Raw genomic sequence first — 142,978 nt, 5'->3', positions numbered from 1 at the left:
CGGTAAGTTGACCAAATGTCCGCTAACACTTGACGCGGCATGGCTTAACGCTAGCCAGCTAATGTGGCTAAGTAAGATGGGTTACAGGCCCCACATCGAGTCTTGACACGAAATGGAGACGGTCCAGCTTACTTTAGTTAGCGAAAGAATGTTAGTTTTTAAATAACGCTAAAGTGAGCTCACACAGGTTTGCACATGCCTGCGTAAAAAAAAAACGTTTTACTCCTTCACAGTTAGAATTTGCATATATACGTAACAACTAATTGAACGTTAATGTTAAACGCCTGGGTAACGTTAATGTAACAAAATATGTGCAACGGTAACGTAGACATAAGTCAGTGCAACTTTAACTTGATACACGGTGTTTGGTTATGTTATTGACAGGCTACATGCCAAACTTTTATGGGTTAAACTGACTACGTTGGCTACATGGGCACAGTTGACTTTTCTGAATTTTGGGAAGTCTTCATGGGCACAGTTTCAGTCACTAGTCATTTGAATTGTATTTATTTTTTCTTCGATCTTTGTTTTCATGACCAAACAAACTGATCTTAAAGGTAGACACAATTTCATACTGATTTACTTTGCTGTAAAAGTGTAACTTATTTTGACCATATTCCTTATTTTGACCTATCCAGTTTTTTTTTTAACCATTTTTAACATTTATTTTTTCCCCCTTAAAATTCAGAGTTTGTATTAGCCTACTACCCTATACATATTGTAAATACTGAAATTATAAATTAGAATGTATTCTCAAACTATGTAGTGCCTGTTTAATCCTTGCAAATATTAGATTAGTTAATTCAGAGGTGGGTTGAGTCCAGTGGCGGTTCTAGACCAGTTTTAATAGGGGGGCCAGGTTGGGGCCGGCTTTTTTGTTAGGGGGCACATACAACCCGGAAAAAAAGATAAATCCCTCATTCAGACTAAACAGTTTTTACAATTTCAGCAATTTTGATTGGGTAGAAAACTGCTGAGACACTTTATTTCTGCCTTTCCCTTCAAAACAAAATCATTGCAAGAAATCTGTCATTGTATTATTGATGCAGACTCGGAGTTACGGGGGCAATGGCCCCTGTTGGCCCCCCCCCCCCCCCCCCTAGAACCGCCCCTGGTTGAGTCAATAGATTCCCTTTAAATAAATTTGTCCACAAGGTCCCATGGTGTCAGGACTAGTATGCCAAGTTTAAAGGTTCCTATATTTGATCTAGCCTCTCAAGGCTGCCCATCAGAGGTGAACTCTTCTCAGTTGCTACTATCTCTACTGACAAGCAATGTTGCCTTCAGTGACAACATTGCTTGTCAGTAGAGATGGTAGCAATTGAGAAGCAATGTTGTCTTCAGTGACACTATAATTAACCCAACAAAACAGCTAACACGGCTAATATCACTGGTGTTTCTCTGCAGATTTCAATCAGAAAAAACAAAGGAAGAAGAGTCGTTGGAGCAGTGAGACGCCTGATCAGAAGACCGTAATACCGGGTATGCCTACTGTCATTCCCCCTGGACTGACCCGGGATCAAGAGAGAGCCTATATAGGTAAATATAAGTATCTCTTGTTAAGGTTGCTATGCAAATTGTAGTTTGATAATGTCTCCTCAGTTGCATTTGTTTGAGGTTCTAGTTTCCTTACATGGTGCGTACCAGTATTAATGTTAATTTTGTGTTCTGTTTGCTTAAGTCCCAACAGTTAGAATTCTCTAAAGAACCCACATGTATTACTGACTAAGATATTTAAATCAGATTCTCTAACCATTTTAAAACTAATGTTTAGGTGTTTCACAAAGAGGGAAATGTCTAGGTTTTGCTCCAACTGTTGAGAGAAAGCAATAATATCTGACGAGCTATGATTATAACGTGATGGTGTAAAGTGTTGAGGTTATTTCTTTTTAGTGGAAGTATAGTGGTTCTGCTGTGGCAAGTGTTTCTGTGCCCTTATGGTTTGCATACCACTGGGCAGCCATTAGCAAGAGAAGTTTGAGCTAGATTAATAATCACCACTGCTTGCTGCTATCTGTCCTGAGCTGCAGGTCACTGCTCACTGTCTTGCTTGATCCCCAACACATCATCGGTATTGTTCCTGTGCATGGAGGCGTTCCTCATAATGTCCTAATATGCTAAAATGTTCTTCTGTTTATATTAAGTGTGAGTAATGCTGCTTCAATGGCAAGTCAATTCACCATATTTAAATTACTCAAATCACTAATACAGTGGGCATTTCAAATTTGGGAAACACTTGTTATTTTGCTGAGTTTGGCCTGTTTAGAAAAAAAAAGAGAATGATCATATTAAGCAAATCATTTATAACCACAGATGCCTTCCAGCAGCAGTGCAGCACCAACATACTGCCTTCACAGGCCCTCAGCAGGGTATTTTGAAGCAGATCCGTCCTTTTTGTCAATAACTGACATCGTTATTGATGTTGTTCACTCATTGGTAATGGTTGTTGTTCTTTGGTATGTAAACATTCATTTGTGCCCACCCTCCGTTGTCACACTTATCGTTTCCTCTGCTCATTTAGTAGCTCCCCCTAAAACAATCCAAGGGAAGCGTTTTAAGATGAAATTGCTGTGAACCACAATTCACAGGGCCTGTATTCATCTCTATAATCCAGAATAATTGTTTCAGTGAAAAGTGAATCTCTCTTTTTTGGAGGGTATTTCATTACAACTCTCATAATGTGCATGGGTTGACTGATTTCTTTTTTCATTCCCTTCTGAATGTAATAATTGTCTATGTCACTGCAGCCCCTCAGTGTTAGATCTGTGGAGTGCAAAGAGTGACTGTGATTACATTTTTTTTTTAATTGAAACTTGCAAAACAAATAGACCAATCAGTGATCTTTAGACCTGACGTGTCCTTAAAATGCCAAAGCAGTTAAACACAAAATGCTGCATTATGGGAAGCCTTGTTTTCATGGATAAAACCAATGACTGTTTTGAAATATTAATGGTTTGGCTGGCATTTTTAGGAATCATGGTCTAGACATTTACTGATGTATTGCCATGTTTAATCATTGTCTGAGAAAAGGCTAGTCCTGTTTATGCTAATGTTAATGAGCCACAGAACATTTTCATTTTAGGTAATGTGTTTCTCTGATCTCCTCAGATATGATTAAGTGGTTTCATGCTTAAGAGTTTTACCAGATGTTGATTTGATCTCCCTTTATTTTTTTATTTAACAGACTCACCATTTGTCTTTACCTCAGTAATGTTTGAGACAGTGCTCTAATGTACAGAGCGTTGTCTCTCTGATGTTGTTGTGGTAACCACATTTCTCTCCATCCTTGTTTTTCTTTCCTAACCTGAATTCTTCCAGTCCAACTGCAGATTGAAGACCTGACTCGTAAACTGCGTACAGGAGACCTGGGAATCCCTGTTAACCCTGAGGACAGGTCGGAAAAAGATTAAACCCATGAACAGTAACATTTTCTCTACCTTCTTGACTTTATGGAAGACAAATGTTGATTTTCAGTATATGTGTGGTTGTTAGCAAAAAACTCAGATTGTATAGTAGTATTAGCTGGCAGATGTAGCATTTAGCTAGTTATCTCCTAAGTGAAGCACAGTGTTGTTTTCAGAATGTTGGAGTTTTTAAATGTTGTCTAAACCTTGTCTCAGAGGAGACCTAACATTTAGAAAGCTCTCATACTGCTCATCACCAGTAAGCATAAATGAATGTGCATTTGCTGCTATAGTTAGCTTACAATTTATTTTTTTATTGTAATTTTAGAATAGGTTTGTGTAAAAAGTTTTTACGTAGGTCTTTAAGTTTTTAAGTTAGGTGTGGTTACCTCTATGGTTAACACATTTAAAATTTTGACATAATCACACAATCCATCTAAAGTAATACAGCTTGTAGAGAAAAAAAGGTATGTGCATACATTTTTACCCAAGACAAGGAAGTGCCTGCAATTACATCAACAATTAAACAAAACCTGCTACATTTTTCCCCCTCTTCTAATTTTTGAACCAATAGTTGGCATTGCATAAAAAGAATTTGCAATTAAAACGTGGACATAGTAGCTTGGTTCAAAACCAGATTTAAGGTCAATTTTCTTTTTTCCCTCCCTATTTTGTTAAAAATATTTTTCTTTTTTCTCCATGAAATTCATTGGCCAAAGTGCAAAGTTGTATAACTGAAATTGTATGAATTGACAGTGCCGATTTTGCAATACATTCATACAATTAATTGTGGCCACAGCAGTTTCTTTTTATATAAGTCGAACAATAGATACATGTCTATAGGATCTCTGTCTTATTATGGTGTAATCAGTGTTTCAGTCTTGGGTAAAATAACAAAATAATAGTGTCCAAGGTGGAAGGGTGTGGTGGTATGTATATGTGGGCCACCCATTGTATATAGGTCAGTGTAAGTTTAGTTTAGATGTTTTCGAGCCGAGATACTTTACCATGTGACTGGCAGAACAAGGATAAGTGTCTTTTTAATATGTGCACCTTTTTTATTGAATTACTTCTCCTTTGACTCAACAGTTAAGTGGAGTCGTTGCTTCAGATTTAGCCTATTATTTATGCATCATGGTTTCACCCACTGATTGTTTTGTGTGTCTGATGTAGAGTGTTGTGTGAATTCGTGAATACACATGATACATAATGTATACAGATCTTTCTCTGAAACAGGTTTGGGTCAATACGCCTTACTCTATGTAAAGATTTTTTTTTCGCTTGGTTGATATATAGTAAATGCTAAAGCTTTAACAGCTTTATATTTCACATTTTCAGAAATAGTTCAGATGATTTGGCTCTTTTTGGGAAAGTTTATTGTTGACCAAAGATTCACACATGTCCCATCAATTGATATTGCCATGCCTGACATTTTTTAAACTAGATATTGGATTACGTTTTTGCCAGCGATGACTACGCTTATGGCATGTTTAGCCTACATGATGACACATCAGTAATTAATAGGATTTGTCTACGACTTAACAAATTATTTGTCATCTCTGGTTTTCCCGTGATGTGGCTTTAAACATTTCCACCCAGGGGGCAGGGGGCGTGTTCCAGTTTTCCCTCTGGACTCTTGAGGTCTGGAAGAAAACGTCCAGAATTGTATTTGTTCTGGAAAAGCAGTGGCCAGCTTATAACATAGTTTTCATAGGGATCTGTTCCTGCAGGAAGTGGCTTGCTCTCAAGAGTGTGTGAAGTTGACCTTTACTAGCTAGAGGCCCTGTCATCTGTACACTGTATAGAGTTTCTCTTCATAATCAGACACTTCCACAGCAACTAAAATATTGATTGCAGAGCTGCAGCACTTAAAAATCACTCCCCAATCTAATGTGACAGAACCAACTGGGGGTGTTTCAGGTTGTCACCGTTGGAAGATTGAAGCATAAAAGGAAAAACCTATTTTTTTTTTTCACTCTTCACATCACATGGACACAAATGTGGCTCTCTGATGGGAGAGCATAGGAAAAGGTGGATATCTAATCTTAATTCCTTTTCTCTAACCCAAATTACCCCACATCAACCTAACCCTTTTTCAAGCACAGAGCCTCCTTAACGCAGCAACACAGGTTTTCAGCATCCAAGGGGAGGTACGGACCTCTTCCGCCACGTCAACACCAAGCAACTCTCAAAGCCAGCGTTTCTGCTTAGGATTGCAAATTTTGCTTTGGTTTCTTTTTCTTACCTCCAACTTTCCTTTCTTGTAGGCCAACAATCCTGTATGCAGGTTTAGTTATGGCCATGTATTTGTTTTGGGGTCTTTTTTTTTTTTTTTACTTGTGGTTAATGCCCCTCCAGTGCATTGGGTTAATTACCACTTTATACCTTTTGGTTGCCCCCTTTTCCCCCTGAATTGTATAAAAGAATGGACTCCAGCCTTGGAAATGTCAGTGCAGAGTTGCAACACAAATTTGTCTTCTTCTTTTAGTTTGGTCTTGCACTGGCCATGAGTAACATAGTCTGAGAATACTCTCAGTAGATCCAAATTTCCCAAACCATTTTTTAAAGTTATCATTGTGTCTATAAGACATGTCAGTGCCCATACCTATTTATTTAAAATTCCTTCTGAGGATTTGACATTGTAAATTATCAGTTAGCTGCAGGGAGCCTGTGTGATTGTTAATAGCAGATCTCCACTTCTAGAAAGGTATTGATGATGTCTTTCTTGTCTTTTGTCTGCCGTTTCCAGGTCTCCCTCTCCGGAGCCCATCTACAACAGCGAGGGCAAGAGGTTAAACACCCGTGAATATCGCACACGCAAGAAGATTGAGGAAGAGCGTCATTCCCTCATCACTGAGATGGTTGGACTTAACCCAGACTTCAAGCCTCCTGCAGACTATAAGTATGATTTATTAATTTGTTTTCTATTTGCCATTGTCTGTCCAAGAAGTGTTGGGTTTGTATTGCAATAAAATTCATGCATGTGTCCTCCTTTATAAGGATAGGGCTGATATGTTGATGTATGTAAAGTCTATAGTTATTTTAACCGGCAATTATGTAACAATACATCTCAGATAATGCTGCGGATCAGTGAAGAAGTAAGGTAACAAGTATTGTAACAAATTACTTAAGTAAATAACTTTCTTTTTTTCTTTTTTTTTTAAGTGAGTCGTGTAATACATACTACATAACTTATTTTGAGCGACCCCAACATTGCTTACTGACAAAACTGATTACCTACCCAACTCTACATTTTACTACTTATTTTACCAGCTTGCGGGGAAAGTCTAACTGGATGTTGGAAAAAAGCTCTATATGATACAATAAAGTAATACACTATAGCAGTTTTTTGAAGAATTAGAAAACTGTTGATTGCTCCTAGTAAATAATGATCTTGTATTGTTCTTTCTTGTAGGCCTCCAGCTACCAGAGTCAACGACAAAGTAATGATCCCCCAAGATGAATACCCTGAAATCAACTTTGTTGGACTGCTAATTGGGCCACGGTAAACTTTCTGTCTCTTTCTGAGATGTTGTTACTTTTTATAACAGCAAGAACAGGTTAAAAGTAATTTGGGGTTCTAATTTTTTTCCTCTTTGGTTTTTACCAGTGGTAATACACTGAAGAACATTGAAAAGGAGTGTTGCGCAAAGATCATGATCCGCGGAAAAGGTTCTGTGAAGGAGGGGAAGGTAGGCCGAAAGGATGGCCAGATGCTGCCAGGAGAGGATGAGCCTCTGCATGCCCTAGTCACTGCCAACACCATGGAGAATGTCAAGAAAGCTGTGGAGCAGGTTAGATCACATTTATTGTTCTGATCCATCACCCTCCTGTTAGATGTTCCAGCTTTGCTCAGCCCTTTACACTTGAATGACCTGATTTATTGTTATACTTAATCCATATCCTGTCAGGGCTATACATTGTACAGTATAATAGGTGAGGAGATTTGTGTCCACAGATCCGGAACATTCTGAAGCAAGGCATTGAGACACCTGAGGATCAGAATGACCTACGAAAGATGCAGCTGAGGGAGCTGGCCAGACTCAACGGCACACTGAGGGAAGATGACAACAGGTTAGTGTGACAATGGTGGAGCTCTATGAACAGTTCAATAGTGGGGAAATCACTAGTGATGACTACAAAATATCTCATGTTCCATGCTCATACAAAGTCAATTTAAGCTGAATAGGAGCACTGAAGAGGGAATGTGCTTGTTTGTCTCTGTAGGATCCTTCGTCCTTGGCAGAATGCTGAACCACGCAGCATCACCAATACCACCCTCTGTACCAAGTGTGGTGGAGCAGGCCACATCTCCTCTGACTGCAAGTACACCAGGTGATGATCAGTTGATTTGTTCACAAAAGTCTTAATTTTGAAGGTGTCCTAAATCTTTCAGTAACACTGTTAGTTGTTTTGCTTGGTGTAGCTCCTTTGCTGCCCATAGAGCAACAGGTGGTGAGCCTCCTCAGTCAGCCCAGGACAAGGCGCGAATGGACAAGGAGTATCTGTCTCTCATGGCTGAGCTGGGGGAGGCTCCAGTCCCTACCTCTGGTGGAGGACACTCCAGCAACCAGGGAGGAGGACCTCGGGCCTCAGGACCCAACAATAACCAGCCACCACCAGTAAGTTTGTAACACTCATGAATCAAACGGTTTTTGGTGTAGAGAACTCTATTAAACTACTATTTCCGTGCAGCAGAACCGGCCTCCTTGGATGAGCTCCGGTCCCACTGAGAACAGGAACTTCCATGGCATGCATGGTGGACCTGGTGGCCATGGAGGACCCCACAACTTCCCTCCCCCCATGCCTAACATGGGGGGCCCACCTATGCCCCCCAACCCCAATGGCCTGCCTCCCCCCTGGATGCAACCCCCTCCTCCACCCATGGGCCAGGGTCCAGGACCTCATGGACACCCTATGGGTAAGAGATGGCATTAATTGTTTTCAGGAGCTTCTACTGGTCTAAATCCCTGATCTGATGGGATTAACGTCACATCAATCAGTGTATTTATCACTAATTTGTATATTTGTTTCAGAAAGAAGCGAGCGTTGAGGGAATATTTGAGACAAAGATACTACTGTATTGTCAAAAATGGTTATCCTTCTCTCTGATCTGAAAAGGCAGATATGAAACTAGGGCTGGGTGATAAAACAACGATATCCATCGCTATAGACAATTGATCAATATCAATAGAAAATCAGTCGATAGAATGTTTGATAATTTCATTGAACTCCGTTAGAAATCTGCGAGCGGCAAAATATAGTGCAAGGCCCAGTTGCTGGACGAGAGGTTTATGCATCAAAACGAAACTTAACAATTTCAGACACAGACTGTAGAACCTCCACATCCCTACGCATTAGTGCAATGGCCCAGTTGCACTAATGCGTAGGGATACGGAGGTTCTATGGTTGAGAAAATGTAGTGCCAAAAGAAAGGGCGGTCTGACAGTGATGTAAAGCGGTGTAAAATCTCTCTATACAACGTACACTTGTAATAATATAGATTTTTTTTAAGGTGGGCCTCGTTTTAGGTGGTTAAAATTTGCTTTACATCTGGACTCCGTTCACTGCAGTACAAAGCTAAATGTCTGGGCTGGAGCGGCTCTCTGCTTCTCCAAACTGAGGCTGCGCTGATCAGCAATTACGGTAGGGAACAGACCGACTATAGCTATGTACTTTAATTGACCCCACTTCAAAAAACCCGAACTATCCCATTAATATATTCTCAAGCAGCAGTGTCAGCTCTTACACCATTTTGTCTCATTTATTAGATTCTGATTCTGAAATCTTGAAAAAAAAAAAATACCTGTGACTACACCTGTAGTCACCATTTAAAGGGTTATTTTTCAAAATGTTCTTATTTGAAATGGGGAAAAAGAATTAAAAATCGATATCAACTGATATGAAACACTCATATCGTGATACATTTTTCAGCCATATCGCCCAGCCCTACATGAAACACACAGACCAATAAAGATGGCTCAGTAGAGAATTCTGCCATCATATTGATTTCTAAACAGACCTACATGTTGGTATTGGCATGTTTAAGTCCTTCCGGCAAAAGCATTTGACTTCCTCCATTTTCACCACAAAGTCTAACTGAAAGAACCAAACAAAGAAAAGAAAGTAGGACATGTGGCCATTCACACAGAAGCTCCGCTTTGAAAAACATGGCTGGCGCTCCAGACCAGATTTTAAGTGACAGTGGGTAATTGCCCCTTTATCAATATGATGGGGATGAAAAAAACACCTAAATACTTGGTGTGTATGGGATTAAAATCATTGACTAGTGTAGGTGATGTTAATCAAAATCACCTAACCTCCCCTTAAGAATTAAATGCAACGTTACAGACACATTATCTCTCAAGTCCTGGAAAACTCCTGAAATTCTAAAGAGGAGCAACCCTGTCCACTGTACCCTTACTTGCAATCTTGTCAGTTTTGTTTTATAAATGATAACCAAATTTAGATCTGCAGTGAGACAAACATGTCCCTGTGTCAAGGACCAAGGACAATAAACTAAACTCAGCTGTAGAAGAAAATGCATGATTCTTGGTTTCCTTGTAGGTCTGCTGCCACCTCCAATGGGCATGATGCCGCCTCCACCTCCTCCCCCCAGCAACCAGCCACCTCCTCCCCCTTCTGGACCTCTGCCACCATGGCAACAGCAAGCTCCACCTCCCCCTCCAACCAGCAGTATGGCTACCAGTACACCACTGCCATGGCAACAGAGTAAGACCACACAAAAACTGTATATACGAAACTATTCCTTCATTAGCTGTTTCAGAAAATAAAGACCAGTTCGGAATGGCCGAAAGAGCTAACTTGTCAATATGTAGTTTAGACATGTTCTGAATGAGGTGTTTCCCACACTGAGGCACTGACAATATGATTGGGATTTGATTTTGACTGTGATCCAAATACATACTACTTTGTTATGACAGTGCACCGTGAACTTTGACCCTCTGTCTCTTATATCTGTTGAAGCTGTAGCACAGAATTTTGGAGTACAAAGAACGTAGTACTAGCTGTTGAATATTTATTTGTGCTCTGTTTAGTTTATATTCACGCAACATACCATGACACATTTTCCACTGCGCAGAGGATTGTGCATCAGAATAGCCACAAAAGCATGCTTTCTTGCATACTGCAAAATGCAACTGGATGTAGTAGAACATCCTGCTATTTTTTTGCATACTGCATTTCACCTACTTCGTATTGGGACACACCAAATCCTTTTCTGGCATATTTGATAGCATAGTATGGTTAATGTAAAGCAGGGATGGTTTGTTAACATAACTTGTCATTGTGTCAGCTAATTGATGTGCATTTCACACTTAAAATCTGATTTACCTACAATGTAATCAGTGTTTTTGTAGAGGCATTAATGTGCCCTGTCGGTTGACATAACTATCTGGTAGCTGATAACCCATAGGGCCACATATCACATCAGTACTATATGAGTGGAGTGATAATTGGGTGTGTATGCTGTAGTTGTGGGGATGGTGTGAATGTTTAGATAACAGTTAAGAATTAATCTTCAGTTCCTCCTACTCCTCCCTTGCAGATACCACCACCACGTCCAGCCCTGGCACCGGCACCCTTCCCCCATGGCAGCAGCCCCAGCAGCCTGCAGCCTCCGGAGCTCAGCCCCCCCCACCCATGGGCACCCCGTCCATGGTGCCGCCTCCTCCTGGCGTCCAGCCCCCGTTGCCCCCAGGCGCCCCTCCTCCTCCTCCCCCACCACCTCCAGGCTCAACCGGCATGATGTATGCCCCACCGCCACCCCCACCACCCATGGACCCTTCCAACTTTGTCACCATGATGGGGATGGGCGTACCGGGCATGCCCCCCTTCGGCATGCCTCCTGCCCCTCCACCTCCTCCACCTCAGAATTAACCCTGTTGTAGGAGAATTGTCCTCCCACAAAAGTCACCACCCTGCAGCACATTGTGGATGTGTGCTCACAGAAAAAATATAACCAGTGCTTTATTTTTTATTGATCCTTTATATTGTGAAGACATCTCTGGAATGATGAAAGGCTGTCAGTTCGATTTGTAAAGTTGCGTAACTTAATGAGTTATTTTTCGTGTTTTTAAAGTTTGTGTTAACACAGAGCTCCTTGTGTGCATACAATGCTGTTGCTCTCGGGCCAATGTTCTGTATTGCAACATAGTTTGCCACTAGTTTGTCACTTCTTGTATACCAAATAAAGAGCTCAAATAGCCGCCAGACGTTTAATTTCTGCTCAACAGTCTCATTGCTTCAAGTGTTCAATTCAAACCTAAACACTTAACTATTATTGGATTTAAGATATTGAAGTTTAACTTGCATGACCCATTGTAACAACTCACTCACAAACTGATACTACTGTCATGTTCCTGATGTTGGCTTAGAGTTGAATAAGATTAATATTTTTGTAATGATGACGTGAAGTGTTTCTTAGTTCTGTCCGCAACCTTTTTGTAGTACTGTCTCATTGTTTTCCAGAAATTCCCAGGGTTTTAATTGTTTTTCTTTTGTTACTTGCCTGCATCTCAGTTGTGACATTAAGCTTGAAAAGGGGGATTTGATGCTACGACCTGCTAGCTTCTGAGGCCATGCACTACTCGAATGCTGAGAATCTGATGTATCCTTGTTTCGCTGCATTTCTCTGCTCTGACGTTGTGTGCAGTGTTTGTGTTGCTTTTGCAAGATCAAAAGTATCAGTTTGTCCCTCAAGTTATTAGAGAAGACAAGTGTTAATTTTACTGTTTCTGGAATCAGTCTGTTGTGTTATGGCGCTAGTCTGAATGAAAAGCTGTTGAAATCTTGCTTGGTTTAGCATTAAACAGATCAATTTCACCTTTTTGCTCTTGAGTACAGACTGCATTCTCCTTTCATGGATGTGAGCCTCTTTGTGTCAGAATGCTTTTTTTTTCTTTCCAGGCAAGGCTATGTTGGCTGCCTCATTCACATGTTACATAACCTAGTTTTGTCCTGGATGTCCGCCACCTCTCAAGAAGCCTGCATTATAGAGACACATTGTTTTATATAAATACGATTTATAAAAGTGTTATTTTTGGGTTTCTGTCCCCTGCTGATGTAAATGGCACAAAAAAAGTCATTCTTGAAGTGCATAACATTTAACCCTCAGTTCTGTGTTCGTTTCCACCTGTGCAGTCTTAAATTTTAAAAACTTCAACAAGCGAGGCCACTGGAAATTGAATGTTTTGTTTCTTTAAAACAAAATGTCCTTTCTTCCAGCAGCCTGAAGAGATGTTGTGGGGAAAAGAAGAAATGCAAGTCAAGGTACACTCACTATCTTTGTTCTTTTTGGAGCTTTCCAATGCATGTTGTGGTCTTCAGTGATAAGGAGTTGCTGGCTGATGCCAGTTGTCACGACATGATCTAATATGGAAGTTATATTTCTATTAAAAGGGCAAAACCTAATGTGCATTTCCTGTAACAAACCAGACAAACCAATGCGATGTGGTTGAAATTCCCAGGGAAGGTTACGAACTGGATCACGAGTTTTGACATTTGTGAGAGGCGTTTGGTTTCATACTCATTTGATGGCAACTAAGCGAACTCCATTTGCTTTAAGAGTTAGAGGTGTGCTTGAAAGCTATGCAAAATGATATTAAATTGATGTGGATACAGGCGTAAGCTACTGTTTGTCACACTGCCTGTCACCGGAAGTACCAAAATAAAAGCTCATTGACGCGAACGAGTGCTGTCCACGGTCTTCTTTGGGTAGTCAGACGGTAGTCAGTTTAGATTTAGATTTAACATTTAGATTAGATTTTTTGGTTCAGATTAAACATTTAAATTATATTTTTACAAGAGAAGTACATATCATAAATTTCACAAATAATGCTGTAAATCTGGTCAAAAGTAACATTAAAACATCACGTGTTTTTTATACATGTTTTTTTTTTGCTAAATGTGGCTAAAAGCTGCTGTTTATTTTAGCGTGCGCAACTTCACAATCGGCGCCCCATATTAAGGCGTTTAACACCAATTTGTTTATTTCGATGGAGAGCGACACCAAGTTAGCCCGGTTTAAACCGGAAAGAAGGCATTTTGAAAGGCTAGAAAATCAACGTTTGAGCTGCTGCGCGCACATTATTTAAAGAAGAATAGTAGTTGTTAGCCTAAAATTATACAGATTTGATCAAATATACATTGAACTTATCTGGTTAATGTCCAGTACTGAAACATCGTCACAGATAGGCGTGTGACGCACTTTCAATTAATGGGGCTCATTAGTTGAACAAATGTGAGATTTACTTTGAAAATGTAGACCGGAAAGGCTTGTTTTGGTAGGTCTGTCTTGACAAGTGAGTACGTGACACATAAAGCAGGCTGGACCGTCGCATCTCACCGGCTGTCTGCACTCAGAGGAGAGTGTGAAGAGGGGCGGACCGGCTGCTGGCTGAAATTGAACTTAACGTTCAGTAAAAAAGTTATCAGACGCAGTCAGTTACCATGGCCAAGCCTCTTACAGACCAGGACAAGAGGAAGCAGATCTCCGTCCGTGGGCTGGCAGGGGTGGAAAACGTTTCGGACCTGAAAACTAATTTCAACCGGCACCTCCACTTCACCCTGGTGAAGGACCGAAATGTGGCCACAAAACGGGACTACTACTTTGCCCTGGCCAACACGGTCCGGGACCACCTAGTGGGCCGCTGGATCCGGACGCAGCAGCATTACTATGAGAAAGACCCCAAAGTAAGCAGCGGGCTGATGCCGCAGTCCTGCACGTACACACAGCTGAAAGGGGGGCGGTGGGAGGGGACGCGCTGTTCTCTGCTGCGGTACCACTGATGTCCCCGTGTGCGTGTGTTCGTGTGTGTGTGTGTGTGTGTGCGTGTGTGCCTATTTCCTTCTCATTTCCTTTTATAGACATGTTTTTCTGTTGATGCAAGTGAAGCATTGAAGCAGAGTTTGAGTGTGTGCGCAGTGTGGAGTCGTATCCAGACTGAAATGTCTTCTCTGTGAAATTACTCTGTTACATAATGTGTGCTCGTGCATCTGCATCTGCCTCACTAACCTTGATCTGACGTGCGGTGCGCCACTGAGGACGATGCTCGGCCTTGGTTCTACAGATATGTTCAACCTGCTGCCTCCATCCTGCACTGTTAGGAATTAACACACTCAACTGGTTTTTGAAATGTGTATTACGTAACGCCCTCCGTCCATCCCATCACCACACAGTGCGCATCACAAAATGGCACCACTCTGTTAAAAGGGCAGATGAAGCTACATCACATACTTTTTTTCCCACGAATTAAACTACAAAGCGGCCAGCACTCAGCATCTCTGTGTTACTGGAACTGCACACTGAGAGATTCAGGTGATGCTGTGATGGGATCAGTAATGGAATTTTCACATTGTACAAAGTACATTTACTGAAGTACTGTACTTAAGTACAATTTTGAGGTACTTTTAACTGAACATTTTAATTTCTACTATACTTATACTTCCACACTACAACCTGTTGGAGACCAATGTTGTCCTTTTTACATTTATTTGATTTTTTTTTTTTTTTTTTTTTTTTTTTTACTTTTTGCTGAGCAGATTTTACAAAAAAAAAAAAAAAAACCAAAAGCAACAATAAATGTGTCCTTCTAGTGCTGTGTGTGTATCCAAAATCTGACTTGGACCTTGGATAAGTATTTTTCTGTGTAAGTGAACAATAAGCTTTTTGACACTCAGTTTCCTGTAATACAACTCTACTGTGTGCTTACTAATCACATTACACAACAAATCATATGGAACTTTCATTCACATGAAGTCTGTGTAACTTTTGGAAAGTCAGCACAAACCTCCCTCTCCTATTTATAAAGACACTGGATGCCTTTGTCTCTTCGAATTTTTCCATGTCTGCTTTTTTTATATGACCCTCTCCCATCAATCAGCAGTAGGGTTAGAGCTGTCAGATTGGGCAAGGTCAGAGAGGCTGCACACATGTCAATTAGGACGCACAAAACCCTTAGTTTCACATGTCCTCATATAGTCTGTAGCATTATCTCCTTTTAATGTGGTACGTATGCCAATTAGGAAGTCTGTTAACGTTAACATTCACAGAGGAGGCATTATAACATGTTACTGACTTCTGTGTGGCGTGTAAGAGATACTGTTGGAGGGGTTGCCAGTAATAGCTCTGCTGTTGTTACCCTGAAAGCAGCTGTTGTTCTCTACCGCAGATAAAGTTGCATTAGGGACATCCAATGGAGCCCATGTGTTTTACCCCTTTGTCCTCCTGAGAATTTGTAGGGAGGTTTAGTGCACTGTAAATGAAGCAGATATTTGTTGGTGTTTGCAAATATTTTGGATGGAGTTGTGAAGGCATAAGATATCAAAAGAATGTTTACAGTTTTGGTTTTTCGCTGTTTTCGTGTAGCGCGTCTACTACCTCTCCCTGGAGTTCTACATGGGCCGGACTCTGCAGAACACCATGGTTAACTTGGCCTTGGAGAACGCCTGTGATGAAGCCACATACCAGGTGAGGCAAAGGATCATGGGGGAAAAAAGGAAGCAGGGATGATGGACTTAACTCAAACTGGTCGCTTCTTAGAAGCTCTTGATTATGAGTGTCTGTTTTATAAGAGCACACACTCAGCTACATTGAAAGTGAGAGAGAGAGGGTATAAAATGACAGGAAGCTATATAATCTAAATTAATTGGACACCTGGATAAGGAACATGGACACCTAAACATCACACCTCCACTGTTACGGTCTCAGTTTTCCAGCTGATGTTGGAACCTGGCCACAGGCCAATGCTCCAGTTCAACCATGTAGTTGCTGTACATATCTGTAGAACATCAGTGTTCTATGAAATAGATGGTGGACTTATGTAACTACACCTAGTCAGGGACACAGATAATTCCTTTCATTTGGCTTTACCTTTTAAAGCATCATGAACAGGAAGTGTTCGGATAATGTAATGCAATTTTAATGATACTTTAAGTTAAATTAAGTAACTACAGTGCATCTGTTCAATAAATGTGGAGTAAAATTACAATACTTGCCTCTAAAATGTAGGGGAGTGGAAGTATATAGGAGCCTGAAATGGAATCACTCAAAATGACTTCAAAATGTACTTACTATGGGGTGGCCATTAGCTCAGTTGGTACAGTATAGTATTGTATTTAAGTACAGTCTTGGGGTACTCTCAACGGTCAGTGTTCCAATATGCAACATGTTGGAGTCAGATATCGTACTTTCTACTCCATTTGATAACTAAAGTAACTCGACAGTTTGCAGATTACATGTTGCACCAGAGCCATTTCTCATTTGTTTTAAAGAGCACTTAAACGGGCCGCCGTTTAGCTCAGTTGGTAGAGCGCGCGCCCCATGTGCCGAGGCTCTGCAGCGGACCTGGGGTCGACTCCCGGCCCGGGTCCCCTTGCTGCGTGTCACTCCCCCTCTCTCTCTCCCCCTGTTTCCTGTCATATCTTCAGCTGTACTTTCAATAAAGCCATAAAAAGGCCAAAAAAATACTTTAAATAAAAAAAGAGCACTTGAACATAATATAATATAATTTGATTTAGTTTATGAGCAATCACATTAAAAAGAAAAAGATTTTGATTTTGATTTACTCAGGTATGATTTTTGGGTACTTTATATACCACTGCAGTCTAACACTGATGCCTGTCTTTTAAATTCCATGAGTGAGTTCATAATGTCTGTCCTCTGTTATAAGCCCAAACTGAGATAACCCTGATGACATCATCAGGGGTTTTTAACAAAGCTCCTGCAAAGCCACGCAAGACTTTATACTTATGTTTTCACAGGATGAGTAGATAATAAACTGCCAACTTTTGTTAAAACTCTCTCCTTACTGACAATGAGCTGCTGGGTCCTGGTCCAAAACTCTCAGGCTTTTGCCGAGCAGGCTTTACTGTCAACCTGCTGCATAGAAACATTATGTCGATGTGTTCCTCAGCTGGGTCTGGACATGGAGGAGCTGCAGGACATCGAGGAAGATGCTGGTCTAGGCAATGGAGGACTGGGTCGCCTGGCTGGTGAGCTCCTGCTTCCTCCTGACTGACAATGATGTTTAGTGCTGTGGACAGTCTTGTCTCACGCAGCCACCACCCCCCACACCCCTCACCCCTGTTGTTTCCTCAGCTTGTTTTCTGGACTCCATGGCCTCTCTGGGTCTGGCGGCTTATGGATATGGCATCCGTTACGAGTTTGGCATTTTCAACCAGAAAATTGTCAGCGGCTGGCAGGTATGTTCACCTGGTGAGATGTTCACTAATGTGAGCAGGACTTTTCATCAGGATAAGTTCGACATTTTTCAACAGAGGAAGAAGTCGTCTGTACTGCCGTGAAATCTGAACTGGCTATGTCAGTCATTAAATCAAACATCAGTCATGAATCCCAGAGCAAGTAAACTTTCCTCCACTCTTTAACTAAATTTTTATTTGAAGGAATGGTCAGATTTAATGAAACAGACTGGTGATGGTTGTTTCCAGATCTTCATACCAAAATTGTGGCCAAACAGTTGACTGTGAATGAACCAGAAATCCTTCACACTGTCTGTCATTTGATAGAGAATTAGCATGGTTCGAGGATTCTTAATTGCCAAGCAGATAATCATGTGATATAACTAGATAAAACTTTATAATAACCATCATTAATAAATGGTAAATCAATAATAAGATACATTTTAGTTAATGCTTATATCAGTGTTAACAATTAAATACTATATAAACCATTTATGAAGGAATTGTAAAGGTTTATCAGATGCATCTTTACAATGAACAGCTGATAAATTGTTAGCAAATAATTTCATCGTTTGTTAACACTTAAAGGGATATTCCGGTGTAAGTTTAATCCATGGTCTAACACACCGTGAAACTGTGTTAGACTCCCTCTCAAGTTTGCAGACCGCTAGTTAACGTAGTTGTAGCATCCTCAGAAACGACCGCACGTCAACAATACATTGCAGTAAATGGGTCCAAATATAAAACCGCCATCAAAAAGCCACAAATAATGCTCAGAACAGCACCAAACTTCAGCAACATTAGAAATAGGATCCCAGCACATATTTCGAGGCATCAAACATTTGATATCATTGCCGTATTTGTTGGAAAAGATAAACGAAACTCACCACCCGAGAAGCCTTCCTTGTTGTGGGGAAGCCCTGTGAGTCGATTAGCGAGTGCAGTAGAGTTCCACAGTAATGATTATCATTGAGCTGCGGAACTCTACTGCACTCGGTAATCGTCTCACAGGGCTTCCCCACAACGAGCCTGCAGCTGGAGAGGTGAGTTTTATTTATCTATTCCAACAAATCCGGCAATGATATCAAATGTTTGATGCCTCGAAATATGTGCTGGGACCCTATTTCTAATGTTGCTGAAGTTTGGTGCTGTTCTGAGCATTATTTGTGGCTTTTTGATGGCGGTTTTATATTTGGACCCATTTGCTGCAATGTATTGTTGTCGTGCGGTCGTTTCTGAGGATGCTAAAACTACGTTAGCTAGCGGTCTGCAAACTTGATCTCTCGAGGGGGAGTCCTACTCAGTGTCACGGTGTGTTAGACCATGGATTAAATTTACACCGGAATATCCCTTTAACAATTGTGCTTTGGTATGGCGGCTGACCCGATCTACAGTCCCAAAGTGTCAGTTCTTGGCGCGTTTGGAATGAAACCTAAAAATCATCTTCCAAAAGGACCTTTACCTGAAGCAGTGTTCTTAAATCCTGGTCCTCAGGGACTCGTGTCCTGCTTGATGGTTCCCTGCTCATAACACATCTGATTCAAATGAAAGGGTTGTGATCAGGCCAACATCAGCAGGGCTCGATGATGAGCTGATCAATTGACTCAGATGTGTTGGAGCAGGAGGACATCTAAAACATGCAGGGCAGGAGTCCCCGAGGACCAGGACATAAGAACCCTGACCTAATGATTAATGAACAATAGATTTACCCTTTAATAAATATGGCCATTATGAAGCATTACTGATAAATGAGTATCTACTGTACACCTGGCCTGGCTATTAAAAGTCAAAATGCTCATGATTTATATGTTAAACAACACATTTTGTATAAAACAACATACTTATCTTTAAGCATCAACATTGTTCTGCCCTCACTGAAATATTTTAAACTAATGAAATTGAGTGAACATTAGCAGTGTGCTGCCACTGGTCATTTTGGTGACAAATACAGTGTATTTCCCGTAGCTGCCTTTCATGAAGACGCCCAATGAGATTTGCCTATGCAAAACTCTTGAAAACAAGCAGGAAGTGATTTGAATATCAGAAACTAAACACAAGACAGTCTTCATAAAGCTCTAAGAGAGCATCCTGCTTCTTGAAAATAAACAATTTACCTTTCAAGGTGAAGTAAACATAATTACATAATGTGAATTAAAGTTATGTTATGAGGCTGGAGTTTTAGTAATGTTTCAATACATTTTGTACTTATTTCTGGAATCTGGATGACTTTGTTGATTGTATTGACACGGCTACAGAAATTGCTGGTCATTCATTTCAAGAATGTGGTGCACAGGGGACAGTTTTGGTGTCTAAATGCTGTTAGCTAATATTCAAATAACTGACTGTGTGATGACTGACAATGGCTGACTTTACAATGGCTTGGAAAGCATTAGAATGACATTGCAAAAATCAATAAGTAGCAAAAAAAACCCAGAGTAAAATCAGTAAAGATAAAATAACATTTGTGAAATTAAATAAAATTAGATTAAAAATTGCCCAGATATACAGTAACAGTGCAGTAGATTGTTGTAAATTGCTCCAAAAGCACAGAGAACATCACAGTTGTCTGGGTTTGGGATGTATTGGAGATCATCCCAGCAACATGTCTCCACAGGTGGAGGAAGCTGACGACTGGCTGCGTTATGGTAACCCCTGGGAGAAGGCTCGCCCTGAGTACATGCGCCCAGTCCACTTCTATGGAAGAGTGGACTACACACCCGAGGGGGTAAAGTGGGTCGACACACAGGTCAGTAGGAACAGACACAAATCTGACACCAGAGCTGACCTTAGATTAGATAATATATATAAAGGGTTCACCTCTCATATAGCTGATATCAGACTGTCTGATTGTATATTCACCACAGAACTGATGCATTTAATCTACATTTTGATCCAGGTGGTTCTGGCTCTGCCCTATGATACCCCAGTCCCTGGCTACAGAAACAACATCGTCAACACCATGAGACTGTGGTCTGCTAAGGCCCCCTGTGACTTTAACCTCAAAGACTGTGAGTGTTGTCATCTGTACTGTTTAATGATGGTCATGCTGCTGAACACAGTCTGATTCAATAGCGAGTAAACATGATAAGGAATCTGAACATGAGTAACTGCTGCTGTCCCACAGTTAATGTTGGTGGCTACATTCAGGCTGTGCTGGACAGAAACCTGGCTGAGAACATTTCCAGGGTCCTCTACCCCAACGACAATGTGAGTAGAATTATTGTGGTGTTTAAACACATACCGACCACCAACTTCTGTCTTCATTTCTTACAACTAGGTCTTATTTATTATAATATTATATATTAATTTATTGTAGATGTGAGAACAGTCGTCCAGTTTGTCCAGATGATTTTAACCACATTATTCAGAGGTCAAACTGAAAGTGAGCGTAGCTGAGATATTACTTATAATCCCAAGTCATGACTATGCAATGCAATCATTCTGTGAAGACATCTAAGTTAAGTTAAAAGCCCAGTATGTCATTTCTGTCAAAAGGGATGTCTCAATGAAAATAAAAAAACAACAAACAAAATGCAAGAGATGTAAGTAGAGTGGGGTCATGGGAATTGTTGTTTCATTGTTAAACAACCAACAATGCTGACGATGAGTCTATCTGATGTGGCTATCTGATGTGGCTCAGAAGAGTTCACAGACAAGGTAATGTTAAAGTTTTCTTTGCGTTAGCTTTGTTCTCCTTCTCTGGCTTCCTTCCTTATTCTCTTACTCTACTGGAAGTTATAGCGACAGGTAAACCAAAAAGTTTCATGTCATATCTTATACCTAAGTGATTGAGGATGGATCAGTGCTGTCTTACAAGTGTTCAAAAGTAAATCGCAGCAACAACAGACGCTTCCTCTCACAGTGTGGCAGGTCTTGATTAATTTAGATGTTAACCAAAATAGAAACGGCATTTATTAACTGTTGTGGGATTTCGGCTCGCTTGACCATTCAGGAGAGATGAAGAAGTGCATTGTGAAGTCAATCCCCTCAAAGTTTCTCTAGGTTCAGGTTATATCCTCCAAACTCAGAACCCTGGGAGACAGTTTGTCTGCTTACAGCTGATAGGTCGAAGGCCATCCTATGAGTTTACATAAACCACAGCCTTGGTTTGTCAGAGATCCGTTTTGTAAACATATCTGATAAGTTTTCAAAGACCACAAAAGACATAAAACTCATAGATCAGACATCATTATGCCCTCAGCTATACCTTATTGGGCCTAACCTTTATACACACTATGTACGACATCTTATTCTGTGGGGCCAGAGTGTTCTGGGCGGTAGATTCTTCTCCCACAGTAATTAATTATTTATTCGATACAGCACAGGTATAACTAAAAATATGCTATAAAAGTTTTATTATTACCCATGAATGTTTTATTTAGACGTGGGTTGTACAAAGCCTTGCACCTGTGGCCCAAAATGCGTTTTACCCATAAATCACCAGCAACTGCAAACAAGGGCGATTTTTACAGTTTTTATTATGACATTTTAATTCATTGTGGTTTTATGATTGTAAAACATTTCTTGAGTCGAGAAAAACTATTTAAATGAATCAATATTCAGTGTGCAGCAATACCAAGGAATAAACCCAGAAGCTAGAAATGTTTCTAGAGTGTGCACTAGCGGAACAGTTTTCATTGAATCGAATAGTTGCCATCTTTGGGTCTTGTATTGAGGTCTGTTATAGATCTTTGTGTTCTCATCAGACCTCATTCTACAAAAAGAGATCGGAGATGTGGCCACTGTTTTGAAGGCTTTCCTAAACTGTTAGGCCTCTTTGGTCTCTTTGTTTTGGTTTTATAGCAATAGACATGCTCTCATCGATATATATTTAGCTGTAAACAACGGCAGGCAGCTGTTGTCAGGGACAACACTGAGTTAGCGACTAAACATTAAACAAAGCAGCACTGGGCAGCTAAAGAGTGGGATATCTGTCTCTCGAGCTGGTGGAGACCAAAAGTAGGACTGAAATTCATCAGGTGGACATAAACACAACTCTTAATAAATGTTATTCTTGTTCTGCGCCTGTGTAAATAGGCGAGTGTTGGCTAAACCATTAGCCTGAACAATCGTAGCTGTAGTAGCACAGGTTTAGTAAAAAGGAAATGCTAAATATAACAGCTGTCCATGTTGCCCTTTTTTCTTCAGTTCTTTGAAGGGAAGGAGCTGCGTCTGAAGCAGGAGTACTTTGTTGTAGCCGCAACTCTTCAAGACATCATCCGTCGATTCAAAGCCTCCAAGTTTGGCTCCACAGAGTTTGTGCGACTAGACCTTTCTACACTGCCAGACAAGGTGAGAGATCCATCAAACCATCATATCATCAAATTATGATATGGTATGATATGTTGCAAATGATCTCAACCCTATGCAAACTGAGTCATCTGATCATAGCCGATAGACTTTGATGATGATTGTATAAACCTTTTAGATGACAGCATGTTTTTATGTCTGCGGTGTTTAGTTATTTGTGAATATTAAGGTCTGACATATGGAGTTTCTGAGTTTATTATCAACCACACATTGTATTAACTTCTTTTCTTTTAAGCAAACTTAAACTTTATCTTTGTCTGGCTGTGGAGTGCAGGTGGCCATCCAGCTGAATGATACCCACCCTGCTCTGGCCATCCCTGAACTAATGAGGATCCTGGTGGACATTGAGGAACTCACCTGGGAGAAGGTATGTGGCATTCCAGCAGTGCAGTAACAAGGGGCGGGTTGACCATCAGGAGGTGTAGGAAGACTCCCAAATGGCCGACCCATTTCAGGCTGAACAGGCTGGTGGTCATATGGGGTTTCTATTTTACAATATCTGATCAGTAGTTCTTGTATAGATGGTCCTTGGGCAGCCATCGCACAAGCCAGTCTGGCCCAGTGCAGACAGCAGCACAGAGTGGATTGCTGCCTCTGAAATTACTTTAATTAATGAGGGGGAATACGGGCGAACCCTCGCAATTTGACAGACTCATTTTTGTTTAAATCTGATTGGCTTATGCGTGGCTCGTTAGAATAGATGAGATGGGCTTTATTTATCCCACAACGGGGAAATTCACTTGTTACAACAGCTCAAGATGCACATTACAGTAGAGGAAAAAGAATTAGACAAAAATACGTAAAGTTAAATAGAAAATAAATAGAAAAAAATAAGATACTTACAAAAAACAATAAAAATTGAGTGAGTGGATGGCTGTGGGGGATAAATTATCTGCGGTAGCACTCCTTCTTACACAGCCTCCTCTCACCCACCTCCTCTATGGAGTCCAGTGGACAGTCCAGGACAGAGCTGGCCCTCCTAATCAGTCAGTTCAAATCTCTTTCAGTCCCTGTCATAATATGTTCGAAGTAATGTCCTCTGCACCCCAAAGGACCTCAGTCTCCTCAGCAGATGGAGGCGACTTTGGCCCTTCTTGTACAGGGCATCTGTGATATCAGTATTTGTATTTTGCCACCATCATTTTGTCCAAACCCTTGATGTTCACTGATATGATATGTGGTATCTTCCGTGTTTATATTTAGGTTGTTGTATCATCATGACATGAAACAAAAATATTGCAGGTATCTGAAGTTGTGCTGAAGTTTACATATGGTAAATTTCATGAAATACTGCTTTCCATGGAAATAACCAAAAATATGGTGTCACACCCTAATATTAGGGCCTTTCCATCTCAAACTCCTGGGCTGAATTTTCTGTCCCAGTACATACCTGGCAGTAACACACAGGCCTCAGTATGCTTTCAACAAAGAGCTTGTTAGATCATCTTTCCAACAGCTGGACTGGGACAGCCACATTCAACAATGTTTGTAATTTCCTGTAGCACACAATCCAGCGGTTACACTGGGCAGGGTTTGAACACCTTTTTTTGTTTTGTACAAAACTACTTTCTGTGGAGGATAAACTGTCCAAAAGTGTGAGTCAGTGACTCCACACTCAGACTCAACATGCACAAAATTTAACTACTGCAGTTTGTCTCAACTTCCTTGTGGTCACTTGTGTAGCAATTGTGTCACTTTGCAAACCCCTCACCACAGAAGTCACAATAACACAGCAGCATGTGAGCGCAGCAGAATGACACAAGTCAGAGCTGTCTTACACAGGATGTTAGCAAATGAACTTGCTGATACAGGAAAATCTTCTCCAAAAACTGTTGACAAACCAAATAGACAGGTCATACATTTGTCCATGAAATGAAAGAACTCCATTACACTCTTTTTACACATTACATAATTTCTACAATTTTGTATTTTCTGTATTTGTCAAAATATACATATTTTGATTTGATAGTCACAGTTTCCGTTTTGCAGTTCGGCTGATATACATGTAAGGATGTGAGAAAGTGCTCTGTTTCTGGTCTTGTCCTGTTTGTCTAGGCCTGGGACATCGTGGTCCGTACCTGTGCCTACACCAATCACACCGTCCTGCCTGAAGCCCTGGAGCGCTGGCCTGTCGACCTCTTCAAAAATCTGCTGCCTCGTCACCTGGACATTATCTACGAGATCAACAAAAGGCACCTGGAGGTAAAAGGGCAGCTAGATTTGAGTGCATTTTAGGCTTGAAGATGAAGATTAACTACACAAACTGAGTGCCCGAAGGTTTTTAAAAAATAATCTTGTTTGCCATCTTACCCACATTAAGATCAACATTTTCATCTCCATGCATCCTGTATGAGAGTTATGCGCTACTCTCAGCCTGTACTCATATCTTTAAAACCTTACCTGACTGAACACAGCACGTAATGTTGAGACCCAAAAGTGACCTGAGAACTGAAGATATATCCCATGCATTATTAACAGTATTGGCAGTCGAATGCTTTGGCTACACCTCTTTTTCTTTGTGCCTCTGTGCAATGAGCATTATAGCATATCTGCCTGTAGCATATAACACACATGGACACAGTCAGGAACTTCTTAAAAAAAACCTGAACTTTCCCCAAACCCTAAACACAATAAAACATCCTGAACACTTTTAATTCACAGTCAATTCCTTGTCTAGGTCACGACCAACATTTAAGCAAAAGCTTTAATTCAATATTATAAAATACATAAATCTCAGCAAATACATACAGTACGGACAAGAACTCAGCAAAAAAATAAAATATGTACAAGATAATACAGAAAGAGCAGGATAAAACACATAAAAAACCAACAAAAGTACCCGAAGTACCCCATCATTCATGATTACTTAACTGATCGTTCTTCAGAAACTGTTTCAGTCTGAGTTTCAAATGATCCAAGTCAGGATCAAGTTTGAGTTCAGCAGTCAAAGAATTCCACATGTTAATTGCCTTGAGTGATTAATCACCTTAATCGCACCTGAGGAGCCTGATTACGTAGGCATTCATAGATGAGTTTAAGTTTAGCAAACGTGATAAAATGATCAAAACTTTTCTTAAGAATAGAGCAATGATGTGATCTTCCTGTCCAAAATTTGAATGGCTCAATTTATCAACATCAGAGGCTGAGTTGTTGTAGGAGTTGCTTGAGACTGAGAGATTACACAGTAACTTAAATGCATGAAGATCCTAGAGTGAATGAAAGTATTTGCTGCGTAAAATTGTAGAGAGTCTCATGTCACGCACAGCCGGACTAAGTCTAAATGTTTGTGAATGTACTTTTGCAACCCTGCTCAGCATTTGAATATGCTTCTCAAATTGTAGAAGGAATCATATATAATTTTGACTCAGAAACCTTTTCAATATTTCGGCCATTAATCTTTAGATATAACTCATTAGCATCTGTAAATAATAAGACAGCTGTGACTTTGGTCATGTGTTATTAATTAATTAATGTGTTATTAATCTGTCATTATTCCAGTTTTCATATTTATGGGCACAAAGTCAACTAAAGTCCAAGTCTCAAGTCCCACCTACAGCTCTGCTCTGTACATATACTGAGATATCACTGCCCTCCATCCCCCCAGCGCATCACCAAGCTGTACCCTGGAGATGTTGACCGCCTGCGCCGAATGTCCCTGATCGAGGAAGCGGACATCAAGAAAATCAACATGGCTCACCTGTGCATTGTGGGATCTCATGCTGTAAACGGAGTGGCCCGCATCCACTCTGAAATCATCAAGGAAACTGTGTAGGAAAAACTAGTTCACCCTCATCTCTTCTCTTGCTTGTGTGTGCTAGTATTACATTACCATAAAGAAGCCTCTGGCCATTATTGTATTCGGCATTAGAGGTGAAACCCTGCATCAAGCCGTCAGCTTTCCAAGAACAAAAAATCCAGATCAGTGTTCATGAGTGTAATGGTTGAGACATTACTCAAATTTGATGTTGTAAGGTCATGTTCTCCATTCTTCCTCAGGTTCAAGGATTTCTACGAGGTGGACCCTGAAAAGTTTCAGAACAAGACCAATGGCATCACACCCAGGCGCTGGCTGGTCATGTGCAACCCTGGCCTGGCTGAGGTCATTGCAGAGGTTCGTTTTTTCTTGTTCATACACACTGAGTATAGAGTTTGGAAGTGAGTTGTCTGACAGATTCTATGCAGTTTCTGTTGAAGCCACAAAAGACTTTATACTAATGAAGTGAGATGCCCTTTTATATATATTATCGAATTACTCAGGAGACCCATTTCAAAACCTTAATGAAAGAAGGATTTCACGTCCTCCCTCTTTGCTACGGCACTGCAGAAAGGTTCTGCTTGCTTAAAAAAACTAGACAGAACTCTTCAACATGTTGAAATGATTTACACTGCAGGTCCATATCTCGGTCTGTGATACGAGTTTGCCAAATAATATGGTTCTCATGTGATTATCATGTTTTTTAGAGAATTGGTGAGGACTACATCCGTGACCTGGACCAGCTGAAGCAGCTCCTGGACTTTGTGGACGATGACACCTTCATTCGGGATGTGGCCAAAGTCAAACAAGTGAGAGCTTCTTAAAGAAAGATGGTTATTATAGCTGTTATTGTCCTGGTTTTCTGACTGTTTCTGATCCCATTTCTCTGAATGATCTCAATTGTTAGGAGAACAAGATGAAGTTTGCTGCTCATCTTGAAGAGTACTACAAGGTGAAGATCAATCCCAACTCCATGTTTGACGTCCAGGTGAAGAGGATCCACGAGTATAAAAGACAGCTGCTCAACTGCCTGCATATCATCACACTGTACAACCGTGGGTGTTTGTTCTTCTACTGGAAGCTTTTTCAGAAAATATGGACTCAGAGTTAAGTTTTTTTTGTTTTGTGCTTAATCAGGAATCAAGATGGAACCCAACAAGTCATGGACCCCCAGGACCATCATGATTGGAGGGAAAGTAAGTGGCATTAAAGGTGTTTTTGTCACTGCATTAGTTTTTATATATTTTTATATGTTTATATGGTGGAAGCAAGAAACAAAATTGTAAAAAAAAAAATTACATTACTTAACCATCTTTTTATCTGACTCTGGGTATCAGATCAGTCGTTTACAGAGATGACTTGATGCCTGTGTTTAGCATAGACATCATGCCCCTCTAGAAAAGTTCTACACAAAACATACAACACATACTTGAAACATTCTTGATCTAGACATCAAGTTCCCAAATGGAGTCAGCTAGGACAAACCTTGGGAGAAAAGCAACAGACATTGATAATAACATCAATTATATCTCATGTCCATTTTCTAGAATTGATTGATTGTGATAAAACATATGAACTCAAAAGCAAGTCTTTAACTTAAAGCTGCACTCATCAACAATATTATTAAGAGATCAAACGACTATGTGTTATGGGAAAAGTGCAGCTCATAGTGATGAGAGTTATCACCAACTCTGAAGCTCCCTTCAGCTCTTCACAGCCTTTCAGCGCATTGTTTTGGTTTTCGTCCGGCAGTTTTAATGTTGTGGTTCAGTGTAAACGCTCCAATTCATTAGCAGGCAGTTGTTTTTAGATAAACCTGCTGTGCATTACATGGTTTGAAGCCCGGTAGTGACAGTCCTGTTGTGTTTACAGTTTATCACACCGTCCCCGAGTGGCCCTAAAAAAACATTAATTTCTGCTTTAAAGAGTAACTGCACCCAGTCTCATAATCCTGCTTGTTCTAGCAACTTGTCAGATCTGAGGTTCAAGAGACTTCATCTTGGAGCTACAGAGGGATGAATTGTATGACATGCTGTAAATGATGAAAAGTGTATTAGATGTCGCTGTTTGAGTGACATATTTTTAAAATTTTGGACAAGATACAAACCAATTTTGATTTCCTAACCTGTCTATGATCGTACAGTTTGAACAGGCACAGTGAGTCGTTGTGCCTCTTCCAACATTACTAATGTACCAATTTTGCATCAGAGATAACTATTGATTATTATTATTTTCACAATTCTGTCTTGTTTGGTCGGAGGTTTGTGATTGCAGAAAACCTGTTTTTCATTGAGTGTTTCTCAACATGTGTTCTATTGTGTTTGCAGGCGGCTCCAGGTTACCACACTGCCAAGATGATCATCAAGCTGATCACATCTATTGGAGACATTGTCAATAATGACCCTGTGGTGGGAGATCGCCTTAAAGTCATCTTCTTGGAGAACTATCGGGTCACTCTGGCTGAGAAGAGTAAAGGATTCTGTTCTTTTATCGCCTATATATTAAAGTATTATTTCGGTACAGACCAAATTATGTCTATAGCACAGAGTATCTGTGAAGCAATCCTGTCTTGTCTGGCTGGCTGGCGAGGTTTAGCATTTAGAAACTTTTGTTTTATATGTTGAAATTAAACGTTGAGAGCTTAATTCATGTATGTGATAGAACTTTGATAGAGACAGTAACTGTATGTCTGTATCGTTCCACCTCTCACCTGTCTGCAGTCATCCCTGCGTCAGACCTGTCAGAGCAGATCTCCACAGCAGGTACTGAGGCCTCTGGCACTGGCAACATGAAGTTCATGCTAAATGGAGCGCTCACCATCGGCACCATGGATGGCGCCAATGTGGAAATGGCTGAGGAAGCTGGAGAGGAGAACCTCTTCATCTTTGGCATGAGGGTGAACGATGTGGAAGCTATGGACAAGAAGGGGTGAGCCTCCAAAGGTCTGAATAGAATGACATTAAACACTGAAATCCTGGGACCATTTTTTTTTTTTTTTAAGATTTTTTCAGCATAGACACCTTTATTAAGCAGTAGACAGATAGGAAATATGGGAGAGAGAGGGGGATGTGACATGCTGCAAAGGACCTCCGGCCGGAATCAAACCGGGGTCGGCTGCGTATATGGCATGCGCTCTAACCACTCGACCACCTGCGTGCCCAAAATCCTGGGACCTTTTAATCAGTGTACAACTTAGAGTGCAGATTTTAATAATACTGTTGATTTCCTTTACTCTAGAGTAAACGTTAACTCAGTTTTGTCTGCATTTAAAACAAGTTTAAGATTAAGAGGTGGAAATTGTAGGCTGTGTAATGAGAGTTGCAGATTATCAATCTGCTAACTGAGGTTGCTGAACTGTATAAAATTGTATCTGCATGTATTGATGGACATGCTGATGTTATGATACTGTAAATAATACCGTATATAATACAGTATCAATAACTAATATTGAGGCCTGAGAAATGTCCTTAGTTACTGGGAGAAAGTCAGATGCTTCACCCACTCAGAGTGTTTGAGTTTATGCCCATATCTGATCGTCTGTTTGGAAATATGAAGTAATCAGCAATGTCAAAGGTTTTTAGTTTTTAGTTTGTGTTTGACTAAAAATTCAAGGATCTTGAAGAGGTAGAAGAATTTTGATATTGGCCAATTGTTACAGTTTGGACAACACACTTATCTCCACCTTTGTGAAGAGGCATGACATGAGCTGCCTTCCAGATTTTTGGGATATACCAGTGTAAATCCATCAGTTAAAAATATGAGTTAAGCAGTCAGTGATTAAAGGAGTAGAGAGTTCGAAAGAATAGATCTAAGTGACCTTATTGCCATTGACTGTTTAAGAGCTTCAATCACTATGGTTAGTTATCTCCAAATATAAGTTAGTAAGTAGTTTCTCTTTTTCTCTTTGGCTGAACCAATATTCTGCTGAGATGGGACACTGGAAGAGACAGAACGTGGCCTGGTAAATTAAGTGTAAACTAACTGAGTTAAAAAAGATTGGTTCTCAACTCAGAATAGAACAGCGGTGAGCTTTACTCTTTAGTGAACACAGAGGGAAGATAAGATACTGATCAAATCTTTTGGATGGCTAACAAAATGATTCCTCAAAATGTCCACTGTTTTCCATTTCAGAAGGATAAAAGCTGCACTGGGCCAGATTTTATGGTCAAATTCACTCATGTTGTTACCTAACATTCTAATGTTTGTTTGTCCTCAGCTATGACGCTGCGTCATACTACAATCGTATCCCTGAACTGAAGCAGGCTATGGACCAGATATCTGGAGGCTTCTTTAGCCCAGGCCAGCCTGACCTCTTCAAAGACCTCGTCAGCATGCTGATGAACCACGACAGGTTAGCGTGCACTAATGCTGACGCTGAGGAATCAGCACTTTTACTGCTGACTCATGGCCCACCTGAATGTCCACAGACATGCAGGGACATCAGTGTATCACAGTCAGATGGCTGTGAACCAACTCCAAATGAGAATTTGGCTTCCTCAGTTATGTAATGTAGAGCAAGTCATTATGATCATCACCTAAATTTAAACTGCTGGCACTCAGTGAATGCAGGGACCATTGAAAACTGTTTTAAAAATGGTCTTGTTCACTTGGATTTATGTCTCAAATAGATATAATTTGCTTCATCTGATCCACTGGAACTGTCTGTCTGTGCTGCAGGTTCAAAGTGTTTGCAGACTATGAAGCCTACATTAAATGTCAGGAGAAAGTCAGCGCACTCTACAAGGTGAGTATGTCAGCAAGAGGGAACCAAGAGGAGCTCGAATCACATACTGTTCTATACATTACTATAATATATAATGTACTGTATTTATATAGCATATATTACCCCATAGTATACTTTGTGTACTATGCTGTATTACAGTCTACTATGCACTGCAAACAATCTGTTTCTTACCAAACAATTGATATTGATGCCTCTATATGCCTACATAATTCACATATTTAGATCTATTAATTCATTTATTATGCAAGTTGAATTTTTCAAATGGACAAGACGCCTTAAAGAAAACGTTTTGTTTGTGTGTATTCAAATCTTACTTGTACGATATAACTGTCATACACAGCCTGACTAAGAAACCTGTAAACTTCAAATTCATTTTTCTTATCATCCCTGGATGTGTACAATGTACTGTGCTGTGCTTAAATATTGTTAATATGGTTAATATTCTACTATAGTATGAGGTGCTATATGCACAATGTGAGCCAAGTGGGATGTGCTCCTGGATCAACATTGCAATCAGCAAATTACAGTCCTCTGACTGTGTCTTGCCTATTTTTATTATTTATATGTATTTTTGTTATTGGCAGCATGGCCTATGTAAAAGTAGTAGTAGCCATCACCATGACCACAAGATAAATCCAGTGCTCCTGTTCATTTGGATGAGTTGATGCTGAGGGCTGTTATTAAAGTCATTGCCATTAGAAATGATGGCTAAACTATAATGATCTACAGAGTGTAAAGTAATACAAGTTCTGATGCTATAATGTGTATGCGTGTTGCAGAGACATACTGGCATGCTAATCAGCTAGCCCTGGCCCATCCCATTCCAAAGGTCTAGTGCTACCCATGTAAACACCAACACCTCCAAAACAGCTCACTGAGCTAACTAGCTATGGGCAGTTACCTTTGTGAAATGGCCAATTCTAACATACTGCATACTTTTGAAGAATAATGAAGGAGTTTTTAAAGAAGTACAGGAGCCCCATGCTGATGATGTCAGAGGGCTTTGATTAGTTGATCAGAATGTTGGTTCAGAACGCAATGTGAGATATTGATAAAGGAACATATCCTACATGGCTGAATCACGTCGTGCAGTATGACATTATATTAACTCTGCAGTACTATACTGTGTTGTGCTGTATTAAAATAGGCTGTATTAAACTATGTCATGCTTAACTATACTGTTCTTATACAATATTGTACCAGCTAATACTAATCTATATGTTATATAGATTATAGATGAGGTCAGTTGTGTTATAGGTTAGATTAATTATGTTGTATAGATTAGTAGTAGCATTTTTGATACTGGACTCAAGTGCTGCACTATGTTATATATACTTTAGGGTACTGCACTTTACTGGGCTATACTTTATTCATATTTCCTCTCAGGAATCACTGACGTTTTCTCTGATTCGACCCCCTCTTCCTCCCCTGCCCCCTGTGTGTTAACAGAACCCTAAAGAGTGGACCAAGAAGGTGATCCATAACATTGCTGGCTGTGGTAAATTCTCCAGTGATCGCACCATTTCCCAGTATGCCAGGGAGATCTGGGGCATGGAGCCCAGCTTGGAGAAGATCGCTGCTCCTGATGATCCTCGCTAAAACCACATCTGCCTCCTCCATTATACTGTAGCTCACCATGTTGTCCAACCACTGAGGAGAAACCTTGTAGCATTTTCACTGTACTGTGGCATTTTCTTTCTCTATATTATTGACACCTACACAACCTCTTTTATTTTTCCAGTTTAACCTGAAGTGGGCTTATTTACCTCTATGTACCAGCAATGCGTATCGTCACTGTTGTATCAGCATTTCAGCAGCTAAGAAACAGCTTAGATTCTACTTTGAAATCATGGGATTCTTCAGCTAGAGTGAAAACATTACAGATATACCTCCTTATTTTGTTAGAGTTCCTGATAGTCCAATATTTTCCAAGAATTCCTCAACACGGTTGTTTGCGTCAAAACATCAAGCAGTAGGTGAATATAAACTTTAATCAGGGACCTCTTTAACCAAACTCGGACGTCCATTCTGCAGTTTTCACACAGCAGTGATGCAAACAACAATTCTAGCTACATTCCCCTCTACTTCTGAGCCACTATGGCTACCAAAACCCAGCAAACATGCCGCTAAACCTCAGCACTGTTATGGTTCAAAACCAACCCGTCTTCCATGGAAGAGAAAAGAAACACACCTCAGCAACACAGCCTCGAAGCAGCACTGTGATTGGATAGTGTTAAAAGGAAGCCATGCCTCCATATTTACAGCAGATTCATATTCATTTTTAATATTAAAAGACTCTTCAACTGCCCTGTCAGTGTTCTACAGTATTTGCTGAATATATCTATATGTGTGTATATTATCGTTAATGTAAAGGGGAGCCTTGCGAACAGATGTATTGTCCCTTCATCTTACCTGTGATCTCCTTAGCATGTGCGTGTGTCTTTCTCATTCTGCTGTATTGTGTTAGAAAATAACAAAGCCTTCTCTGCCTAAAACCTAAGTGACTGAATTTATCTCTGGAAGATGTGTGTATTCTGTGGTGTAGCTGTGTGTATAACATAGATGAGCCCATGACACTGTGGACATCAACTCGATTGATGTACCGTAACAACATTCTGTCCTGCTTCAGCTACTGCATATGACTGTCTGACTGCTGTGGTGCTGCCTGTAGAAGCTGCAGAAAGAAAGAACTGACAACTACACTGAACCTAACATGTCTCTGTCAGTCAGTGCTTTTCTGTTTTTAGTCAATAAATGACAAAACTACTTGAAGGGGCTCAGATGTCTCAGGTCACTTATGCACACAGAGAGTAGCAGTCCAAATAAGTCTTGAGATAAGAGAAAGAAAGTTTCTCCAACAGTCCTGGCATAAAAAAATAAGTGGATCAGAGTAGAAATTAATTTATTTGATCTGTTCTTTCTAACTATAGACTTCTTTAGCTTTTATGGTAACTTGTGCGATGGGGGTCAGAGCTATTGTTCAGAGGTGGCCACCTCTCGAGGAGAGTCAGGTGCAGATGCAGACCTTCTAGAAATGTGTATACACACAAAACTGAAAAAACATGCATATGCAGCCTTTTCGTTTGATTTATAAAACCCTGCGTACGTCTAGTCCCACGTGTCTTTTCTTCATACATTTCAGTCATCCTGAAATTTGCGTTTGACCATCCCCACCATCTACAATAAATGGCTCTAAACACACCCCAAGTACCTTGTTTGCAGTTGTAGGGCAAAATGTAGTTTTAGTGTTGAGGACAAATGTCATAAAGCAAAGAAGCAGCTAAAGTGTAATTTTACGGACTGTTAACTTGAAGTTAGATTGATCAAATTGAAGGATGAAAAAGAGTTTTATTTAGAGGCAACTAAATAAAGCAAGTAAAATGTCACAAAGTGACTAAAGTGGTGAATGCTGCGCGTTCAGAGCTACTTTGGAGGAGGAGGGGAACCCCACACTCTCCCTGCCTGATGATGTCATCATCATGGGCCAGATCATCTGCACAGTCCATGAAAAATCGTGCATTGGCAGTGTCTTCCAGCAACGCCAAAACAGCCATTGTATCAAGAAGCACAGCAATTAAGCAATGCTACAGGCCTTATATAGTCCTGGTTACACCTGAAGATATTCTTACTTCCTATTAATACAGAATAAAATCTTTTTGATGTATGTAAAGATCATGTATTTATTTGTTTATTAACATGAGGATCATTATCTTTATAATGATCATAACGCATTCTGACAAACATTTACAGAGGACAGTAAAAACAAAGTTAACAATTTGTGCACCACTGTGTATTCATAGTGAAGGTTTTTTGAACTATAGAAAAGACACACATTCTCTCCCTCTGTGGACTTTTATACATTTGGGAATCAGTGTGGAAAGTGGCGTCAGAACTTTTCTCATGTGCATGCATGCTTTCTACACTTGGCCTTGAGATTCACATCAGATTATGCTCAGATCTGGAGCCATTTACTAACAGAAGGAGAGCTCAGAGATTATTCTGAAACTTTTGTCATTAAAAAGTAGATTTATCTGCACTCCTGTTTATCAACCTGACTGCAGCAGTGATCAGTGGAGGTGAGCTCCATTGTTGGGTGTTTATGTTATACTGGATCTGAAGGGCAAATGTACTTCATGAACGTAACGTTACAGAGAGGAGGGGTGAAAAGAAGAGAGACAAACGGAGTATCTGCTGGATGCTTCACTTGGAGGTTGACCTCGATTCAACATACAGACACTGTATGTGATGTGCACTGTTACTCACTACCTTACAGCTAATGTATAGTAATCTGTCTGTACTGGAACAAGGAAGAAGAAAATGGCTTACTGAATTCATATTGGCTTTTTCAAAAGCCAATCATAATGAGCTTCACCCTTCAAAAGCCACCAGCCTGATGTTGTCTAATTTTATATCTGAATGGATCGCTCCAGCAGACTGCTTGATGTTTAATGCTGTGGCCATCTTTACGTCCAAAGATCAGTGGTGGTGACATTTAGACAATGTAGTAACACTGACAGTTTTTAGACTTTGGTGTTGTGTCTGCTACTTTATCCATAGCTGCCTGTTGGGCCACAATCCTGACTTCATGTTAATCCAGAGTTCTCTGTAAAAGAACGTTGTACTTCAGAGTCAAATTCCAAAGGCAAGGGCAGCTCTGTGGTTCCTCAGCACAACTTCAAATGTCAATATGGCACTATGAAATTTGTTAACTTGAACATACTGTTTATGTGATTTGCAAACGTTAACTGCTAACATATCCTGGACATTGACTCAGACTCATCTGTCTTCTCCTGAGGAGGTTGATTGATTAATTTATGATCTCAGTTCAAATACTTTGTGTGCCATCAAACATGGTTCCAGATATGCTAATGACTAATAACTTTTCACCAGAGTAACCAGTAAAACAAGTAACTAACAGACTAGCTATTGAGTTCAATCAAAAACAGACTTATAGCTAAAGAGTCACATGTCTGGCAGACAGTGACACTATAGTATGGGTTATTAGGTAAAAAGAAATTTGTACTGGAGAAGAAACAAAGTAAACCTAAACCAAAACCTAAAACTGAACATTTTTACTTTTAAAGTAAAAAAAAAACTTTCACAGCATGAAAAACGTGGTGTTTTGGTACAGGGAGTGGTTGAATAGCAAACTGTTGTAAATGACACATTACATCATTGAATCATTATACATTTAACCATTGTTAACTTTGAATTATAAATGTTAAAGCTAAAATATTTACAGTTAGAATAGTTTTTGGTACTGGCGGTTCACTGAAGATTACATACTGAAGAATGTTTTCTTTTTTAATTTTGACACATGATTTCTGTTCTACTTGAGCGCAGGATTTTTTCAAATATTATATATATATCAAATATTCCTGGCCCAAAAATAAGAGACTGGTGTCAACCAAACTGTTTTCAAACTGTGTGCTGTGGTTGCTGGTCATTCTGGATAAGCATTCACAGAATGACCACTCTTGACTTTTCAAAATGTCTTTATTCTCACCCTCCCAGGAACATGTCAGGGAGACATTCAGACTGATGGTACTGGCCCATAGAGCGCATGCCGAAGTGAACATCATTGTTAGGTGGCACATGAAGCTGACAGAGACCAGTGACCAAACACAGACATTTGTTCAGCAACTGTGAGAAAGGTGGTTAAAGCCCAGCACCTTTGTACAGACTGCCAGCAGAGGGGGATAGTGTACCTCACATCAGAGCATGTCATAAATGTTCTGTTTATCACTGATGCCAGAAAGGTATGGGGAAGAAAGCTTGGTTTCTACTTCAGCTCCTTATACTTCTGCAGAGAAACAATTATTGCACAGTTAATGACTCCTTTGGTAATTGTCCCTATTTTTAGGTCTTTTGGCCTCTTTAGTGTTTTGTATTGTTTTTCTTGTCTTTCTCTCAGGAAAATTAAGGAAAGTTTTTGACCAGTGAGAGTAGAAACATAAAGAATGCAGATGCTTCCATAAAGGGCACAAGGGCTCACTGATTGATTGAAGAAGGAAAGGATGTGAATGATATTCTACGGTGCTCCACAGTCACCATATCTCAAATGAATTTTAGACAGTGCTCCCCACAACCCCAATCAAAACACAGAATGAGAGGAGTGACAAGAATAATGAATCAAAAAAGTAAAAAAATATCTTTCATGGTAGAGTTTTGATGATGAATTGAGGAGTCTCACTGTCTGGTGCTACAACAGCAGATACTTCTGTATCTGTTGTCAGTGGCTCTTGCCTTTAAAGTATCTTTAGGCTCTGTGCAGGCATCTGACTTCATTGATGTCACGGATGCTTTGTAGATGGTACCAGTGATGCTCTGGTGCTTTTAATCACCTGCTGTAGAGCCTTCTTGTCCTGGCACTCTGACCTGCTCCTCCTGCCCCTCCCACATCCATGTGATTGACAGTTGTCCATCATAGTCGCCCCCCTCCTCCTCTCCCATCTGTCATATTAAAGCCCTGTCCCCCCTTTGTGGTTTCAGTTTCTCCACCTGATCCCCAGTTCCTCACACACTGGGATGGACTGCAGTACTTACGGTAAGACAACAATTCCTCCATCTGAGTTTCATCTCACTCTTGAGTCAGCATCAGGATGATTCACATTGTGTCATTTTCTGGTATGTATTAAACTTGACAGAAGTTTTAGGGGTTATTATGGCAACAGTTAAATCTAACCACCCTACTGAGTCTTATATGAACTGTAAATACTTTGTTCAATGACACTCTTTAACTTGTCAGCAACAGGCATTGATTTATACATAGCTCCAATCCTATTTAATGATATGCAGTTACACAAAAAAATACACACATTGTGTTTTAACAATGTCTTTCAATGGACTTTGGAGTTTTAGGTGCTGTGAGAGTGAGTGGGACCGTTAAAGGGTAGTTCCAGCATTTTTAATGTTATAAAAAAAAATCTTTATTTTTATTCTTCATATTTTGTGGTGCGAATAACTAATTGTTGCAAAAAGCTTTGGATTTGGTGTGTTAAATGGCCTCAACTGGCAGCCGAAAAACAGGCTGCCATGACTGCAAAAATAGTTTTTATGGGCATCTCTCATCATCCACTGAAGGTGCTTGTTTTTGCCACTGACAGCCTCAGCCATCATCAGTAAATGGTTAATTCATGATTAATTAAATTTAGATAAGGTCATAATGTGACCATAAAAAACAATTAAATGTTTTATAAATCATTTATTAAACAATTGTAAAGGTTTATAAATATAATTTACAACTTTACAAGAAACACTTGCTTAATAAATGGTTTATAAAGCATTTCATTGTTTGTTAACATTAAGATAACTATAAGCTAAAGTTTAATTATCAATAAATGTTCTATTAATGACAGTTATTATGAAGTGTAATCTCAGACTGTTATTCTAAGTTGCTGACAACATTAAAGAAGGATTCCTAGAGAGACAGACCTTTTTCCTGATAAGTAACAGTCCTTAAGACTATATTCAAAACCAACAACAGTAAATGTAACTCTTACGGGACTGACTGGTCTATTGCTGCCTTGATGGCTTAGTTTTTTGCGTCGTTGGGTGACTTAGATTGGAATTACCCTTTATATCAATTCAACATTTGTGTGAAGGCTTCCATGCATTATGGTAACTCATAAACAGTGCATGTCTTATAATGAATGTATGATTAGTTGTTCAGTGTGTAAAAGTGACTGTTTGAACTCTTGGAGTTTGGTGTTTGTACCTTTTACTGGTGCTGTGTTCCAAATACAGTGAGACAGAACAGGCCGCCATACATTTTAATGTGTATTACAATTAATAATAACTCATAAACTGTTCATGTCATCATCCTGAGCCAGATGATCAGCATTTTTCTAAAAAAAAATGACATAGCTGGAGCTGGAGTTTAAATGGAAAAAACAACCAAAAAACCAAGAAGTTGCCCTAGGATCCCAAATTGATTTGAAAATACGTTATTTAGACCTTTTAATGCACAATCTAGCTCGTCCTTCAGAGCAAGAGCACACTCATGCTTTTAGCTCAGCAGCCAAAGCAAAGATTCTGGATTAAAGAATGGTGAAATAATTTGGGACCTCTGGGCTTCTTGAGACTTTGATTAAGTCATTGGACTTGGATTATGTCAAACAAGCTGTATGGAGCCATTTTATGTTTTATTCCCGGCAGTTTTTTTTTTTCTTCCTTTCTTTTTTATATTGCATTTTTAAACAAGTCCCTATCTACTTTAGTGTTTGGGAGACTGCTGCAAAGCTGTTTTTACTGTGAAGCTCCAAAAATGTTTTGTGGACTACCAAACTTCATCTGACTTTCCATCAGCATGGGAGGAGGAGATAATGACTGTATTTTCCTTTTTGGGCGAACTGTTGCTTAAATGATTCAAAACAAATCATGCTTGTTAATAAAGAACCTCATATTGTCCAATTGACATACAATAATGCACAGTTTGATATATGAACCTTCTTAGTTGAATTTAAACTGTAGGAGGGGATGTTTACCAACAGTATTATTACAAATAATGTATGTCAAGAATAGTTACTAAAACATCCAAAGTGGTGCATGTTATATACTAACACAGGACACTAAATGAAATCGGGCATGTAATCTTTATATGGACAGTGATAGAATAAACAGTTTTTGAGTTACATGTGGAAAAAAAAATCCACAGAAGAATAACAACAAGAATGTAAAACAACATGAGTGTGACTGCTGCTGCAATCAAAGATACATAGTTCATATTTCATATTTATGTAAAACATGAAGACATGTTTCATATGCTTTCAGCTGGGAATTTGAAACCATTTTAACTTGTTTATACAATATTTCTATATGTAAAATGGGAGTTTCACAGTGTAGGTACAGATATGTGTCTTTGATTAGATTATAATAATGAAAATATAATGTATAAATAAGCAACTTCTTATAAGTAGTGCATAATGTGATAATGAAATATCCTTCACATGAGAGTCCTCATGTTTTCTTCTTTTCTCAGAGCTGGACACCCTGGAGGTTCCTCCTCTCACCCCCACCAGTAAGGAGGTCCTCAGCCAGGCAGTGAAGGCCAGTTTTGCTGGATTTGCTCAGGAAAGAATCAACCATCAATTCCCACAGGGTACAGTCTGAGCAACATATACAACACTTCATTCATCAACATGAGACTGAAAGCTTCTGTAGGGGGAGGTAGGGAGGTTGTTTGGTGCAGTCAAAGTTAGTTCATTTTCTCGTTTGTCCAGATCTGACCTTGTGGTCTGAGTGGGAGGTGAACTACTGGCTGGACTGGTGCCAGGCTGAGTTCGGACTCCACGGCCTGGGTTCAGACCTGAGATGCCTGCAGGGAGGTGAGCTGTGTGGCCTGGACAGAGAGGCTTTCTTGGGCCTCATGTCTGATCGTACAGCAGGAGAGATCTTGTGGGAGCATCTGGAGGACATGAGGAGAGGTAAAAACAGATTCTTCCAAGCGCAGTTTTGCTTGAAATGTCCCTTGCAAGTTATTTGCTCATCAACGTCTAATTGAGAGTTGAGTTTTCAGTTGAAAAAGTGACAACATACTTGCAGAATTAGAGTTTAAAATGTGCATTTTAACAACCAACTTTCTTAACTCTTGAGTCGTGGCCCCACACACTGTCACAGGAGACTCAATATAATTAAAATTAGTATACACAGTACAATCCATGGAGCTCTTTTTTTGTGTGTGTGTCTTTGTAATTTTGGGGGCTTCATGTTTTTGGGGAAACCCTGTCTTAAAGCCAAACCAACCATTAAAAATATGGACACATGTTATTGATGAATATGAATAATTTAAAATCATACATTTGGGCTCCAATCCAAATTACAACAATTGGGTTGTGCTTAACCCTTTCATGCATGGTGTACGCTACAGTGGACAGATATTTGGAAGCCTTTTGTTCTGAGATATAGCATCATGAAGGCAAAATGGCAGAGAAAAGACAAGATACAACAGGTACCTCTGGTACTATTCTCACAAAACCAGACAGGTACAAAAAAGCACATGACTAAATATGGTGTTTTTAATATTTTTTTCCATCCCAGATTTTAATAGTGTATTTCTGAAAATCTAATTCTGGATCAAAGTATTTCAATCAAAAATGTTCTTTTTATCTGTCTGGTTTTCCGAGAAAAAAGGATTCAACAGTTATTCCTGGGTCACTTTTTATATAGATGATGCATGGTGTCCAGTGTACATTTACATAACTCTGCAAAACAAACCAAAAAATTAATAAATGCAGTCATTGCCGTGACTTTTCACCTGTTTAAAAGTAAAATCAACACATAAATATTGCTTTGGGATTGAATAATTACTGAATGAAAGGGTTAAATTATATGTACACATTTAAATGACTGCACATTACCACAAGCACAAATAGGTCGCTCAGTACACTACCCTGAGTATGTGCCAAGAAGAAGTTGAGAGTATTTTTCAGTACTCTGTCCTTTCCTACCGTTTGTTTGGCAACCAAAATATGAGGTATCTATTCCATTCATTTGCCTTCATACTGCATATCCAGTATGTGTAGATATGCAGTGTATCTACAGTAGGTATACCTATGTACCTAAGTGTGTATACAGGTGCATACATTCTGACATATGTTCTTTATTATATTTCTATTGTGAAATAATAACACAACTCCATCTTAACATCTGGGTATTTCAATTTGGCTCTCCAGAGAATGAATATGACTGCACGTCTTCATTACCAACATGTACAGTATCGCCCTACTACCAGCTTCAGCTCATCAAAGGTAAAAATGAAGTAATGAGTCTCCTCCATCCTTTGGCTCTGTCAGTACCATAATATGATCAGTATACTTGTTACAATATTGTGTTGAATAGGTTTATGTTTTGGCTTGCCTGTGTTTCCTCAGAGAACTACTCAGACTATGTTCAGGAGCATTTGGACAGACACAATTATCATGTCCAGTATCATCCCACCGAGAGACTGACAGACCTTCACCCCTTGGACCCCGTGACTATACAACAAGACTACTATCTCATCAAAACAGAAGATCCCAGCAGGAATATGACCACAGCTGCTCTGCTGCAGGAAACAAGAGGAATTGGAGGTGAAAACTTATTGCATGCCAACATTATATATGGTGCAAAAAACAAACAAACAAAAAAACCTTTAGCCCCAATGTATTATTGTGACAAACCTATATATTCTCAGCAACTGTGCAGTGTTCCTTGCTCTTAGAAACTCTGATAAATCCGCTGTACAGGAGCGGTTCTGGGGGGGGGGCAACAGGGGCCAGTGCCCCCGTAACTCTGAGTCTGGACCCCCCTGTGGCCCCCCTGACAGGAAGTCTGCATTAATAATACAATGACAGATTTCTTGCAATGATTTTGTTCTGAATGGAAAGGCAGAAATAAAGTGTCTCAGCAGTTTACTACCCAATCAAAATTGCTGAAATTGTAAACACTGCTTTTGTCTGAATGAGGGATTTATCCTTTTTTCCGGGTTGTATGTGCCCCCTAACAAAAAAGCCGGCCCCAACCTGGCCCCCCTATTAAAACTGGTCTAGAACCGCCACTGCCGCTGTACACTGTTGGCCTAGCACTAAACAGCAGGCAGACAATGTTAGCATGTTATTAGTGTTAGCAGCTAAAGAACCAAATAGCCACCTTGGGACTTGTGGGAAACTAGAACAGAGCTCTAAGGAGAGTCAGTATTGAAAAAACATTCACCAAGTGGGGACACTTTCACTGACAAATTTGGCAGAAGTAGAGTTAAACCAACTTGTTTGAAATAGAATATGTCACTTTACTGAACTGCAGATAAATACTGAACATTGGATGAAACAGTGAAAATAATTAAAGGAGCACTCTGTAGTTTTGTTGAAGAAATGTTGATGAGAAGAGAAAGATCGTCGTTTGACAGATTTTTCTATTTCTGCCTAATCAAACTAAGAAAAATAAACTCTCTTTGTTTTCATGACTTAATAAGCTGAATAAACTACATAGTGCGCCTTTAAAGAGCCTATATGGAACTCCTGCGTAGTGCTTGAAATCTTGTTAGTTTATGAGAACGTACATAAAATAACATCCTTTGGGGTGTCACAGAAATCATCTGACCCGAGTCCTTCACAGAGAAATCCACAGTCCAGCAGCTTTAAACAGCTTCAACACACCTTCCACAGGCTTCTATAGACAACCAAAAGAGACGGAGAAGGTCTCATTCTTTTAAGTCACATTACAATCTGCTCACTTGTGACCATCAAAAGAGTGATTATGATGTGTGAATTGATACACAGTGTGTCATAGAGCCCCTTTAAAGATTGCATGTACCAAGGTCTGTGTCTAGATAAATGTCTCATGGATAATCGATATCCATATAAGCAAAAACACCCTCAGTTAAATGAAAGGAAGAGCTATCTAGAGCAGGACACAACAGGGCCCAAGTGTGTTTTTCCTGAGAGCTCTCAATCCTCACTCACCTGTCTTTGTCCTGTGTTTCTACTGTTCTGCACTTGTAGAGACGGACTCAGAAGTGGAGATTGTTCACAGTGATGACTCTGACATTGTGGGCTCTCTGTCGTGGACTGCAGCACTCCAGGACACCGAGCCAGTGATGGAGGAGACTATGTCTGAAGATCTCTTCACTTTACCACAACCACACAGGAGCTTCAAGGAATATGTTGGCAACAAAACAGATCTGGGCAGAGCTGTGATACCTGCAGCTATCCTCGCTGGTTACACTGGTGAGTTGTTGTAGGAGGAAATGGATAAAGTTGTTATACCTTGGTTGTTAATCTGTGCTGCAGACTTTCAAGGTACCTTCCCGTTATGTTTCAATAGGAAGTGGCCCCATCCAGCTGTGGCAGTTTCTACTGGAGCTTCTCACAGACCACAGCTGTCAGTCGTGTATAAACTGGACAGGAGATGGGTGGGAGTTTAAGCTGACAGACCCTGATGAGGTACATAATACTTGTACTTTTGAGCAATACAGGAGGTGAACACTGCTACAATTGGTGAAATACAATTATTTTCTGTGGTATTTACAGTTAGAGAAGATCAAGATATGGTTCTGATTGATCGAGACTGTCCCTGTTTTCCATTACCCATATATTTAGTATACCAGAAAAGGATTTAGTGTGTTTCAGTACAAATTAGGTGAAATGCAGTATGCAAAAAATACAAGGATGTTCTACTACATCCAGTTGCATTTTGCACTTTGCAAGCCAGCATGCTTTTCTGGCTATTCTGACCCACAGTCATCTGTGCAGCGGAAGACACACATACATCACAGTGTGTTGCGTGAAGGTGAACTACACAGAGAGAGCGCAAACATTTAGCAGCTCACTGGTAGAGATGACAGAAACGGCAATGACAGATGAAAGCAAGTATATTCCTGTACATCAGAGTTTAAGTGTAGTTTATTTTATCCACAATTTGATTAAAAAAAGTGATTCCCACTATCAGAAAAAACAAAAAAAAGTAGAATCCAATAATTGTTCAACCCATAGTATACAAATGTGTAGATATAATGTATGTATGATTTTTGTTTTTACTTTTGACACTTCAGTACATTTACTGTCAGATTTACCTGTGTACCATTTTACACACCATCCTTAAACTTATTCATGTAGGATCTTTGGGTACATTTGACATCACTACTAGTTTACAGTTTATAAAAGGAAGGTTCACTCCAAAATCACTTTCCAGAATTCATGATCACAAACCTTTAGCAGTTTTATTTACAGTAAGACCTATTTCCTGTCTGTGATATATGCATCTACTCATGGATGAGAGGCTAGCTAAACACTCTAACTAACCACTAATGTTTACACCCTGTGCTGTCACAATCATAACCACTTGTTCATGAGTAAATGCAGACCTACCTCTGTGTGTTAGTAAATTTGAGCACGTGTAGTTCTGGAAAAAGAAAATAGTTCCAACACCCAACTCCTCAGAACAAGCTCTGTGGATTATCTTCAGTAACCAGGTCATGATTTCTGTGAAGAGCTTTTTTAAATGTATTTTTTGGCATTTTGAGCACCACAGGCCGAGTGCCATATAGTTCCATTCTATCAGAGAGAAGGTAAATATTGCCAAAACACAGCAGCTCACACCTAAAAAATCTAGCATGACAGACAAGAGGAAAAATACGTAGGCTTATTTTTGGGTAAGCTGTCCCTTTAACACTCGGAAATATGAGCTGCAGGTCTCTTTCATCACTGTCTTGCATTTCAAAAAAATGTCCCTCATGGTGAGGTTGACAGGTGTATTCGCTGCAGCCATGTAATTCAACAATAAAAACAGAATGAATCTGTAAACAAAATAAAAGTTTGTACTGAAATTGGATTTTTATATATACTGTATTTGAAGTTCAAAGGCCAACTGCTATTGACCTCTGAAGTTAAGATGTAGCACTGTCTGCAGGTGGCCCTGCTGTGGGGTCGGAGGAAGAATAAACCCAAGATGAACTACGAGAAGCTGAGTCGCGGTTTACGATACTACTACGACAAGAACATCATCCGCAAGACGGCAGGCAAACGCTACGTTTACCGCTTTGTCTGCAACCTGCAAGGCCTGCTGGGATACGAGCCTGGAGAGCTGCATGCCATGTTGGACATCAGAAACAAAAGTCACTAATTACCTCAACGAACACTGGCAGGAGCAAAACCACACTTGTTAAAGCCGATCCATCAGTTTATAACTGTGTGTGTGTGTGTACATGGGAGAGGATGCAGAGAAGTTCTGAGCCTTAACATGTGAAATGTAGCACTTTATCTTGACTGTTGTGACTGTCAAAAATAAAGCTCACAGCAAAGTCAATTATGTCATTTTTTGAAAAAACAAACAAAAAAAGGGTATAGATTACCTGTTGCATTCAACAATAAAATACATTATGTATTAGTCCATCAGTTGTAAAAATTGAAATGCAGTCATTGTCTCCCCCCTCATGCTGATGGAAAGTCAGATGAAGTTTTGCAGTCCACAAAACATTTCTGGAGCTTCACAACAAAACAGTGTTGCAGCATTCTCCTAAACAACCGAAGAAGCTGAGGACTTGTTTTAAAGTAAAAATAATAAAACGGCTCCGTACAGCTTGTCCGGGGTAATTCCAGTCTTTGGAAGCAGAAATTGTTTCTAAAAGACATTATTTATGCCCTGTATGTGTGATTGAGCTCCACGGGTGTACGCTAATGCCTTTAGCTAAGCAGCTACAGTTTTTTTCTGTATTTAAAGATGTCCCCAGTTACTTCATGCAATGCTGCAATGCAGTTTTTACTGTGAAGCTCTAGAAATGTTTTGTGGACTACAAAACTTCACCTGACTTTCCATCAGCATGGGTAGCATTACCAGTAACTACACTCTACCAACAATGAAAACCCTAAAGCAATTCCCTGCGCATATTGTTGCCTATGTATATTGTCCACAGAATACAAATTTGTCTTTAAAAAGGGCACTAAATAGTTTTGGACAAGACATTTTTATAATATTCATAGTATTATTGGGCAACAATACAAACTCAGACATATGTATTTTCTACATGTGAAGTGAATAAACAAGCTGTTCAGATTTCAAGCACTAAGCAGGAGTTCCATATAGCCTCTTTAAAGGGGCACTATGTAGTTCGGGAGTATAATTCAAGCTCAGAATATGAATATTTACAATATTAATGAGGTAATAATACAAACTATTCCATAAGTGAATAAACAAGCTGTTCTCAGAGGAAGGTAAGGTCCCAAAACACTGTTTGAAGCTAAGAAGGTGGCAGGGTCCGCCACGTATAAACAAAGTAAAACAGTATAAATTGTGTTGTCCTTGAAGGTCAGTTTGTTTTTTATTCAGTTTATTCAGTCATGAAAAAAACGATAGTTTGTTTATTTAGTTTGTTTAGGCAGAAAAAAATCAGCAAATGAACATCTTTCTCTTCTCATTAACATGTCTTCAACAAAATCACAGAGTGCTCCTTTAATGTATTCACAACTAATTGTAAATGTTGGATTGCAAACAATGAATTCAATGGCAAAAGGGGAAACTTAATGGTGGGCTGTGGAAGCTGTCCTCAGATTATGAAACATAATTAATGATTAGGGATCACAAAGAATAAAACAACAGCAATATTATATATTTCTTAATGTAAGTGGTGCCGAATTTAACCTTATGGCGCAGCAACTTAAGCCCCCGGGCCCCACTATTGAGTGCTGGTCTAGACTCAGGTGGTGACAACAAAAAGCCTATAAGAGTCCCTGCCAGGAGGTGTCTCAACACAGATCAGCTGGTGGCTGGACAAATGGAACCTGATTGATGTATTTGCTCTTGCTCAATCATCTCCTTCTGCCTCTCACTTCACAACAGATGAAAGGTAGGCTTTGTGTGGGTGACTGGAATAGTCAGCTCCTGCAGAGAAATAATGTGCTCTAATTCAAAATCTCCGATACCACACAGACTTTATTGATTTATTGCCTTCTAATTCCTAATACAGCAGGAGATTCATTTCTGCTCCTGTGGATTTAAGAATGGCTCCTGTCGGGCTGACCCGGTTTTCTCTGCACAGCTGATGTATAATATGTGCTACTGTATGGAAAAAGTATACACAAGTACCAATTAAACTCTTAAAGATTCCTATGGTATTGTAATGCAGGTGCAGCAGAAGAAAACATAACTAAGGGTAACAAGGGGGTAACAATTTGACATATCTTTTAGAGGAAAGGAGAAATAAAATATACTTTAAAATATTTAATAAATAATGGGCATATGTGGTACAATACTGGGAACCAAAACTGAAGTTAGAGGTGAGTTGTCTTCTTAACAGCTGTTCCACACAGCGCTGCTTTATCAGTTTCCCCATACACACTGAAAGACCAGCAGTTTAAGATTTGTATAATCGCCAAGCTGTCTTGGAAAAGCTTGATTTTGGACGAAAAATAAGGTTTAGACTGGATTGGCAGTTGAAACGGAGAAAGCAGCTTAATGTTAAGATTCTGCAAGTCTGCCACACGATCACTTTTCATGTCAGAGGAGGATTTAAATTTCTGCATGGGTTTGTCCTGGTGCATGCTGACCTGTTAGTTGTTACAACACAAAACACATTAACAGTGGTATCAGTCAGGGTCTTCAGCCTTGATCAAACCAGCTAGGATAATGACCATACAGCCAAAACACAGGTTTCACTAGAATCTGAAGCCAAACAAATAATAGAATAATAATAAAATATCTAATATAATAAGTGATATATCATATATATCATGATTCTGTTTTCTGGCTTCTTTTGTTACTACACTGGTATAAATGACACGATCAGTGTCATACTTTCCAAAGCTGAAAAGCTGTGTCCTGCCCAGTGAATAAATTCATTTCCAACACACTCCGCGACAAAGACACACACTCTACCCCACGTCGGCACTTCCATTAGTGGGCCTTGGGAGGGTAAGTGGTGGAAGTAATCCTCCCACACTTGATGCTCTCGCTCTGTTTCTGTCTTCTGTTCAGTCGGGCATCAAATCAAATCAGTATTCAACCTTTTCTTAACACAAGCAGATTCTTATTTTCACGCTATAAATCTGAGGATGTAAATGAGATGTTGAACCCTGAAACCTGTTTTCTTCAGCTGCAGATTTGTGTCAAAAACATCATCCCTCATCCAAGTTTCATCACTCACTCCAGTTCAAGGGCAGATTTATTACCCGCACAACGGTCACTGCTGAACACAGACAGTAATGATCTCCTCATACAGAGCCATACCCAGGTTCCGTACTATTTTACTGCGCAAACTAAATGTGGTGGAAACCTTCTGAATTAACCTGGCAAGCCAGTATACCCTGGCTCAACACATTCTTTTGACTGATAAATCAAAAAAAACACTGGGAAGAGGAAGATCCCACTGAAAGGTTTCCACTTTCATAGTCCAGTTAGTTGAAACACGTGCTTATTAATGCTTTTGTCTCTAAATCCAAATCAAATGGATTTCAGCTGGTAAACACACACAGTAAACACACTCATGCTCAGCTGCATGCCTAATGCTCTGTGAAATGTACATGTCATGAAACATGGAGAGGAATTATTGACTCTGTCTAACCCTCCCACCCACCCAACCACCCACACACCCACACACCCAACCACCCACCTACACACACACACCCACACACAGGCACAGACACAAACATGAACAAACAGACAAGTCGCCAATAAGTAATAAAAACATACAAAAGCACATACACACACATTTGGGCTTCTGTACTTGTATAGACTGTTATTGAGATGCATTCCCTTTCCTGTGGCAATAACCTTAACCGTCACAACTAAATGTGTGACCCCAACCCTTGAAACCAAACTTAACAGTCAAACTGCCCTCTGAAGGTCTATCCAAAAGTTAGGAATGGCTAAAATGTATGTATGAATTACTGTAAGTCGCTTTGGACAAAAAAAGCGTTGGCTAAATGCCCTAAAATGTAAATGTAAAATGTTCCATTGCACTTGACACCCGGGGGAAAAAACTACCTCCAACGTGGAAAAGTGTAATGGGACAGTCGTCCAACTTGCTCATCTGTTTGTGAAACCTGCAGTAAATACAACCCAGTAGATGTCATTTCACTATTATGTGCTGTAAAAATCAGCTGCTGTAGTTGCTGTGAAGTTCACAGAATTACCATTCAAACAACTGTGCATAATAAACTTATGGAACACAATTGTTCCATAGTTTATTCACTTAATATTCACTTATGAAAAAAGTTTGTATTATTACCTCGTTAATATTGTAAATGTTCAAATTCTCAGTTTGAATTTCTAATGAGAAACATTAGAGTGGACGCAGGTTGGATTCAGCAGTAGTTCAAGCGAGTCTGCAGAATAGCTGTAGGTTCAGGTGGCTGGTGTGTGTTTGTGAAATCCGCAGAGCCCTATAAAAAGGCATAGATTGACTGATCAAGGCACACAGCTGTAATGTGTCGCCCTGTAAACCACCCAGGCAGGGGGTCTGCCTTCTCTTAATAACACCTCATGGACACCCCTGTGCTGTGTGTGAGGCTTCACTACACTTCAACACACACACAATATGCAGGCGTGTGCACTAGGGAATAAACTCAGACCTCTACAGCAACGATTTCTATTAAAAACGTTCTTGTCTGATTTATATTCAATGCCCACCTCTTTACATGTTGTTTGCTTGATTACAGACCTGCTCATCTGTTGTTAGAGGCTGTTAATCTCATATAAACCCACACATGGATCTGCTACTGCTCTTCCATTGGACTGAAGCCCTGATAATAATCTATAGAGGCTGCATATTCACTTTATTTGTCATTTAACCATAAAAAATATCATTCACAAAACAGCTTCACCTAAGGATTCATTTAGCAGCTCTTCGGGAGGTATTTGGGAGAGTTTTCCTTATCTGAATCAAAGGTCTGGTCTACACAAAGGGTGTCGCATGTTGTAGAGAAAGTCCATTGAGGCAAATTGTGATTTGTGAGTCTGGGCGCATCTATTTTGGCTTAACAGCTAAAACTAGAAGTTTATTTTTTGAAACAGTATTGGAATCAAGGAATCTCTCACAATGTCTGTTTAGTAGATAAAAGTACAAATATGTAATTTTAGCCCATAGGGGCTGCTATCAAAACAACACACATTTCCTGATTATTGTGAGGGAAGAGCCAGGCAGAGCTGCTGCAGCTGCTCAGAGCTGGCCAGCTCCAGAGGACAAAGTTGGTGCAGATTCAGACCTTTTGGAGTAAAAAAGACCCTGAGTTACATAAGATTCTGCTCTAAGCCGTTTACCGATTGGAGGAGAGCTCAAAGATTGCTATTTAACTATTGAAATTAATTTCTATCTCAGCAGTTATAGCGACAGGCATCCCAATAAAACGCGTTGTTATCTTTGGTAAACTTGAGTACACAACTCAACAAAACATATATATGACAAAGATCTAGCCATTTTGAGACATTTTCACAAAGAATTCATACATACTGTATCCATATTTCACCCTGTGGAGAGACTGCCCCTTGAAAACTGAACTTTGAAACTCAAATAGTAATGCATTTAATTATTATTCAGAACGAGAGTAAAAAAGACCTAAACTTACGTGTATTGGTGCATCAGAACCCGATTGCATTAAAGATCTCAGTACAAAAGAATACTTACAGTCCAGCACTGCCACTGCTGGTTCAAATAATGCAAATGTAATCGACCTATTCTATTATGATAAATACTGTCTATCAAAAGCAGTCATATCCCCAGCTCATCTGTCTAGTTCATGAAATCTGAAACCCCTAGCCCAGCAAGAGGATTTCACGTCCTTATCAAATTGTCATTCTGTTCAGTGGCAAAGTTAAAAAATATGCATCCAAAACAGGGTTTTGTCTAACATTTTAAGGCTTAGGGTGCAGCACCAAGGCTGTTTAGGGCACCACCTAAGCTGACCGAATGTAAAATCAATGTGGTGAGCACCTAAACAAGCTAAATAACTTTTTCCAGATGCAGTGGTTGTTATTTTTTGTGTTTATTTATGTCCTGCTCTAGCTTTTCAGGTTTATGAATACAGATATACTAATGGTCCAAAATGATGTGAAAATCCATATTTATTTAATCAAAAGACTTCCACCTTAGTCTTCCACAAACCTGCAGAAATCACTGCATTAATCATCAAATTCCCCAGTGAAGTGATTCATTTCTGTACATTTCCCTGTCTTCAGTCCTCAAACAACCAACAACAACATATTACTGCATCCATAGGTTTTATTGGCACCAGAACATTCCGCTGCATTTGCAACAATTGACTTATTTATTCTTTCAACACATCAGAGAAGTATGAGGCTTGTTTTAAAGTAGAAATTTTAAACTAAAGGGAATGTGATGTGTGTGTCATTGTGATTTCTGTTTCTCCCACTGTTCTGGTGTGAGGGTCTTCTGTTCAAAAGCGTGGATCTCCTTCAGCTCCTCGGTTAGGCATGTATTCACCATCCTGTGAAAGCACAAAACACAGCTGTGGAATGTATGCATTTACAGAAGCCAAGAAGGTTTTACATCTTGGCACACGTGTTGTTCTTGTGTTGGTAATGTGCATCTTTACTTATGATTAATGAATTAAACTTTAGCATAAATAAATATAAGAAAAAAATCTGAAATACAACAAGGTTACCTTTGCTCAACTGACCTGTGAGCCAATCAGAATTGATTCAATATACAAATATGCTATGAGTATATACAGCATTGTTGTAGTAGAGTGCTGAATGGTTTGGAGGTACTGCTGGCTTTACAGTTTTTTTTCGATTGCTAAGACGCATTGGTTGAAACTGAAGCTTCAAAACTCTTAACACAGTCTGCATTTCCATCATGCAGCTCAGCTCAACAGTTAATCTCATGCTCTAAAGTGTGTCTCACCAACAAAACACTTCATACTTGTCTCAAAAGAAGCTCATTCAACAAAACACTAGCACATTGTCTCACTTTGGAAACACACACAATCACTCTTAACAAATGGAACAACAAAATACTAACAACAAAGAACATTACATCAAATACATCTTATATTTCAAGTTAGAATTACTTTGTCAGGTAAATCAGTTTTTTATATAGGATCTTTTGCACTCTCATCAGATACCGCAGCTCTTGGTCTTCCTCTCCTTCCTCTCCTGGCTGCTCTTCTCTCTCTACCAACTTCACCCGCTGCTCCTTGATCCATACTTGCACAGGAAAAAGAATCAGAAGCCACTCCTTTTGTATATGCTTTCCAATGAGGCCAAACGCAGATCACCTGAATCAGTTTTCAGCTGAAAACTATCATCAGCTGTTTGCATCTTCGTTTTATTTATTTTTATTGTCAATATTTTGATATAATTTTCAATAGATTCCAATGTGGCTGCAGCAGAAATTCCCAGTGTTTTTTCCCCTATCACTCTGTTTTGAGTGTGTTTTTAACTGTTTTGAACAAAATGTGTGAGTATTTGAAAAAATGTGCTGTTAAAGCATAGTGTTTTGCAGGTGTGAACTAGTGAATGCGAAAAGACTTCATCCATTTCGGTGACTGTGGTCACTGAATGCACTTCGTCTGAAAGCAATGAAAAGTGAGACACAGTTTAGCCCACATGCATTTCTGTTTTGCAGACTGTGCTAAGAGTTTTGAACATGTCGCTTCAGTTTCGACCAATGCGTCTTAGCAATCGAAAAAAACTTTTTAAAAATGTTTTGAACATTTACGCATAGGTTTGTTGTTTTAAATTAGACAAAGATATATTAAAACTTTCTGTTTTTCCAATATAAGTGTTTTTAGCATTAGACCTTGATACACTGTCATCCCTGGTTAAAAGCTTTTCAATTCAAGTCTCTTTGGAGCCACACAGGGGCAACATTTTCTGTGTTTTATGTGCCAGGGGAATAATGCTCATTGGACAGAATGGGTACCATCTTTACTTTTGATATCTAGTTCTACTATACTATACTACTATACTTCTGAAGGAGCTTAAAGTGATATCATTTTATATATTATATTACTATTTATACATTATTATATTTGCACTGATTTTGTTAAATGGTGATCAGATAGACTGTGGTTTCATAACCAGCTATTCATAAACAGACTAGTTTATATATCCAAACAGCTACTGTGTTATGTCTTGTACCATATATGTTATATATTAACTCTAATCTAATATACTAGTAAAAGCATAAATAAATCCACATCGATTGGCCCGACTTATAATGTTACATACTATTTGAGTACATATTACACAGCAGACATTCCCTATGAGACAGTTACTACAGTGTGTATTACCTGTGTCTCTGCAGCAGTTGTTTTCCCTCAAACTGGGATGACACCACCAGGACTTTGTAGCTGGCAGCACATCTGTTTGGTGATGTATCTTCCACATCCTGACATCCACAGGTAGAAGTTACAGCCAACCGTTAGCTCACTGTCATACTGCAGACATGCTTTAATTGACTGGTTGAACTCAAAGCAACAAGAGCAGAGACTGCCAACACTCTACCTTGTTTGATTGGTCGGGGGCCTGCTTAGCACCATGCATTGTGAAGCTGAACCAAACTCAACTCAAAAATCATTCAATTTAGTGTTTTTCTATTTGTTGGCCACAATATTAGTATGTTATACTGGACTATAGTCTTCAGGTTAAGTTATTCACCCATTCTGAAAAGGAATTACTCCTATATAAAAATTCCAGTATCTAACACACCTGCACTGTGGAGGGCAGCAGCGAGAGGCAAACTGTAGCCTGATGACACACACATAAATATGAATCATGTCTTTTTTAACTTTTCATTTAGTTATGTTATGTTCCACCATGTATTTACATACAGAAAAGCACCGTGATGTTAACGCTTGGCAAATGTTTAAATGGAGTTTGTGTATTTCTGCTCACCACAGTGTGCTGAGCCTGTAAGGCTACATTAAGCTAAACTAAGAGAACACGCAAGAACAAATAACAGCCAGAAACCTACCACATGCACTGCCCCGAGCTCCTTAATAAGTTTATCCCGGATGTGATCAGCTGTTATGGCCATGTCTGCATGAACAGAAGACACAAGCGACGTTAGCAAATCAGATATTACAGTAAAATACCGGCTACGTTAATCTTTAAGAATTTCTAATTCAGTCCAGTCAGATTGATAGACACGCTTACACCGGAAGTACTAAAGTATTCTTCTAGTTTTAACATTATAACACTTAACAATACTGTTGCAGTACAAATATAGACTGAGGCTTTAATTTAGAAGTTTATCGTTACCAAAAGTTTATATTTTACGTGGTTTTCGCTTATTTCAGTCAGCACCGTGCATGAAGGGGTGGTCTTCGCTCTCATAAGTAACCAAGAAATGTCCAATAGCACTGCAGCATACACAATCATTAACCAATAAGATGCTGTATGTGTAAAAATGGGCGGGACATATTCAAAAAAAGTAGCGAATCATATATTAGAGGTCCTTACAGAAAGACGAACTAAATATTAATAGTAATTCATGTAAACAAAAATATGCAGAATTCCCACAGTTCAAGTCGTAGAAGTATCCACTGCGTATCAACTTTGAATAAGTATTTGTTATTAGAGTCGCAGTGAGACACACTGAGTCATTTTGAAACACATTTCATCAGGCAGATACGTGGGCTTCTAAGACAGACACCATATTGTAAACATTTGCTGAGAGTCAGTTATGGCTGACTGAAACGTATTTCACTGAAGTATCTGTCCACGACCAACTATTAAAAGCAATATTGTCGTTAGCATGGCAGAATTATTGCTGTATGATGGACTGATATCTTCTAGTAATTTTACCTTTCCTGTTTTTTGTGACTGTACGCTAATCAGCTAACGTTAGTTAGCTCACTCCATTGATTTTCTTCTACAATGGTAGTCGAGGTAGAAAGGTTCTTTGGTGTGTACATGCTGTACTGCACCAATCCTAAATTTAAAGGCCGGATTTACATTGGCTTTACTGTGAACCCTGAGCGCAGGATCGGACAGCACAACGCTGGACGGCACAGAGGGGGAGCCAAGAGGACCAGTGGAAGAGGACCATGGTATGACCTGCTGCACAGTACTACATGATGGACGTTGTATGTAACCACATAATGAGTGTATAACTTGGGATTTTCTGATTATGTTGTATGTTTTCTTCAGGGAAATGGTCCTTATTATACATGGCTTTCCCTCTGATATTGCTGCCCTGAGGGTAAGTACGTCCGGACAATATTTTGTAACCAAGACCTTCCAGCTGCCACTAGATATGTATTGGACATGTGCAGCATCATTTGCATGTCTATAAAACATCACAGGTGCTTTTTGAATTAATATTGGACAGTTACACTAAAGTCTGTTCACGTTAGAAACAAAGCTGTGTTGTCTGATTTCAAACTAGTCTACACACAGATGAAAAGTGAAAGAGTGATTGGCTGTTGACAGGACATGTGATAAACTTTATCAGCTGGTTCATTGTTGTTACGTTCTAAAACAGAAACTAATCACCATCGAACACTCACTGTCACTGCACACTGTCTTGCGTGGAAACAGACAGATCAATCTATTGCACTTGTTAGCTATTTCACTCTGAAAAGAATTCCATAACTCACTAAACATGAAGCATGTACATGAAGCAGGTTCATCATTACTAATGCAAAGACCAGATCATATCATTTTTAGAATCTCTAACAATCAGATTTTAAAGAAACTGATTAGTTTTACCTCCAGAATAGACAAATTAAACCCATGTACAGATCAGTTGTTCTGCAGTCTGCATTATAAACAGTGGTGTAATATAGTTTCTTGTTGCTCTCCAGACTTTAGATCAACTCACCTTAAGATGACAGGCTGATAAATATCTGTGTGCCTTTAAGGATATATTTTTTAAATACCTTTATCAAATGTTTCATCCCAAGCAGATTTAGTAGAACTATGGTGCAACCATGATTCCCTAAAAGTTGGGATACTTGTAAACAGTGCAATCATTTTCAAACAAACTGGGTTTACTGACAGTCATTTTACAAAGTGTTCCCAATGATAAAAAGTGCAATTTGTTCGGCTATATTTAGCCAGACAGTAGCACAACATTTTTTTTTTTTTTCATGCATGACCACATAACTTCTAGATGTGATAGAACTACATCAATACAACACAGAATCACAGTTTGGTTTCAATGAAGTGATAGTGGAGATATTAATTTAAGAAAATCAAAACATTTTTTTTCTTTGGGTAAAAAATAATTTATTGATGTCAATTAAATTATTTTAAACATTCAGCAAACACTATTTGAATAAATACATGTTGCCAAGTATGCCGCTCATTAGGCTCAGAAACACATAGAAATATGCTTGGCGTTGCCCATTAGCAAGTAACATTCTGTTTTATGTTTTACATTGCACCCAGACTTCTTTGGACTCTGGGTTGTACATAAATGCTCGTCAGTCATTAGTACCTGATTATTCCAGTATGCTCTGAACTAAACAATAATTCAGTCTATCCTCATTGTATTTGTCAGTTTGAGTGGGCGTGGCAGCACCCTCACTCCTCCAGGCGCCTCTCCCACATCACTCGGCGCTCCAGGAAAGAGTCAAGCCTGCAGTTCCACTGGCGTGTCGTCTCCAACATGCTGCGGGTGGCGCCATGGACCAGGCTGCCACTGACGGCCCGCTGGCTCAAACAGGAGTACAAGATGGACTTTGTGCCCAGTCTACAGCCTCCGCTGCACATCCCCATTGCTTTTGGAAGTGTGAGAGCCAAGAAGAAGATGCCACTGCAGTCTGCAGGAGAGGAGGACGAGGAGAAATCCAGGTGTTTTCTCTGTAAAGGGCTGGTCAAGGTACAGTCTCTTTAGTCTTCAATCAGGATTTTCTTTCAAAGATTTGAATAAACTGTTAAAGTTAATAATTATGGGAAATACCCCTAATCTAACGCACGGTGCACAGCGCTGCGAAAGTGTGATTACTAGTTTAAGACTGATGCAGTTGTCATTTTCATGCCCAGTGCCCATGCTGTGTATATATCAAATTTACCTGCACCCGGCTGTGCTCCCCTGGGTGTGTTAGTCTTAAAGTGAGGTGTGGTCAGGTGCAACTGATGGTGGATTGCTATTTTGAGGCAGCAGAAAGTGACAAGCACTATAGACCAATAAAAAGCTGGTCTAAAGTCAAAAGTGCAGTCTGTTTCCTGCTATTTAAAGAGTGCATTATTCAGACAGTAAGATGTACCTACACAGGTGGGTGATTTTACAATTTATGAAGCTGTTCATAAGCTGTTTGCTTCTGTGCAAATGTGCATGTTAATGTAGAGATACACATATGGTTTCTGCTGCTGGAGGATCACTGCAGGTAATGTCATTAATATTTTCATCATTAAGGACGTAGTTCTCCCCGCTCATCCCGCCTGTTATTGATCAGATTTATGACCTGTCCCCCCTGATTCACAGACTGAGATCAGCACACACACACAGAGGGACGCAGCCTCTCTTCTGGAGGTTAATGTCAGTGTATTTTTTTTTCATATGCAGTCAAACAGAGTTGTTAATCGGACAGATGATTTTGAAATGGCGGGGCAGAGGGTCCAGCAGCAGGGAACCACATTCCTGTCCACTTCCTGTTCACTTAAGTAGAATGCTACTGTATATGTGCGAGGTCCTGGTGCAACTGGCATTTAAAGGGAATGGGAAATGACACTCTGATTGGTTTAATTTACATTCTGCCCAAAACACACCCATGACTAATTCAGAGTCTAAATACAACCTCTTTGTGCTTTGCGCCCTGTGCCGCACTTTGCGCCCAGATTATCCGCAGTTTGGCTGGCCAAATGGACTTGGAAACTCCCTAAACACACTAGCGCTTTTTTCTTTAGACCATGGGCTATAGACCATAGGAGAAGTTCTGCAATCTTTGTCCCCCACATTAATTGATCACTTCCAAACAGGCATTCTTAGAAAGTTTATAAACAAGTTAAAATATGTTCCTTAATCTAGAAAAAGTCTGGAAATGTATTTGTCAAGTATCAAATATATGTTATATAATAACAATTTCAGCATAATCCAACCTTAATCATGACAAATTTAGTTACTTGTGGGAAGTAAGGTGACCTGACCTTGTATCTTTGTGCCTTCTTTTCCTTAGGGATCGGAGAAGTTGAGCTGTTTCCACGTGTCGTGTGTAATGAGCAGTCATGTGATCTGCCTCGCCAAACATTTCCTGAAGTCAGAGCCGTCCCACCTCCTGCCAGTGGAGGGTGAATGTCCGGCCTGTCGTCGCTCTGTGCTGTGGGGGAGTCTCGTCCGCCACAAACATGGCTGTTTCGGGGACCTGGAGGAGATCACACCGTCTGCATCCCAAGTAAGTTATTGGACATTGCAGCTAAACATTTCATACACATTAAAATTTAAAAAGGATGTTTTAGGAATTCAAACCAAGGAATTTTTATTTTAAAGATGACTGTAGCTTATGCTTTACTATTTTTTTTCCTCTGCATTCCCACAGTGCCACTGGGCAGATGAACTGCAGATATGAGGGAGTGAAACCTGCAAAAATGAACTTCTGTCATCTTCTTAATGAACTGTTTTCCTGATAACACTGTCAGTGGCTCTGTAGATAATGTGTGAGGACATCTGCCTTTTCAAACTGAACAGGACTTTACTGGAACTTTATAAAATGTCCCACATAACTGTGTACGCATCCCTCCTGGCTGTTCCGTTTTTATAATTCTGATCATGAAGTATCATTTTAACCATGTCTACTTGAATATATGTGTTCAATGTATGAAATATAAGATAAAAACAGTTTTTAATGTTTTTGTGCCCAATAAAAAAGATGGTTTTATATTGTACATAAAGCATTTCTGTCACAGTTATGAGGTATACTATACAGCTGAAACAAACATTCAGACTGCAAGAGCACATGTATAACTAATGATATTACCTGGCTGCATCCCAGATCAGTGCTCCAATTTCTATAGTTGGTTTACATGTCTTATGTTTTCTGTAGGTCTTGTTGGCAGCAGCATCTAATCAAGTTTTTCAGACAATGACAATTTTGAAATTCACTGGCGCGCAGGTAGTTGAGTGGTTAGAACGCATGCCACGAATGCAGTGGACCACGGTTTGAAACCGGGCGGAGGACATGTACTGCATGTCACACCCCCATCTCTCTCCCCTTTCCAAACTATCCACTGTTAAATAAAGGTGTCTATGCCTCTAAAAAAAAAATCTTAAAAAAAAGAAAAAGAAATTCACTTATTTATTAGGTAATGACTGCAAACAAAGTATCAGTTATAAGATTTTTCCTAAAGGTCACCAGGTGGGATTTGGGGATTAAAATTCAAACAATTTGCAAAAATGTAATAAAATTTGCACTTAGCCCTCATGTTGTGTTTGTTTCATGTTAAACAATTTTGTGTTCCCGGTCAAAAATGACCGTTCCATTTAAACTCATCATAAAAACTGTAATAATACATATATTATCACTACTTGTTGTGTTAGATCTTTTTATCAACTTGTGAACATTACGTTAAGTTTTGAACCTCTATTTGTTATTTATGGCCTGTATACCTCGCTGATCTGAGCGTATACATCTTGAATTCGAGTTCTAAAAAGCATCATTTCTGGATTATTTTGACTATAAAAAATAATCAGATGAAACATAGTATATTGTTTATCACAGACTATATGGGTCAAAGTTACCAAGGTCATTTGTTTTGAAACCATTTAATTTTTTTATACAGTCACATAAAGTAACACTAGTCGTGTTCCCAGTCAAAGGGTTAGGTGGGTCTCAGGTGGGGATGCAGACCAGGATAAGTTCCCATTCTTTGACCTGAATGTGACAGCAGCCTCAGCATGGCCATCCTCTTCATCACTGGATTCCTCCCCATCAGTTAATTCTTGGTCTGGATTATATTCTGTGTCGTCTTCATCTTCTGACACTTCCTCCTCTAATCCATCTGTAAATTTCCTGGCCTCTCTCCTCCTCACCAGTGTGGTGATCACATGTGTAATCAATAGCCTCACTTATGGTATATCGACATGCCATTTATATAGGCTACCAAAGCTGCGAGAAAAGTTCAATATTATTGAAACAATGTTGCAACTTTCTGAGAACAGGTGTTGTTCCCGCGGGAGAGAGACTCTACTGGGCTAAGGTTCCCGTGGTGGTTGCCTGGGAACCAAGGTGTGTGTGTGTGTGTGTGTGTGCATGTGTGTGTGTGTCCATATGACAAATGAGGGTGTACCTGAGATCAGTTTTTTACACTTATTGTAGTCTCCCCCATTCATTTCTAATGACTGGTCATTTTTGACCGGGAACACCAAGAGTGTACAAAAGTTGAATAAAATACACAAAATTGTATGCAAATAAATACAATTTGTTTTGTGTGTTGAAATCCTCTTTGTGGACAAAATCATGGACTCTTAGGTCAGTCTGATCAAATTAAGTAAATCTTTCAGAGATAAAACTTTTAAATCGGTCAGATTTGACCGTAACACAACATAAGGGTTAACTCGATCGAAAATGTAATAAAACCCAATAATATAATAACTTCACCAATAATGTAATAAAATATCCTGACTGATATTGTAATAACATTTTTACCAATAATGTAATACCTAATTACATTATTGGGAATTTATTACATTTTCAGGTGGGTCTTTTTTTTTTTTTTTTCAAAACTGATAATGTATGACTTTACAGATATTGTAATATATATGTTCATTTTCAGTCCAAAGTTCAACATTTTGTGTTTTGAGAATCTAAGAATGTTGTTTACACTGGATTTCGAACAACAGAATGACTATTGGGTTAAATTGCAGACCTTAGTACCATACAGCCATATGCATATGTGCAAATACTCCGGGGCATGCAACTACATCCTGGTCTTACTGAGTGGGTAATGGACTTACCTCCTTGGGAGACCAGAAATCCAGCTCAGATATAAGCTTCTGAGCAGCACTGGAGACCCCAGGTTACTCTTCCCTAAACGTACCTCTTCACTGCACAGATTTCCAACAAATTACTACCTCATGAAAACAACCACAAACTAACAAAACAACTTTCAGTAACACTTCATTTGAAGAGGGTATGCACAAGCATTCATAACACCTGCATACACATTACATGACACCTGACATAAACATAGGCCTACATATCCACTCATAAATGGTTATTATATCACTTTTAATGTCAAATTGACATCTTACTCTTTGTCAAGTGACAAAGTGGTCAGCTGACATACTGTCATACTCATAGTATATCATAAGATTTACCTGTATAAATAAAGATTAAATAAAAATGTCAGCATCAAAATGACAAAACTTGATGACAACTGACATAGTTATTTTTCAAACTCCTTTTTGGGGTTTATACAGGGTTCCTTAAGTTGTATTTTGTTTCTATGATCGTACAATTTTTTAGTGGTGAAAGTAATTGTCTAAAGGTCTTATGTCCATTTAAATTCATTTCCGCAACACTTTTTGATGGTAATGTCAGTAAGATGTTTATATAGGATTTTCCATGATACAGTCCCTAGTTTCGTCATAAGAATGATGCTTTTGTTAATGTTAATTAATTTTGGACTGGCATCCTGGCCACTAGAGGACCTGCAAGGGAGAACACGATCAGGGTCTCTTTCAGTGGTGGCTAGGTGAAAATATGTCCAGCAGCATTGAAGCTTTCTCCCTTTATGTGATCACTTCAGATTTCTGTAGGATACCAGAAAAAGTTTGATGATGGTAGGATAGTGATAGGCTTTAGACTAGTTTTTATTGACCATGTGGCTACATGCTAGTTCTTACTGATGCTAACTTTTTGACACTTTAGCCAAGGCTTGGCTACTTCATTAAATAGCTTAAGATGTCTATCAGAAAATAGTTTAATTGAATATGATGATAAAGTGGTAGGCTACAGGCTAGATTTTTGTAATTGACCACATGTTACATGCTAATTAGAAGTTAATTAAAGGTTGAATATGGAGAATGTTTATTAAAAGCTATATTTTTTCAAAAATAATACACCCACGGGGCTTTTAGAGGGGTGCAGAATAAAAGTATTGCTTTTTCATAAAAAAAATATTTAGTTTAAATGAATTATTTTAAAAAATTTGAAGGGGATCGATAATGACTTCCTGTTTACATCGTACCAGCCTGTAGCCGCCATTGTGGCTCACTTCTCCGCTGTTTTCTCCTCCCGTGGTCGTGTGCGTTTGTTTTCAGCTAAGCCTTTTATAATCCATCGGTGGATCGATGGATTATCTTGATCAATAGATAGTGGTATTCTGGTAATTCTCCATATTCAACCTTTATGTTCAGCATTAGTTTTACCATTAATTGTAGTGTGTTTATGTCTGTATACAAAGCGAGCTTCTAAAAGTTTATAAGTGGATATGTAGGCCCATATTTTTGTCAGGTGTCATGTAATGTGTGTGCAGGTGTTATGAATGCTTATGCATACTCTCTTCAAATGAAGTGTTACTGAAAGTTGTTTTGTTGGATTGGGGTTGTTTTAATGAGGTAGTAATTTGTTGGAAATCTGTGGAGTGAAGAGGTACGTTTAGGGAAGAGTTACCTGGGGTCTCCAGTGCTGCTCAGAATCTTATATCTGAGCTGGAATTCTGGTCTCCCAAGGAGGTAAGTCAATCACCCACTCAGTAGGACCAGGATGTATCTGCATGCCCCTGAGTATTTGCACATATGCATATGGCTGTATGGTACTCAAGGTCTGCAATTTAACCCAATAATAATTCTGTTGTTTCAAATCCAGAACACAAAATGTAGAACTCTGGACTGAAAATGAATACACATTACATTATCTGTCAAGTCTTACATTATCAGAATAAAGAAAAGACCAACAATAAAAAAAGACCCACCTGAAAATGTAATAAATTCCCAATAATGTAATAAGGTATTACATTATCGGTAAAAATGTTATTAAAATATCAGTCAGGATATTTTATTACATTATTGGTGAAGTTATTACATTATTGGGTTTTATTACATTTTCGATCGAGTTAAGTGCAAATTGTATTACATTTTCAGGCGTTATTACATTTTCAGGAAATCATTACATTATAGGGTGCCACAAGGCTCACAGAGGAGAGAAGCTGCACTAAACAAAGATGATTTTGTTTCACAATCGCCATCTTTTGTCCACAATTAGAATTAACAAAAAAAAGATCCTTGTAGCTTTACCGAATACATAAAAGTACACATAGATATATCTTTACATCGCTGTTTCCGTTGGTAGTTCTACTTCAAGTTGACAAATATAACTTTGTGTACATTAGCATTTTAATTAATTATGTGAATCCAAAAGTTGAATCTCTAATGAAAAAATCTAACTTGAATACAGTCTCACAGAACACTTTAAAGTATCTTGTACACCTACAAACAGCTGAAATGTATAGGAACAAACCTGTAATGTAAATAAATGGTAACACATTCATCTTTCCTCTCAAAATCCTGGTTAGTATTTGTATTCTATTAAAAATCGATTCATCAGAATGACTCAACACACACAATGGATTAGGGGTTAACCACTATGTTTGTATTGTGTCTGTGTGTGTGTTTTTTTGTTGTTTTTTTCAATGCCACTACCAAATATTAGTGATCAAAAGATGGATGCGTTAACAGTAGAAATGTAAACCTTGGTTTTCAATATTTAGGATTTAGAATAACACAAACCCCAACACATAGTTTACCTGAATTCCTTTTTAGCATATGTTCATCCAAAATCAGTGATGGAATGTCACAAAGTACAGTTACCCAAGTACTGCACTATCAAGTACTGAGGAACATTTCCTGGTATTTTTTACTTCTACTCCACTACATTTGGAGGCAAATATTGTACTTTTTATTTACAACATTAATGTGTTAACTGAAGTTATTAGTTACTTTTCATGCACCAGAGCCATATTAGAGCATATTGACGTGTGACTTTCACATTAAAAGGAATTACCGCAGTACAAAACACAGACTAAGTGACACTCCTGTTAATGAACACAATCTCACGACATTGTGTCCACATGACAGATTTATAAGGCACTTGCCTGCAGGCTAAAATATCAGGGCGGAAGATCTAGAATTGCCTCTTTTCTCAAAAAGTAAGACCTGCTGTGAAGACAGCAGGGTTTACAGGGTAAGACTTCTATTTTTTTCACATAAAAGGAATTGATGGATTAGCCTTATTTCAAGGTCATGATGTGGGAGGAAGCAAAATATTAAAATATAATAAAAATGAAATACTGCTATTTGATTGCTGCGGAGACAGTCTCAGGTGTTGATGAAATAGATGATTTTCTTCTTTTTTTGTCAAACTCATAAATGTATTGACATACAATAAGAGGAAATATCCAGCAATTTGATTCCAATGCAACGTGTCCACATCACATCATCGCACTTTAGAAAGTGCAGCACTGATGTAACGTGACGGGTGCAGTTGAATCAAGTGGCTGGATCAGTAATCAGAATCAGAATAAGAAGGACACACTATTCAGAATTCCACATGTTCCACACTGAGGCACGTTCACAACCAATACTCAATCGCCAGGCACTCAAATTTGAAATTGCTTAACTTTTCAAATTATTGGCCTCCATTTGGCTGAGATAGCCCAGAAAATAATTTTCATGAGGTATCCATAGGATATGCACTTTTTGAATTTAAATGTGTGTTTCTTTACACTTCTAGATCTTATTTTCTTTATTTATATGATTTCATCACAAAAACATAAAATGTCATGATGATGATTATTTATTATTTATAACATTTTTTATATTAATGTTAATATTAGCCAGCTATGATTTGATTGCTAAAGCAGCCTATAACCTAGCACAGTCATTCAAGCCATAACACAAGTGTGTCTGTTTTATGTGCACAGATACAAACAGTGAGTAAAGACCCTTAGAGTTACACTTGTTAGACTTTGGTGCCATCCACTGATAGCAAGAAGGCACCGTAGACACTCAGATTGTGCCTAATTACAACAGATGCATATCAATCAATCAATCAATCAATCAATCAATCAATCAATCATCATTAATACTTTTAGATACAGCACTTGTCACATGAGGAGCAGATAGGTTTGGGCTAGCCACCAAAAAGGCAATGTGATAAAATCAAATAATATTGTAATATTTTTTCGCTGTCACATGATGCATTATGTTTATTTTGATATTTTGTGTGTGTGTGTGTGTGTGTGTGTGTGTGTGTGATATTTCACACACACACACACACACATTTGATAAATAATCATGTGTGGTTGTGTTGTTTCATTGTCTCTTTCACACAAAAATAATACAGACACTTGCAAAAAAAAAATTACATTTGTCATCTTTTTATTATCAGTTGCAGTGTCAAAGGGAATGACAGTAAAGCATTCTTAAGGTTATAATTATCATAAAGTAACCAACAATCTGAACAGAAATAATTTCAGAAAAGGATTAATGTGCATCATTTAGTGATTATGCTGATGTCAAATTCAGTCTATTTATCTTTTTTTTTTTTGATGTACTATTAAAATCCCAAATTGGGAAATTCTTTTTTCCACTCACATTACACACAGGTGCGCACACACAAACACACACATGCAGTGTAGTCCTCTACACACATGCTACAGCGCCCAATAAGCAGTGTTAGGGGCCAGTGCCTTGCTCAGGGGCACCTCGGAAATGCCCAGGATGTGAACCAGCACTCTCCAACTGCCGGTCCACATCATTCTTTTTTGGTCTGGGTGGGACTTGAACCGGCGGCCTTCAAGTCCCCAAGCCAAGTCCCTACGGACTGAGCTATTGCCGCCACCCATCTTCTGAATACAGTTGTTTTAATAACCCTCTGTGATGTTCCTAAGCACATGTTAAAGCATGACTGTGCACCTTTGAACAAAGAAATAATAAGGTTTTCCTCTTACAAAACAAAAGGTAAAGTCAACAGCATTAAAACACACTCTTAATCAACTCATCAAAATATATCATAATGTAGGAACACAAGCCCCTTCGTCTCTGCATCTTAAAGAGGTCCTGTCATGTCGCATCTTTTCACAAAGACAAAAATTCGACTTTTAAGCCATGGTGAAGTTTTGGGAAGGTAAAACACGATTTCGAAACATTAAAACAATAGTTTGGTTAAATCAAAGTTTTGTGAGTCTAAACTCAGATCACAGAAGGAGTGACACTGTCAGCCAGCCCCCCCTTTTCAGTCCGCCTGCTGCAGGTCATAAAAACAGTGAGACATGCTCTCTCCTCACTTCTTCTCCTCACTTCTTCTCTTCTCTACCCTGCTTCTCCTCTTCACTCTCCCACTCCTCTATCTCTTGTCTTCTTTCTTTCCTTTTTATTTCTATTTTAAAGTATAATCTTTACTTTTTTTTTGCAACAAGCTCTAAGAAAAGCGAATTGAATCACTACTTTTTAACTAAGTTTTTATCAGAACAAAGTTCTTTTCTTTTTGATTTTTGATTCTCAGTATATCGTTAAAGTGTCACCGCCTGATCCAAAAGAATTTGAATTAGTTTAAGAATCAGAACTTAAGAACCACCACTTGAAACAACCAAGGAAAAGTCTTTTTCAAGACTATGATCATTTGATGAAGAACATTGCAGTCATTGTCTGCTTCAGAAGCTGTGCAAGGAGTCTCCAACGAAAGAGACTTTGTGTGGTCCCAGCCAAGACCGACTCTGCCCCCAGTGCTCCAAATGCAGGAACCCCGCTGGGTCTTCGGACCGAGTGTTCCACAACAGGGTACCGGCCTTCCCTCTGGCTATTGGACCGACGTGCCGTGCCATAGTCCAACCCAGAACTCTCAAGGAAACCAAACTTCAGGACCTCCTGACTCCCAGACAAAACAGGCTGAACGTCTTCATGCAGCTGGATCCACACACGTGAGAATGAGTTGGTGTCTAAAGTTCTGACTTCTGTCTAGGTTCTTACTTCTGTCTAAGTTCTGACCTCTATCTTATGAATTTAAGAGAATTGAGATTAGGGTCTCGTTGGTATTAAAAATTACTCCCGTAATATTTAATATATAAAAATCTGACCCTTTAACTTCACCACCTGCCAACAGCCACATAACTTTATTACTTTCCTAATTACAATCTTTACATTTTCTGTTATCTGTTGTTGTTCGTCTAAAATTGTCATTTCATTTATTTTACCCCGCATTATTTAGTCAATAAACATATATAATCGTTTGTCTTTGTCTGGAACTTAATTTTAATGTGGAGAACCGATGGATCTGTGCAAAGAAGTCACTGCTTCAGAATATGAGACTGAGTATAGATTTTGAAACTAAAAAAATTGATTTGAAATTGAATAAACTGTTCAAGCCAAACTTGTACAGTTTAATGTTTGGAATAATTTCCTCTGGATCATTCCAAGAACTAAACAACGGATGTGGTGTCCCATTTACGAGTGTGTTATTAATCACCAGTGATTAATTACCTTTATTATCAAGCAGTAGTGTCTCCTATAATAATATGCTAAGAATGAGGACATTGTAACTCATCCTTAACTTTCTTAATACTGCATTTATTTATTTAATATCACTTGGGTACAGTTGACCAAGCTGTTAATACAAAATTGGCATTCTGTCACATTATTCAGTTTTTTAAGAACTGTGTTATTAGCATTAGCATATACACACAAGCAGACAGAGACCTATGGCAGACGATTAGAGCCACGTGTGAAAAATGATTTGAAATCTCAAATTGAAGTCCCAATTCTGAGAAAAAAACAGCTGAGTTCTGATCTTAAATTCAGAATTCAAATAAATGTTCACATCAATTTTCATGGCTCTAATCGTCTTCTGTAGAGACAAACATTTGCATTTAAAAAAAAAAATTATTAGCGCAGCTTTAACTTTGTGTAGAATTTTTATGTATCAGTACACCTCTATTCCGCCTTCATACACTTCATCTCCTCACTGTTGGACAGGGGGGGCTTGGACAGTGATCACCGGCTGAGAGGGGCAGAAAAAGAGGAAAAGAACAAATTCAAGCCATGGAATGGTTGACTGCTACAATGAAAGTTACTGTAGAATCTTTTCTTTGTAATGATAGTGATAAGTGATAGTCACTTTTGTGAGGCCTAATGAAACACTCTGTCTAAGGTCTAAGACTCTAGCAGACTCTGCTGGAAAGAATCAACCGTCCTATTTAGTCATCTTTATTTTTCTTGTATGGTTGCTTTATATTTATGTAGGGAGCCATTTTATACAGAGGACCTCCATGATGGAACCAGACTTGGTTGCTAGATTTGTGACACAACTAGAAAATATTTGCAGCTGTGTTGCTCAGTACTCACCATTTTGGGAGCTGGCCCGCAACAGTTGGCCACCTTGCAGCAGTAGGCAGCCAGAGTGGCAGAGATGGCCAACAGAGCAACATGAATGACCACACACTCAGCATAAAAGTGAGACTGGGTGCTCTGCAAGTGAGGAGAAAGCTTTGCAGAATTTATGTTTGGATTGAATAAAGATGAGGATGGTAAAAGAAAAAGAGATGTGACGTGTGAGATTACACTTCAGCTGAAACTTCCAAGTGCTCCTACTGCTTACAATAAACTGACTTAAATTTCACATGTCAGTTAAATGTCATTTGGCAGCTGCTTCCATCTGTTACTGTCCACCTCACAATTCTACTGCTTTCATCTTGCCCTATTTAATTGAAAGTTCAGCAGCTTTCAGCACTGAAAATATCTCTGATAGTTCAACATGTATACATTTGAAACATTTACAATAAGGAATTAAAGGATAATTCCGTTTTGTAACAATTTGGATTTACTTTTAATACTGGCCACCCTTTTATTTCTAAACAGAATGGGCTTGCATACCTCTGCCAATTCCCATCAGTCTCCTTTAATTAAAACAATATCAAACTAAACACATTCAAATCCACTACATTTCCTTTTTCCCATCAAGATCCATGTATTATTCCTGGAGAAATGAATGTCTGACAATGTTAAAGAAAGTAACAGAAAATTCCTCGATCCATCCCCTTATCTGGATCTGCACCCAAATATAATGGGGTCTATTCCGGGTCAAGATCCATCCTCAAACCAAGTTTCATTGAATTACATTTTGTGTAATCCTGCTGACAAACCAACCAACAAACAAGCAACTCAAATTAAATATCGTGAAAACATAACATTTTTGGTTGTAGTAAAAATGTGACATGTGAAATACTATATACAGAAAACCTCACGTCATTAATTTACTGAACGCTGCTGTAAGTGAAAAATATGTATTAAATAATGTTTTTAATAGCTCTGTTTTTCCAACAGTCAGAACTGTTATAGCGTGTTTGGTCAATAACTCATGTCTCTCCTCCTCCCATGGTTTATGCAGTAAAAGAGAATAGAGATTTTCTGGTATCCCTGCCCATCTTGTCCAATCAAGACAGAGAACTCCATAAAGAGGCGGACCTGTCTGCTTGGTGAACACACAGAGAGCAGGATCCTCAACACCAGCAATGGGGGAACACGGAAAGCTAGTAATTCCAGCTCTCCTGGTGATGGCTTACACTACCAAATAGGCCAAGGGATTAAAAATGCTTGAGGTAAAGAAAGAAACAAAGAGAATACAAAGAATGGAGTCATGCAGGTGTGGTGATGTACAGTGTAGTGGGGAGGGACTGCTAACTGCAATACTGACAGGAAGTTAGCTGAAACAAAGCTTACAGCAGCTTTAATATATGGAGACCTCCTGGAAACACATGGTCATTGTAAGAATTTTTTAGGACTACTTTTTCATTACCTTGCAATAATGTTTGCATTACCTCACAATAGGGCTAGGTGAGAGGAGGATGAGTGAACCCGACAAGAGCATCAGAAGACCAGGTGAGAGGTGGGAATGTTTGAGCCATAATAATGCATTTCAGAAGGAATGGACAGAAAAAATATAACGAGGGAATGCAAAAGTAGTCTGAAATTGTTTTGCAAAGACCATTAGGAAGCTCTATATTGCAACATACATAATGCAAAAATGATCACTTATGACTGCTGTGAATTTATAGTCTTTAGAAAAGTTTGCAATACAGTGTGTTCTAACCCATCACAAAACAACAATATAATTTCATTATATATCATCTCCGAAACATGATAGTTTGACAGTACAAGGTAGTATTGTTAACTCACCTCAATACTATGACAGGTCTCACCATAATGTAACGTGAAGTTGTCATAGTAGTAATAGCAGAAATTGGGCAGGTCCTCCATTTTAATTAGAGATAAGATAACGTTGACCAAGCAGGCGACACAGGCCACAATCTGCATCCCTAAACAGGCCCTCAGCTAACAGACACAGAGGAACACAGGAGATATAACTTACAAAAATGTTTTTACTTGTCTTTTTTAGTCCTATAAGACATTTGAAGACTGGAAAAATTAAGAGCAAAAGGTTCTTTGTTACAATGTGTTGATAATTAAACGCACAATATGTAATTTTCTACCATCAGGGGTCTCTGCCATCAAAACGTCACGTCACTTTGTGACATTACAGTGTCACATTACAGTGTGTTACGTTGGTCTCGTAACGTTTTGGGTTTGAACACTGTTAGAAACATTTTGGATGGACACAACTCTAGTTGTTTTTAGACATTTTAATGAACAAATGTGACATATGTATGTGTTATATATTTAAATCACAAGTATCAGTTGTACTAAGTACATTCACAACTATTTAGAACTGTCACTGCTAGACTAAATTGTTAAGGAAGCTTTGGCACACACACATGCAGCTCAGCATAACTCCCATCTTCAGTTATAAAGTCATTGTCTCGTGTGTATTTAGCCTTGTTTCCCCGTCCCTTTACCAAATGGTCCTATCTGCTCCTGACGGCCATGCAACAAGTTAAAGGAACAACATGGCTGACTGGATGACTTGTCTCATAGGAAGTGGCAGAGACTGAGAGCAGTTCTTCTTTTTGTGCAATGGAGAGTCCAATTGTGCAATAGTCTTAATTTACCATGGCAGCAGTTTTAGTAACGTCTCCTAGTTTGTGCCTGTGTCAGTATTTTGTCGTTGTTATTGTATACTTCTCATGTACATTTCCTCTCCAGTCAGGTAACTCACCGTTGGCAGATGGAGGTTCTGTGCTGCGACAGCCAAACTCCCAGCTATTACTACCTATGACGAGAACACAAATCAGACAAGCTGGACATCAGGGCTGTGTGTGGAAATTCACCAGTTTACAGCACAGTCACAAACACGGAAAGAAAATAGTTCCTACATGAAACTGCTCTCTGAATCAATAGCATGTAATTTTAGGAGCCAAAGAAGTCCAATAAATAGCTGCTCCATCAAGACCAAGCCCATTGTCAGGTGTGACTCATTCTTTTAACAACAGTGATTGGTTGATCAAAAAAAGAAACACAAAATGCACTCTGGGTGACAATGTGCAGAGAATGAACAGTGAGACCTGAAGTTCCTTGTCAACACCCTGTGCACACATATGGATGCTATGTCCTGTCCTTAACAGTCATATCAGGGTTCTCTGGGCTGCAGCTTGGAGATGACATCTTCATAATTAGAATCCCACGTAACAAACTTGAAGTGTGCAGGTTCAAAGATGTGAGCTTTTACCATTGAGATGGGGCCTGAAAATACAGTGCCTCTGGGTGTATTATGGGTATTGTAGGATGCAGTGTTTTTGGTGTTTGACCCACAGTTAAAACTAATGGTGCATTCATTTTACCTCAGAAGTCACAGCTAAGAATGATATCATTCCTGAGTGGACCGCATTCTAGTTCAATAAGTTGGAATACCTGCACTAGCCAGGTTAGCCTTATTTATTCGTCACTATTAGCACCACTAGCTGATGTACAATGTATTATGTTGCCTTTTGTGCATGCAAACACCAAAGCATCATACCCAAAGATTGGACAGTACTGTGTGTAAGACTGATTAAATGAGACACCAATAAAACAGAAGCACTAATCACCACTATATGTAAGCTACTGTATATTATACAGCTCTCAGAGTTGTAAGCCGGGCAGCCATCTTGAATTTTGAGGGTTCGGGGTTGGTGATGTGATGTTCAAGCTGCCCCCCAATTAATGTCGGTACTAAATCATTGGAACACCCCTTTGAAAACCTTACAATCAGACTAATTTATCAAAAAATAATTTACTCATTGATTTGAAACATTGCTTGCAGCGACCGAATGTAACCAACTATTACAGGGAGAACTACCTCAGTATAACTACGGAAGAGGATTAGGGCCACATGTGAATTTTTTTTTTAGTTCTGACTTTAAAGTCAGAATTCTGAGAAAAAAGTCAGAATTCTGAGAAAAAAGTCAGAATTCTGAGATTAAAGTCAGAATTCTGAGAAAAAAGTCAGAATTCTGAGAAAAAAGTCAGAATTCTGAGATTAAAGTCAGAATTCTGAGAAAAAAGTCAGAATTCTGAGATTAAAGTCAGAATTCTAACTTTTTTCTCAGAATTCTGACTTTAATCTCAGAATTCTGACTTTTTTCTCAGAATTCTGACTTTTTTCTCAGAATTCTGAGATTAAAGTCAGAATTCTGACTTTTTTCTCAGAATTCTGAGATTAAAGTCAGAATTCTGACTTTTTTCTCAGAATTCTGACTTTTTTCTCAGAATTCTGAGATTAAAGTCAGAACTCAAAAAAAATTTATATGTGCAGACTACTGACTTTATTCTCAGAATTCTGACTTTTTTCTCAGAATTCTGACTTTAATCTCAGAATTCTGACTTTAAAGTCAGAATTCTGACTTTAATCTCAGAATTCTGAGAAAAAAGTCAGAATTCTGACTTTAATCTCAGAATTCTGAGAAAAAAGTCAGAATTCTGACTTTAATCTCAGAATTCTGAGAAAAAAGTCAGAATTCTGACTTTAATCTCAGAATTCTGACTTTTTTCTCAGAATTCTGACTTTTTTCTCAGAATTCTGACTTTAATCTCAGAATTCTGACTTTTTTCTCAGAATTCTGACTTTAATCTCAGAATTCTGACTTTAATCTCAGAATTCTGAGAAAAAAGTCAGAATTCTGACTTTAATCTCAGAATTCTGACTTTAAAGTCAGAACTACAAAAAAAATTCATGTGTGGCCCTAATCCTCTTCCGTAGTATAACACCACTTATGGTCTCATATATATTTTCAGAACACTGAACCCTAAAGTGTTCAAACTTTTCCCTTTGAGGGGCCAAAGCTGAAAACTAAGTGGACCTCAGACCAAAAGAGAGCACCCACTGTACTGCCATGTTAAGATGTGCAACATTGTCATCCAGAGGCAAGTGGGCAAAAAAACATCTGGTGATGGATTCTAAGGCTGGTCGAAATCGTTTTCTCTCCTGCGTTTCAGACTCAAGAACAGTTCCCTGAATTGACTGACTACCTGCAGAAATTCAGTCACTCTGCCTGCCATGTTCGGATTATGAAAAGAAAAAAATTAAGGATACTACAAAGACGTATTTAAAGAGTGTCTGACCTTAATGAAATAAAATGCCAACAGTGGTTCATATCAAAATGTTCCAGTATCAATCTAAAACCAGATCAAACTTTATGGTGAGCCAGGCTCTGATCTTAAGGGGAATTATTTTGAGGTGTGTGTCCATGTGCTTACCAGGAGAGTTGAAACGAAGTAAGGTATATCACTACCCACATTGCTCAAGTCTTTGGCCAGAAACACAGCCACACACAGGATCTGATAGGCACTCAGGCCAATCTGAGTGATCTGAGAGCAGAGAGAATACTTCATATTAACAACACACGCACACACACACACGCACGCCACACGCACACACACACACACACACACACACACACACACACACACACACACACACTGTACCCCCAGAGCTTTTGGCTCAGCCTCCAGGTACTTCTGTTTCCTGTGGACGTTTCTCTGGAAGGAAACCTGGACCAGAGGGCTCTGAGTTGGATTCATGTCTTCCTCCACAACCGCTGCTTCATCTGCAACAGTCAAATTCTATTCTTAGTTTCAGAGCAGCCTTTATATATTAACACTACAATCAACTGTAACGGTGGGAGAGGGAAGCGCTTGCACTGCGTGTGTAGCGGAAGTCGTTTTTGACTATCTCTAGAGGACCACAACATCTGGATTCCATCACTCTGGACAAACAATACGGCTCTTCATGCCGCTGCAGCTTCAGCACCGTTAACAAAGATATGCATTAATGTTTCAGGCGGCTTTTTACCTGCCATGGTCACGATCGGTCCGCTCTCACTTCTCCAACAGATGTCTTCCCTCTTGTTAACGTCTTTTTGGATCCCAGGCTGCAGATCGGAAGTTTTGCAACAACTCTGTGGCTGTGGTAATCGAGTCCCGCCCTGTCAATGCAACATGACTCCCGCTGGACATTTCCTCTATCAGCTGGTTGAAAGGGGCTTTACAATTGGCTGCTGGCCGCCAAATGAACTGCAGCTCATTGTCCACAGAAATTTTGTACCGTTTAGCATAAAAACAGCGAACTGATCCGAGTAGACCTTGTAGTTCGTATGAGGAATTGTGCAAAAGTCCGGATGTAAGATATACAAGGGAAAGCTTACATCAAAGATTTCAGGGGGCACAAATATTTGTTTTGGGCAGCCGGATTTGGCACACATGCAGGGTTACTGTCGGCCAAAGGTCCAGCAGGCCTCTCAGGCCATCACAAGAGCTCCTGGTGCAGTCCCATTTACAGCTGCAACATGAATCCTCTGTCTGTCACCTTCAAAGTCGACATCAGATTTAAAGATTTTATCCAAGAACTATAAGCCTGTATCTGAGGTTTAGATAAATGGTCCACGCCCTCAGTTTTGATAATGGGACATTTCTTTTCAAAAACTTATATTACATATTACATAAAGTTAAGTGAATGTCTGAGCTTGTGCAAAAAGTAAGTAAACGACACAGTAGGCCTTTCTCCCTGTCATGCTTCCACAGGTCAGATGCAAGAAGATCTAGGTTGATGAGGATGTTAGTACATTTGTATAGTGATGGCTGTTGGTGGTGCATGTCGCATGGAAGCAATAACTGCAACATGACTGCAAAAAAGAAAAAAACATTTAATCTATTTATTTATTTACAGGAGATAATTTATTGAAGACAGCCCGCGTTGTAAAAAACACAAAAACAGACTTAGGAAACCAACAGGGGCCAGTGTCCCCGTAACTCTGAGTCTGGACCCCCCTGTGGCCCCCCTGACAGTGAGTCTGCATTAATAATACAATGACAGATTTCTTGCTATGATTTTGTTCTGAAGGGAACGGCAGAAATAAAGTGTCTCAGCAGTTTACTACCCAATCAAAATTGCTGAAATTGTAAACACTGCTTTGTCTGAATAAGGGATTTATCCTTTTTTCCGGGTTGTATGTGCCCCCTAACAAAAAAGCCGGCCCCAACCTGGCCCCCCTATTAAAACTGGTCTAGAACCGCCACTGGGAAACTGATCACCAGATTGTTTTCTCCTGCCTCTCAGGCTTCTGTAAAGTACCTTATTGAATCTTAACAATACTACATAAAAGGCGCTTGATGATGGCCTGTGACCAATGAGTTTCAGTTTTTGGACCTCCAAGGGGAAGAAGTCTGGGGATCCCTAATATAAGATATCACGGTATCAACTATGGAAACTACAATTTCATATTTTGTACTGTATGTAAACCATTAATTAAACTCATAATAAAAGTATCTCTAATGGACACATGAATATTTCTCACCTAATGTAATGATGTGTAGTAGGGGTGTGCCAAAATATTGATACTACGATATATCCCGATATTTCGTCTTGAGGTACGTTATCGATACACTGGTGCCAAATATCGATATTAAAAAATGTAAAAAAGAATAAATATTTTTTATTTTTTATTTGCCCACCACCACCACCCCTCTTCGGAGGACAGCTTTACCTTTATTCAAATGTAGGTATACAACCAAATAAAGTTTAAAAAATGAGTAGCTCTGAAACCCACACATATAGATATTTGTAATTCCTGTGAAATGGATTCAGTGCAGTCAATAAATTCTGAATTTCTTCAGTGACACAGATATCGTGATGTATCGTGGATGAAATTACTTGCAATATAACAATTAACGCAGAATCGCTGTATCGTGATATTATCGTTATCGTAGGCAAAATATTGTGATAGTATCGTATCGCGAGGTACCTGGTGATACCCAGCCCTAATGTGTAGAGTATCAAGTATCAAGTTGGTCAAATGGAAATACTGATATAAATTAGCTTGGCTTCTATGCTCACATACAGTACTTCTGCCACTGCTTCAGCAACTGTCAATGTTTCTCTGTGCGCTCATTTCCCACCCAAATAAACTAATAATGTAATAATTTGAGTTTGTTACATGAGTAAAATATTTGGTGATTTAAAGGTGAGGAAGACTAAAGACATGATGTCACACTGCGGAGTCTGCAGATCAAACACACACACACTTAGAAATATATCATACTTTATTGGCACGAAGTTAACAACAGGTAAAAGTGCTCACACACTGGATAACTGTACAGCCAGTACCGTCCCTCATTTCAGTTCCCTTTTTAACTTCACAGCATCACCTGATGGACAAAATCTGGTAATGCAGCTGTGAGAAACAGGTCATCAATTCAGTGAGTCTAACTGTACCATTTTACAACTACTGCAGAAGCTGACAATTACTGAGAGAAGATACAAAAGGGGACAGACTGGAACCAATCAGTGACATCGCACCCAGACAGTCTCCTCCACCCACCATGCCACTCTTTATTATAATAATACTGCCATGCAAAGCATTATTTAAAGGTAAGTCTAGCCTATTTAGGTTTTCAGGTATTGGCCTCAGACATTTCTGCTCCCACCCCAATACACTGGCGGTGCTCCGCATTGAGAGATGTCCTGACAAACTCCTCAGCAGCTTGTTTTTCTAGAAACAGTGTCCTTGTAACTCTGATGTTGTCCTGACAACAGTTTTCACCGGAACTACTTTCTACAGAAGAGAACATTTTTGAATGCCTTGTGAGACACAAATTCAGTTCCATTCACCATCATTATATTAAAGTGACAAAATATCTTAAAAACAACTTAAACCATAGATAGACAGATAAATAGATATTACCGGAGGTATGGGCCGAATAGGTCTTTTTATAATTTGGATGAACAACTCTAACATGAGACAAGCATTTGGGAATCAAAACTTGTGTACTATAACTAAAATTGAGAAAAGGCTAGAAAGCGTATAGGTATTTCCCAAAATGTCAAAATATTCCTTTAAGGCAGTACTGTTGTGTCAGAGTAGACTTGGCAGGGGGAGTAGAGATGGACACTTAAAATGTCATGAATGTATGACCTATTACAGATCCGAATTGGACTACACTCATTACTGACCTGCATGAATAGTGCATCACTGAACTTGTATGAAAGTACAGCATCAGCTACATATACAGTATGAAAAAGATAGTTAATCTGTTTGAACAGCAATCAGTGCAATTAATGTTGACCAGGTGGAAATAATCCCAGACAAACATACTTCCGCTTTTCCCTTTGTGCTGATTAATATTGCAAAAACACTCAGTATGATCACCTGTAAAGTTAGTGATTGGATACCTTCCCTTCTTTTTTAAAGTAAGACCATGTGTGACAGAAAACACATGATTTGAGTCAATACAAAAACAAAGAAATAACTAAACATTTAAACACATAATCCCACAACAGGAAAGAAACGTTAAATGTGTTTTATCACGTATGTGTGTATATGTGTGTGTATATTTATATATATATATATATATATATATATATATATAAATGCATGTATATCATCTAGACAGAGGAAACGTTAAATTCTGACTTCATTTTATCTTACTTCAGAGTTCCACTGCTCAGTGAGAGGTTAATGTGGGGTCAGACTGATGAAAGGAGCCTCTTGTCGAAAATTGCATATAAAAAGACATCATTATCACAGTACTGACCACTAATCCACTGGCTGTCTATGGTAAAAAATATCCTGAACTTATTCCAAGAGACATTTTAGTCAGTTTTATCCGTGAAGCTGTCAGTCTGTATGGATTGGTCATTATTAACATCATAATTGTTAGTGATGCTATATCAGAACCTTGATGAAAATATTAAAATATAATTCTGGGGTCAAGCTCTTGTAATTTCGGGTCATTCTAAGGCATATGTTCCATAGAACAACTGGCTATTGGCATGTTAAATTAAAAAAAAATTGTGTAATATTGTATGGTGTCTTGAGCATTGTCTTTAAATAATGAATTAATTATTGATTATTAAAATGAAATAATAAAATGCTTTGAAAAGTTTAAAATGTTACAGTTTTAAAATACCATTTGCTTCCACTTGTTTGTTGAACTTTCATATTCCATCAAAACATTTTTCAGACCCATGCTATACCAATTATAGTTTGACTTGTTTTATTTAGGTTTTAATCAATTTATTAGCGGCAAGCTCCAGCCTCTATATGTGGGGCCTCTTGTTAAAACACTGTTGACAATAAGGTAAATGAAAGCAAAAGGACAGAAAATATGGCAATTGAGTCTTAAGTGGAAGTGCCCTTTAGGCCCTGAGACAGATCACAGCCTCACAGACTTTGGTGTATAATGGGATTAATATGATTGACCTCTGTGCAGCCTCTCTCACAGAGACTGGTAGCCATCGGTCCTCCTCCTGCGGCCCACCAGATAGACCACCACCACAATAAGGATGAGCACCAGCAACACCACTCCCACCGCAATGGCAACACGGTAGTCAGGCTGGTCAGCAGCACATTTGTCAGCTGGAAAACATATACACACAAATCAGATTTACTTCTGACAACCAATAAAACCATCAATGGACATCTGGAGACAAAACCCTATACAATAATAAACTGCCTTCATCTAAGGTCATAAATACAAAAAAGAAAAGAAAATACATCTTTCATGATTAACTTAAATATACCATATTGTGTTTGATATAACATATATTCTTTTTCACTTTTTTTAGTTTTCATTTACTTGTATGGAAGTCTATGACTGCCAGTGTTGTGGAATAATCTAACAAACTGAAATTCCAGTGTTCATGATGGGTCCGTTTTGGTTTGAAACGTTTGAAAATCACAGTAATTATAGCAAATTTTAAATTTAAATCAAAACTTGATCAAAAGTCGACCATCGTGATATTGAATATTATGACAATAATCATTAAAGGCAATTCAATCTCTCAAATCAAGTTAAAATGCAAAAGTCAATTTTGCTATGTAATTTTCAAGTTGTGTGACGAATTAAAAATGAAAAAACCTATTTGTGTACCATTTCCTTCTCTTGCAGTGTCATGGAGTTTTAATTATCTCACTTTTATGAATCTGTTAAAATGAAGACTGATTTTAATATTGGCAGCCACAGACTTCCACAACTGTAACTGTCAATTCACATTCTCTTCAGCCTGCAGCATGCAGTGGTGCTAATGTGGTTCCTGATTTCTTTATGCCGTTGTATGACAAATTACAACAGCATAACAGCATAAGTCAATTAAGTACTGCGTGAACAATTGTGCATGTATTTGTAACAACTGTCAAACACTTGTAGCACCATGATAAACGCGTCTGTCAAAATTGTTAGAGTTCGGGCTACGTGTGTGTAGATGTGTAAATATGATTGCTATTTTGTCATAAGTAGCCTATGTTTTTGAGTTAAGGTAACACAGGTTATGTGAGGTCACAGTGATCTTTGACCACCAACTTCTAATCAGTTCCTCCATGACTTAAAGTTGACGTTCCCTCAAGGCATTCATAAGAATCTGACAGACTGACGAACATCCTGAAAACATAATGCCCCTGGCATACTGACCACGTGTCACTGCACAGGGCTAAAGCATACAAAAGGTCTTTTTTTGTGAGTGGCTGACAGGCTGCTGGGCGGTTAGACTGTAGTTAAACCTGCTATTCCTGTTCTGTAAGTACCTACAGGTAACTACCACGTGATAAAAGACTACTGACAAACTGTTCAACAGTTCATAAATATCTCACATGACCAAGCCCTAATGTTTTGATTCATGTTTTTTGTGTCCTTCATATCCTAGACATTATGAACACACGGTTCATCAAAAAGTAACAAAATACAATATGAGTGATTGGAGAGGTAATTGTGGTAGGTGCAGTCAGTGGTGGAATAAATATTTAGACTGTTTAGTAAAGTAGAATTTCCAAAATGTAAATTCTTTGGCCAGAGGATCATATATTTTATTATTTCAATATCATCACTGATGCAAGACTAATGTGTAAAACTTATTTTATTGTAAAAGCTGGTGGAGGCACCAGGTTTTGAAAAGCAAGAAGAATGTGTAGAATAAAAAAGGTGATATCTTCTCTGTTGTATCCAATTAGATCATTGGTCCATAATGAGTCCAACAGTGTTAGAAGAGTGTAATGTTACAGACCAGTGGACTGCTTTTCCCAATCTGGAGCCTACATTCCCCACAATGCAGCTTAGCCACTGAGTGGATAAACATCAAATTCCATGCAGCTTCCTCTGGAGCCACAAAAGACTTTATACAACTTTTTCACATATATGGTGGAACTCCCTGTTCCACACCTGTTAATGTGTTAAATTGGTGGAGTTACCCTTTAATCAATAACAATATACGGGGGTTTTCAACATGATGATATATTTTGTTTCCCTCTGAAATGTAGTTGAGGCGCATACAATAGACATACTTTGTTAGTTACAATTTATGAACAGTGCTTGAATAAACACACTAGTACTTTCTAGACTGTGGCTGATTTTGATGATGCATTGTAATGCGGACGTGGATGATTCTGAATCGATTTCCAAAAGTAAAAAATCGATTTTCTAAATGTTTATTGACAACTTAATGTTGACGGAACGCAAGACGCGGAACACATAATTGCGGAGGGGCAGCGCCTGGACAGTCGATGGTGCGCACATAACAAAAAAAAAAAGAGATGGCTCAGCGCAACATTCAACCGGCAGCCCCTGCTTTAACAGCAATCCTGTGGAAGCATTTTGGCTTCTATGAAGTTAAAGCGAAAACGAACCTGGACTAGTGCCACACCATATGCAAGTTGTGTCTATATTTTGGAAACATGACAAACATGAGAAACCACATTAAACGTTTCCGCCCAGAGGAGGAAGAAAAACAGTTGGTTGTAGATGCTTCCAACCAGAGGACCATCGAGCAAGCGATATAAAATTTCCACCCAACTCGGAAAGTGCGAAGCGAATTACAAACTCTGTTGCAACTTTGTGGTGCTGGTTTTGCACTTATGAGAATTGGCTGACTGGTGCTGCAGATGTTCTTTACTTGTCTTTTTAGCGATGGCTGCTGCCGGTGTTGCTCATGCAAACTACTTTTTTATGTATTTACTTATTCAATGATTGAGAGGAGAATATTTTATTAATGGATCTAACAATGCACTTAAGAGACAGGAACGTGTATTGATAAGGCGGTCTCACTGAGCCAAAAAGCTCCCTGTGGAATTTGTATTCAAGAAGACCCTTACGTCGGCCAAATTCGCCGCTCTTGGTCAGATTGAAGGCTTGCATCTGACTTTGAGTGACATCAAGGTACAGCCCGTTCCCCATGAAGAGTGATTCATTCTTGCAGGAGTAGGAGTTTCCGATCTTTGCAGCGAAGAGATGCACCGACTCATTTTTGGCAGTGTACCGGCCATTACCTGCAACAGTTGAACAAAGCTCAGGTAATTTCAGGTCGTAATGACAACTCCCGTAAAAAAAACATGTGGATGATCAGTACAAGCCCAGAAACTTGTTTGACTGCATTGCAATGGAAGTAGGTTGACTGTTACTGCCATCACATGCTTCATAGTACCTATCTGAACACATAAACAAGGAAGTTACTGGCTCTCAATTGCTTTTAATCCAGGTTAATATTTACCAGTCTTACACAGCCTCCACCTGCGAAACAGTGCAGTGCACACACAGTGACCTATATAGAGGAGTCGAAATTTGAACCAATAAAATTAGTAATTCATTAGCAGAGAGTATTCCGACTTACCTCCCGCACTTAAGGGATAGGAGATGTTGAAATATAGAGCATTTACGTAGCCCATATTATCTTCAGTGCTCTAAGGACAGAAAGGAAAGTAGGACATGTTTTCACCAACGTTGCCATCAAAAGATCATTTTGAATCATTACTGTCATTAAATGTGAGATATTGGTTTACGATGTTGTCAAGCTAGATCTAGGAAAAGTCAGTAACAACATACAACAATCTTTTTTCAGGTACGTCTTCTCTGGACATGTTCTTGTATATTCACAACTACATTTTTTGTTCACAGTAGTGTTCTACAGACATATGACTCCAGTCAACAGATCCAAGGTACAAGCCAGTTCATTTTTTCTTGGGTATGTCAAGTCGAGTCAAGGAAAACAAATTTTTCCTGCAAAAAGGCCAAATATTCACTAGTTCCTGCTCTTCCACTGAGATGATTATCTGTTTGTCTCTGGTTTATATCATAGTGAACTGAATGTATTTGGTTTTTGGACTGTTGTTTGAACAAAAGAAGACATCTAAAGACGTCACACTTCTACGCATTTTATACATTGACTGCAGGGGGAACCAGTGTTAAGATGCATTACAACTATAACGAGAGCAGAAAGAAATGGAAATGATACAAGAGGCACTGGATTATTTTCACAATATTAAAAGACGTGTTTCATTAACACAATATCAAATTTCATTTTTAAGTATCTCGACTATGTCAGTGTACTGGGCTACGCGACAACCCTATTTGACTCTGTATTCACATTCAGTAAAACCCTATACAACCAAACATTATTTCTTAAATCTTGCTTTTGTGGACAGTGACTACACCAGCTGTTATTGTTGAACCCTAAATACAATTATTCAGATTCAGATTCAGAATACTTTATTTTTCTCCGGGGGGAAATTGTTTTTTGTTCCAATGCTCCGTGCAAAGTAGAAATAGAAATACAGCATGAATGGAAACAAGCGATAAAGATGAAGATGTGAATAAAAATAAAATATTAAAGTAGACATTAAAATAAAATAAAGTATCAAAGTAGACAATAAAATACAAATAGATAATAAAATAGTAAAGTATACAATCTGAAATATATACAATATACAATGAAATGGTTAAAATTAGAGTTGGATAAAGGTTACCAGGCTGTATTTGGTCATGTAATAAAACCCAGGTTATGTAGTTAATTTAAAAATGATACATTGGACCCAACAAGCACCTCTAACTTTTGCAACGTGTTCATGTGGAGCATCACTGAGAAAACCACTGCATGAATAACACAAGCATTGCTGAGCTAAGTGGTGGGAGGCCATCTCCCTGTCACATGCTTGACAGGGAGAGGGCAGGCAGGCTTGTCAACTTAACTTCCCTTTTCTGACTTTTCCCTTCTTATTCCAGTTTCTAACTGGTTGTAATTCATCAATTACTGAATGGGTTACTTGTGTTAATGTCACAATGTTCAATAAAAGGTCAAATCAATGTAAGCAAGTCATAGATAAGCTACTGCAAAGGAAGGAGCTCACTAGATCCCTTATCACCACCACCTCACAACATTATACTTTCATACTTGTGACAAAGTGAAGAAATCAGAAATACCTTATTGAACATGAAGGTGATGTGGCCCTCTGGGAAGGTAAGGGTAAGGTTGGCTTTGCGTTCGTCACAATTCCCAGTGGCTGAGGTCTTATTTGGCTGAACAATGAAGGTTCCATTGGGCTGAAAGGTAAACAGACGCTGTCCTTGTATCAGTAGGTACCATGGAAACTGTAGTGTTTTTTTTTTTTTTAAGGAAACACTATTATATTGTCATGTAGCATTAACAACTGTCATATGACACTGGGGTGACATCTCTATCACCTTACTGTCATTAGTGGCACCAAAATGAGGAAATTAAAACTTCTTTTCAAATCCTGAAAACAGAAAGCTGACGCCTGCATTATTGAAAGCTGAGTCAGAGTCTCGTGCAGAGAGATCTAGCCACATTGACGTGGTTCTACTTGGTTTAATGAATCTCCACATTAAGAATAAAATTAGCTAGACCTTCAAACCATGTTTTCTATGGCTCCTGTTGAGTCTACTTTGATAAAATATACCTTTGATGTTGCCAGTCGGATCTGCAGCGCCATCTTAGCCATCAGGCAAATCCCGGCTTTATTTTTCAGGGTGTAGTTACCGACAGTCATTTTAGTTGGGGCAGTCGGAGTAGGAGAAGGTGTGATGGGAGGTTTTGGGGTTGTTGTCGGCTTGCTGGTGGTGGTGTTGGGCGCATGCGTGGTGGTGTTGGGCGCATGCGTGGTGGTGTTGGGCGCATGCGTGGTGGTGTTGGGCGCATGTGTGGTAGTGTTGGGCGTATGGGTGGTGGTGCTGGGAGATTGCGTAGTTGTTTTGCCAAACTCCCCTGGCGGTGACATGGTTGCAGAAGGTTTGGATTTATCTTCAGCCAATGACAGTGCTTTAAATAAAAGGATAGAGAGAGAGAAAATCACTTTCAACATTCATGCAAAAAATAACCCTAGTTCAAGGTGGGGTGATAATTGTGGAGGTTAGTTTACACAGGGAACCACTTTCACATTACACAAAGTCGTTGTTAATATATATGTAATACAATATACTGATTAATGCAGCTTGAAAGGAGCACTCTGTAGTTTTGGTGAAGAAATGTTAATGAGAAGAGAAAGATGCTCATTACCCTCATGACCCTAAAGGAGACTACCCAATTTATATTGTTTTACTGTGTTTGTATGTGACAGACCCTGCCACCTTTCTAGCTTCAAACAGTACTCTGGAACCTTACTTTCCTCTGAGAACAGCGTGTTTATTCACTGATGGAATTGGATTGTTTGTATTACTACCTCATTATTATTGTAAGTATTGACTGAATTTCTTCACCATAACTACACAGTACCCCTTTAACATTCGTTTAAACTGCTGATATTTGAACTGTTAGCAGCTAATACCTTCAGAAAAAAACATTTAAATGGGCAAACTGACTTTGAGTTTTACAACTTGACTGCTTTTCATACTGACGTCAGCTGATATTACCATACTGTATTTAAGTAGCAACACAGGTCTACAGCCCATTTATGACATCTTTTGAGTTCACAGCTTATCTGCATGTTCAGGCAGGCCTTATCAAGATGCCCCATTTTTAGGAATCAGATAGAAAGCGTGTGTAGATGTTCACTTTAAAAACATGTAAGTTACCGCTTTCACGGTGCTGTTTGTGTTAATTTCAGCCAGACAGATAAGTGAAAGAGTAAACAGAAACTATGACCTCCAGTCAGGTTAGCATTAAGTCAACACCAAAGTGAGCATAATTCTCGATACAGTTCAATTCTAAACCAGGTGATTTAGCAGCAATTACGGGGGGGGGAAGAGAGACTTTGGTGAGTGGCGTAAAGTCACTGGCTGTTGAGTTAGACCTTCACCATAAGTTGCAGATTCATCCTGTCATCTAAAAAAAACACAAAGCCCTCATCAGCCAACAGACATGTGACTCAGACCTGTCGCACTATCGACAGACTGCGGAAATTTCTGTTCCCTAAACAATGCAGGAAGTCACCCAGAGGCCTCATAAAGATATGTCATGTGTCATCTAATAATACCGAATATTCACCGAATAAAAAAACATGCAAAGACTTCATGTCTGACTGCTTTTTACACTAGTTTACAATATAATATATTTGACAAAACCCACTGAATACTAAATACAGAAAGAAGAGTTTTTAAGTGCAAAACGATATCCTTCACCAAAGTGCTGACAAAGACATCTTTTCAACTTTCACTTTAACATAGTCGTTGAAATATAAAATAAAATCCTACCTGAGAGTGCACAGACGGCGACGAACACGAACAGAGCGGTCCTCTTCATGGTGACAGGCTGGTTGGTGCTTCGCTTCTTCTCAGAAAGCTCAGTGTGCAATCAGCCGTCTGAGCCTCCGCTCATAACTGAGCGCGCGTGAAGCTGCCACAGACACACAGAAGGCCCGGAAAAGCTGGCTTTAAAAAATAAAAGCATCCTCATTGGCAGACAACCGCAGACATTTCTTCAAACTTCAATGTCGTCACCTTCCTAAATTAATTGCCAAAGTCATTTTTTGGCAAAAATGATTTTTTTTTTTTTTTGCCTAAATCATCTCCTCATGATGCTGCCCACCTCTGGTAAAATCGCCTACATCCTCAGTTGAACAGATCATGTGATTCTAGTAGAAGTAGAAGTAGTTACACTCTTAACATACGCAATTATATCATTCTACCCCTGTAGTATAATTGCCTATGTTAAGAGTGTGACTTAGGCCGTTTTATTTTGCTTAAGTCAAAAAACAATGTTACTTAGGCAATTTTCACAAGCTTAATAAGATGGTGGGTGTTTCAAAACTGAAGGTCTACCACTCCATCACTGAAGTCATATCCATGATTTTTTAGTCTTTTTAGTCAGCATTTTAGTTAGCAAAATAGCTAATCTAGCATTTAGAGTGGAAAGGCTCCATAATCTGTGGCTGATAGGCTTTCTGTTAACTCGTTTCTGTCTTTTCAAACAATATTTCATCTACAGTTCTTGTCTTATTTTCACATTACATGATCTAATTAAGAAAGATTTGAATACCTTATTGTAATCTAACAGCTAGAAATTATGTGTAAAAATAAAAAATTACAAAGGATCCTCTTTAATTTTGTGTTTTCATTTAATGAAATTCTCACCTGAACATAATATTAGTAATCACAACATCATTTGACCGGTATTATATTATGCCTGTTGTGCAGTAGTGATGTGTCGGTCGCGAACGAATCAGTTCGATGGAACGACTCTGTAAACGCGAACAAACTGAACTGATTCCACCTTTCACTTCTCTCTCGTTCGTTCGTTCGTTCGTTATTACAGACTAGTCGCTGTGTTTTTCACTGTTTAATTATCAGAGTGGTGAAGAGGACTGAGAGCTAGCCAATCGTATGCTGAGTCTAGGACACTGTCGTTGAATTTTAGCCAATGAGAAACAGCACAGCAACCATTTCCATGAATAAAAAAAACTTTTAATTTCGTTTGTAGCTCATCATTCTTGTTGGTTCACTGATTCCTCTGCTGGCGTTCTTGTTCAGTCAGTCACTCGTTCTTGGCTTGCAGGATTTAGCTGTTAACTGTTGTGTTGTCTAAATGTACACATAATCATGAAGTTACAGCTATGTATTTGCCTTGAACTACAGTGTTATGTTGACCGTTAGCACGATCGTTTGAGAACGAGGAGCTGAGAACTGTGCATTACATGATTCACCACTAAACGTTGTTGTACTGGAAACGCAACTGCCGAACTGATTGACGGGAACTGAATCTCGACATCGAACGATGAAATCCACCTCTATTGTGTGGTGTCTAGAGGCAGCTTGTGCACCCCTAGGGGTGCATGCACACCACTTTGGGAATCCCTATGTAGCTTAAAGTGAAACTCTTGTGAATGTACCTGAGTAAAACCTTTGTGTAAAAGCATAATTACGATGAAAGAGGCAAGGTCATTTTCAATGGAGTGCTACGGGCACTCTTATGATAGCATCAGTATCGCTATTTTTAAAACACTAAGAGGCTTGACACAACATGAAACTTTGCTCGTAGTATCACCAAGTGCGTTGCACCTAACAGGAAGAAGAGTAATGATGGACCACTCCTCAAGCCTTCCTGTTAGGTCGCACTCGGGGATAGACACTTTTTGTCTGCCATGACGTTGTTGCGCCGGAGATGCAGCTACTAACGTGACGTGTTCTCAATGCTCGTGTTCATGTGTAGAGACCCTGGTGATACTACGAGCAAAGTTTCATGTTGTGTCGAGCCTTCTTGCCCCTGCACTCCACCGAAAATTTGTTTGCCTGAAAACAAAACTATGGTAAATCTTAAAAGTGACTCTTTCGTCGTAATTATGCTTTTACACAAAGGTTTGACTCGAGTAGATTCACAAATAAAGCCTAGGTTGCTTTTTGGCGAGAGTTTCACTTTAATACAAGTGACCATAAGGCAATGAATGTTTTTCAGAATGATCATACCTTTGTGACCGTACACCTCAAAGGGTGTCCACACTTCTTCAAGAAGGTGGCATCAGTCAAGAACCCAGCAAAGAAGAGCTAGAGGGAAAAGTGAGGAGATGCTCATGCCTCCTCAGCATTATGTTTAGTTAGTTAGTTATGCTTTATTGTTGACAGAGTTGAATGTTTAAAACTGCTTAAGTCACAAAGGCATGCTCAAAAATTTGCCAAAGTAATTTATTCCTCTTATGTTACATAATTGACAGACATTGTTATCAGTATGTCAATAGTCATCTATTGTCATAACCTTTCTGAGTGAAATTATTAAAAATATCATATATTTGATATTTTGTTCAGTTTTTTGTGTTTTCTGAAAAATCAGAAAAAATGACTTAGGCTATTAATTTAGGAAGGTGACGATGTAATATCAAGTTATATTTGATTTTCTTTTCAATTCATGTGATATTCAGGATTTTATCTCACATAGACAAACTAAATGGCCTACTTTGAGAGATTGTTATTCTTTTTTCAGGTAGGTTATCCCCAACGTGGATTCAGGCAGCATTTCCCAAACTTTCAACATAACTAACTGGAATACGTACAACACAACATACAACATAACTATAGGAGAAGGCTTGACATAAGGAAGGTGTTTGTTTTGATCACACAAAGAAAGAACAGGCACACATGTAACTCAAGTCAAGTCAAGTCAAGTCAAGTCAAGGTTTAATGTGAAAAAATAAGCTATTGGTTGGCCAAATTATCTAGTGTTTCATTGAATTTGTATCACAATTCTTGATATTTGGATAAATAAATGTAGTCAAACAAACCATAGGTGATAAATGAGTACAACCACATTATGAGGCTATCATACTCTGCAGTAAAGTGTTAGAAAGAGGCACTGTGGCACACTGCTGTGATATTATTTTGAAAGGAATAACCGGAAGCAGTTGTGTTGATTATGAAGTTGCAACGCTTATTTTATTGGCCAACTGATACCAATATCCAGGAAACGAAAGCAAATGTGACAGCAGGGTGGGAACCCAGCCTAAACTGGTGTGAAAGGTCACATGATATTTTCCACCACAAACCTGTGTTGTATGGAACTGACTGCACACTTACCACACTGGTCCCAAGAAGTACTAATGGCACAAATAGTAATGGACCTGGTTAAAGCATGAGTGATGGTATCACTAGTAAGTTTGGTTTTAGTAGTAATATAGTAGTAGTAATGTCATAGTTATGATAGAATCGGCTGTAGGGGTTGTGTTAATAGCATAGTAGTAGTAAAGTTGTAGTAATTATAGTAGCAGTTATAATACTGGTAGTTATTGTACCAGCAGTATTTGGAATAGAAGTTGTAATGGTTGGATATGATTGTTGTTAATATTGATAGGAGTGGTAGCATCCTAGCAATATTAGTATTTGTATTCGTATCAGGACTAGAGGTGTAATGGTAGTAGTAATATATTTTTTACTTACAATACTTTTAGTCATTGAGGTTGTAGTAGTATAACAGTAGCAGTTATAGGTGTAGTAGTATTAGAGGTACTAGTAAGCATGAGAGTAGTGCAAGTTAGAGAATTAGTAGTTGTAATGGTAATAATTGTAGTTATCATAGTAGTGTTGTCTGGTAAAATTATTATTAATAGTAGCAGTAGTGGTAAGGAGTAATAATTGTGTAATGATACTTGTACAGTATTAGTTATAGTGTTTTCTAGTTGTATAATAATATTTACAGGTGCAGTAGAAGTAGTAATAGCATAAGAGTAATGCAAGTGATAGTTTTAGTAAGTAATAGTAGTAGTAATTATAGTAGTAATATAGTAGGGTAATAATAGTAGCATTAGTATATTTAGCAGTAGTAGTCTAATGGTTGTAGCACTGTCTTTTGTTGTTTTAACTTATTAATCAAAGAAGTTGTTGTACATTATTAGAAGTAAGTATAGTGGTAGCAGCACCTGTAGTTGTGTGTAATGGTAGTAGCACTGTCTTTTGCAGTTACAACACAATTATGAGCAGTGAGAGTTATAGTATTCGTAGTCTTATTTAAAATAGTTACAGCAATTGCAGTAGCAGTAGTAATCATAGTTTTTATAGTAATAGTAGTGGCAGTATTTTTGATTAACATTATTACTTAAAATAAAAGTGGTCATAGTGGTATAGTACTTGTATTATTAATAATAGTAGAGGGACTAGTTATATTAGCGACAAATGTAATGATGATGTTGGGATCAGCAGAACACAAGAATTTTCCTGGCTTCATGTGACACAGAAAGAGGAAGTAAGCGGTTTCCCAAATGCATGCACACACACACACACACACACACACACACACACACACACACACACACACACACACACGCCTTTGGTTACAGACATACTGATTAATAATGAGCTTGTCTAACATAGGAGGCCTAAAGGAGGAACTTGTATATTGCCATTGTCAGGCCTGTTTCCGCGTCAACCTTGTGACTGAGTGTATTGCAGGTAATTTTGAAATGTATTTCACCAAAACACGTAATCTAATCCAGCTACATGTAATCTTGTAAATTAACAAAGAATTTGCTGGAATAATTTCATTATTGGAGCTAAATCAGTAAACTTATCTCAGCAACCACAATAAGGCGTATGTACGGTGCATAAGATACAAAGAAGGAACATGTAAAGGATTGTCTGAGTCATTTTACTAGTCATAAAGAGTGCGACTGGCCTGTGAAAACAGTTGTATAATTTCTTCTGTGGCTCTGAAGAGATCTTCCTTCAGTCTGAGAAAAATACACCCTGATGATATCTTCAGGGAGTGATCTGGCTCAAGATTTCCAAAAACCTTAAGTCTCGAGCAAGGTTCTATATAACTCTTATTTACCAGGCAAAGACTAAATAATGAACTGCACCATCCAGTTGGAAGTGTGGGTTAATAAAGTCATCTATCTCAGTCTCTGCTGCTTTGATTTTGAGCAAAGTACCTTTAAAGTCCCTCAGTGTGAAATAATGAATAACAGCTCACTAGAATATAACTTTAAAAATATATAGAATTTATTGTTTAAAGGATACGTTCACTCAAAAATGAAACTTCAGTCATTATCAACTCGTTTTCATGCTGATGGAGAGTCAAGAGAAATTTTGCATTCTACACTTCAACTACACTACAACTTTTATGGAGATTCACAGTTGGGTCAACTTTTCCATTACATGCCAATTTGTTCACAGAATATAGCGAAAAGGAGACAGTAGCCTCTTTCACACTGCCGTTTGCATGCAGGGATCCTGCGCCAATTCTCCGCACCCTCCTATGTGTGAAAGTTTCAGTTGCGGAGAGGGGGGAAATTCGCTCTGGCGCTGATCCGCCTCTGGAGGTAGTATCAGGGCCGCATTATTGGTGAGCCGTCCCAATGTGAACGGATAAGCCGGAGGCGCGGAGCGGGGGCTGTCGGTCATGCAGCCTGATAACTGCACAGGTCCTTCACTCAACTAAATACAGAATAAATATACCACAAAGCAACGTTACAGGACCGAACAAAAGTAACGTAGTAACTGTAATTGTCTTTGGCAACTTATATGAGGAAAACAAATACCACAGCTATGCGTGGAGAAGTGTCTGTCCTCCTGTCTGTCCTACTGACTCTTCCTCACATTTCTGCTAAAAAAACAGCGTTTGTCACCAGCAAAAAACTTTAACTCACAGAGTGTTTGTGATGAAAATAAATCACCGCGACCGTCAGCCCTCCAGACCGAGACTTCAGGGACCTTTCCCCCAGAAAACAGCCTCCCTGCGAGTGACAGAGTCAGACAGCTACCTGTTTACTGATGGTGATTATGTATAATTATGTAATTTAGCGCGAAAAACTTAACTCTGTCACTTTCCAGGATGTTTGGTGGGTCAGGATCTCGATCAATACACATTATAACAGCATCCATATGATTATAAACTGTCCGCGGGTTTGGATTAACAGGGGAACACCTGAACACATGAAGGCGGAGATGCTTTGCTCTATGTGAATCACCATCGGCAGAAAATTGGCGAACCACCGCTCCGGAGATAATGCGGAGACGCTGTGTAAAAAGGGCTAGTAACCACCATCAAAACTTAAATAAAAATTGATATGTTTTGCTTTTTGAATTTTGAGAATAAGTAGTGCTTCTAAACATTGCAGTTTATATTTTTAGTTCAGAGAGGCTTACATAAACATGATGATTTATATGATTAATCAAGCCGTTCATAATGTATATAAGTGAACGAACCTCAATTTGTCCATAAAATGACTAACTGGGCCTTAAATCATGCTGCTGCTCTGCTCTGCTATCAAGGAAGACACAAGGTTAAACTTGGTCTCCGTCTAAACTCTGGCACCTCTGTTTTCAATTTTCCCATTGGTTTAATTTCCCGGGAAACCGTTATGATAATAAGGTCACTATCTGCCAATCCCGACGCGGTATAGCCCACTAGCCCCGCCTTCGATGACGACAAATGAGAGGAAACGGCATAATTCCATATAAGGAAAATACTCCCGCATGCGCAGTGGCTTGAGTTTTGTTTGAAGTGAACTGCTGCCTGGGACTGCCCTACAAGCTGCAAAGTCGCCAAGCATTTGATTTTAACAGTATATTTTTCACATTTCATCCATATTCTTTCAGTGCCTCTATGCATCGTAGGGACGATGTTAGGCCACCACTATCCAAATGCCGACAAGTCGCAACAACTGGTCAACTATGTGGAGGATTATCTGGAATGTGTGGAGTCCCTGCCTTTGGATATACAAAGAAATATTTCTCTGCTTCGAGAAATTGATGCAAAGTACCAAGGTATTGTGTTTCCATGTTTTTATCGTTAACTCTGACTGCGTGTATCAAAGTGGCAAACATTAAGGGCAGTCTGACAGGGTGTGCTCAAATGGTGGAGCAGGCGCGAGCCTTCTGTTCCCATTTTGCAAAAACCGAGCGACCCTTCTTCATATCTACTTCCATAAACAGTAATGTGGGCAGCTGAAATGTGGAGAGTTACAGTATCGAGCCAAGTATTAAACTAACAAGTGAGCCATCCGTCAGTTAGCACAGCCCCGATACGCTTGTGTCTTGTTTCGTATGTGCCACCAGCCTCAATGAGGTAAATGCTGAAATGTAACATTTCTTTCTCTCGCCAAACGTACATGTACATTATGATCCAGTACCATCTCTCATACGAGTGTTTTGTGTCCGGTGACAAATTCGGCATAGAAATGATTAAAAAACTAGCACTGTATAACAATAAAATCTTAACTTTTTCAATAGGTACACACTGCCGCCCACTAAGGTGTTTCCGCGGAAGATTATTGTGCGAATACCAGGAAAACACTGAATAAACTTAGGCATTTATTTTAAGTGAACACTGTTCGGTGTATTAAACGTATGCTGAAGCACAGGACGTAGAATACAGATGTGTAGGAGATCCTAAACTGTGCTCAATGAGGTGTGAACCCATGCCCAGCGTCCGCGGTTAACACACACTGCCGTTTTTAATGTAATAACAATTCTCATTGTGTCTCAGTGTTGCTCTCTGTTGACGCAGAGTGAGCAGCAGCTAACAACCAGCCTCTGCTACCAACAACTTCTCCGACACCTTCTACAGATAATGTGACCTGCGCTGACACATGAAATTGAGTTTTTCATTTTTTTAAAAAGCGAGATTACACATCGCCGACGGCTTGAACGGTGTCTGTTCCTCCAGTCAGAGTCAAGTACCCCGTCGCCTGTGAGCTGCAGAGCCGGATGTCTCCTGTTCTAGGCAACCCCCCTGAACATATGACTGGCGTCACTTCCTGTAGGCAGGGGCTGACTGCAGCTCAGCCCTCCTCCACTCACATCTTTGGTTTGCCTTCTAAACGGTGGTCCTCTGGAGTCTCCTTCCTCACTGTCCACATTTTTTAAATTGTGTAATTATTCCGGTTGCTCTCTTTAAACCAAATTGCAGTTTTCTGCCGTCCACACTCTAAGACCGCTGTTCGCCCTGTTTCATCACTGTGTGCTAATCACTTGTCTTCTTGACTTCCCACAACGACAGTGAACTGGTAAAGTAAAGGTTGCTTGTTAGTCCCATTCCTTCTCACTAAACCTATATTTCTTTGGATTGGCTGACGATGTCCTTCCACAATACCGTTGCCCTTGTTGATTTTTCTTCTCTCCACACAAAGCCTTAAACTTATGTGTAGTTTTGTAGAAGAAATTCAAACTAAGAATTTAATCATACTTACATAGTCATACATGATCATAAAAATGCTGTTCTGAAAGGAAAATAAGGTCTCAGAACACTGTTAACACAAGCTAGAAAGGTGGCATGGTCCGCCACATATAAACAAAGTAAAACCACATATATTGTGTTGTCCTTTAAGATCAGTTTGATTATTCAGTCATCAGTTATCAGATATTCAGGAATTTTAGAGTGATCGGTATCAGTAGATTTTTTTTTTTCTGACAGATTGCCGTTAAAATATATTAATAAAAGAATGTGCTACTTTTGCCCTAATGCAGCACCGTCTTACACAATGTCCTGTCCACAAGAACATCTGATTGGTTAAACGTCACAGGCCTATAAACACACAATAATGTGAATCTGCAAAGTAAGTAGTAACTACTAGTAGTAGGTACTAGTCAAGTACATCAACATTTTAGTTAAGTCAACCCAGGCTCTTAATTACTGTATGAGCCTAATCTTGTGCCAGACATGTATATCCATCATCATACTCTTACATGTTTGTATGAAAACACAGACAATCTGAAGCTGACAAACAGATATTGTATAACACATGGATTAATAGAAAACAAAAGTTGTGTGGTAAACACCTTGTGTTTTTATAGTAATGTATAATTCTCCTCTGTTTTTGTGGCCTACTTTGCAGAGGTGCTGAAGGAGGTGGATGAAGTATTTGAGAAGTACAAAGGTGAGCAAGATGCAGCTCAGAGAAAGCGCCTGCAGATCCAGCTGCAGAGAGCGCTCATCACCAGCCAGGAGCTGGGGGATGAGAAGATCCACGTAGTGACCCAGATGACAGAGCTGGTGGAGAACCGCTCTCGCCAGATGGACTCGCACTCACTTTGCCTCCAGGAACCGAGTGAGGCCGAGCGTCTCACTACAGAACGACGCTCCAGCGTCCAAGACTCCCCAGCCCCTGAACGCACCTCGGCGAGACGCCCTCGGCGCCAGCGGAACAGCGAGAGCCGTGACTCAAGCCACCCGTCAGCCAACGGCTCTCTGGTAGATGACCCTGTGGAGGAACTGTCCATCCCTCCACCCAGAGAGAAGAAGTCCAAATCTGCAAAGAAGAAGAAGCGCAAGGCCAAACAGGAACGAGACGCCTCGCCGGTCGACTTTGCCATCGACCCCAATGAGCCCACCTACTGCCTCTGTGAGCAGGTGTCATATGGTGAGATGATTGGCTGTGATAACGACCAATGCCCCATTGAGTGGTTCCACTTCTCCTGTGTGGGGCTCACCTACAAGCCCAAGGGGAAGTGGTACTGCCCCAAATGCAGAGGGGACAATGAAAAGACGATGGACAAAAGCCTAGACAAAAACAGAAAAGACCGCAGATCCAGGTAGTGACCCTTCATTGGTCCTCTCTCATCTGGAAGATGTCTCTCTCATCTGGAAGAGGTCAAGACTATCAGCTGTAGGTGATAACCGTACTCGTGATGTTGTAAGAGCACAATCGAACACCATTAGTAGCAGCGCTTATTATTAATCAAGGACAAGTTGTGATTGCACTTGTGCTGTTACATCACTGATTGTTCCCAATGGCTATAACTGTACTGTAGTCTATAGGGAGTCCAGCTGCTGCAAGAATCATTAGCTTGAAGCTGCCAGCTTCCTCAAGTGTTTAGCTCTTTTTTTTTTTTATTTGGACTTTGAAGAAAAATGGAAGCATCTTTTGGTTTACTGTCCCTATTCATTCTGGACATGGTCCTAATAAAAAATGGTCATTGTTTTCTCCAGTTTTGGCAAAACAGTTTTTATTCTTCATTTGAACTTTCTTAACTGTACTCAATTATTCAAAATCATTGTCTATAAAATAATGGCGTGTAGAGAATAACCCACACATGTAATATGTTTACAAGATATTTAATTGAGGAGATGATTGTTGATGGGACACTGGAATAGGACGTCATTTTGTGGACTTGATGTTTTCAATGGTTCACTATCACTATTGTGTAAATTTCTTTTTATATTCATTAAAACAAAGTATAGTCATTGAGTACCATTCAGTTCTCTTTTCTCCTTCAGCATGAAATATGCAACAAGGTGTACTGTGTTGCAGAGATGTGGATAGAGGGCCTGTAGTTTCAGCTTGGAGATGTACGCAGTAGCGTACACAAAGTGCCAAGAAAGGAAAATATGTTTACACCTAATTTCCTTACTAAACTGAAAAATACAACCACACACCACCTGAATTCAAGTTTCTCTCCTCACTTATGTAAAAAGACCTCATCATTTGTGTTTCGACAATCACCTCTGGTTTGGTTAAAATAAATCCTCAATTCAGTGTGAGATGTTTTCACTCACTACCGACTCTCTCTCCTTCCTCTGCCCCTTCACACTTCTCCTGTCCACACCTGCAGTCACTTCTCGTTCTCTGGAGTCATAGTCTTGGTCAGAGCCGCTGTAAATCTCCATACTGTATCCGTCTTCAAATTGACCATCAGTCTCAGAGGCTGTGTTCAGTCCTTGTCTGGTGTCCAGTCATGTTAACTAGGAGGCAGCTGTGCCTCACCGACCATGGTGATTCCCCCGGTCATCTGAGGTTGCAGGGTGGGCAGACTCCCATCAGATGATGAGGCCAATACCTTGGATTGCTATTTAATGTATCTTAAGAACATAAATAACAAATAATTACGGACAACATGCCCTGCAAAATGATTGGGGGTGTGTAATGCAGATAAAAGTACATACTGTAGACTATGACACCATCATATCAGCACAACATTGAATATATTTTTACTTCAATAAATCTGAGCATTTTTCTTCTCTGTCCTTGTGTTATGGTGAAGACTTAATTTGCTTCTGTCATGTAGCGGACTCCACATTCTCTGATGTCTGTCCATCACATGGCCAGGAGAATACTGATTGCAGAGTTTTCCCTAAGAGTCCTCCTCTTCTTCACTGCTGCTGGACTCTCCAAACAGGTCTCCGTCTCTGGAGGCTTGAGTTGCTGAGCTGACACTCCTGGATGTGGGCCTGATGCTGATGAGGGCGGGGCTGTGGCTAAGGCCGAGCAGGACCCAGATCTCACGTCCACGGAGCAGCCTCATACAGCCGACATGTGCATCCAGGGAGAGCACAGACAGGATGCTACGTGCCTCCAGGTCCCACAGGCTCAACTGTCCTGGATTATTATGGCAACATAAAAAGTCACATGGACACATTGTGCTGTGTATGTGATATGAAAATCAATATGTTTCCAGGTGTGCATAGTTTTGTTTTGTTCTTAGATTTTTAGGGCTATGTTTTTTGTGGGGTGATGTGTCACTGAAGAACCTCTTTCACAAAAGCCATTTTGACATGAACACAGGTGTTAACAATCACATTAATTAGGCTACATACCTCAATAAAACAAAAACCTTAATTAATGTCATTAGTTATAAGTACTATTTTATGTCAACATGGCTGCAGTGAAAGATCTATCCTGAAGAATTTCATTCTGGGTAATTTGGTGACACTTGAGGTTATTTGTGGTGATGTTTTAAAGGTGGATTCATTTGGCAGAAATGGAGTCAAGTATTTGTAATTATTTTCTCATTAGTACATATATAATCAACTGAAACTAAGAATCATTGTTCTTTTGTCACCTTGGAATGAACCTAGTGGCTACATCAAAATGTAAAAAAACAACCTGACAAAAAACTGCCCTTTTAATGCCCTTTTTAAGATGACATCTTTACTGTATCTACTAAGCCAAAAGCCTTAGCATGGACTACATCTAAAGTGGGTGTACAAGTTTGACCGCATGTCAAGGGTGTTAGTTATTAACACTTCAATCTTGAATTCCATTTGGGATCTCAGAGCTTTCAGAGACGAGACGGGTATGAGTGGACAATGACTGAATTTCATTTTTGGGTGAAATTTTCCTTGAAGCTCTCTGAATATTTTTTTTCTTTATTAGATTATAATAACTAATAAACTAATATAATAACTGATAGCTGTATTCTATATCAGCCTGAGACGACACTGATTAAACAGTTATATATATAACAGTTGTCTTTTAGCACCAAAGTGTGAAGTGAAACACACCTCAGTCATATGACTAAAGACCTAATAAATCTTTCAATTCCTTTATAAGAGCTTTAAATAGCCTCTAGTTCTGTTTCCTACCTGACAGCAGGACGGCTTTTGTTCCTCCTTCCGTCATGTACAGCTTACTGGAGACTTCTATTTTCAGGTTCCCATAGCCACAGATGCTCCTATAGTTTCTCTTGAAAGGATCCCACACTGTCAGCCTATCAGAGCAAACATGAACACCACTAATTCTTTAAAAAAATATTCTCACAACTTAACAGTTCAAACTGAGAACAGAATTCACTATTGAGTTTGTCTTATTAAATAATGAAGGTGGAATGGGAGTGCCATTAGCATCTTTAGCATCTCAGGCAACATGTAGTGGTGTGAAAGGCTTTTTTACAGTGTGAAAGCTGACAGCAGGGCTGGACTCACCCAGTATAAGGCCTTGGTGATAAATGAACTGTATTTTCCTATTCAACCCCCTAACAACTCTCATGATCTCCAAATTAGTTTGGTTATAGGCTGATTAAATGTAAATGTATTTATGAATATGCCCTATGTAACTAGAATAAATGCTAGCCACATTAGCTATGCATGCTAACACTCAAGTTCAAAAGGCTGAATTACAAAATAAATATTAAAACAACATAAATAAATGATGAAAAAAACTGCCAAAGTTTGAACTGGGTAACAATCCATCCTTGAGTTTTCAAGAGTACCCTGATTTTTTACGTTGCTGGCCCTAAGAAAGCATTAGGAAGTAAAATGGTTGGTGCAAACCTGAAATTTTTCCATTTTTAAGTCACAAATAAACCTGAACCTCTGGGTCTTCACTTCCTCTGATGGTGGATTCCAAATGTTTGTATTACTGAAGTCGGAGTTGGCGAGGAAATAAGTAGTTACTGGATGTGACTTTAGTTTAAGGAGTACTTATTTAGCCATTTATCTGCATGTTATCAGAGCCAACAGTAAAGCAAATTATTCTTTATATGCTATGAAATAGCAAGTAATCAAGGTGTTGCAAAATCAATGTCATAGCAGAATGTGATGTTCATGAAACCGGTAAACCGCCCATCCCTTCCCCCTCTGAAAGATTAAAAATGTAAGAACCACCTGGAGACTCACGAAAATAAACTCAATCCTAGTTAAACAAAAATAAAAAATCATGGTCCACTTACTAGCCTTTTCTGGAGCTTCCAAAGAACTACAGTAGCATTAAAAAGTAAAGCCAGAAGTTCTCTTGATGTTTTAGAGCCTTTTGAAGAAGAGGAACTAAAGGCAGGACAGCTGAGGGACGGTATAAGGTAACGGGGGTAAGGCGAAGGGTTGAAATCTCTACTCCATTTTAAACTTGAAAATATAGCCAGTCTTTAATTTTAACAGCTAGCAAATTTGGGAACTAGGCACAGGCTCCAATTCTATGGCTGCTGATGGGGTTGAGCCCCACAATATTTTCAAACCAAAATAAATTAAAACAATTAGCCTAGAAAAGAGGATGAATTAGATTAGGTGAGTTGACGTCAGATGTCATACTCATAGTATTAACATGATGAATACCGCGTGCAGCATTTTCCCTTGTTTTGTTGACCGATACGCTCTTTTACACACAGTGATTATTGGATTCATATTATTATATAAACAGATTACATGATACCTTAATCACATAACCAAACATGACATAACAGATTTAAAGTTAAATAGGGGGCTATCATCTGAAGAAGCAATATTAATTTGTAATAGTAAGAATGTTATAAAAGCTCCATGTGTAAAGCAGGAGGCTGCTAGGCTACACTGTAGGCTTAACTAACTGACAGTCATTAACACAACTCCAAGTTTCCAGTTCATTGTAACTTCCTCACAGAATGTGTACAGATAGACAAATTGCATCCTGTATCATTTTGAAAATCTCCTAAAATATCGTAGTTTTATAATTTGGTATGAAAGTGCCAGGGAGGCAGTACAGGCAGGTGTGAATTCATTTTTTTGTTGAGTCTGCTTATTTCTTGGCTGCTTATTTTAGGACAAATTACATTTCAAATGGACTTGCAGACGCTCTCTTGTTACACTGTTGGTAGGTTCAGTGCTTTATAGCAAAAGATGAATGTAAATGAAGCTATTAGTTTTTTGATTATGTTTGTTATGATGGAGGATACAGGGACAACTGGAAAGATAGTAAATCACTTTATGACTGATCACTGAGTTGTCTTTTTTCCTTACTTTGAAATGATGAATCAGTGATGAGTCAATAAGAGTTCAAAAAAATCATACTCCTGTGTGTGAACGTTTTATTAATTAGTGTTTTAAGCTGTCAGTGACAATGACTTGTGTAGTCAGTGTAATAATGATTAGCACATTGGTGAGGTGATGAATAACAACATGCCTGTTGCTTCCTGTGACCCCAAAGAGGACTCGGTCTGCGTTGTCTGTGATAGCTATGCAGCAAACTCCAGCCTCCTTCTTCAGTCTTTTACTCACCTAAAAGAATATATGCAAAACAAAACCTGAGGTCACTATGAAATCTTAAATCATCCACAAAACAATCACAAATGTCCTATGTTGGTCATAAGAGAACTGACAAATACAAAGAATGATCAAAAGACGTTAATAAACATAGAACATGTACGACCACAGTGATAGCCTACTATTCCTTCATGCAGGTCCCACAGGGTGATGCAGGGAGTCCTCTGCTCTTGCTTAAAGTTGGTCAGCACCAGGTGGCTGCCGGTGTAGGTAATAGCTGCCGTGTGGAGGCTCAGCAGTGATGTTTTATCCTCCAGTGTGTGGAGGTGTTCTTGTGAAACCATGCTGAAGACATTAAGGTGATGAGCAAAATAGGAGCACACCGCCACCTGCAAAATAAAGCAGTGGAATGTATACGGCAATAACGCAACAAGTACTGACAACACAATCAAACTTGATGTTACAAGGCCGATTATGTCAACACATTTAAGCAGTAACATAATTTTTTCTAAAACATTGACAATTACTGCTCAAAAGTCATGTTATCAATATTACGGCCCATCCAGCATGGGTTTTATTTCATATGTAAGATTTCACACATGAAGTGAAATAAGTGTAAAACACATGCTGTTTGGGCAGTAATATTGATTGTAGCTGGTGTCGTATATTCCACTGTCTTTCTCCATGTTTACTTTCTGTCACTGCTAACAAACTCAAACAACAAATTCATTATCAAATTAATGCAAAAATGCTGTATCTATCTCTCCAATATTTCCTTTCATCTTTCTATTTTTAGTATTAAATAAAGACCCATTTATTGCTGCCTTTATTTGATAAGAAACATGATAAAACTTTTTCTGATTCTGCTCTGATCCAGAGCTGTTTACCAATAGGAGGAGAGTGCAGGGATTACTTTTTAACTTCGCTCCTGTTTATCAACCTGACTGCTGCAGTGATCTTTGGAGGGGACCTTCAGTAATGTTGACCTCTGACTGGGGATGGAGGGGAAATGTACTTTACTTTATGAACGCAACGTTACAGAGAGGAGAGGGGGAAAAGAAGAGAGATAACCAGAGTCTAAGCTATATCGGTCGGTCAGAGGTTCACCTGAATTTAAACACATGCACACAAACACACACACACACACACACACACACACACACACACACACTGTTGGTGTATGTTGTTGCTCACTAGCTTACGGCTAATGTAAAGTAAAGTAATCTTACTGTTGAAGGCGTTACATGTACGAGTTCGACAGAGTGATTATTTGCATTGGCGATGAAAGTCTATTTGATGTTACTCAGGCACGTTCACAGATGAGGTAATGTTTTAAAGTCATTGTTGGAATACTGTAAGTACACAACAAATAAATGGCATTCCTTTACCAGCCTAAAAACATGGCAATATAATCTACAGATAAGAGTTTATAGTTAGATGAGCATTGTTAGATGAGAAGTGCATTGTTATTTGCTGTGTACCTGTTCATCTCCACTGAGGAGGTACTGCTCTATACAGTTGTATTTTTCTCTGTCCAGCCTCCTCGCCGCCTCTGTCTCCCTCTGTGCCTCTCTCTCCGACCTCCTCTTCTTTGCAGACTGGCTCTCTGTGCGGATGTCCCAAGGCATCACTGTGGCAGGGAGGGAAAATCAAAGTTACAGAGAATGACGGGCTGCAAGAGGAACTATCCAGACCTCTGCTATCATCCAACCAGATATTAAAAGGTAAACAAACTGTACTTATACAGCATTTTTCTAGTCTTAGCGACCACTCACAGCACTTTACAACATTACATGCAAGGCACCCCAGAGAGCAATTTGGGGTTCAGTGTCTTGCCAAACGACACTGTGATATGTAGACTGCAGAGGCCGTGGATTGAGCCATGGACCTTCTGATTGGTCGCCGGCTTTTCCTCCTGAGTCCGACAGCGCAGACTGATTCAACAACATGTTTTTATAGTAGCAGACCATCAATTATGTTGTTTTTTATATTAATATATATATGTTATACATATATATCTATGTGTGTATGCTGTCGTTTCCTCTCATTGTGGCAACCGAATACACATATTAATATAAAAATATGATTAAAACCCAACGGTGAGTTGTTTACCAGTGCAGAATTAAAATAATTTCAACAGGAGTTACATTTCATAACCAAATTCTTGACAACTTTTACAGAGGAGTAACTGAGCAACTTGACTGCAAACACCACAAACAGCGGGTGATTAAAAGCACCAGAACTTTCTGGTCCTATCTACAGAACATCAGTGAAATGAGATGTCTGCATAGAGCCCAAAGATACTGGTCAACACCCACCCAGCCACAGTCTGTTCACCCTGCTGCCATCTGACAACAGATACAGAAGTATCTGCTGCTGCACTACCAGACTACAGAGCAGCTTCATTCCTCAGGCTGTGAGACTCCTCAAACTCATACTCAACAGTCCACCATGAATAGTTTGTTTTTGTTTTATCTCGTGTTGCACAAGGACAATTATTGCTGATACTGCACTCAAGATCAAGTCAAATGTGAAATTTTAATTAGTTAAATTTTCCAGCATCATGGAAATATGTCTTTACAGTTGGAGGAATCCGGCAGCTCACATGTGTCTCTGCGTGGTGTCACATCAGGCTGCAGCTCTTGGACTGAGCGGCTGTACAGAAGCGACCCTCTGTGGGACGGTTTGATCTCATGTTTGACATAGCCAGAGTCTAGATCCCACAGGATCAGATGATCTCTGCAACAACATCCAACACAGAGGAATTTAACAGGGGTTCTGTATACAGTCCTCTCCAAATCTATTGGAACAGCTAGGCCAATTCCTTTATTTTTGCAATAAACTGAAAACATTTGGGTTTGACACCAAAAGATGAATATGAGACAAGATATCAGTATGTCAGCTTCCACTTCCAAGTGTTAACATCTAGAGTGCTACAATACTTAGAGAGACAGCACCTTTTGTTTGAATCCACCCATTTTTCAAGTGAGCAAAATTATTGGAACATGTGACTGACAGTTGTTTTTTGCTGCCTAGGTGTGTCCTATTACATTGGTTATTCATACAATAAAAAGCGCTGAATGTCTACTCTCAGTTTCAGCTTTGGGTTTTGCCTTTGCCGACTGCATTTGCAGTTAAAAAGTTGTAACCAACATGAAGAACAGGAACAGGAGTACAGAGTCTACACCAGAAGATGCAACTCATTGGCAATGAGACTAGGAAGGCTAGATTGGAATTTGCTAAAGGTATAGAGATGAGGCTCATAAGTGATGGGACAAAGTTTTATGGACCGATGAGAAAAAGATGAACCTTTGTCGAAGTGATGGAAAGGCTAATGTGTGGTGAAAGAAAAGAATCTGCTCATGATCCCACACACACAAGCTCATCCGTGAAACAAGGTGGAGGTAATACCATGGCTTCTTCTGAGATGGGCTCATTCATCTTCATTGATGATTTTGATTAGATTTTTGTCTGCCAATTTAAAGAGAGATGGAACCAAACTGATCGGGAGATCCTTCACCATGCAGCAAGAAAACGACCCCAAACACACTGCCAAAACAACCAAGGAGTTCATTAGAGGAAAGAAGTGGAAGGTTTTAGACTGGCTGAGTCAATCTTCAGACTGAAACCCTACAGAGCATGCATTTTACCTGCTAAAGAGGACACTGAAGGGAGAAATCCACCTAAACAATCAACAACTGATAGAGGCTGCGGTGAAAGCCTAGAAAGTATCACAAAAGAAGAATGCAAAGGTTTGGTGATGTCAGAAGGTTGTAGGCTTGATGCAGTTATTGCAGGCAAAAGATGTGCAACTAATTAAGTATTATTCTTTCTAATCTACTTTAAGTCTACCCGTTCATATACTTTTGCTCACCTAAAAAATTGGTGTTCCTTTACAAATGATCCTATGTTGTAAATTTTGTAACAGATCTAGATGTAAATACCTGGAAATGAAAGCTGACATCTCTTGTCTCACATTCATCTTTTGATATCAAACCCACATGTTTTCAGTGTACACCCAAAATAAAGGAATTGGCCTCACTGTTCCAAAAGATTTGCAGGGGAATATAATATGTACTGTAGGGTGTCTGGGTCATCAGGCCTTAATAGCCTTAATAACATTTCTGCATTAAAATGTCTAAAAAAACATGACTTTTGTTTTTTATATATATATATATATAATTCTATACAAGGTAAATGTGTTTTTAATTTGGTCATACCGTACAATCAATTTCCACATTTTCAAGACATTTTCTACTCTCATATGTTGTGAAATATCCTCATAATTGCAGACTTTTTATGCTCCCAGTATTTCATAGGTTAACTCTCACCTGGTCTCCGATAGGCCCAGAAGAGTCCGTCCATCCTCCAGAAGAAGGTACTCATGCTGAGGACAGGGAATAACTGCGAGCCCGGTCTGTCTCCTTACATAACTTTGCTTAATCAAGTCATACACCAGAAGAGTCTGGGAGGTCAGACATTATGTATCAGTGTTACTATGCATTATAATCTAAGGTTCCATCCAACTCACAGCCCACTGAACAATCAGACTCCAAATGAGCAGATGAATCTAAGGAACTACACTTCAAACACAGTCTGACCTGGAATCGATACGATGGGTCCATGCTGCTGTTTCTGCTTCTGTCTGTGAAGATGTAAAGTTTGAAATCATGGGCGAGCATCACATCAGTGCTGCTGTAGAGGCCGTGCTCCACTCTGACTGGTCGGCAGGTGAAACGCCGTCTGGTCAGGTTCCACACGTACACTGTCCCTGCTCTGATGGAGCGGCACAAAGCATACCTGCCAGAAGAGGGAGCCAGACTCCAGCAAAGGTGAGGGAACCAACAGTGCAAATACCTGGTATGAACCAGGCAGTACATCAAAGTGCTGATCCTGATACCTTTATGTCATACTTTCACTGTCATCAACGTGGAGCAGTCCCAGATGTCAATAAGAGTAAACACAATGATATGATGCAGTCTGACAAAATATTAAGATTATACTTCCTGCATTACCCATTTAACCACAACAGCATTATGACTGAAATGGTCCTTACAGTTTGTCAAATCATCTCTCAATTATAGTGGTAACATATCCTAATAGAAAAGCTGTGTTAAGTTGTGTAACATTAATGCATAATCATACTAAAATTTTATAATGCTGAATACTAGTGACCTTTTTAAATATCTCATGGTGAGTAAATTACAACCTGTTTTTCCCAAAACAAAAGACCAACTCTCATGATATACAGTGTTTCATGCTGGATAAAGAGTTGTACCAGTGGCTAAATAACTGCCAACTGCTGCTAACTGTACCCGCAGTTAGCTAGTTTGCTCAGTTAGCCTTGCAGCTAGCTGAGGCTGCTCAGACTGGCCTGGGAGCCTGAAGCACTTAAGGATTGTTGGGGTTCTGACCGCTAGCACGGGAGCTTAGGACTGCCAGGAGGAGGCAGTCTGGCAAGAGGACCACAGCACTGGGCTCTGCCAACATCATACAGGGTGAAAAACAAAGAGGGGATGGAGGAAGCTGAGAAGATAAAAAATGGAGTAAGTAATAAATGTCAAATTGGTTTTAAGTCCTTGGTGAGTGCTTGGCTTAATAAAAGGCTGCAAGACGGAAGCTGGCCTTTTTTCATGCTGTTGTACAAGTAGTAGTAGCTGGCTTGCTAAGTTAAACGTCTTGTGTTGTTGCACTTGCTTCAGCGGTATCAACAACGTTGGGGACTGGTTAGTGTTTGTGTAAAGCAGTCCATATTTATATTTATGACAGTAGTCTATAAAAAAAATATGATGCACAATTCTTCATTCTCAAAAATTAACTTGCAAGACATTATCTTTATGGCTGGAGGCTGCAGTGCTGACACCACTTTTGTTGACAGGGGATACCGGAATCATCAAATAACAAAAGACACATGACATTTTGGAGCTCTTTTGTCTCATGGTGGACAAAGTATAAACTGAATAGTAAGTGAAACTATTATATACAGGGGAAAGCTGTTGACATAGTTGAAAAAAGTACAACTTGTTGACAAAAAGCTTGGAGAAAAGAACTGACAGGGCATTCGAGAAATCAGAAAAAAATGTAATCTCTGATTAAGAAAGGCAAACTGGTTAACCCCTGTGGATATCTCCATGCCACACTACTTGCTGTAAAAACAGCTGTAAAAACAGCTGTAAAACTGGTGTCTGGTCAGTACTGCAGTGAAACGAGTGTGGTCCTCTGTCTTCAGGTTCCATGTGACCAGTAAAAATGGTTCTCTTCTACTTGTCATTTTATTCTAAACCAGTTCAATTTTCTATGTTGAGTCCATGTCACTCCATTGTCCCGGTGACCAGAGTGGTCAGTGGTTGGGCTGCTTTTCAGTGCAACAAAACTGGCCAACAATGAGCACAGAAAAATTATGTGATGTCATTCGCCTTTCTGATGTGGTTGATGAATAATAAATACTGAGGATGGTCTAGGAATGGGATGCTTCTGGTTTTAGTTGGGTGTAATACTCCATATAACAATTGCTTTCAAAATGATTCTTTCAATTAATTACATTAAATTAACAAACAGTCCATCACTGTTTCTACTGGCTAACTGTGCCTAAAGTGACATTTCACCAAGAGTCTGTATATGTGGAACATCTGCTGAAACTGTTTCGAACCAGTCTGAATCAAAGAGAGCCTATAAAAGTGAATGGCACTGACAAATACATGAAAGGGCCAATGTATAGTTATGTATAATATATCAGAAGGACCAAGTAGAAGTTTATAAAAAAAATACATTACAGTTAGATAGAAGCCATCATTATAGTGAAACAGAAGCATCATGGGATAAAAACACATCTCAACACATACCTCAGGGTTTTCCCCATTGGGATGACCTCTTCTGTGCCGTCACTCCTCAGCTTATGGGTGTTATAGGTCAGGGTCTGGTCACTGATCCTGGAGGTCAGATCCCACAGATGAAGATACTTCTTTCCGCTGCAGATCCCCAGGCAGAAGCGCAGATCGAAACACAGGCCTGAATGGAATGGACATGACATGGATTATGGGTGGAGAAAAAAAGATGTTTGGTTTGGTCAGGTGCGGCCTTTTGTACTTGTGACCACACCCGGCTGTGATGTGGCAGGGTACGATATAAGGACCGAATGGCAGCTCCAGCAGGACATGTCCAGGGTGTGGTTACTCCTGAGGGAAAGTAAGGAATATGTAATGTCTACTTACTGTTTTTGAACAGTGAGTCTGATTTCAGACCAAAGTAGACTGAAGCACCTTCTCATTTTTAATTACATGCTGATTTAGTTTGAAATGTCAAAAAGATAATAAGATCTGTCTCGAGATGATTTGGTCCTGTTCTTGAATATGCATTCCAAGGCTGCATACATGATATCATGCAAACACAATACTGTGTCTTCTGCAACAAAGAGGCAACATTGTTCTTGTAGCCTACAGCTAGTTAGCCCTCCTGTTAGTACAGCAAGAAAACACACAGAACTCCATGGGAGGTTCATCTGGGTAAACTTCTCCATGTTCAGTAATGGCTGATCAAGGCTGCTGATGTCAATCATATGCTAATTCTTAGCCTTTGAAGAGTGAACTGACCAGCAGAAGGAGTAAGCTCGATAGCCAGGCATAGAGCAGACAACAAGCTGTTTAACCCATTTTTTTTATTTTTTATAAACTTTTTCTGTTGTGTGTGAAAATGTGTAAAAACCCTTCGAACTCCTAGAATTATGAGTGTAGCTCTTACTAATGGCACACATGGGGCACTAGTAAGACATTTTAAGCTATGATCAGACAATTGCCCTTTGGATCACACACTTATCCATGCCGCACTACAACAGCTCAGCTATAAATACAGACCTCTGGTCACTACTGCAGGGAAACGGGTGATATGTTTGTGGTCCTCTGTCTCCAGGTTCCAGGTGACGATGTCAGTGATGCCGGTACGAGGGGAGGGGCAGAAGGCAATGGCATGTGTCCCTGCTTGGTTGACAGAGACCTGGGAAAGGAAGTCTTGGCTGCAGCCCAGTATAGACCGCAGGTAGAGGAGGGAGATGGTGCTGAAAAGCTCGACATGGATGATGTCACTGCCTCTCTTGTATGGGTATCTGACACAGACAAAGTACAAAGTGGGTGGAGAGTGTTTCACTTCAGTGAGACATCACTGATCTATCCAACAGTGTTTTATAAGATTGCATGTCATTCAAATCTTTGCACTAAATCCACCCAAATATTTCAGAAACATCAAATATGTATGTTTTTGTAATTCATATAAGACACTATGCAGACACAAACACATTCACACAGAGCTCCTGGAATTTATAGCAAATACAGGGATTGTACCTGTATTTGTTATAAAGTAACCATACATTAGGGTGCACTAGTGTTAGCGTACCTGCAGAAGAGGAGCAGGTAGTCTTCAGTCATCTCCACAGCTTGTATAGAGGCAGAATCATGTTGAGCAGAAAGGACAGACAGCACCGAACCTTCTCTGGCACTGAATACTGCTGCCTCACCACCAGACCTGAGCAGAACAAGTATCAGGGGTCTTTTTCATCTTCTGGTATATAGAGAGGGCATTTTTTTATGGTCAGTACAATGATTTGTAACAGCTTAGCATTTGATTCCGTGTTCATTTCATGATGTCATTTTAAAGAGTTCTGAGATGTTACTGGCTATTTTTTATCAGCTGTGAGTAGCTCTCAATTTCTCATTGCATTCTTAAAAAGTAGTCCTTTTAGTGTGCATGCAGGCATATTTAAAGGTCCAGGTGAAGTATAGTTGAGAACATCATTGGAGGAAGAAAGAAGAAAAAAGTGTGACTGCTTTGGTCATGTTTTTCATACACTTTCAGTAATAAAACATCTAAAAACAAAATTCTTACCAGATGAGGATCTGTGGTCAAAATTGTGTCATTTCTTTTTTTAAACCAGTGCTATAATGTCATGTAGCACAAGTAGAGGGGGGTTACGCAGTCTCCAGATTACAGAGCCATCATTAACTACTGCTCAATCCAGACTCAGAGCACTTGGAGCAGTAAGTATATTGGATTAATCCAGTAAATGACAACAGGCTCCATCCTTGTGGTTCTGAAATGTGTTAGTTTGAGCAACCCCTTGTTGATTTTTCTCAATTGAAATAGTCTATTTTCTGTATATTAAGGTTGTTTTTCTCCTGTAAATAGAGAACAAAATATGTCTATAATGAATTTATTGCATAGAACAAGGCAAATTGGCCCAGAAGTAGGTTGTTAGCAAGCATTTTAAATTGTAAAATGTAAAATTATGTATGTATTATGCATGTGGGGTGATGATGACTGAATTTTAATTCGCCTGAGCTTTTATTGAACACTGACAGACTTGAGTGAGCGAAATGTAAATGAGCTGATGCCCTGAGTCGTTTCACATTATTACCATCCCTGTCGTCTTACATTACCACCAAAAAACAGTGACCTAGTTTGTTGTTTATCCGATACCTCCCCCTGTCAGGTGTGAAGGATTGGCTTCTGTGAAAGCACCCATGCCACTGACTTTAATGCAGTTTTAATTAGACGGCAACAGAATTAAGAAAAACTCTTATAACTTGTTATCCCCTGACCATCAGCTTCAGTATCATTCATGTGTGTGACAGGTGACACGCCATGAGGACATCCACCACCGTGCTATATTACACTGCTGAGGCACCTGAGTAGTGGTCTACCTTAATAATTCACGATTGTTTTCCAAGCCAGTGGTGACATTTGTCAGGATACTGTGGAGGCCTGATTTCACAGCTTGTTAACAAAGGGTTATGTGATATTATTTAAGACCAAGGTCACTGGCAGTGACACTTGCGGCTCATGCATTTTGAATGTGATGCTGCTTAGATCACCATCATTTAAAATTCCCAGTGAACTGCTGGGATCGGACTCACCAAAATTTCTCTGGACTGTGTCTTTTACCTGGGTTAAGAGAAATGCTGATACTTTTGGGTTGCCTGATATATTATTACTGTGCCCTTGCAGGGTTGATCTGATATCACCTTTGTTAGTGTTGGTCCTATTACACCATAATAAAGGCTGTTCCAGGAGCAACACTGGAACTGAAAAATCAAGCTGTTGTGTTGTCATAGCTTTGTGCCTCATATTGTTTTTTTTGTTTTGTTTAAATTATATCTATCTTTTACATAACATTAATTATATACATACGTATTATCAGGTGACATTTTTTTATCCTTTTAAAAAACACAACATAAATCAAACTACGGCTTTGCTCTCAGACAGCAAGGAATTGCAGAAACACAAAGTGAGGAGGGCAAAATTAATTTGAATTAGACATTATTATAATTAGCAAAGTTCTAGTATCAAAAGTATCAAAATCCCATAAGGGACCATCAATACAACCTTGACTCCATAAAAGTTGGACGCAGTATAAAACAGAAATAAAAGAGAAAGTGATCATTTGTAAATCCTGTCTGACATATATTCAATACAATACATAGAATATATATGTGATTTTCAAACTCATCAGCTTCATTGATTTTTAAAATAGGTTTACTGTGAATTTGATGGCTGCGATGCATTTCATACAAGTTGTGCGGTTAAAGACTGAGAAAGTCGCGGAATGCTCCAAAAACACCTGTTTGGAACATTCCACAGGTAAACAGGTGACAGTATCATGATATAAGGGTATAAAAGGGGCATCTTAAAAGTCAGTCAATCACAAGCAAGGATGGGGTGAGGTTCAACACTTTGACAAACACATGATTGCATAAAGGAGATTACTGCATGGGCTCAACTGCTGTCGTTAACAAAGTTGACTGCATTCTGTTTTTATTTACATTTAACACAGCATCCTGACCTTTATGTAATTGAGTTTGTATTCAGTGTAAACAAAAAGACACGGCAACAGTCTGATCCTGTCCCAGGTCTGAACTGATTCTGTCTGACCTGTAGGCAAAGAGGACGTAGTCTCTGATGGAGTTGCTGGAGAGCAGAATGGCGCGGTCTTTGTGGATCGCCTGCCGCTCCATGGAAAGGTTAACGCAGTGCAGCAGAGAGCAGGAGGAGGCCAGGTCAAAAACCTGACAAACACACGAGACACACATTCACCTTAGACATGATCATATAAAAATACTACCTTTATGAACATACAAAGCGCTCTTATTAAAGTTTATAGGCAGCTAGACACTTGTAGGCTTGGCAGCAGAACAAGATGAACACATTAACATATTATTATGTAGCAAACATTTGCCAATCTACACATCCAGCAGACACAGAGCAACAGTCAATTGGAGTTGTGTTTGCGTCCACCTGATTAATGTTTGTCCAATATTCACTCTCCTTTTAGCTCTCTCCAACAACTCCTGAGACAAATATCTGTGTCTCTAGCTGCTAAATATTTCACTGTGCCCATCAGCTAGACTATCTGTCTCTGTCTATCTGTTGTTTGGTGCTGGGCCAGTAGAGTTCAGCTCGAGCTGTCCGTACCTTGACTAGATCACCTCCATCATAGCAGACCACCAGCAGCTGTCCTTCACATGTTGTGGTGACTATAGGAACATCCACAGAATCACTCTCTGAATACACAACTCGCCCAGACTCAACCTCTCTCACCTGAAACACAGCCACAGGTTATACAGCAGAATCTTAAATTTGAATTGTGCAACATGCTTTACAGTGGTTCTAAACTCCTAGTGATTTATACCATACACACGTGTTTTTATGAGGGCTGTCAAAGTTAACGCGTTAATAACTCATTAACGAAACATCCTCTTAACGCCGTTAATTTTTTTTAACGCGCGATTAACGCTCAAGAAACGCGCATTGTTTGATTTATGGCCGTCGATGGCACCTGTAGTCTTGATCCAGAGGGTGGCAGAAGAATAAGAAAGGGAATCAGAAGAAGAAGAAGCAGGGTTGGCGTTCTGTGAAAGGTGAAAGGAAATGAAGAAAAGACTTATGAATGGCAAATTTACTTTCAAAACACTGCCAGATGGTTCGGTAGACAGGACAAAAGTTATCTGCACGTACTGTCGACATGAAATGAGTTACCATTGAAGTACGTCGAGTCTCAAATATCATATGCAAGCCAAACACTTGGCAGATGCAGAGAGCCCACCGCTTCCCCCCCTCGCCAAAAGCAGACATCACCATATTTTGATCCCATTTAGGGTAAGGGGATATTTTTTTTGCCTTTTATTTTTTCTGCATGATTTGATGTGTTGGATTAACATTTTCATAAAGTAAGCATATTTACCCTTTCTTATGTTGTTAAAAGTATTAAGAACATGAAAAAAATACATTAAGGTACATTTAGAACAGACAAAAATGTGCCAAAAAATTGCGATTAATTTGCAATTAATCGTGACTTAACTATGGACAAAATGCGATTAATCGCGATTAAAAAAATTAATCGTTTGACAGCCCTAGTTTTTACCTTGATGGAACCTAAAAGCTAGTAAGTTCGTTGTTCTTACAATGTGTTATTCATCACTACAGTTCGTAATAACATTGTGGTTATATGTTTCCTTCTTGTGACATGGTAGTAAAAAAGACAGCTCCTCTTCATTTAAACCAAACAGTCAAACTCGGTATTGTCCAACCTGCAGACCTTGCCCCATGCAGACTATAAGCATCCTATCATCCAAACCCAGCAAGAGAGAATCGCCCACAACTCCCCCCACTGGGTCCAGGCTCCTGATGATCCGCCTCTGCTCCAAATCCCAAAACCTCAGGCTTCCATCAGATTCACTGGTGACACACAATGGTCCTCTCTGTCCCCCTCCCAGAGCAGCCGCGTTGGTCATGTGACCTGGTTAGCAAAAACACCATTATCTAATTGGATCATTTCAATATACAGTTATGGCAAAGAGCTGAATTTATATTCACTGGGTTTTTTACATTTATAGTTCAAGTAGGTGTGGCGATGACTGTCATGTAGCTTAAGTACTGGCTGTATTCATCATGTACATTTCATTTATATAGGTCATTATCACAAATCACAATATTGGGATTCAAGGGGCTTTACAATTTGTACCGGTTGAGGCTTTCCTACCCAAGATTCAGGCCGCCCCTTATCTGAATCAACCCCCCCCCCCCCCCCCCAACAGAAAATAAAATAAAATACATAAACAAACACAACGAAAAACAAACTTTAACCGGGAAAAAATAAGTAAAGGTTTGGAAGAGTAAGAGGGAAGGTATATCATCAATGCAATAGATTTTGTCTGTACAGAATAGAGCAACATGCAAGTCACCTGCAAGCAGGATGGGTTGGAGTCCTCCTGGGGGAAACAAAAAGGTGGAGGAGGGCAACAACACAGGCAGGGAGGACTGCATACACTGAGCCAGTAAATCATGGAGGTCACTGAACTTCAGCGGGTCTCCTGGGTCAAACACAGTAATGGAATGTAACTGAGTACATTTACTCAAGCACTGTACTTAAAGTAGAATTTTGTGGTAGTTGTGCTTAACTTGAGTATTTCTATTTTGGTACTTTAAGCTTCCACTCTATGAAATTTTTTTTCACTACATCAATTTTATTAACTTAAGTTACTAGTTACTTTCCAGATAACATGCCACGTTAGATCCAAAGGAGTGTTTAAATAAATATATTCTATTGACAATCAGATTAAAAAAACACTGATTCCATTAATCAGAAAAATACTGAATACAGGATCTGATAACTGGCCAGGCTGAAAATCGATCGACCAGTAGTGTATACAGTGTATACATACATGTAAATATATGGATAATTTAATTTTACTTCTGAGAGTTAAGTGCATTTAAGACTTTGAAGCACAATGTACTTCATGGACTTCCTGATGGCTGAGGAACTCCTTGGTTATGTTTAGTAAATGATCATGGTTTGGGTTAAAATACACCATTTCACAACATTCACCACATCGCCCATGTTCATATTTTTCAGTAATTTTTCCTGAGTCGCAAAGCTCTGACATTACAAAAACCTAATTGGTCATTTGCAATGATGGTCCTGGCACAACACTAATTATGATGTTGTTGCAACAACAGCAAGACAGCAATATGAGATCATGCTATATCATAAACCTTATCCAGTAAAGTATATGACATATACTGTTAAAAAATACTGGATTGACAATTTAAAGGCTGATTCTGTAGAAATTTACCTTTAGCAACAGGACGGTCCTCAATTACCATTTGTCCCAGTCGACCCATAAGTTGGGAGGCAAGCTGACAGGGATCCTTCAGTAGAACCGCTCTGGACAGTTCCAGAGCAGAAGACAGCACCTCTACATCCACCAGCACCCTACGGAGAGACAAACGAACAGCGGGGATACTACATGCAGTGGAGCAAAGACTGGAGTATAATGTCAGGAATATGACAATCATTAATTAATGTTTATTTCATTAAGTCGCCTATTGTTTTAGCTTTCAGAACAGCGTCAGAAAGTGAGGAGGCCGATAAAAGAGATGAAACATCACCTGAATAAACCTTTAAAACATTACATTTTCTATGAACCTTTCTACCTGATTCTCATAGATAGATTTTCATTGGCAGTGGTTGTTTGAAAATCAAGACAACAACTCCCATGATCTAACGCTATTCATGTCTTGCTTTGTTTGGACTGAGAGACTCCTAGCTGCAGAAATGACAAAACGCATGTTTAAAAGAAATATATAACTCATTGATGCCATGTATCATTAATGTTATGTACACACATTCTTCTGTCTGCCCTTTGTTAGGACCTACTTGTCTGGCAGCACAGCTTTGTTCAGGTCCTCCTCGATGTCCAGGACAGACAGACCCCAGGCCTTATGTAGCAGGAACTCATAGTTGAAAATGCATTCAGACAGGAAGGGCAGGATTTGGCCTGAGTGGACCAGATGGTAGGGCAATCCATGAAGCTTTCTCAGATTGAATCTGTAACTTTTAGTCACCCCTTCACCATCCTCTTTCTCATCCAAAGTCCAGGCGAGAGGCTGAAATATGTGTGCTTCTTGCGACTTGTCTCTGAAATAGTCAGCATAGTCAGAGTGCACAGCCATGCGGGACTCATCTGTTTTTAAATAACGCTTTATGCACACACGACTCAGCTCAAAATGCGTCCAACGGTACACCCACGTCCCATCTGTCCTAACCTCAGTTAGATGACAACCAAGGCCATGTTTCAGTCTAGCCCACATGACATAAGGCACCCTGGGGTGGCTGGAGGAGGAGTGACAGTTGGTCACTTCCTGGAGCACCTTCCCATCTTTGGCCAGTAGGTCCAGTAACTCCTGATGATGGACATGAAAATGAATGAATTGGACCAGAATTTCAACACCACTTTCACTCTGGTGTGAAGGCCTTGGATAACATCAGGCCTTATACAGGATAACTGAAATACTGCTACTTGCAGCATTAACTCGAATTTTGGGAAAAATACCGTCTCTCTGAAATGAGATGAGAAGATATCAATATCACATCTGTTAAGTAGAAGCTACTGTTACCCCAGCTCAGCCAAAAAGCCTGGAAACAGGGGCAAGCTACTGAACATATGACATATGGTCCTGTACAAAATTAGAAATAGACCTGCCATCAAATCAAACGCTCACGCTCAAATCCCAACGTGTGGTTACATGCAATCTATAATATAATATATAACTATTTCTTGGTGGACACTTTGCTCAGCCTCTTGTTGTCATGGTAAGGTTGTCTTGATACCATCATGCCAACACAAAGACCAAAGTGAGCGGATGAATACAAGGTTGTTTGTGAATAAATATCAGCACGCTTCCCTTTAATTCAATAATTACATTTTACATTTCTGTTTTTTTTATTTTTTCATTTAAGCTACTACAAGAAACTTGTAGCTTACTCCACCTGTTCAGTGACTCCCCAACGGGAGAGGGAAATCAGAGAAGAAGCTCGTCTCAGCAGCTCCCTCCCCAGCTCTCTCTCTAGCCGAGCAAGCATGCTGAGGTAGAGGCCCTCCAGGCTAGCTGGAAGGCTGAGGCTGGCCTGGGGGGAGTAGGAGGTCCAGAGCATGCTCTCAGAGTAAGCTGCTTCCAGATACAGAGGGCAGGGACAGGACAGGCAAGCCTGGACCAGCAGCTGCCACTGCTGCTCCTGCAGACACCGTTTGTTCATCCACAGCTTGGACTCTAGTGCAGCTGTGATGTCGTCAGGACTGAGGGGAGGGAGGGACAGGACTGTGGGATGGGCAGACTGACGGGGAAGGTAAGGGAGATACAGAAAAGTCCTTGTTAACGCAAATTACACATAATCACTTGACTTTGTTAATCAAAAATTGTTGCATGCATCACTTTAACAAACAATATGCAAAACACGGTCGAATGTACGTGGGCATAATTTGTAAGTTGTGGGTTCAGCCGCCTCAACCATTGCATTGCTACCATGGGGGAACAAAATCAAGCAAACTTTCTATGCAGTCTAGGTTTAGAAATTCCAAGAGGCAAAAATATGGAAGCCAGTCAGACATACAGAGAGATGCAGAGTCACAAGACAGTCAAACACATCAAAGCAAAGATAGAAATCAGACAGGAAAAAGCAGGACCTGTTAGGGTAGTTGGTATTTTGTCTGTGGGATTGGAGAGGCTTTTACTGGCCAACCTAGCAGATTATTTCAAAGGTTAGTGGGCCCTCCGATGACCGAAGTAAAATAAGCCTGCTCATGGAGGAGGCAAAGAAGTCACATGCTGTGACCTTTCCTTAACAGTGGTTTATCCATCTAAACAGTGGTGCTTTAGTACAGTTTAAGTGTCTGTCTCTAAACAGGAATAATGGTTCTATACCCAGCAACCTTTTTGTAAAGACAATACACTGTAGAGCTAAACACAGTAAGCAAAGCTGACCGGAAATTTCCAATTGTACATTCTTGCTAGTAAGCTAAACAGGTGTTGGTAGGTATATTTTTAACTTCAGACAGAGCGGGGCTATGGCTGTTTCCTCACACTTCCACTTCTAACTTCTATTAACCTCATTTGACATTTTTTCACTGCCTTCAAGAGTAGCTGTTGGTTTTATACAGTATTATCCTTTTTTTCCCCATTTTCAATTAAACTCTGCTGACCTGCAGAGTGTGAGCGCAGGGGGAGTCAGAGGTTGCAGATAGGACGAGGCGGACATTTGGAGGAAGTGGGATTGAGACCCAGGAGAGGTCTGCACCATGTTCCTCAGACAGCTCATCTAACCCATCCAGCAGGACCACCAGGGGCTGCTCTGCTCCCACCAGGCCCAGCAGGGAGTGGAACTCATTGATCAGCTTAGGGAGGTCCTGGAGGAGACGAATAACGTTATACACCTAGAATCAACACTAGACTGGGCAATTTCAGACAATTAGACCAGTCAGAGCAGAATTACTCTTAATAAATGCAAATACACAATTCAGAAGCAGACACATGTCAAAAGTCTGTGGTCACTGTTTGTACCACTTTAATTTGAGCTTTTCAAGCACGACATCTGCACTCAAAGTCAGTCAGGGGAGATCTGATGGGGTTGTGTTGACTGGAGACGGCGCAGTACCTCTGACAGCTGCGTGTGGGGACAGTAGGCTTCAGCCAGCTGGACACAAAGACTCTGCAGGACCAGACGAATATTCCTGCTCTCTCCAGTGAAGCCAATGAAGTGCACCAATATCTTCACGGCTCTGAACCAATGACATTGTCAGAAATAGAATAATCTGCTCTTACATTAGTTCAGAGAGTTTGAAATTGCAAAATAATATGTGCATTGAGCGAAGGAGCTAATGTTAATATTCTGTCCAGACACACATAACAGGATGACAGGATCATCTAATATGCAACTGACCAAACCATTACAAGCTTTAACACTAAAATTGTCCAGAACTTAGTGAACAAATAAAACCACCATTATAGCCAGTAAAATGTACAAAGAATTAGCAGCTCAGAGGACATATTTCACATGATCTGTGGCACTCAAATTCTCTAATACTACACAGAATCAAGAGTTTGCAAGAAAGTAAAAACTAGTGGAGATATCAATTTTCTTTTTCTTCGTTGAATGACTTCCTGTTATTAATTCAAATACCTTAATCATTCAGCAACAGCTATTTAAATCAATATATGTTGCCATGTTTCCGTAGTGTCCCACATTAATTTTCAGGATCAATTTTAACCCAACAAAATGCAAAATAAATGACTGGTAAGGTTTAGAATACATAAACAAAGAATCACAAAAATGCAGCAAACTTCAAAAATTCATAATTTAAAAAGCATTTGGACTACGGCTTTAGGATTTTAAAATGTCCCATGAAATTGACAGAAGTTTCAACATGTTACTACTGGACTCCAGCAAAAATGTCTTGATTGGGATTGGGAAAATGATAGCTGTTGGAGCCACAATAAGGAAAGGGGCACACTGGACATGTTATATGAACGCAAAAGTCTGGAAATCAGTTGTCCAATGTATCAATAATGTGAGGAGGTGAGTGAGTTCAATGCGGGTCCAGCATTATGTATTTTGGGTATTCTACTCAGGGAGAATGACCAATCCCCACAGTATGCTCATCGGAGAAGTAGGGTAATCATAAAACACTGGAAGTTGATGAAAAATGTGTCTTAAGGAATGGAAAGATGAGCTAACTAAGACCGCTTCTTTATCCAAAGGGTTAAAAAAATGCTTTCCGAATGGTCTGGGCTCCTTATTGGGAAATGATAGGGAGATGATGATCATGACATCTGACTCTTATGCATTCCCTCCTTAGACACTATGTACCTTTTAGCTGTTTATGCTCAATTAATAAACATAAGACGTACTGTTGCATAGTTATATGGCACTCTGTACTGTCAAGAATGTGCATTTTTTTTTTCTTTCATTCCTTTTCCTCTATTTTCATTTTGTTTGTTGTTTGTATGTTTTGTGGAAGAGAAAACAATAAAACAAAGTTTTATCTGAGAAAAAGAAGTTTCAACACACATTTTTCTAAGAACATCCATGACATGAACTACAGTTTGCATGGAATGACACTTGTTTAATCTTGGTTACACCTGAGTGTATATACTCTTCGACATCAATACATTGTGTCGGAAAAATCTGTATGTTGACAGATTTATGTTGTGATTCACTGCTCTACAAGCATCTCACCCTGGTAGCCAGGAGGGTGCTAGCTGTGCTAATGCAGCCATGGTGGTGCTCTTTCCCCAGCCTGGAGGTCCCAACAGGACGATGGGACTGGTTCTTGACTGGACCACTGTCTCCTTTACATCAGCTAAGAAGGTCTGCCTCAAAGTACAGCCCTTCCACCTAAGGGGTAAAGGGAAGTCTCACTAGAGTTCAACTGGAACTTATGCGTGCATGGAAATACATTTATTCTATTACAGTGTAGTTGTAGATTACTCTGTGGTTGCTCTCTGAACTTACTCCCAGTTGATTGTATGTAATTGTAAAAACAGTCACACTAGAGTATGCTGTATATCAAGGTCTAGAAACTGGTGATGGACGAAAAAGGCAACGACCTACTCACAGATGGAGTCCATAGTTGACATGACACTGTATTTCCTCCTGTATCCGCACTCTGACTGCTTCTCTCCTCACAGTGTCGAAAGGGCTTTGAGTTTTGGTGACCTTCATTACTCTGCAAAAGTAAAAGCACATGAAGTGGCTGTAGTTAACTCGTACAACCCAGACCTATTGACTCATTTATAAAACACTTCCATTTTAGTGCATGTTCTACTTGTTGAGGGAGTTGATTACTGTCCGTTGAAAGTGGGAGGAGATTCGCTCAATGTAGAACTGGTGAGAGCGATTGTGTTTAGGACTCAGGCCTTTCCGTCCCCATCCCACATTCCGCTCATAGATGTTGGTGTGGCGCAGCTGAATGTATAGAAATATTTCAAATGTACAGAAGAGACAATGCAATCTACAAGGACGTCTTGTGTTTCTTATTAAGCTACCAAACATCCATCAGTGGAAACTCCATCGCTAACATCACTTTGCAGGCTGTCACTTGCCAGGTGATTTTTGTGCTGATTGTTGGCCTGAATATAATTTGAAATGTAAATGTGATTCCCACAGCATCTGTATGTTTGCCTCCTCTAACAGTGAAAAAACCTTTCTGTGAAGCTGGTCGATGAATTCCTGTTGTGCTGTTTTGAGTACTGGGTCGAGCTGAGCTTGCCCCTTCAGGAGGTCGGTGTAATGCGGTGCATGTTCATTCTTCAGGTTGTTGTAAAGATCTGGGATGAGTCTCTTGTAGCAGTGGCAGTGCTCCTCTGGTGGAGCCTCATCTACGGACTGCAGACCTGTCTCTACTTCCCAGTCAAGAACTACACATAAAAATTTGATAAAGATATACTTTCAGCTGTTATCAGATTGATCAAGCTGTTGAATAGATATTATCTTGACTTTAGAAAGTTTCATGTTAAACATTTACAAAATTAAGAAGTTAGCATGTGCCCATAGAAATGAGATTGTGTCGCTGCATAACTGCATATTAAACCAAAAAATCAGATTAAAAACCTCTTACAGCGCCTTGCAAAAGTATTCACCCCCCTTGAACTTTTCCACATTCTGTCACATTTTAACTACAAATGTAAATGTATTTCATCGGGATTTTATGTGATAGACCAACACAAAGTGGTGCATAATTGTTAAGTGAAAAGAAATGGATTATTTTTTTTTTACAAATAAAAAACAGAAAAGTGTGGTGTGCAAAAGTATTCACCCCCCTGAGTCAATACTTTGTAGAACCATCTTTTGCTGCAATGACAGCTGCAAGTCTTTTGGGGTAAGTCTCTACTAGCGATGCACATAAAGAGACTGAAATATTTGCCCATTCTTCCTTGCAAAATAGCTCAAGCTTAGTCTGATTGGATGGAGAGTGTCTGTGAACAGCAATTTTTAAGTCTTGCAAGAGATTAGGTCTGGACTTTGACTGGGCCATTCTAACACATGAATATTCTTTGATCTAAACCATTCCATTGTAACTCTGACTGTATGTTTAGGCTCGTTGTCCTGCTGGAAGGTGAAACTCTGCCCCAGTCTCAAGTCTTTTGCAGACTCTAACAGGTTTTCTTCCAAGATTGTCCTGTATTTGGCTCCATCCATCTTCCCATCAACTCAGACAAGCTTCCCTGTCCCTGCTGAAGACAAGCATCCCCACAGCATGATGCTGCCACCACCATGTTTCACGGTGGGGATGGTGTGTTCAGGGTGATAGTTTTCTGCCACACATAGCATTTTGCATTTAGGCCAAAAATGTCAATTTTGGTCTCATCTGACCAGAGCACCTTCCTCCTCATGTTTGTTTTGCACCCACATGGCTTGTGGCAAACTGCATGGCTTTGTTTCAACAATGGCTCTCTTCTTGCCACTCTTCCATAAAGGCCCAATTTGTGGAGTGCATTGCTAATAGCTGTCCTGTGCACAGATTCTCCCACCTGAGCTGTGGATCTCTGCAGCTCCTCCAGAGTTATCATGGGCCTCTTGGCTGCTTCTCTGATCAATGCTCTCCTTGCCTGGCCTATCAGTTTAGGTGGATGGCCATGTCTTGGTAGGTTTGCAGTTGTGCCATACTCTTTCCATTTTCAGATGATGGATTGAACAGTGCTCTGTGAGATGTTCAAAGCTTGGGATATTTTTTCATATCCTAATCATGCTTTAAACTTCTCCACATCTTTATTCCTGACCTGTCTGGTGTGTTCCTTGGGGCTTCATGATGCTGTTTGTTCACTAATGTTCTCTAGCAAACCTTTTGAGGCTTTCACAGAACAGCTGTATTTACACTAAGATAAGTTTACACACAGGTGGACTCCATTTACTAATTAGGTGACTTCTGAAGGCAACTGGTTGCACTGGATTTTATTTAAGGGTATCAGAGTGAAGGAGGATGAATACTTTTGCACACCACACTTTTCTGTTTTTATTTGTAAAAAAAAAAAATAAAACCATGTATAATTTTCCTTCCATTTCACAATTATGCACCACTTTGTGTTGGTCTATCAGATAAAATCCCAATAAAGTACATTTACATTTGTGGTTAAAACGTGATAAAATGTGGAAAAGTTCAAGGGGGTGAATACATTTGCAAAGCACTGTATGTATCAGCCATTAAAAGCTAGTATTATCCATGGGTTTCACTGCAATTTTTCCAAACTTACACCTCTGAATCACCTGTAGAAATGTATCAAACAGCACAGTGGAATAATTTCTGTGTTCAAGGGGATTAAGGAGAAACTTCTATAATATACAGAGCTGCACAAGTTTTCCAACCCTACTTGTTCGGAGTAACAGTGATGCCTCCGCTTGCCCAAGTGCCTCAGATGCGTTGCGTTGTAGAATTCCCCACACCCTCTGGCAGGTAGTGCTCCAGTCCTTCCTTGCCTGTTCCCTGCGCTTCCTGTCCACACTCAATATGTCAGGATGTTGAAATCTGTGAATGCCACCAAGAGATAATGAATGGGGTTGTTACATTTATGTTCATATTTTTCAGATGTTGAACCTACTGATGTCACGGAATGATAAGTCAGAGATGAGGATGAGGAGAGTCGGTGCAGTTCCAGATTCCTCTACAGGAATAAACACCCGGAGTCACATCAGACTCTGTTCTGATCCGGAACTGTTTACCATCGATAGAAGAGTTAAAAAATAATTGTTTTACTTTTGGGATTAAAAAGTGGATTTATCATCACTCCTGTTTATCAACCTGACTGCAGCAGTGATCCAACTGAATTCAATTTAATTCAAAAAACGTTATTTGTCCCCAGGGGGCAATCTGTGCAGGTGACCTCCATTGTCAGGTGTTTGTGTTCTGTAATGTTGACTTCTGACTGGAGCTGGTGGGGGAATGTCCTTTATTTCATGAAAATAACGTTACGGAGAGGAGAGGCAACCAGATACTCTGCTGACCACTGAGGTCCTTCAGAGGTTGACCTGAATTCAAACACACACATGTGCACCCCTGGTGCCTTTTCAGCTAAGTGAAGTAATCTGGCTGTTTGGGGCAGATAAACACTAAATAAAAGAAAAAATAAATAGATAAACACAAAAGATCTTGCCATCTCAGCTTCTATATCACAAGGTCAAAATTTGCTTTGCTGGTGGGGAACACACTGTAAAACAACCACCATGAAAATCTGAGGTGACTCAAAGTGTTGACAGACAAGGTCATAATTTAAAGTTTTACTCATGTAATTTTTAGTCTCATTCTCTGGCTTCCTTCTTCACTCCCTGACTGTCCTCTCAGGAGTTATTGCAACAGGCAATGATATGAAATCTTGAGTAAACTTAAAAACATTATTGGAAACATTTGGGATAATGTAAGTTCACAACTCAACAAAACATATTTCAAAGGCCTACTTATTTTTGACTGAAAACCAAAACATATTTTAATATAAGAGAATAAATCATGACATGATCTGACCCCACACCATAAACTATGATCAGCACATTTGTTGTCACCTGATTGGAAGTAAGCAGTAGACAGGAGGAAGACAGTTCTCGTCCAGCTTATAGCACATCTGGAGTAATGTTAGGTCCTTGACCAAATCCCCACAGCTCCTTGCACCCACGGGGCTGAGTGTGGTCTCCTCTCCTTCTGAAAATGAGTCTTGGGAGCTCTGACTTAGCAGTCCAGAATCTGTAGCCTGTTCTCCAAAATGTAGAAAATGTCCATAAATAGAATCCTTGACAAAACTGCCAGAGCTGCTGTCTGTAGTAATGCTGGACTGGGAGCCCGAGGCAGGAAAGTCCTCCACTGGTTTGCTCCTGGACATCTCCTGTTGGCCTCTCTCCATCACTCTAATTATGGCCTCAAATGCCTCTCTGCTGATGGTAGAGGGAAGGGTCCGGACATCATACTTCTGTCCAACAAAAAGCTGACCAACAGAACAGAAAACAGTGAATTCATCATCTAATTACAAAGATATTCTTTGTTGAAAAACTGCACTCTAGTCCTGTCAAATAAGACTACAGGATGATATCTTACAATCAAATTTGGACCCTGTGTCTTCTGGCATCGCTGGAGATTCTCCACATGTAGCTTAACAGTGTCATTTTGTTCAGCAACAGGTGTTCCAACCCCCCAGCGGAGGTCAACCATCCTGAAGTCATAGCCTCTCTGCTTACAGTACAGATACAGTCTGGGATAAACCTTCTCCATGAGTGCACTTCTCTCTGCAACTGTGTCTGAATCAAAAACATTTATACAAATGGAGAAAAAACTGTTACATCCTTTTTGTATGTCAATTGTGATTTTTTTTTAATAAGCACAAGACAATGTGCATAAACTGAATAAAACATACTGCAGCCAAATACTGTGGTGATGGAGCTGAAAGTCACATGGAACTGCTCTGGAATAAAACCACAAATGCAGACTTTATCTTTAAGTACCATTCATTCAATATTTTGGGTAAGCTGAGCTGTAAACACAGCACCTGGAATACAATTTTTATTATTATGTATTAATGGGGCAACATGTAAACATTTTAGCTGAAAAAGAAGGAAGAAAGAAAAATCTGAAATAAAAAAGAAAGATCAAAAGTGTGAATAAACCACAGTTTTGACAATGTGTCTCTGTTTTGTGTTGGAAAGACATCTCATAAAGTTAGCATGCTAACCAGCAAGCAAACACTCAACAGCTCCCAGTCCAAACCACTAGCTGCAACGCTAAGTGAGCTAACTAGCTACAGGTAGCAGCAGCTAGCAGTTACTCTGGTGATATGCTGCCTCTGTTTTGAATATGAACTCGACAGGTGGCTAATTGTTACGTATTGCACCTTTAATAGTAACTAACACAAGGCTGAAAAACTTCTGAAAATCTTCTTTTTGACCTCTGACCTGGGTGTTTCAGAAGTGTGTTCTGTAACCACACCAAACAATGACATCAACAACATCGACAGTTAAAACCACTGGGTGTAAAAACAAGATTATTGAAGGCTGTTTATAAGGTCCCCCCTCTGCTCAAAACTATGTTTTTCTTTGTGTTCCTCATAGAACAAGTATGTGCACCGTCTGACACAAGAGGACTGTTTTCATGTTCATCTGCTGAAAGTGTAGGGTTAGGGTTTCTCTCTTGCTTAATAAAATCTGATTTTAAGAGCTGGGCCTGCGAGCATGATTTGTAACATCACAAAATGTTTGGAAGCCAATCCTGGTCTAGTATTTGGCACACACAAGTGTGTTGTGGAAACTTGAGACCTGCACAGCTCATACAATGAGTATGCCTTTGCGATGGTTAACCACATCGATGCTGATCAGCAGTTTGTGCTCTGGCTCCAACAGTTAAGGGTTAACCGTTTATAAACCATCAGCCATTAGGAGAAAATGAATGAGACCTTTACAATAAAATAAAATTAAACCAAGGAAATATAAACAACAAAACATAAAACCCTACACATACATACATTATGTATCAGTGGGGTCAGGTAATGTTAAATGTTCGTACCAACTCGTCCTTGTGAAGGAAACTAGACCTCAAAGTAAATTAAAATATATATTAATATACTACAATATAGTCATACTTTTTTGTATGAATGTCTTCTCATTTCGATCTAACCAGGTCAGCTGTCTTTTTCTAGCTGTAAGCTAAGCTAACCCCCTGCTGGCTCCATGTGAGTGGTATCAACTTTTCTTTCATTTTTCACTTTCTCACACCAGAAGGTAAATACATGTAACCATAGACAATTCACAACACTGACTGAAAAGAGTGATTTAAGATTGATCCCAAAACACAATTTAGATAATGACCTGCCAGTCAATTAGATAATCGTGTCATTTGTTAATACTTACCTTTGTATCCGCCACATATATAGATCATGAATCTCTTCTCTTCAACATGCGATGGAGGCTCCTGCTTCCCACGACCCTCTTCAGTCTTCATACCACACAAGATGTTTGTCGCTGGGAGGTTGTTGTCACCTCTTTCATCCACATCTTCTTTGTTTGACCTCACAGACAGATGAGTACCACTGTCCGTCTCTCTGTCACGTCTCTCTCTTTCCTCTTCGTTCTCATCCTCTCCGAGTGCCTTTATGCTCCTTAGTAACTTGGATGAGCTCTCACTTGTTTTCCCACATTCAGGCAGGTCTAGAAAAGCATCTGCAGCCTTTAACAGTTTAAAAAACACATTAGGTCTATACAACGAGAGTTTGGCAGGTGATTTGAGAAATGAAACATGCCCTCTAAGTCACAAGCACAGTCTCCAGCTTTCCCTAAACTCCCTTCATCCAGTTACAACCTGTCATGTCTAGGCTCCATCATACTGCAAACACCTCATAAGCTGGAATGCTTCCCATGGTGACCTACTCCAAGCGCCAGAGTCTATTCCTTCTCTTCACAATAACAATGTATCTTACTTCATCTTCTCACTGGTTTTGTTTTCTCCTGATTGAATTACTCTGTACTGAACCTGCTTCAGGCTTACAGATTCACGCTTTTTTAAAAATAATTTTTCTGTAAAGGACATACCTTGAAAAACTGTCCTTGGTGCAGCCTGTCAGTTATTCTGTCCTGGTGATCAGTTTTGGTTTTGCGTGTTTGCTGCAGCTGTAGTTGGTACAAGAGACAAACGGGAGTTTTAAGGTTTGCCCAGGAATGAATGAACACAGAACACTAAACCTGTAGACATTTAGTACTTTGATTTTGTCCGGAAGCACTTACTCTGAGGTGATTTGTGTCCCTTCCCATCCTGTTTGCGCTCTACAATACGCAAGCATGCGAGACGACACAGGGATGGGTGTGATAAGTGGACAGTTCACCCAAACGTGTTATTTTATTACCTAAAAAGTTGTTATCAACTCATAATGTTGACAAAATTCCTTTTAAACTTAATTCATTTCACAAATAAATATCTTGACTACAGACAGAACTTTACCGCTCACAGTTTGTGTATCTGGAACAACAGACATATTCTGTATCAAAATAAATAAATCAAACAGTGGTTTAACAATAAGAGAAGGTTATTCAACCAGCATGGTCAATTATATAATTATTTTATATTTATTCAACACTATGGGATCCCTGTCTCACCAAAGGACTTCTCATGTTTCTTTGATGCTGTCCCCTTGGGTATTTATTCACTATTTAAAGGTCTTAAGGGAAATGACAATCACAATGTGCTTTTAGATGCAACTCAAACAACTTGTTTTTGTGGTAAACTAACAATAAAAAAGGCAAGGCATCAACGTTTCAAGAACATACTGAAGTACACCCTCTGCTGTATCATCCAAGCCCACATTTGTTGGAGATACTTGTTGGGAAAAAGTTATTTTTTTAACCAACAAAATCAAAGAGACACCCTTTAAATTGCTTCACAGGTTTTATCCAACCAAGAGAATGAACAAAGGAACTGACATAAGCTGTAACTTATATGGACAGCTGAAAGATACACTGGTGCATTTTTTGGTCGTGCCTGCATACCAATCATTTTTTACCAGCTATATATCTGTGTGAATAAAGTTGAATAAAAATTCAGTCATTATCTGAATTTATAACATCCGAAGCTTAAGTGGCAGTGTTAATACTGAAGATGCAATACATACTAAAGTCAAAAATAAGAAAACTTTGGTTTCTCTATTAAATACATATATAGGCTATGTAAACTAATATACAAATATATATTTTAATTGTAATTATTAATCATTTAATAAATGGTAGATTTACAATAAATTAAAATGAAGTTAATAATTACTGCTGACCAACAAAAAAAATGCTTAATTAACCTTTCATTAAACAATTAAAAAGGATTATAAACATCAGTTGTAACTTATAACTTACATGGTAAACAGTTGCTTGATACATGGTTTATAAAGTATTCGATTGTTTGTTAACAGTTAAATAACTAAAGTTTAATTAACTATAAACCACCATGTAACATTTATTCCTGGTGGTCATTTGAAAGTGTTATCTAAGATGCTTTATTTCCTGCAGTCACACAGCTTCTTAATGATATCAAAAATGTACAGAGATCACCTGACAGAGCGAAGTTCGGCCACAGTTTATAGCAGGAAGCGTTACAGCCTCTTTATCCTCCTGCAAGACAGTGTACCACGACTCATTATTACAACAGAGACTGAAACTCCGCTTGTATTAAATATGCTAACAAAACTGAAACTGTCTATATTAAGGTGGAATACAACAATTCTCCATGTTTACCTTTATGGTCAGTAGAAACTTGACCACAAAAATCCCAATTAGCGAATATAAAAAAAAACCCACTTACCTTCTTCTTGTTTAGGGGGATAAGCCCGTTTCTGTAGTAAGTCCACATTCTGTCACCGCCGTCTGATGACGCACACCCATCTGTCATGGGTACAGGATGACATGCCCACCTTCCGATTGTAAATTTCAAAATAAAACGGTTAAAAGGCACAAATGTCATTATTTCTTTACACAATTTAGTGTGATAGTGAACACACATTTCCCTACAAATAATATAGAGTCCTATAGCAATATCAGCTCATTCCAAATGAACAGACTGTCATTACCTCGAGATGCCAGTGATTGTGTTGTATGATTGTGTTCAGCTCATCTGGTACAGGGTGCCCAAACTCTTTCCCTTAAAGGGCCAAAACTTAAAGTTAATGATGAGCCATGGGCCAAACGCGAACACCTGTTTTACAGTATTGCATTTTTAAAATACTGAGGTCATCAGAACAAATTCCCCCAGTTCTGTCCAACCACCCCTACACAGTTTAAGGGCAGACAACAAGAAAATATGGAATCTTTTTCACAGATTTGTTCATTTGTCATTTCAATTGTACTAGTTAAATTGTACTTCATGTACCTGTTACCATTATGTTCCAAAACTAGTCAACTTTCATGTATCTATTCCTATTTGGGCTAAGAAGAAACTCTCTCTAAACTTATCCCTTCCATCAGACCCTCTCAAAACAAATTCAGGCACCACAAAGCTCCTGTCTTGAGTTTTTTTTTTTTTTTTTAATAACTATGCCACCAATGCTTCTATCTATATAAATCTAACCTGATGAAGCTCTGATGACAATGTGCAGGATGTCTTCGGAGTTTTGGTATTGTGGTGTGTGTTCACACAGATAACAGTGGGTGGTATCTGTAAGGATAGAATCTTCTAAATTGTTTCCTTATAGAAGCGCGCATAACATTCAAGTAACTGTAGAATTTCAACTCAGCTCATTGAACTCTTACATGACCAGCAACATTACAGAGGATCTGTCCACCTATCCTTAAAATCACTAAAATCACCCAACTTCCTTGGTAACTCAGGGACAATTCTGTTGCTTCATACTTCTGAGCCAGAGACAAGAAATTTCGACCATGAGGTATCTTAAAAACAGTTGTCACTGCTATTAAATGAATACAAGAGCTGGTGACCATGTTACCCAATAACAGGCTTAACTTCAAAGACAGCTGTTGCTGCTAGTTTTTCACACACATGCCTACAACAGTGACTTAACCTGTTTAATTACGTGTAAATTTAAAATGTTATTCTATTACAAGTGATTCTATCATGTTGAGTTAAAGTGAATAAATTAAATAACTTAATCATGGCAGATTTTTACATATGCCTTGTGGTATGTGTTTATTATTCAAGTATTACACACAGAAGTAATGCATTAAGAGTTGTTATTCTGTCCTGAGAAATAAATCGCACATCTGGTTATTTCATTTACACAAAAATGGGCTGAACATGATAGAAAAACTGCATTTAATGTGACACTATTCATTGACCTCAAATTATTTTTCCCATACACAATTCACCAAAGCAATGATAAACGACATTACACAAGCAGTACACCAAATATGGTTTTATTTATCTATAAAAATGTAAGGTTTTCTCTTCATTGGGAAAAGAAACACTTGTCAAAAGAAAATGGGGCAAGGAGTAACATTTTGTCTGTTATTAAAAACTTTTCTGCTTTCACAAAGTCACATGATACCTTAAAGTAACAGCAGGATGCTACGTGACACTTTGACACATCTGTTTAGAACCACACTGCATCACTTCTGGCTCCAGTGCCTGACACTGGGCCTACTCTGACAGACTGAAAACATGGCAGTGACAGCAAGTATCTCACGCTCCAACCTGATGTGCTGTGTAACTGTGTACGGTGAAGAAAACCTGATGATGTTGGTCTTCTTCACCTGGCTGCATTCCACAAACACCACAGGCACATAAAACACTGCAATAATAATATATCCGAGCTCAAATTTGCAGTTTAGCCGGAGGTGTGTGTGACCTGAAGTCCACCATTACCCAGCCTGCTTTGGTTCTCAGGGTGGAAGCAGCCATGTTGATTGGTGAAGGATGTGAAGGCATCTAGACAGGAGCAGCAGCAGCATCAACGGGCTGCAGTACGATCAGGCTGTACTGCACCTCCTTGTATAAAGCAGCACCAGATCACTGCCCTCAGGCCTACTCATCATCTTTTCCTCCGGTTTTACTCAGCTGCGAAAAAAAAAAACAGGAGAAAACAATGATACATGGCAGCATGTGAAGGATTTTAAATAGAAAATTTTAACCAAGGGTGTTTTTACTCACATGCTGGAGGATCGGGAAGTGAAGGAGAAAAAGAACATGGAAAGTTAATGATGAATGTCACTTCAGGCGGATCTTGTGAAGAAAAGGTAAGATGTACTTACTTTAATAACGTCAATCCAGTTCCAACCTCTTGGCAGTTCCCCTTTGTTATCTGGAAGCAGACATCATTCTGATTATGATTATATGCACTGTGATCCGTTGACTAAAACCACAATCACTGCTGACTGCAGTGACTACAGCAAGCAGTCTGCAGGTTCCACAAAGCTACAATTTCAATTTCTCCACATCATCTCAACCAAACTGATAGTAAGTGCTTCTTTCTAATACTCCCTCATTGCATAGAATAAAGTTCCGCCCACACCAAGAAAGATTACTGTTATAATAACGATGCGTAGATCCAAACTGATACACCATAACATTCTGTAAACAGAGGCGCAAAGCACACCCTAAATGCTCCAGCTGTGTCAGCAGCTCAGGAAAATGGACATTGATGACGTGTTACTGCTCTATGTGATACAAAATTCAAAAAGAAATCTGAAAGTTGGGTGATCATCTGACTGTTTGCCAAATTGTTGTTCCAAATAGGTTTCTTGACCCGTCACTGTATTCCCTCATATCAGCAATTACATAACAGAGCACGATGGTATTATTGCTAAAAAAGCAATGCTATGCTACATTCCTTCGGCTTCAGGGTGATTATAAAACGACTGTATTTTCATTTATAAACCCAGCACTGTTAACAACTGTGTTTATTAACTTGCACTTTTGTTCTTCCCTGGCCCTGCTGGCTGTGGCTAATAAACAACAATAATTAACTTTGATTAGTGACAGGTGATATGAGCTGCTGCTCGTGACGTTTGCCACATACTTTGCGAACCTCAGTGCTGGTGTCAATCATTCAGTAGTGAGACCAAACCATTTTTCACGTTCATTGTGGACTGTCTGACTCGCACCTGTTCTGCTGATGATCCTCCTCTTCTGAGCTTTTGTCAGCTGCTCTTTCTTCTCCCTCTTCTTGGCTGATGAGGTGGTAGTTGTAACCTCACTACTGGACGTCAACGTCTGCGACGAGAAGAGACATGCAGCAGCTATTTTGTGCAACCCCGATGACTCTGGCTATTTGTTCAACAATTGTTCAAACATCAAATGATGAGTACTCTACTTCTACTATGAAACTGATGCGGAAAAGTAAAGAGAAACTGAGAAACGCGTGGAAGGAAAAAACAATGAATCAGCAAAGTTATATATCAATATACTACATATATCAATCTATAAAATGAAAATAAGAGTGACTTGGCCAGTTTTTTTTTCTTTGGGGCAGTCTTTGTGATATCTAGCTGTAGTGTTTACTGTACCAGTGCTTTAAACCTTCTGCAAATGGTAGCAAAAAATGGTCAACAACCTTAAATTTCTAAAGAAAGGGGAAAAAAAGAGCCAGTTCAAGGAACATGATCTTATACAATGCCCATCATGGTCCATCTGACAGGAGCTCTCTTGGATCGAGCAGCACAGAAACACCTCTACACCCAAGACACAGAACTGTCCTGATATATTTTAGAGCACTGACCACAGCAGTGACTACAGGCTTGTGGTTCTCCATGAGGGCCTCCTGGTTGTCTTTGGCCCACTCAAACAGAGTGTACATCATGGCAGTGCCCAGGTTAGCCTCCACCTGCTCCTCCACCTTCGACAGGATCAGTTGCTTTGTCTCTGCAGAGCTGTTATTAAATCATCACAAAGGAGATAAACAACTTGACCATCATACAAGGTATGTGTACAGCAACAATAGTGTCACACTTTGGTCATGGACCCAAGTTATTTACGTATTTATATACCCCATGTGTAGGGTGTGAAAAATTCTATGGTGAACATAGTTAGTATTTATCAGGCTGAATAGAGCACGATTAGACTAATTGTATTCTAAAGTCAACAACTTATAGGCAGCTATGAAATAACTAAAGGACTAACTAAAGGTATATTTTCATCATAAATGTACTGCTGGCAGTGTGGATTGTTTGCACCATATTTAGACATTCATCTTGAGAAATATACATTACAGAAAATGTAATGTTTAATACTTAATCTACTTCATTGATTTTCTAGACAAAACTTTATCTGACTCTATTCTACCACTATATAAATAGTAATCATGGTATTATTGGTTGATTGAGCAAAAGGTAAAAACTGTTTCCAGATTCTGCACTCTTTAATCTACCATCAGGGTTTCAAATATCAAGCAATGCACAACGGAAGAGGGCTATTTGACAGTGCAGCAGCCTGCTTGCAACTTACATTCTGTTGTTGAAAAAGGTATCGAGGGAGATTTGTGGGGCCGTCTCAGGGTATGTCTCTGGCCATGTGACATCCAGGATGAATGCTTTGGTGTCCTCGAGATCTCCTATCTGTTGTTTAACGTTAAAATCAAATAGGTAAGTCCAGTCCAGAGGGATTCCCAGGAATTTTTCAAAGGTCATAAAGTACAAGGGAAAAAGTTTGATTTGATTAAAATACTGTTGAAAGAGGGTGTTATGGAGGCCCAGGGTATGATCAGAGGACAGCACTCACCCTTAACTGAAAGGAAACTGGACTGATTTCCTTGAAGCACTCATCCCCCTCATAGATGGAGCGGAGAGCCTCCAACTCCATCTGGGATTGAAGAGAAGGAGTGACAGGAGATTAGTCAGATAGAAGATCAACACAGACCTGTCCTCCTGTGTGCCAAACACCGTTCAGAAATATGGTTACTTCAACTTGACAAAGGTGGGCAACATAGAACATAACTCAATTCCTTTCACGAGATAATGTAAGCTATCTTTTAAAACTGGCATTCATGTTATCATCCCGACATTAAAAGGACGTCTACCAAATTCAACCTTTAATTTGCGAGAGCCACACTGTCTAACGTCACCACTCCGCTATTCACGTTATTGATACAGTATAGTGGTTGCATATGACTTCGGTAAATCATTGACAATAGTTATAATATAGATGTTTGGTGGACAACACACACGCCGAATGAATTCAAGGACATTTTCTTGTTCAGAAAATGTCTCGACTTGTGCTTTGTGTGGCACGCACTCCTCTCTATGATTAAACCCCTTAATTTGACAGATTTTTGAATGAACATTGGCGTGACATTATCCCCTTCAAGAAAGACGCTTATTTGGGCTCAACAGCTAGAAAGGCATTTGACACTCTGGCTTGACAGCTGTTTGAGCTCATCATTACTCTTGCACACTGAATAAAAGTCGACTTATATGCTGGTTTTGCCATTAAAATGGTACAGAGACTGAGCTTGTGCTAACAGTCACGCCAGTGTCAACTAGGTAGCAGTTAGCCGCTAACAGCACCTAGCCCACTACTGCATCATCGTTCACTCGTACCTCTTGATCCTCGTTGGCTGTCATGGTCTTCCTTTCTGTGTCTGTATGATGTACTCTCTGTGTTGAGTATGAAACGTAAAAAATTCCAACAGTTAACAACCCATTCCTACGATTAAAACTTTACTATCTAATATTATCACAACTTCACCAGCTGGAACTGCCAGTGCCACCATGATAATATACGCATGCGCAGTTAGACACACTACGTGAACTTTGAACCTCATCAATAACGGATGCAGTTTTCTGAATTTATGAATAATGTTAAATATAATTGTATACTATTTCATAGCAGCAGCGGTGTTGACTTATATTAAAATATAATATAATATATATAATATTAAAGGTGACCACAACCATTGAGAGGCCACATGTGAAGATATCTGATTTCAAAAAGTAAGTAAACATGGATATCGAATAAAAAACAAACAAACAAACATCAGCATTAGAATCAGCAGCTCGTCATGCAATGAAATTGGTTGAACAATTTTTTAATTCAAATGGTCACATATGAGTTATCAATATTTTATTTACCAGGTACATGAAGAGAATAACATTTGTGATAATAAGGGGGTGTCCTAAATTGAGATTAATATGAAACATACTCAAATAAAATAAATAAATAGAGTGTACCCAGATACTGTATATCCAGCAAAACATGGTTATTATGATATTATTATTAGGCTAAATATTGTGATTCTATGGATAAGAAAAAGTGTAAAAAACAAATTTTGGGATGGATATTCTTTCAACAAGACAAGAAAAAAAAATTAAAATGGAAATTTAGACATTTGCCAAGAATGGTTTGAATATGGAACTGGGACTGACTATAGAGGGTCATTTGGGAGAAGGGCCAGCACAGTTACTAGAAGGGATAGTCGTGGATGTTTGGAGGGGCCCAAAGGGAACGCTTATGCACATTGTCCTGAATGATAGATAACCACGAATAATCCTTTAGTATTGTCAGATGTCATTTGTTTTCTCTCTGGTTACATCCCTAGTATGAACACTTATGACTGTACAAATGTGTATGTATATATACTGTAGTTCTATCAATACACAAGCGAAAAACAAACGATAAACACAAAAATCCAAATAGTATAAATGCTAAAAGCCTACATTCTGGTACTAGTGCTTTAGTATTCGTCTTTATCTTTAGCAAAAGTGCAAGATTTTGAAAATCAAATCACAATGGCTACAAAATAGACGTGTGTGCTACAAGCACCAAGACCATCGGGGAAACATGAAACTGATCAGCAGAAGGAGCTTTTGGTTCACTCTCACTGCTCTCACACTGTAGCTCATTATTTGTATCATATAACATACATTATTTAAGACATACAAACTATAGGCCCATTATTGAACCTTTACTGATGTTTGTATTGTGTAATTTGAAAATAGCTTTAAGGAAAGTGAGTATAGAGCAGGCAGTAGTGGAAAATATTTTCTTAGATGTACAGCATTAAACTATAACAGTAAATATAATACATTGTGTATATATTTGTAGCATCCAAACCACTCTGAGCTGAACCAAGCTGAACCAAGCTGATGCAATTCTCACATAAAGTTACAGTAAATTTGCTTAATTAGAGCCGCAATGTGAAAATGAATTTGCTTTGATGTACTAAACCAATAATACATGGACTAAAGACTGTAATGTTAAATGCCAGCAGCACCATTCAGTGTGGAGGAAGCGGTGATCACTTTCACTGTGCAGCTGAAAACGACACATGGTGTTTGACTAGTGATTATGTTGATCCTCTGAGTTCTTCCCCTCAGGTGGAGAAGGCGGCTGTGGTGGAGGAGGAGGATCAAGAGAGATGAAGAGAGAGGAGAGTGCTGAAAAGGTTCTGGCTTTCACTTTGAAGTGAATTCAGTTATTGCTCTCCTCTGATAAGATGGAAGGTTTACTTGGTCAAATGTTTTGGAGAAAACAAATACACTTGTCGTTTTCCGAATCACTTGTCAAAGGACAAGGCTGATATTTTTCCAGAACAGACTTCTTGCTGAAAGCCACAATAGTTTTTGGTGGAGTTTTAGTTTTAACAATGGAGCAGAGAGAGGAAGATACACCAGGCCTTGATACACACACGGACACACACACACACACACACACACACACACACAATAATTGTTAATAGGATCAGGTCATTGTTGGTGCATATATATTTATACTGTTTGGGTGAAGGGACAACCTCCTCTGCCTTAGTAAGAAAATAACCTTTTTAGTGACACCAGAGGGCGCCTGGAGCTTATACTTCAGAAGGTTTTTAGGACCGGCTGCTATATCAGAGCATTATTACAGTATGAACTGGTGTGGACAGGCATTCCTCAATCTAACAAAAGTCATTTTAACTTCTACGTTCACATTCAAAGGATATCTGAAATATTTCTATTTGCTGTAATGGCATAATTATGAGCTATAGAAGAGCAGTCACACATCACAACAACCTGACCAGACGTTTGCAGTTAATTTGAGAGGGCAACTTGCAGTGTGTTATTCTAGTAAATGCAAAAATATAAACTAGTAGTGATTGGTCACTGACCAAAACCTGTGTGGATGCTCCAGGGCTCCACAGGTCAAAAGAACTACAGTTTACCATGAATAGTAATCATATTGAGATGTTCTATATGTGTACAGTAAACCGCTGAGTTATGTGAAAATTATAACTGCGATTAAAAAACTGTTTTCTCACAAATGTTTCAGTGGGGATAGAGGCAACAGTCTTTTCTTATGACCCTAAAGCATGAAAAAACTCTGTAATCATTCTTTATTCCTATAGTGGGCTAAAATTGTGGGCACCTCTGTTTAAATTTATTCTAAAATGTGTTTGGTAACTTAAAATCACTACATTGTCTTACGACAAATGATTTTGTTTGTTCTGTACATGAGACATCTTTTTGATGTCTGTCTGTCCTGGGCAGGGATCCCTCCTCTGTGGCTCTTTCTGAGATTTCTTCCAATTTTTTCCATTCTAAAAGGGTTTTTTGGAGAGTTCAAATCGAGGGTCCGATGACAGAGGATGTTGTTGACCCGACCTCAAATGTTCAGGCAACAATAAGTAAATAATATAAAAGGGATGTTTATGCAAATAAAAAACATTCACTGATGGTCGATGATTGGCCGATTAAGGTCAGCGGCATACTTTATAAACAGTACACAGTGTGATCACCAAAATGAAATACCAGGTTGACCATGTCAACACTTTCTTATTTACACAACACAGACCAACTTCAGAACTTACTGGGGCTAGTGATAAATGTAGGTCAAGGACTCCACAAATGCCAGATTTAACCCACTTTAGCTGCTAAATGCTCAGCTGTGTTAAACAAATAGCCAGCTTTGTATGATTTAACAATAGAAATCTGAATACAGGACTTTGAAGGTGCATTCATTTAACAAGCTAAAACACATATCACATTTTAAATCATTTGCATACATTTGCTTGTGCCCTGATTCTGGTTTTGTGTTTATGGTTTCCTGTTTTATTTTGTATTTTGCCCTCATGTGTCGAGTGTTACTTTTTATTTCCTGCTATAGTGTCTTTTTCCCTTCTGTTTTCTTGCTGTCTACACCTGCACTGCCTTCCCCTTCTTCCTGTGTCTCTAGCTTTTCCAGCCCATCACCTGTTTTTCCCTCACCTGTGTTGCTCCACCTCACTCGCATGCACCTCATCCCCTTGTTACTGTGTGTATACATAGTATTTTGTGCTCCCTCTTGTCTTTTTCAGTTCATTCCGTTTTCTCCTATTTTTCATCTGTGTGACTCGTGTGTTTCACCTGAGCCTATTTCTCCTTGAGGTATATTTCTGTTTTGATTTTTATTTTTTTTTGTCCCTTGTGTTTTCATTCATTTGTACTTTTCTTTTCGTTGTACTTTGTTTTAGTTTTTGTGATGTAACCTTGCATTTTTTGGTATTGACACTTCCTGGTTTTGGTTTCTTTGTTTTTTGGATTATTCCGCTTTTCATTAAGAGCATGCTTTGGTTCCTTATTCTCCCCTGTGTTTCTGCGTTTGGGTCCAAACCGTGCTCTGCTACTTTCACCAGGAGCTGCTAAGCGTGTCCGCTGCTGTTTGGTGCTGGTGTGCAGTGGGTTTGTCATGGTCTGCTAGAATTAAATTCTCTGTCACTTAGACTCTAAATGAAAAAAACTCAGAGCAGTTTTAACTTTTGATATTTTGACTTTATTTTATTGACCATTTATAATTTACAGTAATGGCATACTAGATTTTATGAATATACGGAACTACAGGACAAACGTATTCATGCGTATGTTGTGATGACCTATGAGTGATCTATTCTGACGTTTCGGCTGCAGTCTCTATTATTGTGGCTGTTACTGAAAAGAAAAGTATAACCAGCTGGGTCCAGTCACTGCCGCTACCCTCCTCAGCTGAGATCGATTGGTTTGAACAGACCAATTCAACCCCAGCATGCCTGAGTGCTTCGCTTTACTCCTCAGTATTAACATTTACATGAGAGAAGATATGGAGCAGGCTTTTATGTCAATTCAGTAAGATTGGATTCACTCTCAGGTAATTGAAGAGAAACCAGCATTTTTTGTTTTTTTCTGAAGCAAATAGTGACACAGTATAGCTTCTGTCCTTCCTCCTCTCCATACTAATGTGTTTGTACTGCCAATACCAATGTAAGCTCATGGTTTAATTCATCATGATTTCAACAGGATCTGTCCTCTGGGAAACAGAGGGAGATGTGCTTGAGTGTATTTATTGTACACACACGGATTGTCTTTGACTGTACCTGCTGACAACAAATGTTTTATTACAATGTTTGTTTGAGCTAGACTGTAGACTTGTGTACGTAAGGCTGTGGAACTAATGCAAACGCTGGGCTTTAAGGCAACATTTGAACTGCCACATGTGAAATATGTAGCTTGTACGCACATTCGGGTTCAACCAAGTATTACTATTTCTTTTTTCTTTTTTTTTTTCTTTTTACATGTTTTCAGTGAACAAATCGTGAAAACTTTGGTATATGGAAATACATCGTTTAGAATCCTTCCCCTCTCATGTCTCCCATATCCTTTGCAAATTATTCTTATTTCAATTATTTTTGTTTGTTTCACATTAATAACATATTTCATTTGATCTGTGCTGAATTTCAAGTTATTTTCTATTTGAAATGTTACAAAATATGCATTTTTAGCCCCAAAGTACAGCACATCATTAGCCTGCTCCACAAAGCTATTATAAATTAGTCATTGAATCGATTTACATACATTTAGCTTCTTTTTTTATTTGTATCTTCAAATATGTGATTACTTTCTTCTGCAAAAGAAAGTATGGCGAAATGTAGGCCTAACAACGATTTTTTCGCACGCTACTTTAGTCAGATAAAGTATCAGACCATCTGTTAATAGCACCCAGAATACATGAAATGATATCTACCCATTTAAACCCCCCAAACCTTAATGCTGTCATCTCAAGATCTCAAGTTAATCATTACTTTTTCTTTTGATAACAAAGTTAGTTTTCATTAGCTTTGCACCACTGGGGTAATTTATCTTGTAATGACCATGTGTACGTCATGGTCCAGTCTTACTAATCGTTTGAAGATTATTTAAAAAAAATCATAAATGATCTTGTTATCCGGAGAATTCGGACGTTTTGTTTGAGATAACAAGATCAATGAACTTGTTTTAAAAAAATCTGAGCTTTGTCATCTTGAGATAATGCAATAATTACCTCATGATTCAGGTGGTGGCGCTCAAAAGAAATGATTGCCACTACAGCCATTTTATTACATACCATTGGGGGCACTATAACCTCACATTACCTGCACTTCTGCTTTATGATTGACATATGTCATTACATACATGACCAAAGAGGTCAACAAATGTGACTTATGTGCTTTTGTCACTTCTGAGTGTGAACATAAAGTATGGTATGGCTGAGCATTAAAAGCAAATATAAACAGGTAGAAAAAAAATATACGGCAATTTTAGACCTGTTGTGTACATTCAGCATAATAGCTCCCACGGATTCAGTGAAGACTCTGGGATACATCAGAATTCTTTTCTGATTGAAAACAACATTATAATTTAAATTCTTTCTAAAATGGAATGCACTCTGGCTGTATTCATATCCAATAAATGTAGTAAACTCCAAAATCATGTCAACATATTTGTGATTGAAAGTCTGCTATGATTTAACACTGATTTAATTGTCTGTTAGCCTTTCTTATGTAATTCCCTCCAAGCAGAAAATGGTCACAGAATTCAATTCTTTGGGTCCATCTGCTGCAGAGGGAGAAACACGTCAGAGATTTGTCAGTCTGTTGGCTGTGTTCTGCTCTGGTCTTGTACAATAATGAGGTGTTTTTATCTTCTTAGAGTGCGGTCCTCCGATACACAGTGACCCCCTGCCACAAATACTGAGTATGAAATGCAATTATTGTACAGCAAGAGCGGAATCCAAGGCTGTTATCATCCCTTGACTGTTCTTAATTAACTTATCCACTCTGCAAAAGATTTCTGGCCTATAGGGCAAATTCTAAATTGGCTGAGAGAGGCATGCTTCCTCTTGAGATGTGATAATTCAAATAAACATCTCTCTCGCCAGGATACCTCAGAATAACTCTGCGATTTTGTGCTCTGCAGCGGGAAAAGAATAAGTAGGGGAGCTTTGTTCTTGTGTTTTAGCAGAGGAGGAGTAAAATTTAGGCAGACTTTCTGCCATTTGGGGATCCAGCTAAGCCCTGATTGATAAAACTGGGCCTGTGTTGTGAGAAGCGTGTCACCCTCCCCTGACAGGTTCGCTAATAACATTAGTAAAGAGGAAGGAAACGTTCGACTCTATCTTACACACACGCACAGGATGTCACTCGCACATTTGATTTCTCTTCAGAGGCAACAAAGCAAACACACAGACGACTGTGGAACCATATGGCATGTATAAATAAGTTATTTGGTGGAGAGAGCGTTTTCTCCAGGCCACATTCAACTAATGGCTTAGTTATAGTAGATCTAAACTGGAAACCCTGTGTTGAGAGGGTGCCGACGGCTTACACCCAGCATCAGGATGTTTTCTTCCTGCTGGCGACAACAGCTGAGAAAGATGTGAGCCTCCAAACAACCTTGTCGTCCTAACCCTTGGGGTTCAGTGATACTGATGCAACAGATGATTCTGCCCACATATGGGACCAATATTGTGTGCACTTTGTTGAGCACAGACCTGGAGTGAGGATGTGGTTAGTTTAGCCTAGCAGGAGCTGTATCCTTAGTGGACTAGTGAGTCACTGTCTTCTTATATACTGGACAACTATAAGACCTTAATGACAGAAACACTGTGGTGCTTTGTGGGAGGATTTTTCCAGACAGTATGCAATGCTGCTAGAGAGAGAGAGAGAGAGAGAGAGAGAGAGAGAGAGAGAGACAGAAATAAAGAGGATGCACTGGTTAAAATACTGCTCTTCACCGGCTGTGTGTATTCTTTTCATGTCTGTGATATTTTCTACAGAAATAGACATTAAAATGTAGTGAAACAGTACTGTGATGTCTCACATGAGCCGTGCTGTTCACACAAAGAAGGCTGAGACCTACCAGAGCAGCCTGGGTTCAGTTCCAGTCCTGGCCCTGTGCTACTTAATTCACGTAGCCACAGGGTCTTTGACAGGC

At 39.3% G+C, this 142,978-nt stretch overlaps 10 protein-coding genes across 17 annotated transcripts in view; 5 read left to right on the top strand and 5 right to left on the bottom strand.

Annotated features, from left to right (window-relative positions):
* Window positions 1-12,256, top strand: part of sf1 (splicing factor 1) — a 12,678-nt gene extending 422 nt beyond the window's left edge. The window contains exons 1-12 of one of the 2 annotated variants that reach the window (XM_030430706.1): window positions 1-2; window positions 1,408-1,539; window positions 3,319-3,394; window positions 6,154-6,306; window positions 6,820-6,909; window positions 7,015-7,198; window positions 7,363-7,478; window positions 7,632-7,739; window positions 7,831-8,026; window positions 8,100-8,325; window positions 9,972-10,136; window positions 10,972-12,256. The exon at window positions 1-2 is cut by the window's left edge and continues 421 nt beyond it. In XM_030430706.1, coding sequence (XP_030286566.1) covers window positions 1-2; window positions 1,408-1,539; window positions 3,319-3,394; window positions 6,154-6,306; window positions 6,820-6,909; window positions 7,015-7,198; window positions 7,363-7,478; window positions 7,632-7,739; window positions 7,831-8,026; window positions 8,100-8,325; window positions 9,972-10,136; window positions 10,972-11,303 — 1,780 coding nt within the window. In that variant the 3' untranslated portion in view covers window positions 11,304-12,256. The remainder of the gene's footprint in view (window positions 3-1,407; window positions 1,540-3,318; window positions 3,395-6,153; window positions 6,307-6,819; window positions 6,910-7,014; window positions 7,199-7,362; window positions 7,479-7,631; window positions 7,740-7,830; window positions 8,027-8,099; window positions 8,326-9,971; window positions 10,137-10,971) is intronic. The other variant, XM_030430708.1, reaches the window with a different exon arrangement.
* Window positions 12,257-13,725: 1,469 nt separating this feature from the next.
* Window positions 13,726-34,633, top strand: LOC115589652 (glycogen phosphorylase, muscle form). Its single transcript, XM_030430705.1, has 20 exons — window positions 13,726-14,117; window positions 15,793-15,894; window positions 17,339-17,417; window positions 17,524-17,627; window positions 20,239-20,370; window positions 20,521-20,632; window positions 20,749-20,831; window positions 22,773-22,916; window positions 23,209-23,301; window positions 24,990-25,136; window positions 26,539-26,702; window positions 26,931-27,045; window positions 27,396-27,497; window positions 27,596-27,743; window positions 27,826-27,884; window positions 29,016-29,157; window positions 29,409-29,616; window positions 30,905-31,039; window positions 31,366-31,432; window positions 32,882-34,633. Exons 1-20 carry the CDS (start codon window positions 13,875-13,877, stop codon window positions 33,029-33,031), a joined length of 2,529 nt encoding a protein of 842 aa, XP_030286565.1. The 5' UTR covers window positions 13,726-13,874; the 3' UTR covers window positions 33,032-34,633.
* Window positions 34,634-37,725: 3,092 nt separating this feature from the next.
* Window positions 37,726-46,213, top strand: LOC115590219 (protein c-ets-1-B-like). Its single transcript, XM_030431500.1, has 8 exons — window positions 37,726-37,979; window positions 40,413-40,532; window positions 40,654-40,857; window positions 42,106-42,180; window positions 42,304-42,501; window positions 43,912-44,136; window positions 44,234-44,352; window positions 45,818-46,213. The coding sequence occupies exons 1-8, from the start codon at window positions 37,961-37,963 to the stop codon at window positions 46,028-46,030; spliced, it is 1,173 nt and encodes a 390-aa protein (XP_030287360.1). The 5' UTR covers window positions 37,726-37,960; the 3' UTR covers window positions 46,031-46,213.
* Window positions 46,214-52,098: 5,885 nt separating this feature from the next.
* On the bottom strand, window positions 52,099-55,236 carry zgc:112271 (bolA-like protein 2). 7 transcript variants are annotated; one of them, XM_030429808.1, is made up of 5 exons: window positions 55,169-55,217; window positions 54,837-54,901; window positions 54,154-54,251; window positions 52,930-53,065; window positions 52,099-52,344 (listed from the first exon to the last, which is right to left on the bottom strand). In XM_030429808.1, exons 2-5 carry the CDS (start codon window positions 54,839-54,841, stop codon window positions 52,245-52,247), a joined length of 339 nt encoding a protein of 112 aa, XP_030285668.1. In that variant the 5' UTR covers window positions 54,842-54,901; window positions 55,169-55,217; the 3' UTR covers window positions 52,099-52,244. The 7 variants fall into 7 exon arrangements, with proteins under 7 accessions (XP_030285668.1, XP_030285666.1, XP_030285667.1 ...); XM_030429806.1 differs by having other exon boundaries at window positions 55,124-55,216; XM_030429807.1 differs by having other exon boundaries at window positions 55,142-55,203.
* Window positions 55,237-55,500: 264 nt separating this feature from the next.
* slx1b (SLX1 homolog B, structure-specific endonuclease subunit) lies at window positions 55,501-60,228 on the top strand. Its single transcript, XM_030431057.1, has 5 exons — window positions 55,501-55,914; window positions 56,015-56,066; window positions 57,369-57,689; window positions 58,987-59,202; window positions 59,347-60,228. Exons 1-5 carry the CDS (start codon window positions 55,742-55,744, stop codon window positions 59,374-59,376), a joined length of 792 nt encoding a protein of 263 aa, XP_030286917.1. The 5' UTR covers window positions 55,501-55,741; the 3' UTR covers window positions 59,377-60,228.
* Window positions 60,229-66,168: 5,940 nt separating this feature from the next.
* On the bottom strand, window positions 66,169-75,310 carry LOC115589903 (uncharacterized). The gene is made up of 7 exons (XM_030431058.1): window positions 75,025-75,310; window positions 74,658-74,779; window positions 74,430-74,540; window positions 71,914-71,967; window positions 70,977-71,132; window positions 69,147-69,269; window positions 66,169-68,802 (listed from the first exon to the last, which is right to left on the bottom strand). Exons 1-7 carry the CDS (start codon window positions 75,029-75,031, stop codon window positions 68,764-68,766), a joined length of 612 nt encoding a protein of 203 aa, XP_030286918.1. The 5' UTR covers window positions 75,032-75,310; the 3' UTR covers window positions 66,169-68,763.
* A 1,942-nt stretch (window positions 75,311-77,252) lies between these two features.
* cd68 (CD68 molecule) lies at window positions 77,253-86,778 on the bottom strand. The gene is made up of 6 exons (XM_030430643.1): window positions 86,637-86,778; window positions 84,908-85,266; window positions 84,411-84,530; window positions 82,825-82,894; window positions 82,310-82,483; window positions 77,253-79,585 (listed from the first exon to the last, which is right to left on the bottom strand). Exons 1-6 carry the CDS (start codon window positions 86,683-86,685, stop codon window positions 79,446-79,448), a joined length of 912 nt encoding a protein of 303 aa, XP_030286503.1. The 5' UTR covers window positions 86,686-86,778; the 3' UTR covers window positions 77,253-79,445.
* Window positions 86,779-93,333: 6,555 nt separating this feature from the next.
* Window positions 93,334-97,047, top strand: ing2 (inhibitor of growth family, member 2). Its single transcript, XM_030430644.1, has 2 exons — window positions 93,334-93,629; window positions 95,699-97,047. Exons 1-2 carry the CDS (start codon window positions 93,485-93,487, stop codon window positions 96,397-96,399), a joined length of 846 nt encoding a protein of 281 aa, XP_030286504.1. The 5' UTR covers window positions 93,334-93,484; the 3' UTR covers window positions 96,400-97,047.
* Window positions 96,793-130,465, bottom strand: LOC115589630 (uncharacterized). Its single transcript, XM_030430642.1, has 33 exons — window positions 130,425-130,465; window positions 129,663-129,771; window positions 129,413-129,472; window positions 128,102-128,140; window positions 127,910-127,987; window positions 127,232-127,547; window positions 125,430-125,629; window positions 124,904-125,319; window positions 123,721-123,875; window positions 121,556-121,770; window positions 121,179-121,318; window positions 120,969-121,079; window positions 120,590-120,748; window positions 119,009-119,132; window positions 118,557-118,760; window positions 117,347-117,691; window positions 116,234-116,760; window positions 115,650-115,789; window positions 114,759-114,887; window positions 114,105-114,313; window positions 112,990-113,115; window positions 112,450-112,583; window positions 109,918-110,046; window positions 109,383-109,630; window positions 108,375-108,540; window positions 106,134-106,332; window positions 105,864-105,997; window positions 104,114-104,271; window positions 103,014-103,162; window positions 101,715-101,921; window positions 101,453-101,547; window positions 99,166-99,290; window positions 96,793-98,179 (listed from the first exon to the last, which is right to left on the bottom strand). The coding sequence occupies exons 2-33, from the start codon at window positions 129,747-129,749 to the stop codon at window positions 97,935-97,937; spliced, it is 5,769 nt and encodes a 1,922-aa protein (XP_030286502.1). The 5' UTR covers window positions 129,750-129,771; window positions 130,425-130,465; the 3' UTR covers window positions 96,793-97,934.
* Window positions 130,466-131,109: 644 nt separating this feature from the next.
* Window positions 131,110-135,543, bottom strand: rwdd (RWD domain containing 4). Its single transcript, XM_030429610.1, has 8 exons — window positions 135,344-135,543; window positions 134,526-134,606; window positions 134,253-134,362; window positions 133,528-133,678; window positions 132,914-133,022; window positions 132,062-132,111; window positions 131,961-131,963; window positions 131,110-131,867 (listed from the first exon to the last, which is right to left on the bottom strand). The coding sequence occupies exons 1-8, from the start codon at window positions 135,365-135,367 to the stop codon at window positions 131,835-131,837; spliced, it is 561 nt and encodes a 186-aa protein (XP_030285470.1). The 5' UTR covers window positions 135,368-135,543; the 3' UTR covers window positions 131,110-131,834.
* Between the last annotated feature and the right edge of the window lie 7,435 nt (window positions 135,544-142,978).

Source organism: Sparus aurata, chromosome 10 (genome assembly GCF_900880675.1).
Source record: "Sparus aurata chromosome 10, fSpaAur1.1, whole genome shotgun sequence".
NCBI lineage: Eukaryota > Metazoa > Chordata > Actinopteri > Spariformes > Sparidae > Sparus > Sparus aurata.
The sequence above is the reverse complement of the archived record's forward strand: the minus strand, read 5'-3'. Positions and strand labels throughout refer to the sequence as shown.

What these genes read in the sequence shown, in the direction of transcription:
- LOC115589652 (XM_030430705.1), top strand. Translation starts at nt 13,875, where the DNA reads ATGGCCAAGCCTCTTACAGACCAGGACAAGAGGAAGCAGATCTCCGTC. An exon ending in AAATTGTCAGCGGCTGGCAG is followed by an intron (nt 17,628 to 20,238) that starts GTATGTTCACCT and finishes ATGTCTCCACAG; the next exon opens with GTGGAGGAAGCTGACGACTG. An exon ending in AAGTCAGCGCACTCTACAAG is followed by an intron (nt 31,433 to 32,881) that starts GTGAGTATGTCA and finishes GTGTGTTAACAG; the next exon opens with AACCCTAAAGAGTGGACCAA.
- LOC115590219 (XM_030431500.1), top strand. An exon ending in CAACCATCAATTCCCACAGG is followed by an intron (nt 40,533 to 40,653) that starts GTACAGTCTGAG and finishes TCGTTTGTCCAG; the next exon opens with ATCTGACCTTGTGGTCTGAG. An exon ending in GGAAACAAGAGGAATTGGAG is followed by an intron (nt 42,502 to 43,911) that starts GTGAAAACTTAT and finishes CTGCACTTGTAG; the next exon opens with AGACGGACTCAGAAGTGGAG.
- zgc:112271 (XM_030429808.1), bottom strand. An exon ending in CAACTGCTGCAGAGACACAG is followed by an intron (nt 53,066 to 54,153) that starts GTAATACACACT and finishes TTCCTGTGCAAG; the next exon opens with TATGGATCAAGGAGCAGCGG. An exon ending in AAACTGATTTACCTGACAAA is followed by an intron (nt 52,345 to 52,929) that starts GTAATTCTAACT and finishes GTGCTTTCACAG; the next exon opens with GATGGTGAATACATGCCTAA.
- slx1b (XM_030431057.1), top strand. Translation starts at nt 55,742, where the DNA reads ATGGTAGTCGAGGTAGAAAGGTTCTTTGGTGTGTACATGCTGTACTGC. An exon ending in CTGATATTGCTGCCCTGAGG is followed by an intron (nt 56,067 to 57,368) that starts GTAAGTACGTCC and finishes TGTATTTGTCAG; the next exon opens with TTTGAGTGGGCGTGGCAGCA. An exon ending in TCACACCGTCTGCATCCCAA is followed by an intron (nt 59,203 to 59,346) that starts GTAAGTTATTGG and finishes GCATTCCCACAG; the next exon opens with TGCCACTGGGCAGATGAACT.
- LOC115589903 (XM_030431058.1), bottom strand. An exon ending in CTGAGCCAAAAGCTCTGGGG is followed by an intron (nt 74,541 to 74,657) that starts GTACAGTGTGTG and finishes CTCTGCTCTCAG; the next exon opens with ATCACTCAGATTGGCCTGAG. An exon ending in AGACCTGTCATAGTATTGAG is followed by an intron (nt 69,270 to 70,976) that starts GTGAGTTAACAA and finishes CCTCACTTGCAG; the next exon opens with AGCACCCAGTCTCACTTTTA.
- cd68 (XM_030430643.1), bottom strand. Translation starts at nt 86,685, where the DNA reads ATGAAGAGGACCGCTCTGTTCGTGTTCGTCGCCGTCTGTGCACTCTCA. An exon ending in TCACCTTCATGTTCAATAAG is followed by an intron (nt 82,895 to 84,410) that starts GTATTTCTGATT and finishes TTCTGTCCTTAG; the next exon opens with AGCACTGAAGATAATATGGG. An exon ending in CTATCCCTTAAGTGCGGGAG is followed by an intron (nt 82,484 to 82,824) that starts GTAAGTCGGAAT and finishes CAACTGTTGCAG; the next exon opens with GTAATGGCCGGTACACTGCC.
- ing2 (XM_030430644.1), top strand. Translation starts at nt 93,485, where the DNA reads ATGTTAGGCCACCACTATCCAAATGCCGACAAGTCGCAACAACTGGTC. An exon ending in AATTGATGCAAAGTACCAAG is followed by an intron (nt 93,630 to 95,698) that starts GTATTGTGTTTC and finishes CCTACTTTGCAG; the next exon opens with AGGTGCTGAAGGAGGTGGAT.
- LOC115589630 (XM_030430642.1), bottom strand. Translation starts at nt 129,749, where the DNA reads ATGACAGATGGGTGTGCGTCATCAGACGGCGGTGACAGAATGTGGACT. An exon ending in TATATGTGGCGGATACAAAG is followed by an intron (nt 125,630 to 127,231) that starts GTAAGTATTAAC and finishes TTTTTGATTCAG; the next exon opens with ACACAGTTGCAGAGAGAAGT. An exon ending in GCACCCTCCTGGCTACCAGG is followed by an intron (nt 119,133 to 120,589) that starts GTGAGATGCTTG and finishes TCATTGGTTCAG; the next exon opens with AGCCGTGAAGATATTGGTGC.
- rwdd (XM_030429610.1), bottom strand. Translation starts at nt 135,367, where the DNA reads ATGACAGCCAACGAGGATCAAGAG. An exon ending in CAGTTTCCTTTCAGTTAAGG is followed by an intron (nt 134,363 to 134,525) that starts GTGAGTGCTGTC and finishes GTTAAACAACAG; the next exon opens with ATAGGAGATCTCGAGGACAC. An exon ending in GAGGATCATCAGCAGAACAG is followed by an intron (nt 132,112 to 132,913) that starts GTGCGAGTCAGA and finishes GTCTGCTTCCAG; the next exon opens with ATAACAAAGGGGAACTGCCA.